Source organism: Bombina bombina, chromosome 2, assembly GCF_027579735.1.
Source record: "Bombina bombina isolate aBomBom1 chromosome 2, aBomBom1.pri, whole genome shotgun sequence".
Taxonomy (NCBI): Eukaryota; Metazoa; Chordata; class Amphibia; order Anura; family Bombinatoridae; genus Bombina; species Bombina bombina.
In genome coordinates this window covers 1,021,918,682-1,022,040,577 of record NC_069500.1, presented here as the reverse complement: position 1 = coordinate 1,022,040,577, position 121,896 = coordinate 1,021,918,682, and the positions used below count along the sequence as shown (strand labels likewise).

The following is a 121,896-nucleotide window of genomic DNA, read 5'->3' as shown; positions in this document are numbered from 1 at the left end:
TACAAACTTCTGATTTTTTTGCATATCCAGTGTACTTAAATTACAATTTACACTGTGTATATTTAATATGATTTATTTCTGTGTATTTTACATACAAATTTTATATTTTTGATAAAATATTTTTGGTGAATAATTTTGTTGCGATTTTTGATGCACCTTAAAGGGACATTCAACCAAAAATTGGTTCTAACTCATACATATAAAATTGCAACAGATTATTATTTTCAAATGTAGCCCAATTTTCTACCATATATCGTTAGCATGTAAAAAGACTTACTATTTTCGGCTCTGCTGTTTTAAAATGTCCGCTTGCCCCCTCCCCTATTTCGTCACCAGCAGTCTGTGATCGCAGTAACTTTGTGATCCTACACGTTCCCGTTTTTTGCGCATGCGCAATGTGCCGATTTTAGTCAAGGGGGTACTTGTCAACTCAATAGAGATTTAATCTGCCAGGAGCACTTTTCTCCTGACATTTTTAATAAATACTTTCAGCTCTTAAACACATTTGCTGCAGATATCGCCTTTCCCTCCTCCCACAGTATCCCTCCCTTCCACTGCAGAATAAATGCAGAGACTAAAAGCAGAAAATTGTCTTTAGAAACCAACTCCCTCTGTTCTGGCTGCAGTTTGCCTAACAATAACATTACAACTAATGTTATTGTTAGGCAAACTTCAGAGATTTCCATCCCACTCCGCTAATCAGTGTTCTGAAAAAAGAGGCAGTGTTTTCAGTTTAAAATCTAAATTAGCTGTCCAATCGAATCTCGCTGGCACAAAGCTTTCCTTGTGACAGGCTGTAGTTATGAAGCATATTTTACAATAATAGAAATCAACATGAGCCCTACATGTAGAAGGGGGTGGCTTCAACACTTAGCCTTGCATGTTCTTTTTTAAACCGTATCCATTTACACTACAGCCAGAACGGAGGGAGCTGGTTTCTAAAGACAAATTTTCTGCTTCTAGTCTCCTTGCATTTATTCTGCAGTGCAAGGGATACTGTGGGAGGAGGGAAATTCGAAATCTGCAGCAAATGTGTTTAAGAGCTGAAAGTATGATTAACCCCTTAATGACTACAGCACTTTTCCATTTTCTGTCCGTTTGGGACAAAGGCTATTTTTACATTTCTGCTGTGTTTGTGTTTAGCTGTAATTACTCATTTAATGTACCCACACATATTATATACCGTTTTTCTCGCCATTAAATGGACTTTCAAAATATACCATTATTTTCATCATATCTTATAATTTACTATAAAAACAAATTATAAAATATGAGGAAAAAATGAAAAAAAAAACACTTTTTCTAACTTTGACCCCCCAATATCTTTTATACATCTACAACCACCAAAAAAAACATATGCTAAATAGTTTCTAAATTTTGTCCTGAGTTTAGAAATACCCAATGTTTACATGTTCTTTGCTTTTTTTGCAAGTTATAGGGCCATAAATACAAGTAGCACTTTGCTATTTCCAAACCACTTTTTTTCAAAATTACCGCTAGTTACATTGGAACACTGATATCTTTCAGGAATCCCTGAATATCCATTGACATGTATATATTTTTTTTTAGTAAACATCCCAAAGTATTGATCTAGGCCCATTTTGGTATATTTCATGCCACCATTTCACCGCCAAATGCGATCAAATAAAAAAAATTGTTCACTTTTTCACAATTTTTTTCACAAACTTTAGGTTTCTCACTGAAATTATTTACAAAAAAACGTATGCAATTATAGCATACATGGTTGTAAATGCTTCTCTGGGATCCCCTTTGTTCATAAATAGCAGACATATATGGCTTTGGTTTTGCTTTTTACTAATTAGAAGGCTGCTAAATGCGACTGCGCACCACACGTGTATTATGCCCAGCAGTGAAGGGGTTAATTAGGGAGCATGTAGGGAGTTTCTAGGGTTAATTTTAGCTTCAGTGTAGTGTAGTAGACAACCCCAAGTATTGATCTAGGCCCATTTTGGTATATTTCATGCCACCATTTCACCGCCAAATGCGATCAAATTAAAAAAAAAACGCTAAATTTTTCCCAATTTTAGGTTTCTCACTGAAATTATTTACAAACAGCATGTGCAATTATGGCACACATAGTAGTAAATGCTTCTCTAGGATCCCCTTTTTTCAGAAATAGCAGACATATATGACTTTGGCGTTGCTTTTTGGTAATTAGAAGGCCGCTAAGTGCTGCTGCGCATCACACGTGTATTATGGCTAGCAGTGAAGGGGTTAATTAGGTAGTTTGTAGGGAGCTTGCAGGGTTAATTTTAGCTTTAGTGTAGAGATCAGCCTCCCACCTGACACATCAGACCCCCTGATCCCTCCCAAACAGCTCCCTTCCCTCCCCCACCCCACAATTGTCCCCGCCATCTTAAGTACTGGCAGAAAGTCTGCCAGTACTAAAATAATTTAAAAAAAAAATAAATAAAAAATACATCTTTAGCATATTTACATATGCTACTTTGTAGGATCCCCCCTTAGCCCCCAACCTCCCTGATCCCCCCCAAAACAGCTAACCCCCCCCCCCCCCCTCTGCCTTATTGGGGGCCTTCTTGGGTACTGGCAGCTGTCTGCCAGTACCCAGTTTACAATATTTTTTCTCATTTTTATTTTATTTTTAATGTTTTTCTGTAGTGTAGCTTCCCCACGACCAACTCCTACCCCCACCCCCTCCCAGATCCCTTAGATTACTTTTTTGGGGCATTTATTCCCCCTCTTCCTCCCACTTATACAGTGTAGTGTAAGCGGTTCCCACCCGCTCCCTCCCCGTGCCCGCCCGCCGCCGCCGCCCCCTGTGCCCGCCCGCCGCCGCCGCCCCCCCCGTGCACGCGCGCGTCTGTGCGCGCCCCTGACTGTCCCGCCCCCCTCTGTGTCTCAGAAACCATCGATGGCCGCCCACCCGCCTCCCACTGCAGCTCCCACCCACCAACGATTGCGGCCATCGATGTCCGGTGTAGAGAGGGCCACAGAGTGGCTCTCTCTGCACCGGAGGGGTACAAATTGTTATTGCAGGATGCCTCGATATTGAGGCATCCTGCAATAACCGGAAAGCAGCTGGAAGCGATGAGGATCGCTTCCAGCTGCTTTCCAAACCGAGGACGTACGCCATGCGTCCTCAGGCGTTAACTGTATTTTTTCTGAGGACGTATGGCGTACGTCCTCGGTCATTAAGGGGTTAAAGCTCTATTTGAGTTGACAGCTCTGACAAAATACCCCCTTGACTAAAATTGACGCATTGCGCATAAAACGGGTACGTGCAGGATCGCAAAGTTACTGCAATCAGACCGCTGGTGACTGAATAGGGGAGGTGGCAGGCGGACATTTTAAAACAGCAGAGCCGAAAATAGTAAATCTTTTACATGCTAACAATATATGGTAAAAAATTGGGCTACATTTGAAAATATTAATCAGTTGCAACTTTATATGTACGAGTTAAAACCAAGTTTGGGTTGACTGTCCCTTTAACATCATAATTTTGTTTTTAATGTGAATGGTTCAATTATTAATTTTCTATAATTTTTAAATTAAGAGTTTAATTGTGCACTTTTGTAATGTACGCATCTCCTTCCTATACAAAAATGCAGTATGTGCCCCTTAGCGAGACACCCTGTTTTCAGGGTAAAAAGTGGCTTTATAGAATTCTGAGGAAATAGAAGGGCTGGCAAGCATTCTTATAGAATCTCATCAGCCCAGAGAGCTATAGACAATCAGCCCTTTCGTGTTGGAATTCCTCACATTGGAAGAATATGGGTATATGAAAAAAAAAATAGGTTATCTACTTTTTGGGACATTAAGTTCCACTGGGAAACCTCTATCAAGAGCTACATTAACAGCACCTTCACACCTCCAAAATGCATTGTATCTAAGAAATATTTTTACGAGGATCTATTCTATGACTTGAGCAACAAAACTCCATTAATGTTTCTTTCTTTATTATCCAGTAACACTAGATGTGACTGGATTTGCAACATTGTCATATTTTACTACAATATGGTTTTATTAGTTTGTATTTGAAAATTAATAAAAAAAAAAAAAACCCAGTAATTTGGAAAGTAACTAGACATAGAAGTCTGGACATATGACAATGTTTTCTGGTCTGTGAAAAAAAACAACACATTCATAAAAGTCCTTATACACATGAACAAATGTATACACATTACTAGAACAATACTGTATGCCTGAAATAATGCACAGCATTACAAATAATGCACACTTTTGGGAATTGCATATACTAGTGTGGTTTACATTACTTTCTTGTTTGTTAAATAACAAGCCTTTATTGCCAATGCACACTCCTCTTCTTTTTCTTCTTACTGCTAGATCCTTTTTTTGAAGAAACTGCTTCCTTCTCTTTTACTGCATCGGTCCCTCTAGGGTGAAAAAAGGGAAACCATTCATAACATGTAATGTTAAAGCATTCTGACACACAAATCTGAAATATCTAATATACAATAGAATCCGTAGGTAAACAATCACACTAGTAGCACTCATGTAAACAAAAACCAGTTCCTTTTATGGGGACTCAACAGAAAGCCTAAATCCCCACCTTTTCAAGTGGGTATAGAACTCCTGCTGTTTCTGCTACATACCAACTTTTTTTTATTCTGCTGTCTGCACAGGATTGAAACTTTATCCCAAACCCCCAGGCACTGAGACCTGTTATATGTACAGAGGGATAGCAGACTGTCATTTATTGATACCTTTGATATGTGCATTTATATACATACATGATATGCAGATGTGTACATACGTCATGTGTGTTAACAGGAGCACACACAATTTTATCTTTATGTGCTCTTTTGGACACTGAACCTTTTTCCAGTAGGATGATCATATTTACATTACTTTTGTCATTTTCTTTATTACATTTGCGCTTTCACCTTACCTGTTCTCTGATGGTGTGATTTCAGACTGTAGTATAACAACTTCTTCCTCTTCACTGTCAGATAGAATTACAACATCATCTGCAGAACAACCAGGTAGGACATATGAAAGAGTTTTTGTTTTATTATCAGCTGTCATGGCTGATAAAAATAAATAGTTAAAATAGATATAAAAGATAAAAACAGTTTATCAGACATTGCTTAAAAGGATCAGTTATATATATTTAAAAATTACTATAAACACCTTAATATTTCAATAAAAACATTTATTTAACACTACAGAATCTTAAAGGGACACTGAACCCAAATTTTTTCTTTCATGATTCAGATAGAGCATGCAATTTTAAACAACTTTCTAATTTACTCCTATTATCAATTTTTCTTCGTTCTCTTGCTTTCTTTATTTGAAATCGAAGGCATCTAAGCTATTTTTTTGGTTCAGGACCATGGAAAGCACTTGTTTATTGGTAGGTGAATTTACCCACCAATCAGCAAGAACAACACAGTGTGTTCACTAAAAATGGGCCGGCATCTAAACTTACATTCTTGCATTTCAAATAAAGATACCAAGAGAATGAAAAGAATTTGAAAATAGGAGTAAATTAGAAAGTTGCTTAAAATTGCATGCTCTATCTCAATCATGATAGAAAAAAATTGGGTTCAGTGTCCCTTTAAGGACATGTTTCTCAATGTCCAATACACTCTTCGGGCGTGATTACATATTGGCTATTCAAATCAGCCAATAGAATTTCAGTAGCTCTCATCCTATTGGCTAATTTGAACACCCAATAGGATTTGAGTAGCTTTCATCCTATTGGCTGATTTGAATTTGAAGAATCAAATCCGTCAATAGGAATTCAAGGTACGCCATTTTTAATCGCGTCCCTTGAATTCTCTATCCAGTGTGCGGCGAAGATCGTACGAAGAGGATCCTCCACACTCCATGTCTTCAGCTCCGCGAAGGATGTTCCAGGAAGAAGAAAGAAGAGGTCTCCGCTTGGAAGAAGACTTCACCGCCTGGAACAGGACCTTCTCCGCCGGACTTCAGGAACTGTGAGTTCCTTTATTTAGATAGGGTGGGCAGTAAAAGAGCTAAATGCCCTTTTAAGGGCAATGCCCAACAAATGCCCTTTTCAGGGCAATGGGTAGTTCAAGATTTTTAGTGTTAGATTATTTTATTTGGGGGGGGGAGTTTGGTGGGTGGGGATTTTTACTGTGGGGGGGGTTGTGTATTTTCTTGTAAAAGAGCTGATTATCTTGGGGCAATGCCCTGCAAAAAGCCCTTTTAAGGGCTACTGGTAGTTTATTAGAGTAGGGGGTGTTTTTACTTTGGGGGGGGGGGCTTTTTTATTTTCATAGGGATTAGGTATAATTTTTAAAATTTGGTAATTTTCTTTTTTATTTTATGTAATCTTAGATTTTTTATTTTTTGTATTGTAGCTTAAAGGGACAGTCTACTCCAGAATTTTGATTAGACTGTATTTTTTGATTAGAAGTAGTGTTAGTTTTTTTAATTTAATAGTAACTTTAGTATTTTGTAAATTAGGTAATTTGGGTTCATTTGGGGGGGGGGGGGGGGGGGTTAGGTTAGGGGTTAGGTTTCTTGTGTTGTGGGCTTTGGCGGTTTAGGGGTTAATAGTTTTAATGGGTTTCTTGCGTTGTGGGCTTTGGCGGTTTAGGGGATAATAGTTTTAATGGGTTTATTGCGTTGTGGGTTAATAGTTTTCATAGGTAGTTTGCGATGTTGGCGGATTTAGGGGTTAATAATTTAGTTATTACTTGTGGTGTGGGTTTGATGGCGGATATAGGGGTTAATACACTTTATTAGTTATTGTTGTGGGGGAATGCGGTTGACAGGCAGATAGACATTGCACATGCGTTAGGTGTTAGTTTATTTTTGCAGGCATTTTCAGGAGTTACGGTGCTCCCATACTCAGTGCAAGGCCTGCTACGGCTGCCTTTTATGGAGAGGTAAAAATGGAGTAAGATTTCTCCATTTTCACCATGTAAGTCCTTGCGCTGGATATTGGATACCGATTTGCAACAGGGTCCCATGTTAGCCTATGGGAGTAAAAATTGCGGGCGACGGGTGAAATTTACGTGCCGCATTTATATGCGGCGCTGTATATAGAATACCAAAAACGCGCAAAAACCGGCGTCGCCGCATATGTAATGGGGCCCTTGGAGCATAAAAATACAAACCACAAAATAGTTCAAATAAAATTAGCTACCTGTGCTGTGGTTACATAGTAGAAACTTTTATTTAACACTACAGAATCTTATTGTACATGTTTCTCAATGTCCAATACACTCTTGGAGCATAAAAATTATAATTAGAGGAAAAATATAAAAATAAAAAAAACTTGTTGTGCACTGCACCACTGTGTACTACTACTGATGAATGATGATCTATCTTCTGGGGATCTACACTTGACTCAACTAAATGATATATTAAATAAATATAAATAATAGATATAATATTACATTATCATCTATCTAGTAAGTAACTCTATATATCATTCATCCTCTATAATCTATCTACTAGATAGATGATAGAGATAGAGCAGTACGTAGTAGATATTATTTATATATATTTTGGTAACATTATGTGGAATATATTATATTTTTCAATTCACTTCACAATACATCCTACAAGCAACCCTTAGTGAACATTTATATATAAAATATATTGTATTATTGTAATATGTAATCAAACTTAATGTTAAGCATCACAGAAGTTAAAAAAAAATAAAAAATCAGCAAGGCATGTTTTTTTTTACAATATTCACTTTATTGCTCACAACTTTGAGCTGTCCCACCGCCACACCACTCCCAGATGACTCCCACACACTCTTCAATCTCTTCCAAAATGGCAGTTCCGCGGGCATTCTCAGGTCCACCCACGGCCGCACACTGGTCCGCCTCTCATCCTCCGCCTCCATTTCCATGATGATCTGAAGATTTTTTTTTTAAATTGCGTACTCTCGCGGTTTTAAAACCACAGCGATTAATTGCGGTTTAAAACCGCATCCGCAATTAATCGTGCAGCACTAATGCATATTGTATATAAACAAATTTTTTTCTAGAAAGCATCAAATGAGGGGCCACTCATGTATTGCTAGCACAAAAATAGACAATGTAATAATAGGTGAAATATGGCTCTTTGCTAAATATTTTTTTTTTATGCAAAGCACCATATTGCATTAATTGTTGCGCACCTCAATTATGTGCTAGAGATACATGTAACCCCTCATTTGATGCACCAAAGGGTGTACTTTCTACAAATGTGTGCTTCGTGTACCATATTTTAATTTTCCAAGTGGGTAGAACTGTTTAATTGCAGACATGACAATCTTGAAATTGTCTAACAAAATAGCCTTTCAACTTTTATGGGTTATGTCTGCAATCAGACAGCTGTAGAAACCTGGGAAACTAAGATACATTAAATAAAGTACACATTTTTGGAAAGTATACTCCTTGGCGCATCAAATGATGGGCTACATGTATTGCTAGCACAAAAATAGACAATTTAATAAGTTGAATATGGCACTTTGCTTTGTATTTATTTTTTTAAGCAATGCAACTTATTCCATTAATTGCTGCGCACCGCAAATTCATGCGAGAAATACTTGTAGCCCCTAATTTGATGCACCAAGGGGTGTACTTTCTGCAAATGTGTGCTTTGTGTACCCCAATTTAATTTCTCAGGTGGCTAGAACTGTTTAATTGCTGAAAACAGTACAGCAAAATTCTAAGATGCTATTTTTAATAATTTATCAAAATTGACATGCCTGTTATAAAACAGTGGAAAAAACAGTGAAATGTTCTTAATTTCTGATTATTTCAGACAGGTTACCTACTACAAATATTTACCCACACAGGTTTTGATGATAGAGCTTAGAAAAATAAAACTACATACTATTATTTATTGAGTCAGGAGTAAAAAAAAAAAAAAAAATTATGCTTATCTGATAAATTTCTTTCTTTCTGGATATGGTAAGTCCACGGCGTCCTCAATTACTGTTTGGAATTTCACTCATGGCCAGCAGGAGGAGGCAAAGAGCCCCTACAGCAAAGCTATTAAGTATCCCTCCTCTTCCCACAATCCCCAATCATTCGACCAAAAGAAAATGGAGAAAAGGAGAAACACAAGGTGTAGAGGTGCCTGAGGTTTAGTAAAAACAAAAAAAAACAAAAAAAAAACACCCCCTGTCTTTAAAATACAGGGTGGGGCTGTGGACTCACCATATCCGGAAATAAATAAATGTATTAGGTAAGCATACATTTTGTTTTCTTTCCTAAGATATGGTGATTCCACGGCGTCCTCAATTACTGTTGGGAACCAATACCCAAGCTAAAGGACACGGAGGACTAGGGAAGGCCAAGACAGGTAGACCTAAACAAAAGGCACCACTGCTTGCAAAACATCTTTCCCAAAAGAAGCCTCTGCCGAGGCAAAAGTATCAAACTTATAAAATTTGGAAAAGGTATGCATTGAGGACCAAGTAGCAGCCATGCAAATCTTCTCAACAGAAGCTTAATTCTTGAAAGCCCAAGAAGAAGAAACAGCCCGAGTAGAATGAGCTGTGATTCTCTCAGGAGGCTGCTGTCCAGCAGTCTCATATCCCAAACAAGTAATACTTCTCAACCAGAGAGAAAGAGAAGTAGCAGTAGCTTTCTGACCTTTAAGAAAATCCTTGGTCGCCTGCAAATAAAATTTAAGAGCACGTACAAAATCCAGGTTGTGTAAGAGACGTTCCTTATGAGATGAAGGATTAGGACACAGAGAAGGAACAATCTCTTGATTAATATTTCTATGCGAAACAACCTTCGGAAGAAAACCAAACTTTGTATGGAGAACTGCCTTATCTGCATGAAATATAAGATAAGGTGAATCACACTGCAAAGCTGAAAGTTCAGAAACTCTACGAGCAGAAGAGATAGCTGTAAGAAACAAAACCTTCCAAGATAACTTAATATCTATGGAATGCATTGGCTCAAACTGAGCCTGTTGCAAAACTTTAAGAACAAGATTAAGGCTTCACGGTGGGGCAACAGATTTAAAACACAGGACTAATTCTGACCAAGGCCTGACAAAATGATTGCACATCTGGCACATCCGCCAGACGTTTGTGTAACAAAACAGAGTAGAAATCTGGACCTTCAAAGTACTGACATATAAACCTTTCTTCAGACCCTCCTGGAGAAAAGATATAATTCTTGGAATCCTGACCCTACTCCAAGAGTATCCCTTGGATTCACACTAATGAAGATATTTATGCCATATCTTAATGGTAAATCTTTCTGGTAACAGGCTTACATGGTCTCAATGCTCGACTCAGAAAATCCACGCTTAGATAAAATTAAGCGTTCAATCTCCAAGCAGTCAGCTTCAGAGAAACAAGGTTTGTATGAAGAAAAGGACCCTTAAGTAGAAGGTCCTTCCTCAAAGGAAGTCTCCACGGTGGTAGAGATGACATTTCCACTAGGTCTGTCTACCAGATCCTGCGAGGCCACACAGGAGCTATCACTGACCCCCTTTCGTGCTTGATATGAGCAATGACTCGCAGAAGGAGAGCAAACAGAGGAAATAGGTATGCCAACCTGAAGCTCCAAAGAACTGCAATAGCATCTATCAGGCCTGAGGATCCCTTGACCTTGATCCGTACTTTGGAAGCTTGGCATTCTGTTGAGACGCCATCAGATCCAAATCCGGTACCCCCCATTTTATAGTTAACCTGTAAAACCCATCCAGATGGAGTTCCCACTCCTCGGGATGAAAAGTCTGTCTCTCAGGAAATCCGCTTCCCAGTTGTCTACTCCTGGAATCTGGATGGCAGATAGACAACAATGATGAGCTTCCGCCTATTGAATAATTCGAGCCAGCTCCTTCATGGCTAAGGAACTCTGAGTTCCCCCCCTGGTGGTAGATGTAAGCCACTGAGGTTATGTTGTCTGACTGGAACCTGATAAATCGGGCTAAGGCCAGTTGAGGCCAAGCCATCAAGGCATTTAAGATCACTCTCAACTCCAAAATGTTTATGGGGAGAGCAGATTCCTCCTGAGACCAAAGTCCTTGCGCTTTCAACGCATCCCAGACTGCTCCCCAGCCCACCAGGCTGGTGTCCGTGGTCACACTCACCCATGAGGATCTCCGAAAGCATGTCCCCTGATACAGATGTTCTTGAGACAGCCACCACGGAAGAGAGCCTCTTGTTGTCTAATCTAGAACTATCTTCTGACACATATCTGCATAATCTCCGTTCCATTGACTGAGCATGCATAACTGCAGAGCTCTCAGATGGAATCAGGCAAAAGGAACTATGTCCATGGAAGCCACCATCAGACCAATTACCCCCATACATTGGGCCACTGATGGCTGTACAGCAGAATGTAGAGATAGGCAAGAGGAAAGAATCTTTGCTTTTCTAACTTCCATCAGGAATATCTTCATTGAAAGGGAATCTATAATTGTTTCTAGAAAGACCACCCTTGTGGCCGGAAAAAGGAAACTCTTTCCCAAATTCACCTTCCATCAGTGAGCGCGAAGAAAAGACAAGATGTCTGTGTGAGATTTTGCAAGTTGAAAAGATGGTGCCTGCACCAGAATGTTGTCCAGATAAGGCGCCACTGCAATTCCCAGAGACCGAATCACTGCCAAAAGAGCCCCCAGGACTTTTGAGAAAATTCTGGGAGCTGTGGCAAGGCAAAAAGAAAGAGCTACAAACTGAAAGGGTCTGTCCAGAAAGGAAAATCTTAGAAATGTGTGATGATCCCTGTGAATGGGAACATGGAGATATGCATCCTTCAGGTCTATGGTCGTCATGAACTGACCCTCTTGCACTACAGGAAGAATGGAACAGATAGTCTCCATTTTGAAGGACGGCACTCTGAGAAACTTGTTTAGACACTTTAGATCTAGAATAGGCCTGAAAGTTCCCTCCTTTTTGGGAACCACGAACAGATTGGAATAGAACCCTAGACCCTGTTCATGTACTGGAACTATAACTCCCATAAGGGAAAGGTCCTGTAAACATTTCAAGAACGCCTCTCTTTTTATTTGGTCTGCAGATAATCTTGAGGAGGTGAAACCTGCCTCTGGGAGGAATGGTCTTGAATTCTAATTTGTAACCCTGGGATACTATGTCCATGCCCACGGATCTGGAACATCCTGTATCCATGCCTGAGAAAACAAAGACTCTGCCCCCCACTTGATCCGGTCCTGGATCGGGGGCAAACCCTTCATGCTGACTTAGACTCAGCTGCAGGCTTCTTGGATTGCTTCCCCTTGTTCCAAGACTGACTGGGTTTCCAAGAAGGCTTGGACTGTTCCTGCTTGGCCGAAGAGGGGGAAGACTTACCAAAGAAGTCCCGAAAGGGACTAAAATTACTCTGACGTCCTTTCGGCCTATACTTCTTATCTTGTGGCAGAAAAGATACTTTACAGCCTGTGATATCGGAAATAATTTTTGCCAAACCTGGCCCAAACAAGGTCTTACACTTGTAAGGAATCGCCAAACGTTTAGACTTAGAGGAAACTGTTGCTGGCCAAGATCGCAAAACCATATATTTTGACTCCCAACTTGATGACCTGCAAAGAGGCATCAGTAAAAGGATTTTGCCAACTTAAGAGCCTTGATCCTATCTTGTATCTCCTCCAAAGCAGTCTCTGCTTGAAGAGACTCAGACAAAGCGTCAAACCAATAGGCTGCTGCACTTGTCACGGTAGCAATACACACCACCGGTTGCCATTGGAGACCCTGATGAATATATATCTCTTAAGTAAGCCTCCAGCTTCTTATTCATAGGGTCCTTGAAAGAGCAACTATCCTCAATGGGAATATTTGTTCTCTTAGCCAGGGTAGAAATCGCCCCTTCCACCTTGGGTACCGTCTGCCATGACTCCTTAATGGAGTCAGCCACCGGGAACATCTTTCTAAAAATAGGAGATAGTGAAAAAGGAATTCCAGGTCTCTCCCATTCCCAGGCAATAATCTCCATAGCACATTCTGGCACAGGAAACACCTCTACAGAGGAGGAAACATCAAAATACCTATTTCATTTGCTAGAATTTTTAGGGTTGACGATGACAGGGGTATCAGAGTCGTCCAAGGTAGCCAAAACCTCCTTTAACAAAACACAAAGGTGTTCAAGCTTAAATCTGAAGGAGACCACTTGAGCATCAGAAGAAAAAAATATACTATACGAATCTGAGATCTCACCCTCAGAGGCTAAGTATCTTCCTTCTCAGACTTATGAGAAAGAGCAACTTGGTTAGCCTGGACTAGATCAGAAACCATACTATCCGATTCTCTAATTTTCCTCGTGTCTTGCCTGAAGCATGGGAATGGCAGCTAATGCCTCAGATACCACAGAGGATTCCTGGGCCGCAATTTCTGCATGCAAATATACTCCTCCAGGAGATTGTGAGGTACCGCAGGGCACAGAATGTGTTAAGGCTTGGGACGTTTGAGGAGAAAGCTGCGGCATTGCCTGAGCAGCATCAACCTGAGAGAGTGGTGGCTCAGTAACAAAGAGTCTATCATTTTACATTAATGTTCTCTCAATACAATCAGAACAAAAAGGCAAAGTGGGTTCAACTTGGCTATCTAGACAAAGCTTGCATTTTGATGTTCCATCTTGCAATTAACAGATTAAACAAAAAAAATATATATTTATTTTAATACTGTCCCTTTAAGGAGCATTCGTTAGCAACAGAAAAAACAAAACGACAGCTAAACAGGGTTCAATATAACCTCTTAAATTTGCCAAAAGTTGAGAGCTAATTAATGCACCTCTAAAATGTAATTGAGGCTTAAGAAATTATAAACACAGGCTACAATACACCTCAGCGATGTCACTGAGGTGCCTACCTGCTCCCTTTGCACTCCGCTGAAAAACCGGAGCCTGCAGTGTTGCAGTACGTCCACTTCCGCTATCAGGTACGCCGCAATAATGAAAGGTGTGCGCTTAGGGGAAATTTTACCGCCTCAGAGAAGGACCCACCTCCCTCTAGTATTACAGAGGCGGTCCTGGCGGCCATAATTAAATACTTTTTAACTCAATACCGCTCCGTGACATGTCTCAGGAGTTAGCTTTCTAAACTGAGACATGTTCAGACCCATCCTTTACAACATCGGATCTAAGGACTATTACTGAGCCACCTATAAGTGAAAACACTGAAAGTCCCAGTTCCTGCTCCCTGCCCAATGAATGCTGTTGGGTAATACAGGAATCTAATCCCAAATAAAGTGCAACTACCTGCTTTAGTGCCAGTATTCTGTTTCTCTCATTAAAAAAAAATTGCACTTACCTGCACTTCTGGCTGTCCGGCAGGAGGAAAGCTCACCCGGTATGAGAGGATGCCACTCCTCACAGAAACCTGTGAAAACAAGAAAGGACAGAGTAAACCTACTCTGGCTTTCTATAGAAGGGTAGCAACCTGTTAGGAAAATGCAGTGAGGCCCACCCCACAAGTTCCTAACTGCTTGAAAGCTACCACAGCCCTACTGAAGAGACTAACGTGGAGTACAGCTACACCCAGTCTTGACAGGAAAGTTCACAGCAAACCTACTCTGGCTTTCAAAATAATAAATTCTTGATTGAAGAAAAATCTTTTACAGACACCAAACTTCACCTCCTCCTGGCACTGAAGGCAAAGAGAATTACTGGGGATTGTGGGAAGGGGAGGGATACTTAACAGTTTTGCTGTAGGTGCTCTTTGCCTCCTCCTGCTGGCCAGGAGTGATATTCCCAACAGTAATTGATGACGCCGGGGACTCACCATATCTTAGGAAAGAAATGCACTTTTTTCACATTTTAAGCGCTATTTTTTAAACCTGATGATACATACAAATATAATAATGGTATATTTTTAATCTGCTGGGTCTGCTGAAAGGACATATCTGACATTTATATAATTTATTCACACAAACTTTACTTCTAAAAGTGTTTAAACGTGAACTGCAACAAAAAGTTCAAAACCAGCTTAGCACACATATGGGAAATGGCTTAGCAGCCAAAGGGTTAAACAAAAAAAAATATTATCTGAGGAAGGACTAATTGGCTATTTTAATTGCAGCTATTTAATAAAATAAATAATATTTAAATAAAGCATTCACAGAAGTATAGCAAAACATACTAAAGTGCAGTCTATGAAAGTTTGTAATGTGCACATATTGCACTATTTAATATAACTGACTGCCCACCTCTGCTCTTACAAGGTGAGAGATAGTCATTAGGAAGACGTATAACAACAAAATAGAGGGGGCGCTAAAGGTGCAGGGGTAACTCAGTGCAAAAATGAATCACTATGCGTAGATAATACAGAAAAATTCAAATATCACAAGGACCAAACAAAATAAAAATAAAAATGAAAAATATATATATGAAATAAAAAACCTTTGAATCCTTGAAAAAAGGATAATACAGAGATCAAAGTCTTTCTTTGAAATGTATGACCGGATGACCGGAGAAAATGAGATATACAATGTTCATATGTGGGCTGCCTCCTCCTCACCGACTGGTCCGGGTATAGCTGAAAAAGTACAAGAAGACAGAGGGGCGCCTCATGTGTGGTATAATCAGATGGTATGATACAGAACAAACAGAATGGAGCCAAATGAGTACTCACATACTATTGAAGCACACCTATGTGCTGGTAGAGACAAGCTGCAATTTCAGATAGGTGTGACAGCTCACCCTCCAGGCAAAGCTGTGTAGATACTCCTGTAGCACACTTATGTGCTGGTAGAGGCAGGCTGTAACTTTATGACAGGTGTAGCAGCTCACCCTAGATGTAGATTCTTGGTTGTGCAGGGGTGTAGGTCTATGCCTGATGAAACGGTTCTAACCGAGAAACGCGTTGCATTTGAGGGGTGCCACTGATCATAAACAACTGCTGTGTTGTTTTTTTATCTTTGTTTTTAATAAATAGCTACATTTTATTTTAAATGTACTCTGAGTGGAGTTCTTTTCCTACCTTCTGCCTTTGCTGATTGCTCACTGGGACCTACACCCCTGCACAACCAAGAATCTACATCTAGGGTGAGCTGCTACACCTGTCATAAAGTTACAGCCTGCCTCTACCAGCACATAAGTGTGCTACAGGAGTATCTACACAGTTTTGCCTGGAGGGTGAGCTGTCACACCTATCTGAAATTGCAGCTTGTCTCTACCAGCACATAGGTGTGCTTCAATAGTATGTGAGTACTCATTTGGCTCCATTCTGTTTGTTCTGTATCATACTATCTGATTATACCACACATGAGGCGCCCCTCTGTCTTCTTGTACTTTTTCATTAGGAAGACGTACAGCAGAGGTAAACAACTATATTTCAATAATAATAAAAACACAAATATACAAATTAATATAATTTTAAAGTGCATTTTCAGATGTAAAGTATTGTGCACAGGTTTCACATTTTAATATACTTTCATATCCTGCATTTCAGTATTTCTAAATGTATTATCACTTTAACCCCTTAATGACAACTGACGTACCAGGTACGTCATGCATTAACAAGCAGTTAATGACAATGGACGTACCTGGTACGTCAGTTGTCTAACAGAGTGCTGGAAGTGATCACAATCACTTCCAGCAGCTCTGAGGGTATTGCAGTGATGCCTCGATATGGAGGCATCCTGCAATACCCCTTTACAAGACTCCGATGCAGAGAGAGCCACTCTGTGGCCCTCTCTGCACCGGTAGTGATGGTGCCGATGGTGCCTTTGACCGGTGGGAGGAGGGAGCGTGTGCGCGCGCGTGCACGATGCGCGCGCGCGTGCACGGGTGTGCGTGTGCATGTGGGTGCGCGTGCACGTGGGCGCGCGTGCACGTGCGCGTGCACATGCGCACATTAGCCACACTGACACCAATGAAAAAGTAAGGGGAAAAAAAGTTTTTTTTTTTTTTTTATATTTAAAAGGATCTGTGAGGGGGAGGGGGTGGGGGTATTGTGGGGGGGCTGCTACACTACAGAAATAATTAAACACAAATAAAAAAATAAATACAATTAAAATAAGTTTGGTTTGTGGGACCAAACTGGGTACTGGCAGACAGCTGCCAGTACCCAAGATGGCGGTAATTAGGTAGGGGAGAGGGTTAGAGAGCTGGAGGGGGGGATCAGGGAGTTTGGTGCTAAGGCAGGGGTCCATCACAACTAAAATATTTTATAATTTTTATTTAAAAAAAAAAAAAAAAAAACTCTTTTATTTAGTACTGGCAGACTTTCTGCCAGTACTTAAGATGGCGGTAACAATTGTGGGGTGGGGGAGGGAAGAGAGCTGTTTGGGAGGGATCAGGGGGTGGGATGTGTCAGGTGGGAGGCTGATCTCTAAAATTAACCCTGCAAGCTCCCTACAAGCTACCTAATTTAACCCCTTCACTGCTGGGCATAATTCAAGTGTGGTGCGCAGCAGCATTTAGCGGCCTTCTAATTACCAAAAAGCAATGCCAAAGCCATATATATCTGCTATTTCTGAACAAAGGGGATCCCAGAGAAGCTTTTACAACAATTTCTGCCATAATTGCACAAGCTGTTTGTAAATAATTTCAGTGAGAAACCTAAAATTGTGAAAAATGTAAAGTTTTTTTTTTTATTTGCTCGCATTTGGCGGTGAAATGGTGGCATAAAATATACCAAAATGGGCCTAGATCAATACTTGGGGTTGTCTACTACACTACACTAAAGCTAAAATTAACCCTACAAGCTCCCTACAAGCTCCCTAATTAACCCCTTCACTCCTGGGCATAAAACATGTGTGGTGCGCAGCGGCATTTAGCGGCCTTCTAATTACCAAAAAGCAACCACAAAGCCATATAAGTCTGTTATTTCTGAAAAAGGGGATCCCAGAGAAGCATTTACAACCATTTGTGCCATAATTGCAGAAGCTGTTTGTAAATAATTTCAGTGGGAAACCTAAAGTTTGTGACAAAATTTGTGAAAAAGTGAACTTTTTTTTTTTTTTATCGCATTTGGCGGTGAAATGGTGGCATGAAATATACCAAAATGGGCCTAGATCAATACTTTGGGATGTCTTCTAAAAAAAAATATATACATATCAAGGGATATTCAGGGATTCCTGACAGATATCAGTGTTCTAATGTAACTAGCGCTAATTTTGAAAAAAAGTGGTTTGGAAATAGCAAAGTGCTACTTGTATTTATTGCCCTATAAATTGCAAAAAAAGCAAAGAACATGTAAACATTGGGTATTTCTAAACTCAGGACAAAATTTAGAAACTATTTAGCATGGGTGTTTTTTGGTGATTGTAGATGTGTAACAGATTTTGGGGGTCAAAGTTAGAAAAAGTGTGTTTTTTTTCCATTTTTTCCTCATATTTTATCATTTTTTTTTAGTAAATTATAAGATATGATGAAAATAATGGTATCTTTAGAAAGTCCATTTAATGACGAGAAAAACGGTGTATAATATGTGTGGGTACAGTAAACGAGTAAGAGGAAAATTACAGCTAAACGCAAACACTGCAGAAATGTAAAAATAGCCATTGTCATTAAGGGTAAGAAAATTGAAAAATGGTCCGGTCATTAAGGGGTTAAGTATATTTACAATTTAAGTGCAACATCAGTATTTTGCATAATGCTACAAAGATGTGTGTTTTATCCTGCAAATTTTTAATAGATTAATAAAGATTTTTTCACTTTGTATACTGGTTGTGCCTACAATTTCTTCTTTTTTGTGTGTAATGCTACAAAGGACAAGCTAAAGAATATATTGTCACATATCTAGATGCTAGTACTTGCCTTCAGAGGTCTTCTTTGCAGATTGTCTTGCATCTTCAGGGGTTTCATCATCATCCTCATCTTCAGATTCCTCTAACTCCCCCCAGGCATTTCCCACACCCTCTCCAATCTGGGCAGTGCCACTTGCCCAAACTACTGGTTTTGAAATACTAATAAGAAAGTCAAGGAGAATAGTATTTTCTTTTCATTTCAATTACATGCTGTCCATGGGCTTATCTTCCCTTCACTCATTTCCACTGTAGTGCATATCTGTAGAAAGAGATGTTCCTGGGGACATGAGTGGTATTGGGTTATATTAGATTAGTTATATTATTTAGGTACCAGGTAAAGCAAACAGAGAAGCACTGGGTCCAGAAAGGTGAAAAACACAGGCATTAGCTCTGATATGACAGCACAACAGGCAGGGACTTCAAAGAACATTAAACTGGATAAGGATAAAATAAATTAAAATGCACTGGTAAAAATGATGATTTAGCAGGAAAAGTCTATGAGATGAAGTGGAAGAGTCAAAAGAGATTCCAGCAAGGGGGATAAACTGTTAAAGGTGTAAGAATATGACCTATGAAAAGAAGGACATAGCTGATGGATCAGGAACAGAAAAACTCAGGGTGAGATTAAGGGTAGAGAAACCAGGACTCTAAGGCTAGTTCCAATAATTTTGGCTATAGAAAGGGAACTTGCAAGAGAAGACAGATAAAACACCAAATTACCACACCCCTGAGGGAAAAAGGTCCTGAAAAGAAGGGAATAATTAGAATCACGGGTTGGACATCCTGGTGGACTCCCACTTACTTTTACGTAGAACAACGGCTAAGAGGACAGTAGAAAGATGTAAAAGAAGTTAAAGTCTAAAAGGCATTCACAAAGGTAGAACAAGAGTACCTTATAATATTCCCTATACACCATGAGATTCACAAGCACTATAAGACTGTTGTTAAAGGGACAGAGCTGGTTACCAAGCGGATTAGCCAAGCATATATAAAATTGGATGTAATGAGAACATTGGCACAGTAAGGACAGATGATAATGTCCAGTTGCTGCAAGGTGGTAGCAAGTGTATTCAGTATGACAGAGTAACCTCCCTATTATATGTGAGACTGCAGATACATAAAAACAGTCTAGGATGATCTGTACTGCAGGTAGAATACATTTAACATTAATAAATCTACATAAAAATGTACAGTACTAGCCTGAGTCCCCTGTTATTATGCTGCCTGAAGAACTTATGTCTGCATCCTGCTCTTTAAAACTACGAACAAGCGATAGATGGGTGAAAAAGCCGCACAACTAAACCCAGATGAAACCATTTTGCTGAGAACACTAAGAAATAACAGGGAAAATGCATGCAATGGAGAAGAGCAAATGTTTTACTCCCTCGTTCTGTAGAAGAAAGACAGTAAGCCCCATATGGTGGGCTAGAAGTGACCGTCACTTCAGAATGTGCATATTTTTACACATAACAGAGGTGATATCTTGAATTAGGCTTACTGATATACCTAATGCTGGAAAAACAGAATTTATGCTTACCTGATAAATTACTTTCTCTTGCGGTGTATCCAGTCCACGGATTCATCCTTACTTGTGGGATATTCTCATTCCCTACAGGAAGTGGCAAAGAGAGCACACAGCAGAGCTGTCCAATATAGCTCCCCCTCTGGCTCCGCCCCCCAGTCATTCGACCGACAGTTAGGAGAAAAAGGAGAAACCATAAGGTGCAGTGGTGACTGTAGTTTAAACAAGAAATTTTAACCTGACTTAATTGCCAGGGCGGGCCGTGGACTGGATACACCGCAAGAGAAAGTAATTTATCAGGTAAGCATAAATTCTGTTTTCTCTTGCAAGGTGTATCCAGTCCAAGGATTCATCCTTACTTGTGGGATACCAATACCAAAGCTTTAGGACACGGATGAAGGGAGGGAACAAGACAGGTAACCTAAACGGAAGGCACCACTGCTTGCAAAACCTTTCTCCCAAAAATAGCCTCCGAAGAAGCAAAAGTATCGAATTTGTAAAATTTGGCAAAAGTATGCAGTGAAGACCAAGTCGCTGCCTTACAAATCTGTTCAACAGAAGCCTCATTCTTGAAGGCCCAAGTGGAAGCCACAGCTCTGGTGGAATGAGCTGTAATTCGTTCAGGAGGCTGCTGTCCAGCAGTCTCATAAGCCAATCGGATGATGCTTTTCAACCAGAAGGAAAGAGAGGTAGCAGTCGCTTTCTGACCTCTCCTCTTACCAGAATAGACAACAAAGATGATGTTTGTCTGAAATCCTTAGTTGCTTGTAAATAGAATTTCAAAGCACGAACCACATCAAGATTGTGTAAAAGCCGTTCCTTCTTAGAAGCTGGATTAGGACACAGGGAAGGAACAATGATTTCCTGGTTAATGTTCTTATTAGAAACAACTTTAGGAAGAAAACCAGGTTTGGTACGCAAAACTACCTTATCTGCATGGAACACCAGATAGGGTGAATTACACTGCAAAGCAGACAATTCTGAAACTCTTCTAGCAGAAGAAATAGCAACCAAAAACAGAACTTTCCAAGATAATAACTTAATATCTATGGAATGTAAAGGTTCAAACGGAACCCCTTGAAGAACTGAAAGAACTAAATTTAGACTCCATGGAGGAGCCACAGGTTTATAGACCGGCTTGATTCTGACTAACGCCTGTGCAAACGCTTGAACATGTGGTACTTCTGCAAAAGGATAGACAGAGCGGATATCTGCCCCTTTAAGGAACTAGCTGATAAACCTTTCTCCAATCCTTCTTGGAGAAAAGACAATATCCTTGGAATCCTAATCTTACTCCACGAGTAACCCTTGGATTCACACCAACAAAGATATTTCCGCCATATCTTATGGTAAATTTTCCTGGTGACAGGTTTTCTAGCTTGGATCAAAGTATCTATGACTGATTCAGAGAATCCACGCTTGGATAGAATTAAGCGTTCAATCTCCAAGCAGTCAGCTGCAGAGAAACTAAATTTGGATGCTTGAATGGACCCTGTATTAGAAGATCCTGCCTCATTGGCAGTGTCCATGGTGGGACAGATGACATGTCCACTAGGTCTGCATACCAAGTCCTGCGTGGCCACGCAGGCGCTATCAGAATTACCGAGGCCTTCTCCTGTTTGATTCTGGCTACCAGCCGAGGGAGAAGAGGAAACGGTGGAAAGACATAGGCCAGATTGAAGGACCAAGGCGCTACTAGAGCATCTATCAATGCCGCCTTGGGGTCCCTGGACCTGGATCCGTAAAGAGGAAGTTTGGTGTTCTGACAGGACGCCATCAGATCCAACTCTGGAATGCCCCATAGCTGAGTCAGCTGAGCAAATACCTCCGGGTGGAGTTCCCACTCCACCGGGTCAAAAGTCTGAGGTGTTCCAATTTAAATGCTAGTGCATCTGATTCTGCCCGCTGAGAAACTTTTCCTGAGTCAGAAATTTCTCCCTCAGACATTACATCCCTCACCCCTACTTCAGAGTGTTGTGAGGGTACATCAGATAAACCTCCCAAAGCTTCCAACTGCTCCTCATCTGTTCTCAAAACAGAGCTATCGCGCTTTTTAGGAAAAACTGGCAGTTTGGATAGAAAGGCCGCAAGGGAATTATCCATGACTGACGCCAGTTGTTGCAATGTAATAGGTGCCAATGCACTAGAGGTACTAGGTATCGCTTGAGCGGGCGTAACTGGTGATGACACATGGGGAGAGGAAGGCGGATTATCCTCATTACCTTCAGTCAAAGAATCATCTAGGGCTATATTTTTAAGTGACACAATATGATCTTTAATGTGTATAGACACATTAGTGCACTTGGGACACATTTTGAGTGGGGGTTCCACCATGGCTTCTGAACACAGAGCAAGGCTTTTCCTTAGTGTCAGACATGTTTAACAGATTAGTATTATACACAAGCAGGCTTGGAAAAACACTTATAAAAGAACACTGTATAAAAATACAATTTGCAATAAATGGTACTGTTCCTTTAAGATAATAAAAGCGCACACAATTTTACAAAACGGTGAAAAATTAACCAAATCTCTTGAAATTTTTACAGTATGTGCCTAATGCTTCGATATGATTGCACAGCAAGTTTCAGCCCGATTAACCCTTTAATGCCCAAACCGGAGCCACCTAAAGCAAACCAGTCTATTGAGCCCACTTAAATAAGCCTCTAGTTCTATACTAAGTTTCAGAACATGGCTTACCCTTCCCACATGGGGAATCTTGTCAGTCTTCTAGCATTATCTTGTCTTGACTAGAAAAAAGATGACTGAAACATACCTCAAAGCAGTTAAGCCTGCAAACTGTTCCCCCCAACTGAAGTTTTCTGGTACTCCTCAGTCCTGTGTGGGAACAGCAATGGATTTTAGTTACAACATGCTAAAATCATTTTCCTCTCAGCAGAATTCTTCATCATATTTCTGCCAGAGAGTAAATAGCACAAACCGGTACTATTTAAAAATAACAAACTTTTGATTGAAGATATAAAAACTACAAATCTAACACCACATTCACTTTACCCTCCTGTGGAGATGCTACTTGTTAGAGCGGCAAAGAGAATGACTGGGGGGCGGAGCCAGAGGGGGAGCTATATGGACAGCTCTGCTGTGTGCTCTCTTTGCCACTTCCTGTAGGGAATGAGAATATCCCACAAGTAAGGATGAATCCGTGGACTGGATACACCTTGCAAGAGAAAGAAGTGTCTTGTGGCTGTTTATGCTAGTAATACAAAGTTCTTAGGTGATATTTATACTCTTATACAAGAATGGTATGGATGAGAACTGGCAAGACACACCTCTCATGGCATAGTGAGCAGTCAGTGATATGGGGAAGAACAGAATAAATTCAGAAAACAGAAAAAACATAATTGGAGCAGAGGTCCCACTGAAGTATCGTTTACCAAGCAGAAACTGTAGGAAAAAAAGTGGCAGAAGAAAGAAATTGAGTAGTTTCTGAATCAAACATTTGTTTGAAGTTTTTGCCCTCAACCAAGAGGCGACGTGATATTAATCCAATAATTGTAAATCATCTCCTGCTTTATGTGCTGGAATGATACACATGAGAAACATACATTTTTATCTAAAAAGTAAGATGGAAGTTCTAATGTTACACAAACATTAGCCTTATATTAAAGTATTTAACCAGTTTTGAATACTGTTAACATTAAAATTAAGATACCTGTTGATCCCATAGCTACTTACTGGTAAATTGTTAATATGGTTTGTGCACAACAGATCCCTAGGCAAAATATCAGACCACTGATAATGCCCTTATTGAGGGGAGGTTTACATTCATGGCAGATATCAACACTACTTGCAATACTAATGATAATAGTAAGTTAAGAAAAAAAAAAAAAAAAGTTAACCATTTGGATCTGTACTGTAAAAAAGGATACATATCTGAGGGAGGCTCAGATTTGGAAAGTATTTCCTCCGCTTTGTCTTCCACATCAGATGTATCTACAAGGGCTTTTTGCATTTTTAAAGCAGTTATTTTTTGATCTGGTAAGGACTCTGCAAAACCAAACTTGCCTCCTTCTTTCCTATCAAATAAATGAGAAAAATGAGTGTACACAGAAATTCAAATGTGCATTGAAAATATATAATTTTGTCCAAGTAAACAATTTTCGTTAAAGTGAAGGTAAACTTTGATGAATGAAAGCCCGTTTTTTAAAAATACTATTTAAAACAGGGGCACTTTCATTCATCAAAGTTTACAAAGCAGCCGTTTTGATAAAAAAAATAAAAAAAAAAAATCTTACCTCTCTTCTTTGCACAGCCAGAGCAGCTTCCCCCTCCTGGACATTCTCTCTTCACACGTCATCAATGACTAATCCGGTTTCCTCCAATCACAGCATGGCCTCAGGCAATGACTACCTTGAGGGGAAAGCCGTGATTGGAGGAAGCCGGATTAGTCATTGCTGACGTGTGAAGGGAGGAAATTCATGTGGGGGAAGCTGCTCTGGCTGTGAAAAGAAAAAAAAAAGTTTTTAATCAAAACGGCTGCTTTGTAAACTTCGATGAATGAAAGTGCCCCTGTATTTAATAGTATTTTTAAAAAACAGGCTTTCATTCATCAAAGTTTACCTTCACTTTAAAGGAACATTGTATGAGCCATTTATATAGCCCATCTAGGAGTGTTTTTGTAACAATGTATATTTTTGCTTATTTTTTTAATAATATTGTGCTGATTTTCAGACTCCTAACCAAGCCCCAAAGTATCAGATGTAGACCCAAGTCTACAGATTTCTGTTTCTGCTCCTGTTTGTGTAATGGGTCTTTTCATATTCAGGAGAGGATGGGGAGGTCTGCTCTTCCTGCTTTCCCAGCCCCTTTCACTGGGTGTCACAGCCTAACCTCATCAACAGTGCTAGACTGGGAGCTTCTAAGTAAGTTTTTAAAAGGTTTTATACTGGACTTTTAGATCAGTATCTGTGTATATTCTTCTTTATATTAGCATGCAGTTATATGAAAATTGGTGTACATTGTCCCTTTAATTACAACAAACCTGACTTTTTTGTCATTCTCCAAGGCCTTCTGAATTAGTTCAGATATTTCTGCCACTTTAACCCCTGCAACTTTGCTGCACCTTAGAACCTGTAAGTATAAGGCAATGGACTAATGTAAATAACATTTCAGCAACAATTCAAGTTGACCTCTTTTGTGAAGTTCTCTTTAGCGAGCAAGTAAAAGACATTCTCCAGGAATTTCTAGCAACACAGGAAATCACACTAAGGACATAAAAAAAAAGATCAGTTGTCCTCCAAGGCAACAAAGAGGAAATAATTTAATTTCTCAGTGTCAAAGTAGCTGAATATGATCAAATGCTGCTATCCATTATTAAAGAGAGTAGGTTTGGCCAGACGTTGTCTTACACTCACCTGTTCTTTCAGCAACATAATGCCTCCACTAGACTGAACTGTGCAAAGTTCACGATGCTTATTCATAGCGATCACCAAAAGACCATCCATAACCCTTTCTTCACGTTCACAGGGATCCACCAACAAGTAAGTTCTAGGTGAAAGTATATATATATGAAGGTATTTTAGAAGAGGAAATGGTCATTTTAGAGTTTAAAAGCAAATGTTATCAATAAAATGCATGCAAGTAAATATATAATATATTTAGAAAATAAGCAGAGACAGACTTTGGAGGCCGAATTATCAAGCTCCGAAAGGAGCTTGATGCCCCTGTTTCCGCGCAAGCCTTCAGGCTTGCCGGAAACAGTAATTATGAAGCAGCGGTCTAAAGACCGCTGCTCCATAACTTGTCCGCTGCCTCCGAGGCTGCGGTCTTCAATCCGTCCGATCCTATACGATCGGGCTGATTGACACCCCCCCTGCTAGCGGCCGGCCGCAAATGTGTAGGGGGCGGCATTGCACAAGCAGTTCACCAGAATCGTTTGTGCAATGATACATGCCGACAGCGTATGCTGTCGGCATTTATCGATGTGTGGCAGACATGATACGCTACATCGTATCATGTCCTTCCGCACTTTAGTAAATTGGCCCCTTAATATCCATGGTGATTACAAACCTCAGACATTGTATGCACATATCTTTTCTTTTTTTTTTTTTATTTCCTCCCCAGTGCATTTTAAAAAACATTTTTTTACATGGCAATTCCTCTTACTTTTCACTGTTGATCATCCAATAACAAATTAACTCTAAACATATTTTGTATTCCAATGAGCTATAAACTTTTGCTGCACCATTTTTTAAATTATTTTTTTAAGAGCCATCACCTCACCAACTTTGCCACCCAATACAGATACTGAAAGCAAATGAGAAACAACAGATCTGACAATATTTCCTTTTAACCCCTTAATGACCAAGGACGTACGCCACACGTCCTCAAAAAAAATACAGTTAATGACCGAGGACGTGTGGCGTACGTCCTTGGTCTGGAAAGCAGCTGGAAGCGATCCTGCTCGCTTCCAGCTGCTTTCCGGTTATTGCAGTGATGCCTCGATATGGAGGCATCCTGCAATAACCCCCCTTGGCCATCCGATGCAGAGAGAGCCACTCTGTGGCCCTCTCTGCACCGGACATCGGTGGCCGGTATCGTTGGTGGGTGGGAGCAAGTCTGGGAGGCGGGTGGGCGGCCATCGATGTGATCGATGAAGAGAAGGGGGGTGGGATCGGGGGCGGAACCATCGGGAGCGCGCACGGGAGCGCGCGCGTGCGCGGGGGGGGCGCGTGCACGGGGCGGGAGCGGGAGGGAACCGCTACACTACGGAAAAGTTGTGTGTGAAAAGTTAAAATAAAAAATGTTAAAATGTTACAAATAAACAGCTAAGGGATCTGGAAGGGGTGGGGGGAAAGCTACACTACAGAAAAGGGATTTTTTTTTTAAAAAAAAGGCACATTTGTTACTAAACTAGGTACTGGCAGACAGCTGCCAGTACCCAAGATGGCGCCCATTAAGGCAGAGGGGGAGGGTTAGGGAGCTGTTTGGTGGGGGATCAGTGAGGTTGGGGACTAAGGGGGGATCCTACACAGCAGCATATGTAAATATGCCAAAAAAAAAAAAACAAAAAAAAAGCCCAAGTATAGCTTTTATTTTAGTACTGGCAAAGTTTCTGCCAGTACTTAAGATGGCGGGGACAATTGTGGGGTGGGGGAGGGAAGAGAGCTGTTTGGGAGGGATCAGGGGGTCTCATGTTTCAGGTGGGAGGCTGAGCTCTACACTAAAGCTAAAATTAACCCTGCAAGCTACATAATTAACCCCTTCACTGCTAGCCATAATACACGTGTGAAATGCAGCAGCATCTGGCGGCCTTCTAATTACCAAAAAGCAACGCCAAAGCCATATATGTCTGCTATTTCTGAACAAAGGGGATCCCAGAGAAGCATTTACAACCATTTGTGCCATAATTGCACAAGCTGTTTGTAAATGATTTCAGTGAGAAACCTAAAATTGTGAAAAATGTAACGTTTTTTTTAATTTGATCACATTTGGCGGTGAAATGGTGGCATGAAATATACCAAAATTGGCCTAGATCAATACTTGGGGTTGTCTACTACACTACACTAAAGCTAAAAGTATCCCTAAAAGCTCCCTACATGCTCCATAATTAACCCCTTCACTGCTGGGCATGATACACGTGTAGTGCGCAGTAGCATTTAGCAGCCTTCTAATTACTAAAAAGCAACGCCAAAGCCATATATGTCTGCTATTTCTGAACAAAGGGGATCCCAGAGAAGCATTTACAACCATTTAAGCCATAATTGCACAAGCTGTTTGTAAATAATTTCAGTGAGAAACCAAAAGTTTTTGAAAAAATTAGTAAAAAAGTGAACGATTTTTTGTATTTAATCGCATTTGGCGGTGAAATGGTGGCATGAAATATACCAAAATGGGCCTAGATTAATACTTTGGGATGTCTACTAAAAAAAAATATATACATGTCAATGGATATTCAGAGATTCCTGAAAGATATTAGTGTTCTAATGTAACTAGCGCTAATTTTGAAAAATAATTGTTTGGAAATAGCAAAGTGCTACTTGTATTTATGGCCCTATAACTTACAAAAAAAGCAAAGAACATGTAAACATTGGGTATTTCTAAACTCAGGACAAAATGTAGAAACTATTTAGCATGGGTGTTTTTTGGTGGTTGTAGATGTGTAACAGATTTTGGGGGTCAAAGTTAGAAAAAGTGTGTTTTTTTCAATTTTTTCCTCATATTTTATAAATTTTTTTATAGCAAATTATAAAATATGATGAAAATAATGGTATCTTTAGAAAGTCCATTTAATGGCGAGAAAAACGGTATATAATATGTGTGGGTACAGTAAATGAGTAAGAGTAAAATTACAGCTAAACACAAACACCGCAGAAATGTAAAAATAGCCTTGGTCCCAAACGGACAGAAAATGGACAGTAAACCAACTCTAATTTTATAAAGTCTTCTTTATTTGCATTACAGTTATAATTTAATGTTCTACTTGAGACTGCTTAAGAACAGCAGAAAGCAAAAGAACCACATTGAAAATAGTAAACAAAATGGTCAGTGGCATTCAGAGTTTCTGGGGAGGGGGCAATAATAAAATATTTAGCTAATATAGGGTAAATTGTATTCCATGCAACACTTCTATAAACAATGAATTACTTTTCTAAGAAACCTACTTACCCTTGCTGAAAAAATGCAAAGCTGACACATATTGGCATATGATGAATACTAAGAGGAACAGGGTCCCGCTCTTCTGGACTATACTGTACAAAATAAAAATAAAGAGTGCTCTTGTAAAGGTAGTCAGCATTATGTATTCTGTAATGCAAACACAAAAACATAATTTATACTTACCTGATAAATTTCTCTTGTAGTGTATCCAGTCCACGGATCATCCATTACTTGTGGGATAATCTCCTTCCCAACAGGAAGTTGCAAGAGGATCACCCACAGCAGAGCTGCTATATAGCTCCTCCCATAACTGTCATATCCAGTCATTCGACCGAAAACAAACAGAGAAAGGAGAAACCATAGGGTGCAGTGGTGACTGTAGTTTAATTAAAATTTAGACCTGCCTTAAAAGGACAGGGCGGGCCGTGGACTGGATACACTACAAGAGAAATAAATTTATCAGGTAAGCATAAATTATGTTTTCTCTTGTTAAGTGTATCCAGTCCACGGATCATCCATTACTTGTGGGATACCAAAGCTAAAGTACACGGATGATGGGAGGGACAAGGCAGGATTAAGCGGAAGGAACCACTGCCTGAAGAACCTTTCTCCCAAACACAGCCTCCGAAGAAGCAAAAGTATCAAATTTGTAAAATTTTGAAAAAGTGTGAAGCAAAGACCAAGTCGCAGCCTTGCAAATCTGTTCAACAGAGGCCTCATTTTTGAAGGCCCAGGTGGAAGCCACAGCTCTAGTAGAATGAGCTGTAATCCTTTCAGGGGGCTGCTGTCCAGCAGTCTCATAGGCTAGGCTTATTACGCTCCAAAGCCAAAACGAAAGAGAGGTTGCCGAAGCTTTTTGACCTCTCCTCTGTCCAGAGTAAACGACAAATAGGGAATATGTTTGACGAAAATCCTTAGTAGCTTGTAAGTAAAACTTCAAGGCACGGACTACGTCCAGATTATGTAAAAGACGTTCCTTCTTTGAAGAAGGATTAGGGCACAACGATGGAACAACAATCTCTTGATTGATATTCTTATTAGAAACCACCTTAGGTAAAAACCCAGGTTTGGTATGCAGAACTACCTTATCTGCATGAAAAATCAGATAGGGAGAATCACATTGTAAGGCAAATAGCTCAGAGACTCTCCGAGCCGAGGAAATAGCCATCAAAAACAGAACTTTCCAAGATAAAAGTTTAATATCAATGGAATGAAGGGGTTCAAACGGAACTCCTTGAAGAACCTTAAGAACCAAGTTTAAGCTCCACGGGGGAGCAACAGGTTCAAACACAGGCTTAAATCTAACCAAAGCCTGGCAAAATGCCTGGACGTCTGGAACCTCTGCCAGATGCTTGTGCAAAAGAATAGACAGAGCAGAAATCTGTCCCTTTAAGGAACTAGCTGATAATCCTTTGTCCAAGCCCTCTTGGAGAAAAGACAATATTCTAGGAATCCTAACTTTACTCCATGAGTAAGTCTTGGATTCACACCAATAAAGATATTTACTCCATATCTTGTGGTAGATTTTCCTGGTAACAGGCTTTCGTGCCTGTATTAAAGTATCAATGACTGACTCGGAGAAGCCACGCTTTGATAGAATCAAGCGTTCAATCTTCATGCAGTCAGTCTCAGAGAAATTAGATTTGGATGATTGAAAGGACCTTGTATCAGAAGGTCCTGTCTTAGAGGCAGAGTCCATGGTGGAAAGGATGACATGTCCACTAGGTCTGCATACCAAGTCCTGCGTGGCCACGCAGGTGCTATCAGAATCACTGATGCTCTCTCCTGTTTGATTTTGGCAATCAGTCGAGGGAGCAGAGGAAACGGTGGAAACACATAAGCCAGGTTGAAGAACCAAGGCGCTGCTAGCGCATCTATCAGCGTCGCTTCTGGGTCCCTGGACCTGGATCCATAACAAGGAAGCTTGGCGTTCTGGCGAGACACCATGAGATCCAACTCTGGTTTGCCCCAACGATGAATCAACTGAGCAAACACCTCCGGATGGAGTTCCCACTCCCCCAGATGGAAAGTCTGACGACTTAGAAAATCCGCCTCCCAGTTCTCCACGCCTGGGATATGGATTGCTGACAGGTGGCAAGAGTGGTACTCTGCCCAGCGAATTATTTTTGAGACTTCTAACATCGCTAGGGAACTCCTGGTTCCCCCTTGATGGTTGATATAAGCCACAGTCGTGATGTTGTCCGACTAAAATCTGATGAACCTCAGTGTTGCTAACTGAGGCCAAGCCAGAAGAGCATTGAATATCGCTCTTAACTCCAGAATATTTATTGGAAGGTGTTTCTCCTCCTGAGTCCACAATCCCTGTGCCTTCAGGGAATTCCAGACTGCACCCTAACCTAGAAGGCTGGCATCTGTTGTTACAATTGTCCAATCTGGCCTGCGAAAGGTCATACCCTTGGACAGGTGTACACGAGACAACCAACAGAGAAGAGAATCTCTGGTCTCTTGATCCAGATTTAGCAGAGGGGACAAATCTGGTTCTAAGTTGTCAATAATTTCAGTCAATGGAGCTGTATGGATGGCCTCTTCCAGGGCCTCAAACCAGAATGCCGCCGCGGCCGTGACAGGCGCAATGCATGCAAGGGGCTGTAAAATAAAACCTTGTTGAATAAACATTTTCTTAAGGTAACCCTCCAATTTTTTATCCATTGGATCTGAAAAAGCACAACTGTCCTCAACCGGATAGTAGTACGCGTTGCTAAAGTAGAAACTGTTCCCTCCACCTTAGGGACCGTCTGCCATAAGTCCCGTGTAGTGGCGTCTATTGGAAACATTTTTCTAAATATAGGAGGTGGGGAAAAAGGCACCCCCGGTCTATCCCACTCCTTGCTAATAATTTCTGTAAGCCTTTTAGGTATAGGAAAAACATCAGTACACACCGGTACCGCATAGTATTTATCCAGCCTACACAATTTCTCTGGTACTGCAACTGTGTTACAGTCATTCAGAGCAGCTAATACCTCCCCAAGCAACACACGGAGGTTCTCAAGCTTAAATTTAAAATTAGAAATCACTGAATCAAGTTTCCCCGAATCAGAGATGTCACCCACAGACTGAAGCTCTCCGTCCTCATGATCTGCATATTGTGACGCAGTATCAGACATGGCCCTTACAGCATCTGCGCGCTCTGTATTTCTCCTAACCCCAGAGCAATCGCGCTTGCCTCTTTATTCAGGCAACCTGGATAATACCTCTGACAGGGTATTATTCATGATTGCAGCCATGTCCTGCAAGGTAATCGCTATGGGCGTCCCTGATGTAATTGGCGCCATATTAGCATGCATCCCCTGAGCGGGAGGCGAAGGGTCTGACACGTGGGGAGAGTTAGTCGGCATAACTTCCCCCTCGTCAGAATCATCTGGTGATATTTCTTTTATAGTTGAAGACTGATCTTTACTGTTTAAGGTGAAATCAATACATTTAGTACACATTCTCCTATGGGGCTCCACCATGGCTTTTAAACATAATGAACAAGTAGTTTCCTCTGTGTCAGACATGTTTAAACAGACTAGCAATGAGACTAGCAAGCTTGGAAAACACTTTAAACAAGTTTACAAGCAATATAAAAAACGTTACTGCACCTTTAAGAAACACAAATTTTGTCAAAATTTGAAATAACAGTGAAAAAAGGCAGTTACACTAACAAAATTTTTACAGTGTATGTAACAAGTTACCCAAAACTGAATAATAAAAAAAACAAAAAACGTTTTTGTCTTTTTTTTTTTTTTTTTTTCAAACAGTCACAACAACTGCCACAGCTCTACTGTGGCTTTTTACCTCCCTCAAAAACGACTTTGAAGCCTTTTGAGCCCTCCAGAGATGTCCTGGATCATGCAGAGGGAAGCTGAATGTCTCTGTCAGTATTTTTAGCTCCACAGAAAAGCACTAAAAAAGGCCCCTCCCACTCATATTACAACAGTGGAAAGCCTAAGGAAACTGTTACTAGACAAAATTCAAGCCAGCCATGTGGAAAAAAACTAGGCCCCAATAAATTTTATCACCAAATACATATAAAAACGATTAAACATGCCAGCAAACGTTTTATATTACATTTTTATAAGATTATGTATCTCTATTAATAAGCCTGATACCAGTCGCTATAACTGCATTTAAGGCTTTACTTACATTAGTTCGGTATCATCAGCATTTTCTAGCAAATTCCATCCCTAGAAAAATATTAGCTGCACATACCTTATTGCAGGAAAACCTGCACGCCATTCCCTCTCTGAAGTTACCTCACTCCTCAGAATATGTGAGAACAACCATGGATCTTAGTTACTTCTGCTAAGATCAGGCAGATTCTTCTTCTAAATACTGCCTGAGATAAACAGTACACTCCGGGACCATTTAATTACTTGTGGGAGAATATCCCACAAGTAATGGATGATCCGTGGACTGGATACACTTAACAAGAGAAATTACAGTCATTTCATAAAAAGATTAAAGTTCTAAATAAACAAACAGACAGAACTTTTTTAAAAGTGGGTAGCTGCACTGATATAAAAACGTCATATACATGTTACAACTGCACTAGAAGTAAGCTTTTTGTGCTCATCGGGTTGTGCTCATATTATGAGCTTAAAGTAAACTGTTTTCGCTCTCACGCTAACCTGATTTGTAAACATTGTTTCTGCTCTTACAACTCCAGTATTTGGTAGGGAGGTGATGCAACATGAATGAATAAATATGAAAACCTGTTATTACATTTGTTTAAAAAAAGAGCATAAAACTAAGTGCAGTCAAGACACATCAGAATAGACTGAAAAACTAAATATGGATTGCGTGTACCTCACTGCTGAGCGCATGTACTACTGGATGGGGCAGGAGCATAAGCTGTTACTCAGCGAGTTTCCTGATAATTTCTGATGTATCTTGACCAGTACACAGAGGAGTTATAGATGGTTATGGGTTACACTGTGTGACTTGTCTTTAAATAAAACAGTAGGTGGTTCCTGAGTCTGGAACCTTTCAGCATATACAGACACAGACATTATCACAGAGAAAAATATCAGGGGAAAAGTTAATTGGTCCCCTCAATGTTAATATAATAAAAAGGCAAAATTCTCACTTTACTAGGTCTAGTAGAAATGTTCAGTCCTTAGTATGTATGGAATACAGTATATATTTATAGAATATAGCAATTCTTAGCTTTATATCGGTAAGTCTGATGAGTTTTATAATTACCTCACCTTTGTAAAATTTATTCAGGCCTTTGCCTTCTACTCTATATTTCAAGCTAGCAGAATATTTACATTAACAATTCTTTACATTCCTTAGTCTAGGTAAGTATGTAACTTGACTGCAGAAACTCCATTAATCTAATATTGATATCTAGACGTCAAGTAAAATGTATAATCAAAAACCCACCACAGTGACCTCTTCACCCTGAACGGACACATCTGGTCTTTTAAAATGACAAAGAGCTGCAATAGCAGCAATGCTTGCTGCATCAATGATGTTACCCTCGTGGTTCAGCAAGTGAAGGTCAACACGTATCTGCCATACCTGGATCGAAGGAGAGAAAAGAATGAAAAACGGAATCATACAACACACATAGGTATAAAGTGATTATAATGTAAGCGTCTATACCAGTAGGGTTGTGCCATTTAACGGATTATACAATTAAAAGTGTTGGTGCCAGCAAACATTACTCATGCAACATTAAAGGCACATAGAAGTCAAAACTATACTTTCATAATTTAGAGCACTATAAGCAACAATGTTATACATACAATGCTCAAGACACGTGCACACTCCTGACCCTACAACACACTAAGATCTGGATTTGCACAGATCTAAGTTGCACTTTCATAAAAATAAATCTGTCTCCGAAAAGAACCGAAAGTCGCAAGCGCCCGCCTTCTTCCTCATTCGGATAGTAAGTAAATACACAAACGCACATGTTTACTATAAACACACAAAGTTTTTACTGAATGAGTCAGTCTCAGGGTAGGAACCAACAAACTCATAGAAAAATGTAAAACTAGTTTAAAAATGAAATATCAGGTTAAGCACTATAGTGAATTTTTTTTGATCAATGAAAGATTTATAAAGCACTTACAAAACTACATATATTTTTGAGGTTTGCTATAAAAAACATGAATACTCCAAGAACCAAGTATTGCAGAAATAGGATTGCATAGTATATACCAAACATCCAGAATGAACGCCAGGAGATACAGGACATCAGTCTTGCCTCATATCGATTGAAGTAACCTGAAGTGAGAAACCCTTTAAGGGACTCTCTGTGTCTAAGTCAACTGAGAGTTGAACTTTAATATTTTCATGGATTTGCATTCACACCACAGAAACATCCGCCAGGGTGCCAGGAAATTTAAGTTAATTCATGGAATGTAAGATCCGCACTCAATGGACTTGCAGCAAATTGTACTTTTAGTAAACTAAAATAAAAGGACAATTTGCTGCAAGTCCAGTGAGTGAGGATCTTACATTCCACACACACATTATATATAAATAAAATGTAAGAGATTTCTAAGTGTTATTTGTAAAAATGGTTTTAGCCCACAATATTGAAAATATTGCAGCAGCTGTATTTACCTTCTCACCAGCGGCAACACAAAGTGATTCTGTATCAATACATTTTGAGTTTCTCAGACATCTCTCTAGTAGTCGATTTAGTTTAACCAAAAGTTCTGACTGTCTAAAAAGAGATGAACCCCCCCCCACAAATATATTAGGATAACAAGAGTAAGATTCAGGATTATGTGACATTATATATTTTAATATTTGTTTCACACAGAGCAAAGTGGTTAGTGCCAACTGTGGATTTCATCAGTAATTCTTAACAGCCATGAGTTACTACTAAGTGCAACCCACTGTGTATTTTAGTAGGAAGGGAGTATGATTACATTTCACATGTAATGACAGTTCTTAAAGTCATTAAACATTTAAGAATATTTACAGAGAGTAACACAACATAAATGTACCTTATTTTGTCCTTTGAAAAACAAACCATATACAAATTAAATGTTTCGATGTAAACTGCACCAATCAAGTTGTTTAAATACTGCAGAAACTAGCTCTCAGCATGTATGAAGATAACATATATATATATATATATATATATATATATATATATATATATATATATATGTGACGTGCAGTGACGTCAGAGGCTGGTGAGGCAGTGGCTTGGATACACCTTCATTCTTTAGATATCCTTTGTTGAAGAAATAGCAATGCACATGGGTGAGCCAATCACATGAGATATCTATGTGCAGCCACCAATCAGCAGCTACTGAGCATATTTAGATATGATTTTCAACAAAGGATATCAAAAGAATGAAGACAATTAGATATTAGATGTAAATTGGAAAGTTATTTAAATTGCATGTTCTTTCTAAATCATGAAAGAAAACATATGGGTTTCATGTCCCTATGTAAACATCTGATTTTAGTCTAAAGGATTGTAACAGAAACACTTGCCAGATAACAAAATGCTTGCTCTGATTATGAGATCTAGAAATCCATGCCCATTAAAATATGTTTAAAACATACTTTTTACCTTAATGCTGCAAATTATGCTTATAGATTCTTTCATTATTCAGTAAATATAAAAATATCTTGATCCAGTGGCGGCTGGTGAAATTTAAAGATGGTGGGGCGCTTGACCCCACCCCTTTAAATAAAGCCACACCATCAGATGGCACTACCAATTCATTTATTAAATAAATAAAAGGTAGACAGAAACACATACACAGAGGGTTAGAGAGAGAGAGAGAGCAAGAGAAAGACACACCCAGAAGGTTAGAGAGAGAGAGAGAGAGAGAGAGAGAGAGACACACGCAGAGGGTGAGAGAGAGAGAGAGAGAGAGAGAGAGAGAGAGAGAGAGAGAGAGAGAGAGAGAGAGAGAGACACAGAGGGGAGAGAGAGAGAGAGAGACACACACAGAGGGTTAGAGAGAGAGAGAGAAAGAGAAAGAGAGAGAGAGAGAAAGAGAGAGAGAGACACACAGAGGGTTAGAGAGAGAGAGAGAGAGAGAGAGAGAGAGAGAGAGAGAGAGAGACACACACACACACACAGAGGGTTAGAGAGAGAGAGAGAGAGAGAGAGAGAGAGAGAGAAAGAGACACACAGAGGGTTAGAGAGAGAGAGAGAGAGAAAGAGAGAAAGAGACACACACACAGAGGGTTAGAGAGAGAAAGAGAGAGAGACACACAATCACACACAGAGGGTTAGAGAGAGAGAGACACACAATCAAACACAGGGGGTTAGAGAGACACATAAGGGATGAGAGAGTCAGAGGGGGAGGAAGAGAGACAGAGAGACCATGGGGAGAACAACACATAAGGAGAGAGATGGATGGATAGATAGATAGATAGATAGAGAGAGAGAGAGACACACACACACAAGGGGGGAGGGAGAGAGACCACTGTATTTTTAAGTAATAAAACAGCAGAGCTACAGAGAGTTCAGAAAGTAGGGCAAGCTGTTAAGTTAGTGGGTGTAAAGGTTGAGGAAACAAAATACAAAAACGACCCTGCTGTAAAAGAGTAAAAAAACACTAAACCACATTCATTAAATTATAATTTTCACTAAAAGAATCCCTTTCAGTGAAATCTAAGGTTGTAGAACTTACTTCAAAGATGTGTCTTAAACACTGCTTATTGACTGAATCTCTTCCTGCTTTGCATCTGTCTGTATTAAGGAAGTGACAGTGGCACATTCCACTGCACTTAGAGGGGAAGTACAGAACTCTCTTTTTCACTTTAGCAAAAGCTGGCAGCTTCACAGCACAGCAACAAAATAAATTAAAGTAGTTTTTTTCCGTTTTTGTTTTGTTTTATATGATTTAACATCAAGCCCCAACCCTAAGTTCCACTTACTAATGCTTCTCACTGGATTGGGTCAGCCCAAATAGGACTGCCTCAAATAAGCAGTTAATGGGCCATCCAATGATCTTAACCACTGTCATCCAGTAGATAGCGCAGCATGTTGTGTAATGGTGGGCAGACCTGCTTGTGCCTCTCCATTGCACAACATGTATCTGTGAAGAAAAAAAATGCTGGGGAAAAAAATTGCAATTTTTTTATTTTATTTTTTTTAAAGCCCATAAAAAATATATATATTTTTGCCCATATGAGAGGTGAAGCACTGCCTCACCTGCCTCTAGTGACTGCACATCACTGATATATATAAAGACATAATAAAAAACATAATTTATGCTTACCTGATAAATTTATTTATCTTGTAGTGTAGTCAGTCCACGGGTCATCCATTACTTATGGAATATATCTCTTCCTAACAGGAAGCTGCAAGAGGATCACCCAAGCAGAGCTGCTATATAGCTCCTCCCCTCACATGTCATATTCAGTCATTCGACCAAAACCAGACGAGAAAGGAGAAACCATAGGGTGCAGTGGTGACTGGAGTTTAATTAAAATTTAGATCTGCCTTAAAGACAGGGCGGGCCGTGGACTGAACACACTACAAGAGAAATAAATTTATTAGGTAAGCATAAATTATGTTTTCTCTTGTTAAGTGTAGTCAGTCCACGGGTCATCCATTACTTATGGAATACCAATACCAAAGCTAAAGTACACGGATGAAGGGAGGGACAAGGCAGGAACATTAAACAGAAGGAACCACTGCCTGAAGTACCTTTCTCCCAAAAATAGCCTCCGAAGAAGCAAAAGTGTCAAATTCGTAAAATTTTGAAAAAGTGTGAAGTGAAGACCAAGTTGCAGCCTTGCAAATCTGTTCAACAGAGGCCTCATTTTTAAAGGCCCAGGTGGAAGCCACAGCTCTAGTAGAATGAGCTGTAATCCTTTCAGGAGTCTGCTGTCCAGCAGTCTCATAGGCTAAACGTATTATGCTACGAAGCCAAAAAGAGAGAGAGGTAGCCGAAGCCTTTTGACCTCTTCTCTGTCCAGAGTAAACGACAAACAAGGAAGAAGTTTGACGAAAATCTTTAGTTGCCTGCAAATAGAACTTCAGGGCACGGACTACGTCCAGATTATGTAAAAGTCGTTCCTTCTTTGAAGAAGGGTTAGGACACAGTGATGGAACAACAATCTCTTGATTGATATTCCTGTTAGTAACTACCTTAGGTAAGAACCCAGGTTTAGTACGCAGAACTATCTTGTCTGAATGAAAAATCAGATAAGGAGAATCACAATGTAAGGCAGATAACTCAGAGACTCTTCGAGCCGAGGAAATAGCCATCAAAAACAGAACCTTCCAGGATAACAGCTTGATATCAATGGAATGAAGGGGTTCAAATGGAACGCCTTGAAGAACGTTAAGAACTAAGTTTAAGCTCCACGGCGGAGCAACAGTCTTGAACACAGGCTTAATCCTAGCTAAAGCCTGACAAAAAGCCTGAACGTCTGGAACTTCAGCCAGACGTTTGTGTAGAAGAATAGACAGAGCAGAAATCTGTCCCTTTAACGAACTAGCAGATAAGCCCTTTTCTAAACCCTCTTGTAGAAAGGACAATATCCTAGGAATCCTAACCTTACTCCATGAGTAACACTTGGATTCGCACCAATATAAATATTTACGCCATATCTTATGGTAAATTTTTCTGGTAACAGGCTTCCTAGCCTGTATTAAGGTATCAATAACCGACTCCGAGAAGCCACGCTTTGATAGAATCAAGCGTTCAATCTCCATGCAGTCAGCCTCAGAGAAATTAGATTTGGATGGTTGAAAGGACCCTGAATTAGAAGGTCCTGTCTCAGAGGCAGAGACCACGGTGGACAGGACGACATGTCCACTAGGTCTGCATACCAGGTCCTGCGTGGCCACGCAGGCGCTATCAGAATCACCGAAGCTCTCTCCTGTTTGATCTTGGCAATCAAACGAGGAAGCATTGGAAATGGTGGAAACACATAAGCCATGTTGAAGACCCAAGGGGCTGTCAGAGCATCTATCAGCACCGCTCCCGGGTCCCTGGACCTGGATCCGTAACAAGGAAGCTTGGCGTTCTGGCGAGACGCCATGAGATCCAGATCTGGTTTGCCCCAACGATGAATCAGTTGAGCAAAGACCTCCGGATGAAGTTCCCACTCCCCTGGATGAAAAGTCTGGCGACTTAGAAAATCCGCCTCCCAGTTCTCCACGCCTGGGATGTAAATCGCTGAAAGGTGGCAAGAGTGAGACTCTGCCCAGCGAATTATCTTTGAGACTTCCAACATCGCTAGGGAACTTCTGGTTCCCCCTTGATGGTTGATGTAAGCCACAGTCGTGATGTTGTCCGACTGAAATCTGATGAACCTCAGAGTTGCTAACTGAGGCCAAGCTAGGAGAGCATTGAATATTGCTCTTAATTCCAGAATATTTATTGGGAGGAGTTTCTCCTCCTGAGTCCATAATCCCTGAGCCTTCAGGGAGTTCCAGACTGCGCCCCAGCCTAGAAGGCTGGCGTCTGTTGTTACAATCGTCCAATCTGGCCTGCGAAAGGTCATCCCCTTGGACAGATGTGGCCGAGAAAGCCACCATAGAAGAGAATCTCTGGTCTCTTGCTCCAGATTTAGTAGGGGGGACAAATCTGAGTAATCCCCGTTCCACTGACTTAGCATGCACAATTGCAGCGGTCTGAGATGCAGGTGCGCAAATGGTACTATGTCCATTGCCGCTACCATTAAGCCGATTACTTCCATGCACTGAGCTACTGACGGGTGTGGAATGGAATGAAGGACACGGCAAGCATTTAGAAGTTTTGATAACCTGGCCTCTGTCAGGTAAATTTTCATCTCTACAGAATCTATAAGAGTCCCTAGAAAGGGAACCCTTGAAAGTGGTAATAGAGAACTCTTTTCCACGTTCACCTTCCACCCATGCGACCTCAGAAATGCCAGAACTATCTCTGTATGAGACTTGGCAGTTTGAAAACTTGACGCTTGTATCAGAATGTCGTCTAGGTACGGAGTCACCGCTATGCCTCACGGTCTTAGTACCGCCAGAAGTGAGCCCAGAACTTTTGTAAAGATTCTTGGAGCCGTAGCTAATCTGAAGGGAAGAGCTACAAACTGGTAATGCCTGTCTAGGAAAGCAAATCTTAGGTACCGATAATGATCCTTGTGAATCGGTATGTGAAGGTAGGCATCCTTTAAGTCCACTGTGGTCATGTACTGACCCTCTTGGATCATGGGAAGGATGGTTCGAATAGTTTCCATTTTGAATGATGGAACTCTTAGGAATTTGTTTAGGATTTTTAAGTCCAAGATTGGCCTGAAGGTTCCCTCTTTCTTGGGAACCACAAATAGATTTGAATAGAATCCTTGCCCGTGTTCCGTCCGCGGAACTGGGTGGATCACCCCCATTAGTAAGAGGTCTTGTACACAGCGTAGAAACGCCTCTTTCTTTATTTGGTTTGCTGATAACCTTGAAAGATGAAATCTCCCTCGTGGAGGAGAAGTTTTGAAGTCCAGGAGATATCCCTGAGATATGATCTCCAACGCCCAGGGATCCTGGACATCTCTTGCCCAAGCCTGGGCGAAGAGACAAAGTCTGCCCCCCACTAGATCCGTTTCCGGATAGGGGGCCCTCTCTTCATGCTGTCTTAGGGGCAGCAGCAGGTTTCTTGGCCTGCTTGCCCTTGTTCCAGGAGTGGTTAACTTTTCAGCCCTGCCTGTAACGAGCAACAGCTCCTTCCTGTTTTGGAGCGGAGGAAGTTGATGCTGCTCCTGCCTTGAAGTTACGAAAGGCACAAAAATGAGACTGTTTGGCCTTTGATTTGGCCCTGTCCTGAGGTAGAGCATGGCCCTTACCTCCCGTAATGTCAGCTATAATTTCTTTCAAGCCGGGCCCGAATAAGGTCTGCCCTTTGAAAGGAATATTAAGCAATTTAGATTTAGAAGTCACGTCAGCTGACCAGGATTTAAGCCATAGCGCTCTGCGCGCTTGGATGGCGAATCCGGAGTTCTTAGCCGTAAGTTTGGTTAAATGTACGACGGCATCAGAAACAAATGCGTTAGCTAGCTTAAGTGCTTTAAGCTTGTTCATAATTTCATCCAATGGAGCTGTGCGAATGGCCTCTTCCAGAGACTCAAACCAGAATGCTGCCGCAGCAGTGACAGGCGCAATGCATGCAAGGGGCTGTAAGATAAAACCTTGTTGAACAAACATTTTCTTAAGGTAACCCTCTAATTTTTTATCCATTGGATCTGAAAAGGCACAACTATCCTCCACCGGGATAGTGGTACGCTTAGCTAAAGTAGAAACTGCTCCCTCCACCTTAGGGACCGTCTGCCATAAGTCTCGTGTGGTGGCGTCTATAGGAAACATTCTCCTAAATATGGGAGGAGGGGAAAAAGGCACATCAGGTCTATCCCACTCCTTGCTAATAATCTCTGTAAGCCTTTTAGGTATAGGAAACACGTCAGTACACACCGGTACCGCATAGTATCTATCCAACCTACATAATTTTTCTGGAATTGCAACCGTGTTACAATCATTCAGAGCCGCTAATACCTCCCCTAGCAATATGCGGAGGTTCTCAAGCTTAAATTTAAAATTAGAAATCTCTGAATCCAGTCTCCCTGGATCAGATCCGTCACCCACAGAATGAAGCTCTCCGTCGTCATGTTCTGCAAACTGTGACGCAGTATCTGACATGGCTCTCACCTCATCCGCGCGCTCTGTCCTTAACCCAGAGCTATCGCGCTTGCCTCTTAATTCTGGCAATGTAGATAATACTTCTGTCATAACAGTAGCCATGTCTTGCAAAGTGATTTGTAAGGGCCTCCCTCATGTACTTGGCGCCACAAAATCACGCACCTCCTGAGCGGGAGGCGAAGGTACTGACACGTGAGGAGAGCTAGTCGGCATAACTTCCCCCTCGTTGTCTGGTGATAATTTCTTTACATGTAAAGATTGACTTTTATTTAAAGTAACATCAATGCAATTAGTACACAAATTTCTATTGGGATCCACATTGGCCTTTAAACATAGTGAACAAAGAGATTCATCTGTGTCAGACATGTTTAAACAGACTAGCAATGAGACTAGCAAGCTTGGAAATACTTTTCTAAATAAATTTACAAGCAATATAAAAAACGCTACTGTGCCTTTAAGAAGCACAAAAAGCTGTCACAGTTGAAATAACAATGAACCAAAATAGTTATAGAAACCAATTTTTCACAGTAAATCTATTAAGTTAGCAAAGGATTGCACCCACCAGCAAATGGATGATTAACCCCTTAATACCCAAAAACGGATAACAATTTAATAATTAACGTTTTTATCACAGTCAAAACACACTGTCACAGGTCTGCTGTGACTGATTACCTCCCTCAAAATGAATTTTGAAGACCCCTGAGCTCTCTAGAGACGATCTGGATCATGGAGGATGAAGTAGACAGATTGTGACTGAATTTTTACTGCGCAAAAAAGCGCTAAAATAGGCCCCTCCCACTCATATTACAACAGTGGGGAAGCTCAGATAACTGTTTCTATGCAGAAAACAAAGATGGCCATGTGGTAAAAATCATGCCCCAATAAGTTTTATCACCAAGTACCTCACAAAAAACGATTAACATGCCAGTAAACGTTTTAAACATACATTTGAAAAGTTATGAAGTGTTATTAATAAGCCTGCTACCAGTCGCTTTTACTGCAGTTAAGGCTCATACATTATTTCAGTATTAACAGTATTTTCAGAGTCAATTCCATTCCTTAGAAAAATACATTCAGTGTACACACACTCATCAGCCTAATACCAGTCGCTATCACTGCATTTAAGGCTGAACTTACGTTACATTGGTATCAGCAGTATTTTCTCAGTCAATTCCATTCCTCAGAAAAATAATTTACTGCACATACCTCATTTGCAGGGGGGCCCTGCATGCTATTCCCCTTTTCTGAAGTTACCTCACTCCTCAGATGAGAACAGCCAGTGGATGTTAGTTACGTCTGCCAAGATCATAGAAAACGCAGGCAGATTCTTCTTCTAATGCTGCCTGAGAACAAACAGCACACTCAGGTGCCATTTAAAATAACAAACTTTTGATTGAAGAAATAAACTAAGTTAAAAAACACCACAGACCTCTCACAGCGACCTATCTTTAGTTAGGCTGCAAGAGAATGACTGAATACGACATGTGAGGGGAGGAGCTATATAGCAGCTCTGCTTGGGTGATCCTCTTGCAGCTTCCTGTTAGGAAGAGATATATTCCATAAGTAATGGATGACCCGTGGACTGACTACACTTAACAAGAGAAATATTAATTTATGACAAAACACGGCAACATATTCTATTCTGCATTGCTACAGAAGGTTGATAAATAATATGAACATTTCATGTTGTAGAATCAAAAGCAGAGGCACAAATATTTGCCCAGCTGTGTACAAGACACACTAACCTGCACATCTATCAGCATTAAATATGCTTTTTGATGATCCTAATTCCCACAATACAAAGCCTCAACTAAAAGAAATGATATACAGTAAAAATTGTCTACGATTCCTACCTCCCAGATTCAAAGGCTGGAGAAGCCATAGATGAAAGTTCAAGATTAAAGAAAAGGATGCCTTCTGTGGGTCTGTTCATCTTTGGGGTAACAAGTTCACAAGCCACTTGAGCAAGAACTCTAGAAAAAACAAACAAGTGTGTTGTTTAAAAGCAAATGTATATCAACCAAGTACAAAAGTGACATATTAAGGTTGCAAAACATAAAATATATATTTAGATTAACTTTTAATAAAACAAAAAGTGAAAAACAACTAATTTAAGTGATGTTTATAAATATAGAAAATCAGAATGTGAGTTTAAAAGAACAGTATGCTGTGCCTGTACAGTCCCTATTCCCATGCTCATTGCAATATGAGTGAAAAAGTTTGAATACAAGTGCACTGGAGGGAGAGAGAGAAGAGAAAGAGAGAGAGAGAAGAGAAAGAGAGAGAGAGAAGAGAAAGAGAGAGAGAGAAGAGAAAGAGAAAGAGAGAGAGAGGAGAAAGAGAGAGAGAGAGAAGCGAAAGAGAGAGAGAGAGAAGCGAAAGAGAGATAGAGAAGCGAAAGAGAGAGAGAGAAGCGAAAGAGAGAGAGAGAGAAGCGAAAGAGAGAGAGAGAAGCGAAAGAGAGAGATAGAGAAGCGAAAGAGAGAGAGAGAAGCGAAAGAGAGAGAGAGAGAAGCGAAAGAGAGAGAGAGAAGCGAAAGAGAGAGAGAGAGAAGCGAAAGAGAGAGAGAGAAGAGAAAGAGAGAGAGAGAGAAGAGAAAGAGAGAGAGAAGAGAAAGAGAGAGAGAGAGAAGAGAAAGAGAGAGAGAGAGAAGAGAAAGAGAGAGAGAGAGAGAGAGAGAGAGAGAGAGAGAGAGAGAGAGAGAGAGAGAGAGAGAGAGAGAGAGAGAGAGAGAGAGAGAGAGAGAGAGAGAGAGAAAGAGAGAGAGAAGAGAAAGAGAGAGAGAGAGAGAGAGAGAGAGAGAAGAGAAAGAGAGAGAGAGAAGAGAAAGAGAGAGAGAAGAGAAAGAGAGAGAGAGAGAAGAGAAAGAGAGAGAGAGAGAGAAGAGAAGAGAAAGAGAGAGAGAGAAGAGAAAGAGAGAGAGAGAAGAGAAAGAGAGAGAGAGAAGAGAAAGAGAGAAGAGAAAGAGAGAGAGAGAAGAGAAAGAGAGAAGAGAAAGAGAGAGAGAGAAGAGAAAGAGAGAGAGAAGAGAAAGAGAAGAGAGAAGAGAAAGAGAAGAGAGAAGAGAGGGAGTTAAATTGCAAGTGTAATACAATAAAGAATGATTTACTATAAAAAAAAATATAAAATATGATGAAAAAATTGAAAACCTCCCACACTTTTCTAACTTTGACCTCCAAAATCTGTTACACATCTACAACCACCAAAAAACACCCATGCTAAATAGTTTCTAAATTTTGTCCAGAGTTTAGAAATAGACAATGTTTACATGTTCTTTGCAAGTTATAGGACACCAAGAACAAGTAGCACTTTGCTATTTCCAAACCAATTTTTTTCAAAATTTGCATAAGTTACATTTTAACACTGATATCCCTGAATAAACCTTTACATGTATATATTTTTTTTAGTAGACAACCCAAAGTATTGATCTAGGCCCATTTTGGTATATTTCATGCCACCCTTTCACCGCCAAATAAAATAAAAAAACTAAGTTTTTCACAAACTTTAGGTTTCTCACTGAAATTATTTACAAACAGCTTGTGCAATTATGGCACAAATGGTTGTAAATGGTTTTTTTTGTGATCCCCTTTGTTCAGAAATAGCAGGCATTTATGGCTTTGGCATTACTTTTTGGTAATTAGAAGGCCGCTAAATGCCGCTGCGCACCACACTTGCATTATGCCCAGCAGTGAATGGGGTTAATTAGGTAGCTTATAGGGAGCTTGAAGGCTTCATTTTAGCTTTAGTGTAGAGATCAGCCTCCCACCTGACACATCTCACCCCCTGATCCCTCCCATACCTTCTCAAACAGCTCTCTTCCCTCCCCCACATCACTATTGTCACCGCCATCTTTAGTACTGGCAGAAAGTATAAAAATAAAAAAATAAATCTTTTTTTTTAAAAATGATATATTTTCTGCAGTGTAGGATCCCCCCATACCTCCCAACCTCACTGAGCCCCCCCCCCAAACAGCTCTCTAACCCTCCCCCCTCTATTTGCCACCATTTTGGGTAGTGGCATCCATCTGGCAGTACCCACTTTGCAATAAACTTTGCCTTTTTTTATATAAATCCTAAATTTTTCTGTAGTGTAGCTGCCCCCCATCAATACCCTACCCCCCACCCAGATCCCTTTCCAAACATTATTCCCCCTTCCCACGACATCTTGCTTAGTGATCGTGCGCGCATCCGCAAGTGAATTCCACCACCGGCCGGAAGTTCTCCAGCGATGGGCTGCCCACCCACCTCCCTGCAATGGCTCCCACCAACGATCGGCACCATCGTTTGCTGATGCAGAGAAGGCAACAGAGTGGCTCTCTCTGCATCGGATGCTTAAAAAAGGGTATTGCAGGATGCCTCAATATCGAGGCATCACTTCAATACCCTAAAAGCGTCTGGAAGCGATCATGATCTCTTCCAGCACTTTAAAACCCTGACGATGTACAGGGTACGTCCTTGGTCATTAAGTGACAGTTTTTGTAGGACGTACCCTGTACGTCCTTGGTCCTTAAGGGGTTAATAAAAAAATAATTACTAAGGTGCTTAGCGGGCAAGTGGAGAAAAGAACAAAAATAAAATAAAAGTTACCCAATTAAAAGTTACCCTACATCCCCTTTAACCAATCGAAACTCTATAGAATATTTTCAAGAATAATTTCTCCTTTGTTTAGTCCCGTAGATGCATCCCTCTGGTCTGAATAAAGCATGCCCCACTTCCCACTGAGAGAAGCAGAGAGCATTAGTTATTTTTGGGAAAAACATGTTTTCGTTCATGATTCAGATAGAGCATGCAATTTTAAGCAACTTTCTAATTTAATCCTATTAAATTCTCTTGCTATCCTTATTTGAAAAAGCAGAAATGTAAGTTTAGGAGCCGGCTCATTTTTGGTTCAGCACCTATGCTAATCTAGGAGTGTATTTAGCCACTGATTGGCAAGTACATATTTGTGCACTTGTATGAATGATAGGCAAGATAGCGCACAATACATATCAACCAATCTGTACTAGTGTGAGCTCTAAGGTCAGCAGCAGGAGTATGGAGGTGGGCTGACCTTTTTTTCTAATGATAAGTTGTACTCAGAGGAAAATCCTAATAAAACTATGTAGAATTTGAAAGCAAATGATCAGTAAATATAAAAATAATTTTAAAAGAAAAAAAAAGCACAGCAACTGTGTAACATTTAAAGGAAACTGTACTATAATTTTGTTTCCACTTAAAGTTCTCCCAAAGACTTGTTATACCAGCTGCATTGTATTAAATACATTGGAAAATGTTTTCCCATTGAAACCACCACCTACTGTATAATGTAAGAGAGACATATACATCAAGGAGGTCTGCTGTCCCAGTTGGCTCAGCCCAATGGAATGGCTGTGCCCTTAAGAAAAGTGGGCTATGGTTTCAGAGAGCCAAACCAGCTATTTCCAATACGAAAAGAAACCTGAAGAAGAAAATGACCATACATTTAAAAGGACGGTATACTGAACGTGTTCCTCCCCTTTAATGAGTTCCCAATGTTTCATTTTACCTGATGGAGTGTATTAACTGCTTACAAATTGCTCATTTATCTTTAACTTGCCAGTTGAAATAGCTGCCCCTGCTTTTGTCTATTGTAACTGATATCTATACTAAAAAATTGAATACTGCAGTATTTTCTATGAAAAAGCTATAACAAGCTATGTAACCAAGAAGTAGTGGCAAAAATCAGCGTCCATGTGGGAGGTGGTTAAGATAGAGAGACACTAATCCATTTGAAATGGTGTTTCTGCAGCTACTACCACAAATGTATAGCTTAATGTAAAAAAATAAATATATTTTTCATTGTGGCCGGACTGTTATCAGACAGACATTTGTGCGACTGACATTTGTATGAAGGATAATATTCCGTCAGACAGGGGGGCGGAGTTAGCTGCCATACTAAGCAGGCGCACTGTGCGAGAGATCCGTGCAATTTAGCCTAAAACAGTTGTTACTGTCTGGTACTTTTGGGCATAAATACCCTTGTATTACAGGGTAACCTACTGGGCTTTCGATACAATCTAATCTTTGGGTCTCCTGACCCTCTGAACCACATAACCGCTAGCCGAGTACCTGACTACGGACCACACATCAGAGGCCTACCTTAATTCCGATTAGCTGATAGAATCCTATCAGCCAATCGGAATTCGAGGGACGCCATCTTGGATGACGTCCCTTAAAGGAACCGTCATTCGTCGGGAAGTCGTCGGCCAGGATGGATGTTCCGCGTCGGCGGGATGAAGATGGAGCCGGAAGAAAGAAGATTGAAGATGCCGCTTGATAGAAGACTTCAGCCGGATGATGTACCTCTTCAGCCCCCGCTTGGATCAAGACTTCAGCCGGATGATGGACCTCTTCAGCCCCCGCTTGGATCAAGACTTCAGCCGGATGATGGACCTCTTCAGCCCCCGCTTGGGCTTGGATGAAGACTTCGAAGCCTCTTCTGGACGGATCGGTGATACCCGGCGTGGTGAAGACAAGGTAGGGAGATCTTCAGGGGCTTAGTGTTAGGTTTATTTAAGGGGGGTTTGGGTTAGATTAGGGGTATGTGGGTGGTGGGTTGTAATGTTGGGGGGGGGTATTGTATGGTTTTTTTTTACAGGCAAAAGAGCAGAATTCTTTGGGGCATGCCCCGCAAAAGGCCCTTTTAAGGGCTGGTAAGGTAAAAGAGCTTTTCAATTTTTATTTTAGAATAGGGTAGGGGGGGCTTTGTTATTTTATTATCGGGGGCTTAGAGTAGGTGTAATTAGCTTAAAATTGTTGTAATATTATTATAATGTTTGTAAATTATTTTTTTATTTTTTGTAACAGTTCTTTTTTTATTTTTTGTACTTTAGTTAGTTTATTTAATTGTATTTATTAGTAGGTATTTGTATGTAATTAATTTATTGATAGTGTAGTGTTAGGTTTAATTGAAACTTAGGTTAGGATTTATTTTACAGGTAATTTTGTAATTATTTTAACGAGGTAGCTATTAAATAGTTATTAACTATTTAATAGCTATTGTACCTGGTTAAAATAAATACAAAGTTGCCTGTAAAATAAATATTAATTCTAAAATAGCTACAATATAATTTATATTGTAGCTATATTAGGGTTTATTTTACAGGTAAGTATTTAGCTTTAAATAGGAATAATTTATTTAATAAGAAATAATTTATTTTGTTAGATAAAAATTATATTTAACTTAGGGGGGGTGTTAGGGTTAGACTTAGCTTTAGGGGTTAATAAATTTATTAGAGTAGCGGTGAGGTCCGGTCGGCAGATAAGGGGGTTAATACTTGAAGTTAGGTGTCGGTGATGTTAGGGGGGCAGATTAGGGGTTAATAAATATAATATAGGGGTCAGCGGTGTTAGGGGCAGCAGATTAGGGGTACATAAGTATAACGTAGGTGGCGGCTGTGTGCGGTCGGCAGATTAGGGGTTAAAAAAATTTATTAGAGTGGCGGCGATGTGGGGGGACCTCGGTTTAGGGGTACATAGGTAGTATATGGGTGTTAGTGTACTTTAGAGCACAGTAGTTAAGAGCTTTATGAACCGGCGTTAGCCCAGAAAGCTCTTAACTCCTGGCTTTTCTCTGCGGCTGGAGTTTTGTCGTTAGATTTCTAACGCTCACTTCAGCCAAGACTCTAAATACCGGCGTTAGAATGATCCCATTGAAAAGATAGGATACGCAAATGGCGTAGGGGGATCTGCGGTATGGAAAAGTCACGGCTGCAAAGTGAGCGTTAGACCCTTTCCTGACTGACTCTAAATACCAGCGGTAGCCCAAAACCAGCGTTAGGAGCTACTAACGCTGGTTTTGACGGCTAACGCAGAACTCTAAATCTAGGCGTTAATATTCTGAGTGAAAGAGGACTATTTTTTCTGGACACTTCCCCCACAACTAATTCTACCAGTCAGGCTATCTTAATTTTACTTAAGTGGTGCTCTATTATACCTGTTTATTGAACATTCTCTTGTGACTCCATAAGCATTATTTACCCAAATTATTGTCTGTGTAGACTTGTTGTAAAACTTATCCCTCACCTCCCCACTCCTGCCCAGCTTGTCTGGGAAGGTCATCTCCCTCTTCCTTTTCCCCTTCCTTGGAGTCGTATCCTCTTATTCCCCAAGGTGGGGGACAGGTCCTTGGTACTCTATGTGATTGTATACGCAATGCTTAGCTTCTGTTAACTAACTTCTAAGTGTGATTCTATCTATTTCTGGCCCTAGGTTGGCTCCTATATTTAGCCCTGTGAGAGCTGTTCCAGTGATAGATTGTGTGTCGCGCTGCCCTGCTTCCACGTCAGGGGGCCCTGGGGTGCCTCCCTTCAACCTTTACTGCTCGGCTTGTCTGAGTGGGTCACTTCTAAATTGCTTTTTCTCCCCCTCCATTTGGAGTGGGGTATTCCTTGGCCCCGAGGGGAGGCATCTCAGGTCCCTAGTCTCCCTGTAGACCTCATATTGTAATTAGCCCTTTCTGGCTATTAGGGAGGTTTTTGCCTCCTCTGATGTGGTAGGCAGGAAAGCGTGTGGTGGTTGACCCACCTTAAAAGCATAGGCACATCATTGTACATCCATGTTAGCATGCAACTTAACGTCTTAACTCCTTTTTGCTCTGATTGTCCTGGACAGGTGCCTGTTCGAAACCAAGGGTTGAGACATTGTTGTGCACCTAGATAGCAATAAAACCCTGCAGCAAAAATGCCTCACACCTCCAGGAGGCAATCTAAAACCCCAAGCAATGTCATGAAAATAGTCTTGGATCATTTCTCTCTCCCTGCCCATCAAGGGCCTACTCAGTCTGCTTCCAGTTATAATGACCAAGACCTACAAGATGAAGACTCCCAATCTAGAATAAATTCATGCGGGACCTCTCCACAATATATCAAGGAGTCCACTATGCAGAAGATGCTTGCCGCTCAAACCTTATCCATAACGCAATAAATCCATTGCAGCTCAGCTGAGCTGCGTAAGGATATCTCAGATATGTTTAGAGCATAAACATGATGACCTGGCTACTGACCACACCAGCCTTCTGTCATATTCTGAATCCCTCTCAGACCAGATCACACAGCTAGAATCTAAATTAGCTGACTTAAAGGATAGGTCACAAAGAAGTAACATAAGATTTAGAGGCATCCCTGAATCGGTTTCACCCTCAGAACTTCAGGATTTTCTATCAGATCTCTTCAAGGAGTTAGAGTCATTCGAAAGAACCCCCAACACTAGGGAGAGATGCCATTGTGCTCTGAGACCCAGATCAATCTCCTCTGAAAAGCAGAGACATTACAGTTTGTTTCCACAGCTATAGCCTCAAAGACCGGATCCTGCAGGCGGCTTTTCGTAAGCCTCCTCTCACAGAGATTTCATAATATTCAACTGTTGCAAGACTAATTTCAACATGCTCTTCAACAGCGAATATTGTTTTCCCCAATAACTGAAGTACTACAATGAAACAACATTAAATACAGGTGGGGATTCCCAACTAAAATATTTATCACAAAGGACAATCAGACACACAATGTCACCAACCTCAACCAGGGCTTCACGCTATAGACCTGGGGCCTACACCCAACTGTAGGAAATACCCAGCCACCTCCTCAAGCACGACTAAGAGCTTCAGCCCCGGGATGACAGGTAAAAGAGCAGAGACCCAAACGTCAAAAACAACAAATATCTCCACAGGACAAAGTTCCTTGACAGTATCTCTTTCTGAGCTTTGTAAACACAACACTGTATGGCTAAAGAGACAGAGTCTGTATTGTTTACGATTGTCCTCTATGTCTTAATTAGTTGCCATATGTTTACAGTATAAAAGTTGAGTTTATTATAGTTATGCATGTATCATTGTTGCTGTTACTTAAGGTTCTTATTTATTGATTATATATACCCTTATGGGGTACACCACTCTGGCCTTACAATTAAAGCTAGGCAACCCCCCCCCCAACATAGCCTGTGAAAATGGCTCCATTTGGTGGACTATTTCCACCACATTACTTCTCGATATTGATAAATGCTACATAAATGTATATGTTCTATTCTTACCCTACTTCCTCCCTCCCCCACAAAAGGCTCCTGGTATTCTCATCCCCTAACTTTCAACTAAAATGTCTAGTGTGAATACTATAATTTACACAACGTCAGGGGCTTAAACGCCCTGGGAAAGAGAAGCCTCCTCCTTAGATCACTTTCACATTTAAACCCGGATGTAGTCTTCTTACAGGAAACATAAATACTGATTTAGAGCAATGGCACCACTAGGGGGCAAACTCCCTATATGGTAATTTTATGTTAATCTCATTAAAGTAATACTGTAACATGTAATGTTATAGGGAGGGGTGCTTCGCACAACTTAATCATTCAGCACAAATTGTGGGAATAAAGAGAAGATTCCCACTAAAGAATGAGATTCAGCACTCACTGCCCTGACTACTAGGCAGAGATACAGGTCAACTAAATTAAAACATAACTTTAAATAATACACTATAAAATTGGGTAAAGAATTTTAAAACCATGAGCAGGGAAGTGAGGTAATGCTAACCCTAAAGTTAAATCATTTCCTCAATGGGCCTCTGAGGTTAAGTAGCCTCTGGTGTTACTTAGGGTTAAATAGGAAGTATGGATAAATACTAGAAGGTTAATATATTCTAAGTATATATTGTGATCCTAATCGGACTTAAGTAGAGCATCATCCATGCATTTCAATTCCAATTCACTAAAGTAAGTAATGAACATAATGTCTATGAAAGGGTAGTACTGCTAGGATGTATAAGACGCCCCTTAGACTGAAAAGGGAAATAAACAATCACACAGTGTGATGTTAATAGGTATCGCCAGGTAACTCCTGGAACCTAGTCAGTGTAGACGTAATGTTATGCTTGTACATATGTACTATATTAGGTTTGTATTTACCAGGTGATACTTAATACCACCCTAACACTTCAATAGATATGAATAGAGCTGTACTGCGTCCTGCCTCAATTGCCACTAAAGTATACAGACTGCAGATGCTCTTTATTAGTTTAGAAGTAATAAGCGACTAAGAGGTTATTAAGTTGCTAACATTAATAGGTAAAGCGTTACATTACCTATCCACATATAATACCAATTAGATCGCTGTTGAGCTGGATAGATACAGAAGTAACAATGTAATATATCAGTGTTCTTAAACGTAAAGCGTTAATGTAAATATTACGTATCCCAAGCGATTCTATTCAATGATTATGCAGCCCAGATTCCTGAGCATATGTTGTTAATCTTAGTCGTAAAGAATAATGCTGGTGGCCATGGTAAATATTAGTTTAAAAAAAGTTTAGAATTAAAGATTGCAGCTCTTTAGTTTTTATATTAGGCGTTATAGGTTTTTTGTGTATATTTAAAGCTTATATTAGGAGTAGTATTACAATAATCTTTCTGCTTTAAACAACAGCCTAATTAACACTCACGGAGAGGGCTATTAAAACAATTAGAATATAAAGATTATATCAACTCCAATGCTATACTATTCACAACTCCTGTCCCATTAAAAGAGAGCCCCCATAAGCTCTCAATATGCTCCCTTCTTACAGGGGACACACTGGAAAGAAAACGACAACCCTAAAATCCTCAAAATACACTAATATTGTATACTCCCCATACACTTTTAACGCCAGAGGGGTCGCCATCCTTAATCACAAACTACTTTCTTGCGAAACTATATTCGTAAAAAAAGACTCCCAGCTAGATACAGAATTTTAAAATGTAATCTCAATCAAATCATGTACACCTTAGTATCAGTTTACCTCCCCAACACGGGCCAATGTAAATACCTACACAAAATTCTTTGGCTAGTTGACAAATACAAACAGGGCAATTATCGGTGGTGACTTCAATTTAGTTTGGGACCCCCTCATTGATATATATATATATATATATATATATATATATATATATATATATATATATATATATATAATAAAATCCCATCCAGTATACAGTGTTACCCTCCAATAGTCATCTGCCTGGGTGCACACATGCAATGAATATTCCTGAAAAATAGTCGCACTCTCAGGTCTTTTAGTGAAAAAAAGTAAATCTTTTAATGAAACGTTTTCGGGGTATTCCTCCCCATCATCAGCATAAACATAAACTGCATCATACAAGCTTATATAGTGACTATAACTCGTCAAATTAATTTCAAATACCTGTGTAAAAAAGTGTGTCCTCTCAGTGTAGTGGCGCCAAACAGTGTGTTGGACGCACATTCTGTGTTCCACTGTGTGAACCGGAAGTGCTCAGTGTGATGCTCTTTCCGGTTGTGTCGATAATGTAAAAAACTTTCCGTAAATAAACTTGTGATATTGAAATATCTTAACTATAAGTATATAAGTGACAAAGTGTACCAACATTGTTCATATGTGTCTTGTTATCAGTGCACAACACTCATGTGGATTACTCATATTGCGTGAATCTATTCTATATGTGCAATATTCCTCATACAGACGATCCTATGTGTGCTCATATGTGTTATTGTGTCTATTGTCATATTATTATTGCCTATTATATTTTCCGGCTTCCCCCTGTTTGTTACCTTACATGTGTCTCTCTCGTTCATCTATGTGTATCTTTCAGCCGGACCCGCTGTCATGGCTTGGTTGGCATGGGAACCGTTTGTTATGCCGGTTCTACTATGGCGGATGGATCTATTGTTCGCCCTTTGTTTTATGTGAATTTGCTATGTCATAGTACAGTGCTGGTTAATTGAGTAACACCTGTATGTTTTAAAGCACACCTATTTGGGGTATATATAGGGGTTAAAGGGTGCTATTTAGCTCCAGTTATGTGTACTATCTGTGTAACATCTTCATTTTATTTACATTGATTCTAAGGTATCTGTATGGACTATGTGTTTAATCCACACAGATAGATCTATAGTAAACTGGAGAGATAACACTAAAATATATGGCATAAATGAAAATAATGAAATAATTAAAAAAACAAGTTAAATAAAAACTTTAAGGCAACTCTGCTATTGTTGCTCCAATGTACACTTAGCATCAGTAATGTATAATTGGTTTTGATATTATTCTAGATTATATCTGTCCCTCTTGTAGTTATATATACTTTATATTCATTTAGCTTTCTTAATATATATTTAGGTGAGTTGTAATTTCCATATTAGTCCATATAGTTGTTTTATGGCTCATTGCTATGTAATAACTTCCTTCCGTGGTTCAGTCTTTAGGTTCACTGTAGTGTGTTTGTCCTAATGCAATGACCTTATATAGTATATATTATATATTTGCACAACCTGACTTTGGAATATAGTTTCCTCAACTCGGGGATTATTTGCATCCCTTAGTTGTTGTATGTCCATATTTCATAATTCTATGGCTCTGCGGTGTTCCTGTTGGTTACATTCTTGTGTCTTACTTGTTGAAATCATCTTTTGAACTTAGTGTAGATGAATAGTGTCCTTAGGGCTGCTGTGTGTTTTAAGGAAGCTCAGTATTTTAAGTTTTCACGAGAACTTAAGGGAAATAGGCGATGAAAGGCCGAGTACTGTTAAATTGGAGGGGATCATTTCCATGTCCCCCCCCAAAACAGTGGGTGCCCTCAGCACTATATATATATATATATTTATATTAAAAATAAAAAATAGGACAGACCTACTTCTAGAGATAACTGAAATGATAATCTCTCCTCTAAATTCAGATCCCTAATGCATAAATTTGGACTATATGATACTTGGCGGGCCTTCCACACTTTAGATAGACTATCTATACACATTACTCTCATCCTCACTCAGTTTACTCCAGACTTGATTATATTTTCAGCCAGCCCCATACTCTGGATTATACTAAATCGGTCAAAATACATGTATGCCCATGGTCAGATTATGGCCAGGATTCTCTAACTTTACGCGAACCCCAAGTCAAACCACATCCCACAGCGTGGACCATGGCACATACTATACTATCTGACATCCCCATTTGCGAGGAGTTGAGGAAAGACTTACGGGAACTAATTCACTTAAACAACAACCGAACGGTAGCAACAATACCCTTTGGGGAGCTCTTAAAGCCTCAATTTGTGGCCTAATTATTAAAAAACAAGCTAGCATTAGGACAGCTCTCGGGCTGCCCCTTTCGCAGGCCTTCAGCGAATTAAAAAAACTTGAAGAAACAGAATAGGACATCCCCTTCCACAATGTTAACTAACGCAATTAGAGACCTAAAAAAACAAACACATTTACAATTTAGAACTAAAGCGCACACAACAACTATTAAAGACCAGACAACTCTTCTATTACAAAGCGAACAATGCAGATACATTACTTGCAAATAGAATCAGAAACAAAGAAAATATATCCCATATACAATTATTAAAACACAATGGCCAAACTACTAGCCTGCCCAGTCAAATAGGCTCCCTTTTCGCTTCATACTATGAGGCACTTTATAACATACAAACATCAGAACACTCTACCCCTATATCTAGGACAGCTATCCAACAAGCCCTGCAAAGACTCAAACTTCCAACCCTATCTGTAGAACAACAAGATTCCCTTAGAGAACCCATATCTTTGAATGAGATAAGGGGGTTATTCAAAACCTTAAGCCATTAAAGGACCAGTAAACACAGCAGATTTGCATAATCAACAAATGCAAGATAACAAGACCATACAATAGCATTTACTCTGAATTTCAAATGAGTAGTAGATTCTTTTCTAACACATTTTAAAGTTATGTATATTTCCACTCCCCCTGTACCATGTGATAGCAATCAGCCAATCACAAATGCATATACGTATAGTCTGAGTTCTTGCACATGCTCAGTAGGAGCTGGTGACTCAAAAAAGTGTAAATATAAAAGACTGTGCACATTTTTTTTAATGGAAGTAAATTGCAAAGTTGTTTAAAATTACATGCTCTATCTGAATCATGAAAATTTAATAAAGCCTGAGTGTCCCTTTAAATGCTCCCGGCCCAGACAGATGCCCATCGCTTTTTTATAAAGCCTACATAACAGAACTCTCCACAATACTCCAACGCCTATATCAATTATCTGGCACACAGGGCTCCTTTCCGTAAGGAGTTCCTGGAGGCCACCATCATTACTATTCCAAAGTCAGATAAGGACCCTTTCTTTTACCCCAGCTATAGGCCTATTTCTCTCATAAACACCAACATAAAAATGTACTCAAAAATTATAGCTAATCATATCTCAAAATTACTCCCTACCCTAATTAACGAAGACCAAGTAGGCTTTATCCCCAGTTGCAAAGGGCCTGATAATACAAGACGCCTTCTTAACATAGTCATGGAGGCTACTAGACTCAACAAACCCTTCTTGGTTATCTCACTAGATGCCGAGAAGGCCTTTGACCGGGTTTGATGGGAATATCTGTGGGAGGTCCTTGGGACTTTTTGTTTCCCAGAAGACATACAGGCTCAAATATGGGCACTCTATTCGACCCCTACGGCGAGAGTGAGAGGTATGGGATTCTGTTCCGCTCCCTTCTCGCTCTCCAATGGCACAAGTCAGGGCTGTCCACTGTCACCCCTCTTGTTCGCTCTTGCTATATAACCCCTAGCCGAACTTATCCGACAAGAGCCCACTTTACAGGGAATCACCCTACATAGCACATCTAATAAAATTGCACTATTCGCAATCCCTTTCCCCCACTCCTCCCCTAAAACCTTGCCTGGTTCCCTATACACACTTGTATTATTTATAATGTTCTTTACATTGCTTAGTCAAGGGGAACTACCTGTAAAAAAGTGAATCTTGTAAAAACTTATTGGTATGACTTTTGCTGTTTCATATTGTTATACCACATTCTTTTTTTTATCTTTGAATATTTATGTACTTGATCTGTTAAGCCTAAATAAAGCTTTGAAAATAATAATAATAATAAATAAATTTATATATATATATATATATATATATATTCTCGACAGACAAGAATGGCCGTCGGATAACAGTCCGGCCACGAGATTGATAGATAGATAAGGATAGATACAGATCGAAAGATAGACAGACAGATAGTTAAAAGCACGTTGTTGGAGGGGGGGGGGGGGTAAGACCCATGGTTAGGTTCCCAAAGGCGGCTGCGGCGCTCCCTCGGCTCTGATTAGAACAGAGCACTCTGGAGCATAGTTGCCTTCGGCCGGCGTCGGACCACAGTTTCTCGTACATATGTCTGATGGACAGATGTGCTTCGGCATTCTGTCTGAGCACCATTTTCTACATCATAATGGATAGTAAAAATGTGCACATTATTTTGTAAACTACTTACTTAGTTTTTCCAAGGTCCACAATACAACAGCCATAGTCGGTGCCAAATGTAATTTTGATATTTCTATAATCATATGTTTGTCTTCCATCAAGACGCTGAAAAAAGAATCATAATACTTAATTATGCTTAGAAGCTTATCTATATTTGCAGACACTAATAATTTGTCTACCAGTATACGAACATTACATTGTATGTATGTATTAATAGTGATATATTACACAGTTCTTTACATTTCTGATAATATAACTACAGAGTTAATGCATTTAAAGAGACAATACACAGACATATTGCAATTACAAGACATCTCTGTTGTTTTGCTATAGAATAACATCAGCCAAGTCTAAACATTTTCAAACAAATTAACATGTTTTCTATAATAGACTTCAATAGCCAAATGCCACTCACCATCTGCCTTATTTAGAGGAGCCAGTCTAGGATTGAGTCTGCAAGACAACAAACCTAGCCATTGTCATTGATTTGCACATAGGCATCACTTATTCTTTGCCCCCGCCAGGTCCGCCTCTTACCCAACTACTAAGTACAGAGTCCCTGCACGGTGCAGAACTTCAGCATACAGTCTGTATATACAGCACCAATAGCCTCCCTCTCCCCCTAAACTAAAAGTGCCTTTATGCCCAGTGTCTGCAAGAGGGTGCTGCTGTTTGCAGTTGTGATTTAAACAGGCCATAAAGATGAATATTTTGGAATGTTTTCATCATATGCAAATACTTAGAAACAGAAATATATTTAATCATTGTTTAGCATGTTTTCTATATAAAACTTAAGTAGCTGAATTAGAAAGGTACTCATACTTTTGAAACAGTTTAAAAGTTACATTATTTTAGCCTTCCAGATTTCAGTCAAATTATCAATACTTTCACAGATTTCTCATTTAGCTTTTACAAAAATACTGTCTATTTTCAACAGCGGCTCATCCATTGCTCAGCAGTATTGTTTCCCGTGAACGCGAAACTTATTGCAAGTTAAAGCCTCACGTTTTAACCCAAGTACCGCACGCAGATAATAAACACACACCTTTTTTTCTGTGATTGCCTGCAGGAGAAACGCTCGCTCACAGTTAGATAACGGTGTCTCCTTCATAGCTTACGATTTACAAGTTCTGTGCATACAGCAAAGTAATTCTTACAAAATACCACACGTGAGAACTACAACAAAACTTGGTCGCGCTGGTTACGTCATTACAAAGCGCTTACAGTATTACTCTGCCCTGCTGTCACTAATCTGTCAAACCGTTGAGGTGGCACTACGCATGCGCTGGTTGATGACAGCCTTTGATAATAAGGGGCGGATGGAATGTGAAAGTAAACTAAAGTAATAGGATGTAAGGGGCGGTTCACAGGATTTGCAAGGTTTAACTCTTTCGCTTCCGAAATGCCTACACGGTCTAACGTGCGAGATTATCATTTTTGAAAAAAAAAAAAATCAAATTAATGCATAAACTAATGAGACCAATAAGCGTTTTAATACTGGATATGAGTTTGTTAGATTTTTATTTTTAGTCTGCAAAACAAAGGACATCTTAATTTAGACCAATGATTTTAGCCTGGTTGTACTGTAGCGAGGGGTGTTCCAGCTGTCGGCTCGTTGTCACTATTATGGCTGAGTGTTGCAATATCCCGCATTTTCAACGGTTCTTTTTTTGAGCATAACAATTACAGACATCCCAAGTGCCAAGTCTCCCAGAAGTTCAGGGAGTCTCCCTGATTGTAATAGCAGCTCCCTCAGGGCCGTCTTTAATATTGACTGGACCCTGGGCAAAAATTTTCTTGGGCCCCCCCATGCAATTTCGCTCTCCACCCCAACATCCCAAAAAACAACTAAATCAATTAATTTTTTTAATTATTAGCCCAGCAGTGGATCACCACTGCTGGGCTAATCATTTTTTAAAAAATTAAATACATTGCAATATGGGAAACTGGACCTAAGCAGTACTAATAAGTAAATAAATAAATATATAAATTCCTCCACTGTGGATTCATTTAATATTCTTTTGAATGTGATTCTAGTGTGAGGTTAGCTGGTTAAAGAGATTTAGGGCAGCCAACAAGAGCAAAGCAAGGTAAAGACTGAGGAGGAAGCATGGAGGTGCAGACAAAAATAAGTTTACTGACTGGAACAGCAGAACTACTATGGGAATCTGTAAAATCTGAGACAGAGAGAAAACAAAAACTATAAAAATAAAACTTACATTAATCTGTGAAGTATCAGCATGACACTATACATCAGCCACAGCAGCACATGTCACTTCTTTGCTAAGAACAAGTTCCCTCTCACCCTGCCCTAGACAATGCTGCATGGGGAGTGGCGTGTGTGCACTCACTTATTCTTCCCACTGACACCTTTCTACAAAGCACTGTTCCCCTAACAAACTTTGGTTAGTTGATATTAGGGCCACAGCAGAAAGAGCAGGGCTAAGGGGACCAGCAGACAGGATGCTGTCTGTCCAAGGCTGCATGGATACAGTGTGGGATGAGTCACACAGCCTCAAGACTGAAGAGAGCAGTGTATGCAGCTGCACAGATGCTCAAATCCTCACGTCCTTGCCGCTCCAGCTTTCTGCTGCATGCGCCTACAGTCAGCCCTACCCAGAAACAATCCCCACCACCAGAGCAGTGACCTGGTAACAGTGGTAACCCCAGTAGGACCTTTTCTGATGCAGTGGGAATGGCTGGATACCAAGTTAAGGCTTTGCATTCAGTGCTGCACAGTGCACATCTAAAACAGCACATGGCAATAGCTTGGCATGTCACATGACACCGGCACGGTCTGGCACAGTTTAAAAAATATATATATATATATATAATCAGAGTACTTTTGACTGTGACAGTATTAGGATTGAATGTATGTGTTCCCCATGTCACATCAGCAGTCTGGTATGAAACATAAAAAAAAAAAAAACATTTTTTTTTTTTTTTAGGACTCTTGGGCCCCTTAACAGAAACTGGGCCATGGGCAGCTGCCCCTTTTGCCCTGTGTTAAAGACGGTCCTGAGCTCCCTGATGCCAGCAAATGGAGTGCAATCTCCCTGAAACTCCAAGTACCATGATCCAATGTGACCCAAATCCGGAAAAGTGTTTCTTTAAGTAATGCCTTTAGTTGCTGGGACGTTATAGAACCTTCAAAGCATGCACCAATAACCAAAAAGCCCCCACTTATTCTAATAAAATAAAAATACAAATACTACTTTATTTACTGCATGTAATTAAACTTCGTATTCTAAAATATTTGAGCATTCAACAAGCGTACGATCACTGGTAAATAGGTTTGTTGTATGTGGTTGTGCAATAAAGCTACTTTTTTTATTTTGACTTTAGTGGGAAGCTACTTTAATGATACGCCTCTATCATATTTAGGGTTTCAAGGTGTCCAATATATAACTGGGAGTAGTGATGTGCAGTTCATGAACAAATCGTTCATTTGAACTGGTTCTTTTCAGTGAACTGTGTGAATCAGTTCACCAGAGTCTGGGAGGGGGGGAGTGGCGCAGCAGTAGCGGGAGAAGCCACCTCCCTGAAATGAGTTTTTGTAGGTTGGGATGTCTGCAATTAGATAGCACCCAAGGTTTAGTATTGTCTCTAAGCATAGGTTAATTGTATTTTCATTTTCACCTTTGCATATCAGTGGAGTTTTTAGGCGGTCCCAGGCATATAAAAAGATCATTGGAACATACATTTATAAAGTACAAGGGCAGCCAAAGCCAAAAGGTTTTAAACCAACCAGTGAAATCAGTTTAGTCTAGTACACGTGGCAGATCTAGAGTGTTTTCATGAGTCTCTCCCTATTATTTTTCCTGCAGAGCATGGAAAATTCACCCTTTTTCATTTGCCGATAATTTAGTTTCATCTCCCTCTTCTATGTTTAATCTACTTTCTTGTATAAAATTGATGTTGGTTCAGAAATCTTGTTGCCCTTTAATGAGGATGTATGTTTCCCATCCTATTATATACCAGATGTCCCTATTTTCTCAGAAGAAAATGAAAATAAAAGTAGCTTTTAAAATGGAATGCATTTAAAATGCCATAAAGATATATATTTTCTTTAAATATACGTGCTTCGGGGGCGGAGCCAACCACCGAAGAGGGCAGACGTGTATGAGCAGAGCTCCAGACTATTGAACTAAACAGAGGAAAATAATATATTACAAGCCTAGATTTCCTTTACTAACACTCAATATCTCCTATGCACTCGTATAAGAAAGTGAGGCTAGAAGACATCCTATACTGAAGATACATGTAAAGCTATAGCCTCTCAACGTCGCCATGTGGTAAGCGCTGAAGTTATACCTACCGGGCCCTATTGCTTCTGCAATCTATATTGAATGAGGAACTAGCTGTTCGCAATATACACCCTCTCTCGGTTCTCTGGGCCGATATAGCTAATTTTATTTCACACTATTAAGAGTAGAGAAGGATATACCAACAAACTATTTTTTTTTGTACTCGTGGCGTAGTTCTACAAAATGCCTCCTATAGACATTCCTTCGAGTTTCTTGGAAGCTCTGAGTGGCCTACTTGACGGACATCATGCTGCCGAGGAAAATATACTGTGTAGGGTGTCCACACGTAGAAGTGCTTACTCGCTTCATCACCGCACCTAGCCTGAACCTGTTATGATGGAGTGTGGGAGAGGTGACGCTTTGGGTCCCCGGCACTCACTCCCTATCTCTAGTACAACTAAGGGGATATAAAGCCTAATGATAGGAAACTGGCTTTGCAACGTGAGGATATGACGGCTAAGAGCACAGAGTGTGACAAGGAGAGCTCCGATATTCTATTCCAGACTTGCAATGTTAATGCCACAAGGACTCGATCAGCTTTATAACAGAACCAGGAGATTCCGAAATACATCCCCATAGAGACCCCAGCTCAAAGATGCGCCCAGAAGGATGGTAATATGCAGAAACACACCTTGAACTCATCAGCTTTATTACAACCCCATACATCTCTCCACATCAACACACAAATTCTCAATTGGGACTCTGGTGGTTTACTTTTGTGGGACACTACTGGGATTCGGCTAAGGCACCCGAAATCTGACATCCTTATCTATGCTGCCACCTTATTGCTCCACTGGGATCCTGGTGGTTTGATTTTTGGAGACATGGCTTGGAGCTGTTGGCTTTTCATGCGCATAGGAGTGGGGTAACGTAGGATAGCTAGCGACACACTGTAATAGTGCCTTTGTCAACATACGACACTGTTTTCTGAGAGATGGACATTCGGACCTGTTATGTAACTTTTATTTAACCAATACCTATTTGGAGGTTGCTCACTGTGTTTTATATAATATTGATTGGTGTCGACAGGATGTGGAACTGCATGTTTAGTTTCATACTGAAAACCCTAAGGCCTAGATTTGGAGTTTGGCGGTAGCCGTGAAAACCAGCGTTAGAGGCTCCTAACGCTGGTTTTAGGCTACCGCCGGTATTTGGAGTCACTCAAAATAGGGTCTAACGCTCACTTTCCAGCCGCGACTTTTCCATACCGCAGATCCCCTTACGTAAATTGCATATCCTATCTTTTCAATGGGATTTTTATAACTCCGGTATTTAGAGTCGTTTCTGAAGTGAGCGTTAGACATCTAACGACAAAACTCCAGCCGCAGGAAAAAAGTCAGTAGTTAAGAGCTTTCTGGGCTAACGCCGGTTTATAAAGCTTTTAACTACTGTACTCTAAAGTACAATAGATAAGTGTATGTATATCTCAGCGCCAACTATACCTTGTGTGCCCGGATGATGGTGGTACCTAGCTGCCACCTAGATATAATCAAATGAGAATAGTGTATCCAGGCGCCAACAAATGGAGGCTAAGGTTAAGGTTTGTCAATATTTATTCAAGATAATTCTTCTCTTTTCTACAGTTTAGTAGTTAAACACTTGTTAAGACAATTTAAAACAATTTAAAACAATAATATGGTGATTAAAATCTATCAGAGACGCATGGATCCACGCTAAAAAATTGAATTAAAAAACTGAATTAAAAAACAATAATCTATAATCTTAAACTTTAAGCAGGGTATAAATTTTGACAATTAGGTGTGATGGTGTGTATGAGCTTCTGCTCTACACTGTGATTGTGATGCGAAATTAATTAGTGAACATTTTGTATTAAAAGACAATAGCAAAAAATAATAACAAAAAATCAAATAACAAAACGTTAATCCTGTGAAAAAAAAAAACCATCTGCAAACAGTTCTGTGAGCAAAAAATAGTCCTGTGACCAAAAAATAATAATAGTAGTAGTATATAGGCAGTCCTGTGAGCAAAAGAATAATAATAATCCTGTGCAGTTTATAAAAAATGGAAATCAATTCAGTTGAAAACAGTTGAAAACAAAAACTCGCTCCTGTGCGAGAGAAAAAAACACTTCTGTGTGGCAAATATCCAAAAAATGTGATGTGTGTATCAAAAGAAAAATGTTGGAAAAACGATGCGAGGAATGAAATGATAAAAGACAGTGCTCTGTGGAGACTGAGCTCCAAGTTCAAAGTAAAAACAATGTGAAAACAATTTGCTAGAAGTAACAGACAAATATGCCGATCGATAAAAACCTGTGGGGAAAAAAATAGATACAATGTGTAGATAATATTTCAATCGTACCCTCCTAATGGAATATAGCTTACCAGGTCTACGCGTTTCGGCCTTATCTAGGCCTTTATCAAGACTAATGGTAAGCTGGTTGTTTGGGCCTTATATAGAGAACTCTAATCCGTGACCGGAAGTGCCAATTATCTGTGACTTCCGGTTACTCGTTGTGATAGTTGTCTCTATATATATATATATATATGTAAAATATCACTTATATAAAATAAGTATATATATATAGAGACAACTATCACAACGAGTAACCGGAAGTCACAGATAATTGGCACTTCCGGTCACGGATTAGAGTTCTCTATATAAGGCCCAAACAACCAGCTTACCATTTTTTATCGGCATATTTGTCTGTTACTTCTAGCAAATTGTTTTCACATTGTTTTTACTTTGAACTTGGAGCTCAGTCTCCACAGAGCACTGTCTTTTATCATTTCATTCCTCGCATCGTTTTTCCAACATTTTTCTTTTGATACACACATCACATTTTTTGGATATTTGCCACACAGAAGTGTTTTTTTCTCTCGCACAGGAGCGAGTTTTTGTTTTCAACTGTTTTCAACTGAATTGATTTCCATTTTTTATAAACTGCACAGGATTATTATTATTCTTTTGCTCACAGGACTGCCTATATACTACTACTATTATTATTTTTTGGTCACAGGACTATTTTTTGCTCACAGAACTGTTTGCAGATGTTTTTTTTTCCACAGGATTAACGTTTTGTTATTTGATTTTTTGTTATTATTTTTTGCTATTGTCTTTTAATACAAAATGTTCACTAATTAATTTCGCATCACAATCACAGTGTAGAGCAGAAGCTCATACACACCATCACACCTAATTGTCAAAATTTATACCCTGCTTAAAGTTTAAGATTATAGATTATTGTTTTTTAATTCAGTTTTTTAATTCAATTTTTTAGCGTGGATCCATGCGTCTCTGATAGATTTTAATCACCATATTATTGTTTTAAATTGTTTTAAATTGTCTTAACAAGTGTTTAACTACTAAACTGTAGAAAAGAGAAGAATTATCTTGAATAAATATTGACAAACCTTAACCTTAGCCTCCATTTGTTGGCGCCTGGATACACTATTCTCATTTGTACTCTAAAGTACACTAACACCCATAAACTACCTATGTACCCCTAAACCGAGGTCCCTCCACATCGCCGACACTCTAAAAAATTTTTTTAACCCCGAATCTGCCGACCGCCACCTACGTTATACTTATGTACCCCAATCTGCTGCCCCTAACACCGCCGACCCCTGTATTATATTTATTAACCCCTAACCTGCCCCCCACAACGTCGCCTCCACCTGCCTACACTTATTAACCCCTAATCTGCCGACCGCAAAGCGCCGCCACCTACGTTATCCTTATGTACCCCTAATCTGCTGCCCCTAACACCGCCGACCCCTATATTATATTTATTAACCCCTAATCTGCCCCCGTCAACGTCGCCTCCACCTGCCTACACTTATTAACCCCTAATCTGCCGACCGGACCTGAGCGCTACTATAATAAAGTTATTAACCCCTAATCCGCCTCACTAACCCTATCATAAATAGTATTAACCCCTAATCTGCCCTCCCTAACATCGCCGACACCTAACTTCAATTATTAACCCCTAATCTGCCGACCGAATCTCGCAGCTATTCTAATAAATGTATTAACCCCTAAAGCTAAGTCTAACCCTAATACTAACACCCCCCTAAGTTAAATATAATTTAAATCTAACGAAATTAATTAACTCTTATTAAATAAATTATTCCTATTTAAAGCTAAATACTTACCTGTAAAATAAATCCTAATATAGCTACAATATAAATTATAATTATATTATAGCTATTTTAGGATTTATATTTATTTTACAGGTAACTTTGTATTTATTTTAACCAGGTACAATAGCTATTAAATAGTTAAGAACTATTTAATAGCTAAAATAGTTAAAATAATTACAAATTTACCTGTAAAAGAAATCCTAACCTAAGTTACAAATAAACCTAACACTAGACTATCAATAAATTAATTAAATAAACTACCTACAATTACCTACAATTAACCTAACACTACACTATCAATAAATTAATTAAATACAATTGCTACAAATAAATACAATTAAATAAACTAGCTAAAGTACAAAAAATAAAAAAGAACTAAGTTACAAAAAATAAAAAATATTTACAAACATAAGAAAAATATTACAACAATTTTAAACTAATTACACCTACTCTAAGCCCCCTAATAAAATAACAAAGCCCCCCAAAATAAAAAAATGCCCTACCCTATTCTAAATTACTAAAGTTCAAAGCTCTTTTACCTTACCAGCCCTGAACAGGGCCCTTTGCGGGGCATGCCTCAAGAAATACAGCTCTTTTGCCTGAAAAAAAAAACATACAATACCCAAGCCCCCCAACATTACAACCCACCACCCACATACCCCTAATCTAACCCAAACCCCCCTTAAATAAACCTAACACTAAGCCCCTGAAGATCATCCTACCTTGTCTTCACCATACCAGGTTCACCGATCGGTCCAGAAGAGCTCCTCCGATGTCCTGATCCAAGCCCAAGCGGGGGGCTGAAGAGGTCCATGATCCGGCTGAAGTCTTCATCCAAGCGGGGCAGAAGAGGTCTTCCATCCGATTGAAGTCTTCATCCAAGCGGCATCCATCCGGAGCGAAGCGGCAGCATCCTGAAGACCTCCACCGCGGAACATCCATCCTGGCCGACGACTGAACGACGAATGACGGTTCCTTTAAATGACGTCATCCAAGATGGCGTCCCTCGAATTCCGATTGGCTGATAGGATTCTATCAGCCAATCGGAATTAAGGTAGGAATATTCTGATTGGCTGATGGAATCAGCCAATCAGAATCAAGTTCAATCCGATTGGCTGATCCAATCAGCCAATCAGATTGAGCTTGCATTCTATTGGCTGATCGGAACAGCCAATAGAATGCAAGCTCAATCTGATTGGCTGATAGATTGGCTTAGTGTTAGGTTTATTTAAGGGGGGTTTGGGTTAGATTAGGGGTATGTGGGTGGTGGGTTGTAATGTTGGGGGGCTTGGGTATTGTATGTTTTTTTTTACAGGCAAAAGAGCTGTATTTCTTGGGGCATGCCCTCTCTGCACCGGCATCGATGGCCGCAATCGTTGGTGGGTGGGAGCTGACGTGGGAGGCGGGTGGGCGGCCATCGATGAAAGGCTGAAGAGAGAGGAGGGCGGGATCGCGGGCGGGGTTGTCGGGAGTGCGCACCGGAGCGCGCGCGTGCACGGGGGGCGGCGGGCGGGCGCGTGCACGGGGAGGGAGCGGGTGGGAACCGCTTCACTACGGAAAAAGACATTGTACAGAAGTGGCAGTAAGGGGGGATAAAATCCCTAATAAAAGTTAATCTAAGGGATCTGGGAGCGGGTGGGGGATTGGTGTGGGGGGGGAAGCTACACTACACTACAGAAAAAAGGAAAATAAATAAAAAAAACATTTACATTTTTATTTGCAAACTGGGTACTGGCAGACAGCTGCCAGTACCCAAGATGGCTCCCAGTAAGTTAGAGGTGGAGGGTAGAGAGCTGTTTGGGGGGGGATCAGGGAGGTTGGGGGCTAAGGGGGGATCCTACACAGCTGCATATGTAAATATGCTATACAATTTTTTTTTTATTTTTTAAATACACCTTTTATTTTAGTACTGGCAGACTTTCTGCCAGTACTTAAGATGGCGGGGGCAATTGTGGGGTGGGGGAGGGAAGGGAGCTGTTTGGGAGGGATCAGGGGGTGGGATGTGTCAGGTGGGAGGCTGATCTCTACGCTAAAGCTAAAATTAACCCTGCACGCTCCCTACAAATGACCTAATTAACCCCTGCACTGCTGGGCATAATACACGTGTGGTGCGCAGCAGCATTTAGCGGTCTTATAATTACCAAAAAGCAACGCCAAAGCCATATATGTCTGCTATTTCTGAACAAAGGGGATCCCAGAGAAGTATTTACAATCATTTATGCCATGCTTGCAAAAGTTGTTTGTAAATAATTTCAGTGAGAAACCTAAAATTGTGAAAAATTTTACGTTTTTTTTTATTTAATCGCATTTAGCGGTGAAATGGTAGCATGAAATATACCAAGATGGGCCTAGATAAATACTTGGGGTTGTCTACTACACTACACTAAAGCTAAAATTAACCCTAGACGCTCCCTACATGCTCCCTAATTAACCCCTTCACTGCTGGGCATAATACACGTGTGATGCGCAGTGGCATTTAGCGGCCTTCTAATTACCAAAAAGCAACGCCAAAGTCATATATGTCTGCTATTTCTGAACAAAGGGGATCCCAGAGAAGCATTTACAACCATTTATGCCATAATTGCACAAGTTGTTTGTAAATAATTTCAGTGAGGAACCTAAAGTTTGTGAAAATATTTGGGAAAAAGTGAACAATTTTTTTTATTTGATTGCATTTGGTGGTGAAATGGTGGCATGAAATATACCAAAATGGGCATAAATCAATACTTTGGGTTGTCTTCTAAAAAAAAATATATACATGTCAAGGGATATTCAGGGATTCCTGAAAGATATCAGTGTTCCAATGTAACTAGTGCTAATTTTGAAAAAAAAGTGGTTTGGAAATAGCAAAGTGCTACTTGTATTTATGGCCCTATAACTTGCAAAAAAAAGCAAAGAACATGTAAACATTGGGTATTTCTAAACTCAGGACAAAATTTAGAAACTATTTAGCATGGGTGTTTTTTGGTGGTTGTAGATGTGTAACAGATTGTGGGGGTCAAAGTTAGAAAAAGTGTGTTTTTTTCCATTTTTTCCTCATATTTTATCATTTTTTTAAAGTAAATGATAAGATATGATAAAAATAATGGTATCTTTAGAAAGTCCATTTAATGGCGAGAAAAACGGTATATAATATGTGTGGGTACAGTAAATGAGTAAGAGGAAAATTACAGCTAAACACAAACACTGCAGAAATTTAAAAAAAGCCCTGGTCCTTCAGGGAAAGAAATTGAAAAATGGCCGTGTCCTTAAGGGGTTAATTAATTTATTGATAGTCTAGTGTTAGGTTTATTTGTAACTTAGGTTATGATTTCTTTTACAGGTAAATTTGTAATTATTTTAACTATTTTAGCTATTAAATAGTTCTTAACTATTTAATAGCTATTGTACCTGGTTAAAATAAATACAAAGTTACCTGTAAAATTAATATAAATCCTAAAATAGCTATAATATAATTATAATTTATATTGTAGCTATATTAGGATTTATTTTAAAGGTAAGTATTTAGCTTTAAATAGGAATAATTTATTTAATAAGAGTTAATTAATTTCGTTAGATTTAAATTATATTTAACTTAGGGGGGTGTTAGGGTTAGACTTAGCTTTAGGGGTTAATACATTTATTAGAATAGCGGTGAGCTCCAGTCGGCAGATTAGGGGTTAATGTTTGAAGTTAGGTGTCGGCGATGTTAGGGAGGGCAGATTAGGGGTTAATACTATTTATGATTGGGTTAGTGAGGCGGATTAGGGGTTAATAACTTTATTATAGTAGCGCTCAGGTCCGCTCGGCAGATTAGGGGTTAATAAGTGTAGGCAGGTGGAGGCGACGTTGTGGGGGGCAGATTAGGGGTTAATAAATATAATATAGGGGTCGGCGATGTTAGGGCAGCAGATTAGGGGTACATAGGGATAATGTAAGTAGCAGCGGTTTACGGAGCGGCAGATTAGGGGTTAATAATAATATGCAGGGGTCAGCGATAGCGGGGGCGGCAGATTAGGGGTTAATAAGTGTAAGGTTAGGGGTGTTTAGACTCGGGGTACATGTTAGAGTATTAAGTGCAGACGTAGGAAGGGTTACCGCATAGCAAACAATGGGGCTGCGTTAGGAGTTGAACGCGGCTTTTTTGCAGGTGTTTGTTTTTTTTTCAGCTCAAACAGCCCCATTGTTTCCTATGGGGGAATCGTGCACGAGCACGTTTTTGAGGCTGGCCGCGTCCGTAAGCAACTCTGGTATCGAGAGGTGAAGCTGCGTTAAAAATGCTCTACGCTTCTTTTTTGGAGCCTAACGCAGCCTTTATGTGGACTCTCAATACCAGAGTTATTTTTATGGTGCGGCCAGAAAAAAGCAGGCGTTAGTTTTTCGGGTCGTTACCGACAAAACTCCAAATCTAGGCCTTAGTATCTATATTGTTTACTATAACTAAGACTACATTTATTTTATGTTAAGATTACTATCCTATTATGTATTGACTTAATGTTTACCCTCCTATCGTTATAGGATAAACTATTCCATCTACAATATATTTGCTAATTTAGGCGTGTAGTTTGGACTTACATATTATGTTTTACTGCAAACACATACACAGGAGTTGAATTATTGTTTAACTTTTAATTGCTAGTATATAACTTATTCTTTGTGTGATAATTCTGAGGTGCTACTTAAACTCTTATTATGCTTTATCTATTAGATTAGGGTAAGCTAATACACACAGGGAGCTATTATAGGGTTGTTGTTACTGGCTTTATTTCAACAATATTGCATGCAGTTACAAGTTCCTTTTTTTTATTTCAAAATCTTATGCAGTCTTAGCATTGAACAATGATCACAAGATCATTGTTCTTAGTTAAAGTTGGTATCCTACTATTATTTCCTAGCAGCCCATAAATGAAGACACACAGTTTTATTGTTTTATATCATTTAGGCATAGCAACTATTTCACTATATATCAAGGAACATGATAGTCTTAGGGTACTGGGGGGTAGTTATCAAGCCGTCAACCTCAAATACGCTGGAATTCCGCAGCGTATTTGTGGCGAGGCTGATACGCCTTAGTTATCAAAGGCTCGAGACCGGCAAAAATAGAATTTTGTGACGTAAGCATCGATCCGCCGGACTCCGTCCGACACAGATTGATTCTTACGTCACTCCAGATGTTCCGCACACAAGTGCGGCACATTCTCACTACTTTTGCTAGTTATCAAAAAACTAGCAGGTACGCTCGGCACTTTTACGGCCCAGCGTACCTGGTTTTCAATCCGCCACCCCTGGAGGCGGCGGATCCCATAGGAATCAATGGGAGTCTGACCATAGCGAAAGTACAAGTTCGCTGCTGACAGACATCCCATTGATTCCTATGGGAGCTGTCTACACCTAACACCCTAACATGTACCCCGAGTCTAAACACCGCTAATCTGACCCCCCCTACACCGCCGCAACTAAATAAAGTTATTACCCCCTAAACCGCCGCTCCCGGAGCCCACCGCAAGCTACTCTATACATATTAACCCCTAAACCGCCGCTCCCGGAGCCCACCGCAACTATAATAAATGTATTAACCCCTAAACCGCCGCTCCCTGAACCCGCCGCAACCTATATTAAATGTATTAACCCCTATCCTGCCCTCCCTACACCGTCGCCACCTATATTAAATGTATTAACCCCTATCCTGCCCCCCCTACACCGTCGCCACCTATAATAAATTTATTAACCCCTAATCTGCCCCCCTACACCGTCGCCACCTATAATAAATTTATTAACCCCTATCCTGCCCCCCACTACGCCGCCGCCACTGTAATAAAATTATTAACCCCTAAACCTAAGTCTAACCCTAACCCTAACGCCCCCCTAACTTAAATATTAATTAAATAAATCTAAATAAATTAACTCTTATTAACTAAATGAATCCTATTTAAAACTAAATACTTACCTTTAAAATAAACCCTAATATAGCTACAATATAAATAATAATTATATTCTAGCTATCTTAGGATTTATATTTATTTTACAGGTAACTTTCAATTTATTTTAACCATGTACAATAACTATTAAATAGTTATTAACTATTTAATAGCTTACCTAGCTAAAATAAAGAGAAATGTACCTGTGAAATAAATCCTAACCTAAGTTACAATTACACCTAACACTACACTATACTTTAATAAATTATTCCTATTTAAAAATAAATACTTACCTGTAAAATAAACCCTAAGATAGCTACAATATAATTAATAATTATATTATAGCTATCTTAGGATTTATATTTATTTTACAGGTAACTTTGCATTTATTTTAGCTAGTTAGAATAGTTATTAAATAGTTATTAACTATTTAATAACTACCTAGCTAAAAGAAATACAAAATTACCTGTAAAATAAATCCTAACCTAAGTTACAATTAAACCTAATACTACACTATCATTAAATTAACTAAATAAACTACCTACAAATAACTACAATTAAATACAATTACATTAACTAAAGTACAAAAAATAAAAAAAGCTAAGTTACAAAAAATAAAAAAATAAGTTACAAACATGTTAAAAATATTACAACAATTTTAAGCTACTTACACCTAATCTAAGCCCCCTAATAAAATAACAAACCCCCCCAAAATAAAAAAAATCCCTACCCTATTCTAAATTAAATAAATTTCAAAGCTCTTTTACCTTACCAGCCCTTAAAAGGGCCATTTGTGGGGGCATGCCCCAAAAAGTTCAGCTCTTTTGCCTGTAAAAGAAAAATACAACCCCCCCCAACATTAAAACCCACCACCCACATACCCCTAATCTAACCCAAACCCCCCTTACAAAAACCTAACACTAATCCCCTGAAGATCATCCTACCTTGAGTCGTCTTCACTCAGCCGAGCCACCGATGGAACTGAAGAGGACATCCGGAGCGGAAGAAGTTAATCCTCCAAGCGGCGCTGAAGAAATCTTCCATCCGATGAAGTCATCATCCAGGCGGCGCTGAAGAAGTCTTCGATCCGGCCGATGTCATCTTCAAAGAGGCGCTGAAGAGGTCTTCTATCCGGGCGAAGTCATCTTCCAAGCCGGGTCTTGAATCTTCCTTCCGCAGACGCGGAACCACCTTCTTCACCGACGGACTACGACGAATGACTGCTCCTTTAAGGGACGTCATCCAAGATGGCGTCCCCTCAATTCCGATTGGCTGATAGGATTCTATCAGCCAATTGGAATTAAGGTAGGAAAAATCTGATTGGCTGATGGAATCAGCCAATCAGATTGAGCTCGCATTCTATTGGCTGTTCCGATCAGCCTATAGAATGCAAGCTCAATCTGATTGGCTGATTGGATCATCCAATCAGATTGAACTTGAATCTGATTGGCTGATTCCATCAGCCAATCAGATTTTCCTACCTTAATTCCGATTGGCTGATAGAATCCTATCAGCCAATCGGAATTGAGGGGACGCCATCTTGGATGACGTCCCTTAAAGGAGCCGTCATTCGTCGTAGTCCGTCGGTGAAGAAGGTGGTTCCGCGTCGGCGGAAGGAAGATTCAAGACCCGGCTTGGAAGATGACTTCGCCCGGATAGAAGACCTCTTCAGCGCCTCTTTGAAGATGACATCGGCCGGATCGAAGACTTTTCTTCAGCGCCGCCTGGATGATGACTTCATCGGATGGAAGATTTCTTCAGCGCCGCTTGGAGGATTAACTTCTTCCGCTCCGGATGTCCTCTTCAGTTCCATCGGTGGCTCGGCTGAGTGAAGACGACTCAAGGTAGGATGATCTTCAGGGGATTAGTGTTAGGTTTTTGTAAGGGGGGTTTGGGTTAGATTAGGGGTATGTGGGTGGTGGGTTTTAATGTTGGGGGGGGGTTGTATTTTTCTTTTACAGGCAAAAGAGCTGTTTTCTTTGGGGCATGCCCCCACAAATGGCCCTTTTAAGGGCTGGTAAGGTAAAAGAGCTTTGCAATTTATTTAATTTAGAATAGGGTAGGGCATTTTTTTATTTTGGGGGGGTTTGTTATTTTATTAGGGGGCTTAGATTAGGTGTAAGTAGCTTAAAATTGTTGTAATATTTTTAACATGTTTGTAACTTATTTTTTTATTTTTTGTAACTTAGCTTTTTTTATTTTTTGTACTTTAGTTAGTTTATGTAATTGTATTTAATTGTAGTTATTTGTAGGTAGTTTATTTAATTAATTTAATGATAGTGTAGTATTAGGTGTAATTGTAACTTAAGTTAGGATTTATTTCACAGGTACATTTCTCTTTATTTTAGCTAGGTAAGTTATTAAATAGTTAATAACTATTTAATAGCTATTGTACATGGTTAAAATAAATTGAAAGTTACCTGTAAAATAAATATAAATCCTAAGATAGCTAGAATATAATTATTATTTATATTGTAGCTATATTAGGGTTTATTTTAAAGGTAAGTATTTAGTTTTAAATAGGATTCATTTAGTTAATAAGAGTTAATTTATTTAGATTTATTTAATTAATATTTAAGTTAGGGGGGCGTTAGGGTTAGGGTTAGACTTAGGTTTAGGGGTTAATAATTTTATTACAGTGGCGGTGGCGTAGTGGGGGGCAGGATAGGGGTTAATAAATTTATTATAGGCGGCGACGGTGTAGGGGGGGCAGGATAGGGGTTAATAGGTTTAATATAGGTTGCGGCGGGTTCATGGAGCGGCGGTTTAGGGGTTAAACTATTTATTTAGTTGCGGAGAGGTGCGGGATCAGCAGGATAGGGGTTAATAATTTTATAATAGAGGGCGACGGTGTAGGGGGGGCAGGATAGGGGTTACTAGGTATACTGTAGGTGGCAGCGGTGTCCGGGAGCGGCGGTTTAGGGGTTAATACATTTATAAGAGTTGCGGCGGGGTCTAGGAGCGGCGGTTTAGGGGTTAGTAACTTTATTTAGTTGCGGGGGGCTCCGGGGGCACCGGTATAGGGGGTAGAACAGTGCAGTTTAGTGTGAGTGCTTAGTGACAGGCTAGCAATAAAGCTGGGAAAAAGCCGAAGGGCAGCGAGATCGGATGAGTGATAACTGTCACTGTCCGCTGCTCATCGCCCCGCGGCTTTTTGACAGCTTTATTTGATAACTTAGGCGTATTTTTTCAGGTCCGCGGCGGCGAAGGTAGGCGAGCTTAGGCGGGCGTATTGGGCCGGCGAAGTCAGAAAAGTAGACGGCTTGATAACTACCCCCCAAAGCCTTCATTAGTAAGTTCCAGATGGTCTTTAACCTTAAAAGCCGAATGTCTCTTATTTACTGAATATACTGTATATATATTTATGTATTTTGCTTTGGAGGTTGCAGACTCCTATTTGTATTGAGTAGCCAATGTTTTCGTTGTTCCCTTTTTTTTTGCTTTTTTTTTTGTTTTGTTTTTAATGCACAAATCAGCTAGTATTTGGGCCAAATGCTTATTTTTCTTCAGGCTGTTACCTAATAGTTCACTCTTACAGGCCCATTTATCAAGCTCCGTATGGAGCTTGAAGGGCCGTGTTTCTGGCGAGTCTTCAGACTCGCCAGAAACACAAGTTATGAAGCAGCGGTCTAAAGACCGCTGCTTCATAACCCTGTCCGCCTGCTCTGAGCAGCTCCCTGCTGGCGGCCGATTGGCCGCGAGTCAGCAGGGGGCGGCGTTGCACCAGCAGCTCTTGTGAGCTGCTGGTGCAATGTTAAATGTGGAGAGCGTATTGCTCTCCGCATTTAGCGAGGTCTTGCGGACCTGATCCGCAGTGTCGGATCAGGTCCTCAAGCCCTTTGATAAATGGGCCCCTCAGTATTAAATACCTATTGTACGGGTTGGTGGTCCTGCTACCAGCGGCCAAGGTGGCGTGGACTTCTATGCCTGTATTGCCACATGTAGAATGCAGTATAACTTGGTATTTAATGCGTAGAATTAAGCTCTCATAAACAATGCTTCAAGATTAGTCTGTATACTAATATATATGCTGTATATACGGTATACTTATATAGATAATATTTGATTTGTTCCTAAAATCCTGGTATGTTTATACTGTAATATTTAAATCTTTGTCCGGTCGGCTCCATATTTTTCACCCCCCATTTATATAAGCTCTAGCATTCTTTAATTAAGCTTATAACATATTGCACAGTTTTCCTTGCAAAATACCGCATTTCTAATCATACTTTTTATTTATTTTATATTGTAACTATCTATAACTCAGCGAATATATATATATATATATATATATATATATATATAACTAACTGGCCTATATGATGTGAATTAAAATTATTCATTAAAAGGAAACTACAGCTTAGATTAAGGGTATAATATGCAACAGTCATATGATGAGTTTTTTTTAGCTCATCTTATGTTTGTGCCCTTTTATATAAGTTGTGTTATTATTGGTCTCTCCGTAACTCCTATTGCATATCTACAGTTATAATACAACTCTGTTTAGACAATGATTAACAATATTATATGCTGACCTATCTCTACCTATAATAACTAAAGGGTATTTCTTTCTAAACTATACAGATTGTTATGTTCTATTATTATCATTTACAAGAAATGATTGTTATTCTCATGCATAATGTTTATGTTGATAAGCGTATCTCCTTGTATCTCTTTTTCTTTCTGTATTAGGTAAGAAAATCTTAATAAAAAATATATATAAAAAATATATATACGTCCTTCTACATAATCCTTCTGTTAAAAGTGATCATTGCTAAGGTAATAGCTTTAACATTCACACTACTACTGATATAGAGGTAAGCCACATGGAAAGGCATTTGCAGATTTCTCCAGGTGTGCATTGCAGTGCCAGAGTGAAAAGTATATTGTACTAAAGCTTGTAACATTATTGGAAATGTACCGCTGTGCATTTCTAATATGAGTTTATGCTACTTTAATTGTTTACTGTACATAAATTGTAATACTGCAAAAATGCATTTTAAATACACATGAAAAAAAATCATTAAAATTTCATTCTGAGTAAAAAAAATTTGACCTTTGTTGCTTTCACCGGTTATTGAACCTTTGGCAGTGGCCACCCTGATATATCTGGTTTGCTGCTACATTAAACTGTTCAGTCCCTAGCCTTAGGCTGATGAACTAACTATTTTTCTATTAGATCCTGAGCATTCTCTCCCACACCTGTTTACTTTCCTACAGCAATTTGGCAAACTACCCTTTTATAAATCTATCCATTGGGTTCTTGTAAAGCACGGCTATTCACCCGTAAGGGTCTTAAGGCGCTAAGGGTTGCAGTTCAGTCGAAGAGCCAGGTCTTGAGGTCCTTTTTGAACTTTGTTAGGGCGGTAGCTTGTCTGAGGTGCAGTGGGAGGGTGTTCCAATTCTTGGCTGCCAGGTGGGAAAAGAATCTGCCTCCCGCTGTGGTTTTCCTGATGCGGGGGATTACTGCGAGGGCTTGGTCGGCCTATCGAAGTTGTCTTGCGGGGGTGTAGAAGGTAACGCGGTGGTTGATGTAGGTAAAGTGGTGGTTGATTGGTGATGTGGCATTGACGAGGGATGTCGAGGCGTTCTAGATGCGCTGGAGTCTCTTTTGGAGCTTGATGGTGGAGCCGGCGTAGAGTGCGTTGCCGTAGTCCAGTTGGCTGCTGACGAGGGCGTGGGTGACAGTCTTCCTGGTCTCGGTTGGGATCGACTTGAAGATCTTTTGCAGCAGGTGGAGTATGTGGAAGCATGCAGAGGATGTAAAGTTAACATTATATCTCACAGCGCTCAAACAATGTTCCTACTGGCTCCTGGGTTAAAGGGTACCTAGCTAGCCCTAAATGTGAGTAGTTACTATATAAAAATATAATATATTTCTTTTACAGGTTTTATTAAGGGATTGAGTCCAAGGTACTTACTGGATATTCTTTCACCTTATACCACATAAACACCTCGTATCTACAAACTGAGGACACACTCACAAGGAGGATTATTATAGACACCTTTGCGGTCAAAGTCATCGAAAAAATCAGACTATGCTCTGAGTGAATTATTTGACGCCATAGAACATTTACTAAAAAAAGAGGCCAAAATACAGTGGGACATTCTAACATTTGAGAGTTATATGAAAGAAGGGATGATGCCTGTCAGCCGTATTTGAATCAGCCCAGGATTTAACCCAACTGCTAGCGTGAAAAGTAAAACACACGCTAGCACACTGAGAAATAACCAGAACGTGACCCACTCAGGAAACAAAATAATGCAGATTCATATAAGAATTATCCTTTCAAGCAGGTTTACAACAAACAAAAGATAAGTGTCCCTTTTAGCAGGTTTGCAGCAAACAAAGGTTAAATGTTCTCTTTAGTAGATTTGCAATAAATGATAAGCGTCCCTTTAAGCAGGTTTGCAGCAAACAAAAGATAAATGTTCTTTTTAGTAGATTTGTAATAAATGATAGGCGTCCCTTTAAGCAGGTTTGCAGCAAACAAAAGATAAATGCTCTCTTTAGTAGATTTGTAATAAATGATAAGTGTCCCTTTAAGCAGGTTTGCAGCAAACAAAAGATAAAAGTTCTCTTTAGTAGATTTGTAATTAAACAAAAGTAAATGTCCCTTTAAGCAGGTTTAGCAACAAACAAATGATAAAGTTCTTTTTTGCAGATATAACAAATAAAAGATAATGTCCCTTTAAGCAGGTTTGAAAAGATTGAGGGTCTAGACAAAAGCAATGTCAGGCAGGCAATGGTCGGTGTCCAGGTGATAGTTAGAGGGTCTTAGGCAATAGCAAGGTCAGGCAGGCAATGGTCGTATCCAGGAGTCAGATAGAGGGTACAGGTATAAGCAAAATCAGGTTCAGGTAGAAAAAGTACTCACAGCACCGGAGTCAAACGAACAAATGGGCCCCAAGTGAGATCTCCCGCCGAGATTTGAAGGCAGAGAGGAGCCGTGACATCAGAGGGAGTGTCAGGATGCGTCACATTGCTAGGCAACGTGACGTAATTGCACATAGAGGAGATCCGGGAGCCGCGGTGACACGGCGATGAACGGTAAGAATCATGACAGCACCCCCCACAAGGACTCCTCCGGGGGACAGGACCAGGCCTAGAAGGGTGAGACTTGTGGAAGGCCCTAATCAAGTCAGGGGCGTTCACCTGACGGGCTGGCTCCCAGGATCGTTCTGTGACTGGATAACCTTTCCAATGGATGAGATAATACAATTGTTTGCCACGAAGTTTGGAATCCAGAATGTGGCTGACTTCAAATTCAGGGTGTCCATGAATCAAAAGAGGTGGAGGCTTGGACATATGTTTAGAATACCTATTAGACAACATAGGCTTCAGAAGAGAAACGTGGAATACAGGATGGGCTTTGAGAGTCTTGGGCAAAGCAATCCGGTAAGCAGTAGAACATACTTGACCCAGTATTCTGAAAGGACCCACATACCGTGGTCCCAATTTGGTAGAAGATTGTTTGAGGCGAAGATGACGTGAAGAAATCCAAACCTTATCGCCAGGCCGATATTTGGGAGCCCTCTTCCTCCGAAGATCTGAAAAGAACTTGTAACGTTTAGAAGCTTTGGAAAGAAGAAGACGTATTCTCTGCCAATGACGAGTTAACCTTTGGGCAGACAGATCAGAAGCAGGATTTTCTGTGTAAGAAGTATGCAGAGGAAACGTTCTGGGTTGAAATCCATAGGCCGCATGAAAAGGAGAGGTCTTAAGAGAGGAATTGTAGCGGGCGTTATGAGCCAACTCCGCTAGTGGAAGATAACAAGTCCAGTTGGAATGATGATGATCCACATAATGTCAATAGATAAGTTCAAGGCACTGGTTTACTGGTTTACTGGTTATAAGGACTCAAAGATATGAGTTTTTAAGTGTTAGAAAAAAAGGCAGGCAAAAGGCTATAACATATAGTACATACATATACATGTCTATACATGTATATAAATATATATATTTATATGTGTGTACATATGTATTTATATGTGTATATATATATGTATTCATAGACATATATACACATATAAATACATATCTACACACATATATATAAATGCATTGGAGCCCTTTGAAGTCAAGTAGATGAAACATGAATAATTTTTGCAACATTCATATTTAATAAAGTGTTACACTGTGTATTTATTGTAAATATTTCACATTCCAATGTTCTGTACATAGCAGGATATGCTCAAAGTATTTATAAATAGATATTCCTATATATATATGTATATATCTATAACTTTATATAATCATCTATATTAGATATATATTGTACCAAAAAAATGAAGAAATATGTATTTATGAATAAATAGAACATTTTCTGCTATGTGAAGAACTTTGGAATGTGAAACATTTATATTTTCATATAGCACGCAAGCGAAAACATTTTACTTTCAACTTGTAATAATGCGCGCAAAAAACTTCTAGCAGAGTTAGCGCACAACTGGTAGCATTGAATACTACTCCACTTGTAATCAGGCCCCAAGTCGGCAATCCATTGTGTTATTTTGATAGAACTGTATATTTGTCTTGTACCACTAAAACGTCACCATTTATTTCCAGATAAGCCGGATGTGTGTTGGGGAGGTTGTGGTAGCATAGGCTCTGCAGCTCACATTTGGTGGTGTTGCCCAAAAATATTGGTGCTTTGGTACAAGGCGTTCTGCCTTTGCACCACCTTTATTCCTACTGTACCATTGGCCTTTTCCACCACAATCTTAAGGGGTCCTCAAAACCTACTAGATACTTATGCATATATGTTTTTATTGCAGTACAATGGTCAATAGCCTTTAACTAGGGGGGTACTTTAGTATCCAAGAGGTTGCAGCTTGTAGATAAGTACATACACCATAAGGAGAGTGAGATTTTTAGTTTATAACAAGGGCAGCCTATATGCAGGAATCTGGGATTTGTGGAAAACAGCAAGGTCAAAGATTATGTTATTTTTAAACCCCCTGCTTGAAATGTTGGTTTACCCTACTTGATATGTGACAGATCTGATTTGAGCGGGGGAATAAGGTGATTTGGTTTTCACGAAGTGGAGAGGCCTTTTCTTTCTTTCTCATAATACATTTTACCTTTTTTCCCCCTCACTTACACTTGGTCACATTATCCTACCAATATCTTTTAGTATACTTACCATGGGGTCAATTTATTATAGTGCGGACAGACATGATACGATGTAGCGTATCATATCCGCCACACATCAATAAATGCCAACAGCGTATCATTGCACCAGCAGTTATTGTGAACTTCTTTTGCAATGCCGCCCCCCGCAGATTTGCAGCCAATCGGCTGCTAGCAGGGGGTGTCAATCAACCCGGATTGTATTTGATCGGGTTGATTTCTGTCCGCCGCCTCAGAGCAGGCAGACAGGTTATTGACCCCCATGTCTTTTAGTCTCCTTTAATGGTAATTGTTACCCTTCAAGCTTGTTATTATCGTTCCATGCGCTAAGTAGTTTTTGGAGGAATCTGATGTAATTTGTGGTGTTTTTTTAGATTGATATGTGGGTTTTCTCCACTATATTCATTCTGTTTTCTTTAAAAACTTGAGGTTTTATTTACCTCTGTTAATTTATGTCATGTTGCCATTACTGGCTAAAATCTATTTATTGCCAAGTCTCTATCTAGAGTTTGCTTTGGGAGCATTTAAGCCCTGACAACTTATAGTTCTATGCTCGGTTCTGATTTTGCATCTTAACCCTGAACTGGACACTGAAAATCACTACTTTTATGTAGCCAAGCCTTCTGAGATGTTGTCTAGTCATACATTTGCTTGTTAACGCTAAGGTAATTTATTAGGTGTACCCAAGGCAAATTGTCCCATATCAATCATGCCACTCGTGTGCAAAAGAGCGAACACGAAAAATGGCTACAGATCTGGATTTCTTCATGAGGAGCTACACCAAAAAACTAGGCAACTTCAATGTGCTTAGCTAAGTGTAAAAGCTCTACTCACTGCCAAATTCCTATAGCTCGTGAAACTCCAGCTCACGGCGTGCTCCGTTGACAATATTTGATGAGTGATGCCGTCACTCATTATAGCTTTTTAATTGGAATTGAATAAAGACTTGAATTTTTAATGGATGGATCGCTTACCTCTTTTGTGAAGATATTTACCTAAATTCAGCATTCAGCGTATCCCTCCTAGACACACCCGCTCTGCACTTGCTACCCTGGTTACAGCCGACCGCCATCTCTATGAGTGAAGTCATCGCCTATTGTCGACGGAGCATGCTGTGAGCTGAAGTCTCACGAGCTACAAGAATCCAGCAGTGAGTAGAGCACACTTAGCTAAGCGCATTGAAGTTGCCTAGTTTTGTGGTGTAGCTCCTCATGAAGAAATCCGGATCTGTAGCTATTTTTCGCATTGGCTCTTATGCACACGAGTGGCATGATTGATATTGGACAATTTGCCTTGGGTAAGCATTGATATATTGTATATCTTTACAATTCTTATTGGGACTTGGTCCAGATTCTCACGTGAATGCACCTTATTGGTATATTCTGGATATACCATTTCTTTGGGACTAAGTACTCTTAATTGCAGAGTTTGAAAACGATAAAAAAGGAAAATATATAGAGGTGTGTCATACATAATGGAAGGTACACAATCTTTGTATTCACTTATGCCAGTATCTGCAAGAGACACTTTTATTTCTGACAAAGCATGCATCTTTTCTGAGAAAAAATCAGACTATGCTCTGAGTGAATTATTTGACGCCATAGAACATTTAATAAAAAAAGAGGCCAAAATACAGTGGGACATTCTAATATTTGAAAGTTATATGAAAGAAGGGATGATACCTGTCAGCCTTATTTGAATCAGCCCAGGATTTAACCCAACTGCTAGCGTGAAAAGTAAAACACACGCTAGCACACTGAGAAATAACCAGAACGTGACCCACTCAGGAAACAAAATAATGCAGATTCAAATAAGAATTATCCTTTCAAGCAGGTTTGCAACAAACAAAAGATAAGTGTCCCTTTTAGCAGTTTTGCAGCAAACAAAGGTTAAATGTTCTCTTTAGTAGATTTGCAATAAATGATAAGCGTCCCTTTAAGCAGGTTTGCAGCAAACAAACGATAAATGTTCTTTTTAGTAGATTTGTAATAAATGATAGGCGTCCCTTTAAGCAGGTTTGCAGCAAACAAAAGATAAATGTTCTCTTTAGTAGATTTGTAATAAATGATAAGCGTCCCTTTAAGCAGGTTTGCAGCAAACAAAAGATAAAAGTTCTCTTTAGTAGATTTGTAATTAAACAAAAGTAAATGTCCCTTTAAGCAGGTTTAGCAACAAACATGATAAAGTTCTTTTTTGCAGATATAACAAATAAAAGATAATGTCCCTTTAAGCAGGTTTGAAAAGATTGAGGGTCTAGGCAAAAGCAATGTCAGGCAGGCAATGGTCGGTGTCCAGGTGATAGTTAGAGGGTCTTAGGCAATAGCAAGATCAGGCAGGCAATGGTCGTATCCAGGAGTCAGATAGAGGGTACAGGTATAAGCAAAATCAGGTTCATGTAGAAAAAGTACTCACAGCACCGGAGTCAAACGAACAAATGGGCCCCAAGTGAGATCTCCCGCCGAGATTTGAAGGCAGAGAGGAGCCGTGACATCAGAGGGAGTGTCAGGATGCGTCACGTTGCTAGGCAACGTGATGTAATTGCACATAGAGGAGATCCGGGAGCCACAGTGACACGGCGATGAACGGTAAGAATCATGACAGCACCCCCCCAAAAGGACCCCTCCGGGTGACAGGACCAGGCCTAGTAGGGTGAGACTTGTGGAAGGCCCTAATCAAGTCAGGGGCGTTCACCTGACGGGCTGGCTCCCAGGATCGTTCCGTGACTGGATAACCTTTCCAATGGATGAGATAATACAATTATTTGCCACAAAGTTTGGAATCCAGAATGTGGCTGACTTCAAATTCAGGGTGTCCATGAATCAAAAGAGGTGGAGGCTTGGACATATGTTTAGAATACCTATTAGACAACATAGGCTTCAGAAGAGAAACGTGGAATACAGGATGGGCTTTGAGAGTCTTGGGCAAAGCAATCCGGTAAGCAGTAGAACATACTTGACCCAGTATTCTGAAAGGACCCACATACCATGGTCCCAATTTGGTAGAAGGTTGTTTGAGGCGAAGATGACGTGAAGAAATCCAAACCTTATCGCCAGGCCGATATTTGGGAGCCCTCTTCCTCCGAAGATCTGAAAAGAACTTGTAACGTTTAGAAGCTTTGGAAAGAAGAAGACGTATTCTCTGCCAATGATGAGTTAACCTTCGGGCAGACAGATCAGAAGCAGGATTTTCTGTGTAAGAAGTATGCAGAGGAAACGTTCTGGGTTGAAATCCATAGGCCGCATGAAAAGGAGAGGTCTGAAGAGAGGAATTGTAGCGGGCGTTATGAGCCAACTCCGCTAGTGGAAGATAACAAGTCCAGTTGGAATGATGATGATCCACATAATGTCTAAGATAAGTTTCAAGGCACTGGTTTACCCTTTCAGTCTGGCCATTAGATTGTGGATGATAAGAAGTAGACAAAGAGATTGTTGTTCCAAAGTGTTTACAGAGTGATCTCCAAAACCGGGAAACAAATTGTACCCCTCTATCCGAGACGATATCCAGAGGGAACCCATGTAATCTCACAATATGTAAAAGAAAAAGTTCAGAAAGTCTTTTGGCAGACGGTAAACCAGGTAAAGGAATGAAATGAGCTGTCTTAGTGAACCTGTCAACTACCACCCAAATAGTGTTGTTTCCAGCCGAAAGAGGAAGGTCGGTATTCTAGTTTGGTAAATATGATCTAGTTTAGAGGCCTAAATCAAATCATCATCAAGAACAGTTATCCTTTACCCCTTATTCCTGAATTGTTTACCTATCTTCAAGGTTCCACCATATTTACCAAACTAGATCTAGTCTAGATTCTGGAAGTTCCCGATACACCAATTCATCCTTGAGATGCTCAGAAAGTCCTTTACGAAAAGCTGCTCTAAGTGCTCCCTGATTCCAAATAGTTTCAGATGCAAGAGTGCGGAACTCAATGGCATATTGAGAAACTGGTTGGCCACCTTGTCGTAGGTCTAAGAGAGTAGCTTCAGCAGCGGAAGACCTTCCAGGTTTATCAAATATGTTCGAAAATACAGAGAGAAAAGCATCCACATCCAGTAATATAGGCTCATTCTTTTCTAGCAAAGGTGATACCCAGGCCAAGGCTTTTTATTTCATTAAGGAAATGAGAAAAGTAATCCTTGAAGATGGAGTAGCAAAAAGGGTAGGGCTGTTTCGAAAGTGCAGACGGCATTGATTCAAAAAACCCCTACAGTCTTCAGGATTCCCATCATATTTGTCCGGAAGAGGTATCCTGGGACTCAGTTGTCCTTGCGACTGGTTGTTAGGGTTCGAAGGAGGAGATGCCTCAATAGGATTAGGATTGGGAGGTATAGGAGCAACCAAGCTCTGTAATAGTGTAGTGATTTGATCTAGCTTTGAGTCCAGGGATTGCAAATGGGTAGCATGAGATCCCAGTAATTGTCCCTGGTGAGCCACGGCCATGGATAATTCAGTGGGGTCCATTTATGGCCCGTTTGTAATGTCAGCCGTATTTGAATCAGCCCAGGATTTAACCCAACTGCTAGTGTGAAAAGTAAAACGCACGTTAGCACACTGAGAAATAACCAGGACGTGACCCACTCAGGAAACAAAATAATGCAGATTCAAATAAGAATTATCCTTTCAAGCAGGCTTGCAACAAACAACAGATAAGTGTCCCTTTCAGCAGGTTTGCAGCAAACAAAGGTTAAATGTTCTCTTTAGTAGATTTGCAATAAATGATAAGCGTCCCTTTAAGCAGGTTTGCAGCAAACAAAAGATAAATGTTCTTTTTTAGAAGATTTGTAATAAATGATAGGCGTCCCTTTAAGCAGCTTTGCAGCAAACAAAAGATAAATGTTCTCTTTAGTAGATTTGTAATTGAACAAAAGTAAATGTCCCTTTAAGCAGGTTTGCAGCAAACAAAAGATAAATGTTCTCTTTAGTAGATTTGTAATAAATGATAAGCGTCCCTTTAAGCAGGTTTGCAGCAAACAAAAGATAAAAGTTCTCTTTAGTAGATTTGTAATTAAACAAAAGTAAATGTCCCTTTAAGCAGGTTTAGCAACAAACAAATGATAAAGTTCTTTTTTGCAGATATAACAAATAAAAGATAATGTCCCTTTAAGCAGGTTTGAAAAGATTGAGGGTCTAGGCAAAAGCAATGTCAGGCAGGCAATGGTCGGTGTCCAGGTGATAGTTAGAAGGTCTTAGGCAATAGCAAGGTCAGGCAGGCAATGGTCGTATCCAGGAGTCAGATAGAGGGTACAGGTATAAGCAAAATCAGGTTCAGGTAGAAAAAGTACTCACAGCACCGGAGTCAAACGAACAAACGGGCCCCAAGTGAGATCTCCCGCCGAGATTTGAAGGCAGAGAGGAGCCGTGACATCAGAGGGAGTGTCAGGATGCGTCACGTTGCTAGGCAACGTGACATAATTGCACATAGAGGAGATCCAGGAGCCGCACATAGAGGAGATCCAGGAGCCGCGGTGACACGGTGATGAACGGTAAGAATCATGACAATACCTAGGGCTCCATTTATCAATCATTTGGGGAATTCTCCTTTCTGTTCTCCTATCAGTTCTCCACAGCTCTCCTTAGGAGAGGAGTACATGTGCGCCCATATTTATCATAAAAAAGTTGTTTTTTTCTCCATGGGAGAGCTGAGGAGAGCTGGGGAGAACTAATAATACATTTCTCCAGTCGGATTAGTATCTTCTCCTTATTTATCACTAAAAATAAGCAACTATTCTCCATGTCAATCATATATAAACCAATAGAAATCTTTATACAGCCTTCCTAGTAGCTTTGTTAACGCCCCTCTTCAGCAAACTTTCATATAAGAAAATAGATCTACATTTTCATTGTTTTTGTGCTTAAATTTTAGTGCTTTTTTATATCTTATTTTTATGCCCCAATAGATATCATTTTTGTGCTCTGTTATATATTATTTTGGTGCTCCATTACATATTTTTTTTTTACTCCATCATAAATTATTATTGCACTCCAATAACCATTATTATTGTGCTTTGTTATAGATAATTTTTGCACCTTTTTTTGTGTGTAACTGCTTCTACAACTGGTAGAGAATAGATTTCTAATGCTGTTCTCCACTTTAACTATGGAGAACAATGGGCTCTATTTATCATTCCAATTCTCCTATATTTTCTCCTAAAAGTTCTCAGGAGAAATAATTCTCCTATTTATCATTCAAAAATACTCCTAAAATTGGGCAAATTCGACTGTAAAATTCTCCTACTCTATTCTAACTCTCCTTGGAGAACATGTTCTCCAAAAAAAGGGTTAAATTAGATCTTTTTAGTCGTATTTCATATAGTTCTCCTCATAATTCTCCTAGTTACAAATTTATCATTTATATTCTCCTGTGGAGGACTGAAAGTTCTCCTGCAAGTTCCTACCTTAAAGTTCTCCATAACTACAGTGGAGAACAGCATTAGAAATCTATTCTCTACCAGTTGTAGAAGCAGTTACACACAAAAAAAAGGGCTCTACAAGGAGCAAAAATTATCTATAACAAAGCACAATAATAATGGTTATTGGAGTGCAATAATAATTTATGATGGAAAAAAAAAATATATATATATGTATAATGGAGCAGCAAAATAATATATAACAGAGCACAAAAATGATATATATTGGGGCATAAAAATAAGATATAAAAAAGCGCTAAAATTGAAGCACTAAAACAATGAAAATGTAGATCTATTTTCTTATATAAAAGTTTGCTGAAAAGAGGCGTTAACAAAGATACTAGGAAGGCTGTATAAACATTTCTATTGGTTTATATATGACTGACATGGAGAATAGTTGCTTATTTTTAGTGATAAATAAGGAGAACATACTAATCCGACTGGAGAAATTTATCATTAGTTCTCCCCAGCTCTCCTCAGCTCTCCCATGGAGAAAAAACAACTTTTTTATGATAAATATGGGCGTACATGTGCTCCTCTCCTAAGGAGAGCTGTGGAGAACTGATAGGAGAACAGAAAGGAGAATTCCCCAAATGATTGATAAATGGAGCCCTTTAAGGTAGGAACTTGCAGGAGAACTTTCAGTCCTCCACAGGAGAATATAAATGATAAATTTGCAACTAGGAGAATTATGAGGAGAACTATATGAAATACGACTAAAATGATCTAATTTAACCCTTTTTATGGAGAACATGTTCTCCAAGGAGAGTTAGAACAGAGTAGGAGAATTTTACAGTCGAACTTGCCCAATTTTAGGAGTATTTTTGAATGATAAATAGGAGAATTATTTCTCATGAGAACTTTTAGGAGAAAATATAGGAGAATTGGAATGATAAATAGAGCCCCTAGGGGTTTAAGAGTATACAAGTTCCCCACCTTCCCCACCTTTGAAGTCTCTGATGGAGAGTTTATCCAGAAATGGAATTCAGTCTTATCTGAATGTTCATCATGTTTAATGTTACTTTTGGTAGAATGTAAGAAATGTTTATTACTGAATGTGCCTATTGACATTGATGAATTGCAAATTGAATGGAATAGACGTAGCTACAATACTGATTTTGGTAAATGTGATGCTATCTTAACAAAAACAATAGCTGAGGAAAAAGCTTGTATTATGGAAACGAAGCATGTAAAATATCTTAGAGATAGATCTGACTATACCAACAACATGGTCTATATTTGGAATTGAACACAATGAAAAGAGTGCACCATATCTGATACAACACCGCATTCAGACTCCTGTTACAAATATGAAGAACAATTTCCACTACCTCCTGAACAACAAATAAAGGAATACCACCTTTCTTTCATGTAATTAGCAAGAGTCCATGAGCTAGTGACGTATGGGATATACATTCCTACCAGGAGCGGCAAAGTTTCCCAAACCTCAAAATGCCTATAAATACACCCCTCACCACACCCACAAATCAGTTTTACAAACTTTGCCTCCTATGGAGGTGGTGAAGTAAGTTTGTGCTAGATTCTACGTTGATATGCGCTCCGCAGCAGGTTGGAGGCCAGTTTTCCTCTCAGCGTGCAGTGAATGTCAGAGGGATGTGAGGAGAGTATTGCCTATTTGAATTCAATGATCTCCTTCTACGGGGTCTATTTCATAGGTTCTCTGTTATCGGTCGTAGAGATTCATCTCTTACCTCCCTTTTCAGATCGACGATATACTCTTATATATACCATTACCTCTACTGATTCTCGTTTCAGTACTGGTTTGGCTTTCTACTACATGTAGATGAGTGTCCTGGGGTAAGTAAGTCTTATTTTCTGTGACACTCTAAGCTGTGGTTGGGCACTTTTATATAAAGTTCTAAATGTATTCAAACATTTATTTGCCTTGACTCAGGATGTTCAAAGTTCCTTATTTCAGACAGTCAGTTTCATATTTGGGATAATGCATATGAATAAATCAATTCTTTTCTTACCTTAAAATTTGACTTTTTTTCCCTGTGGGCTGTTAGGCTCGCGGGGCCTGAAAATGCTTCATTTTATTGCGTCTTTTTTTGGCGCAGACTTTTTTGGCGCAAATTTTTTTTCTGTTTCCGGCGTCATACGTGTCGCCGGAAGTTGCGTCATTTTTTGACGGTTTTTTGCGCCAAAAGTGTCGGCGTTCCGGATACGGCGTCATTTTTGGCACCAAAAGCATTTAGGCGCCAAATAATGTGGGCGTCTTTTTTGGCGCTAAAAAATATGGGCGTCACTATTGTCTCCACATTATTTAAGTCTCATTATTTATTGCTTCTGGTTGCTAGAAGCTTGTTCACTGGCATTTTTTCCCATTCCTGAAACTGTAATTTAAGGAATTTGATCAATTTTGCTTTATATGTTGTTTTTTCTATTACATATTGCAAGATGTCCCAGATTGACACTGAGTCAGAAGATACTTCTGTAAAAACGCTGCCTGGTGCTGGATCTACCAAAGTTAAGTGTATCTGCTGTAAACTTGTGGTATCTATTCCTCCAGCTGTTGTTTGTAATGAATGTCATGACAAAATTGTTAATGCAGATAATATTTCCTTTAGTAATGTTACATTACCTGTTGCTGTTCCATCAACATCTAATACTCAGAGTGTTCCTGTTAACATAAGATATTTTGTTTCTAAATCCATTAAGAAGGCTATGTCTGTTATTCCTCCTTCTAGTAAACGTAAAAGGTCTTTTAAAACTTCTAATTTTTCAGATGAATTTTTAAATGAACATCATCATTCTGATTCTGATAATGGTTCCTCTGGTTCAGAGGATTCTGTCTCAGAGGTTGATGCTGATAAATCTTCATATTTATTCAAAATGGAATTTATTCGTTCTTTACTTAAAGAGGTCTTAATTGCATTAGAAATAGAGGATTCTGGTCCTCTTGATACTAAATCTAAACGTTTAAATAAGGTTTTTAAATCTCCTGTAGTTATTCCAGAAGTTTTTCCTGTCCCTGATGCTATTTCTGAAGTAATCTCCAGGGAATGGAATAATTTGGGTAATTCATTTACTCTATCGACGTTTTATAGACGATTTGCTCATGGTGTGGAAGGGAGGCATTGATAAGATTCAGCAATTTATTGATTGGATTAATACTAATGAACTAAATTTGGCCTTTACTTTTGATGCTAATGATCATGAGATCAATTATTTAGACGTCACCATTGAAGGCCGAATTGATGGCAAAGTTCATACATCCAGCTATAGGAAACCTATTTCTGGTAACACCTTGCTTCATGGCAAGAGCTGCCACCCACCCCATGTCCCTTATGCGATTGCTAAGGGACAACTCATTCGTCTAAGAAGAAACTGTTCAGATGATGGTATCTACAGGGAACAATCAAAAGCCATGATAGACCGCTTTAAACAGTGTGGCTACAAAAAGAGTCACATTGATAAAGCACTTAAAGAAGTGGAGTGCATGGATAGGAAAACTTTACTCCTCATGGGGGAGAATAAACGGAAAAAGATAGATTCTGTCCCCCACAAAGGTGTCACCTTTGTTACCAATTACAGCTTGCAATATAACAAATATGCGGCATTGTCCGCAAGCATTTTGGTATGTTGCGAGCTGATGATAAATTGGTAGATACTGTCGATGATGGCCTGAGATGCTCTTATAGAAGAGCCAGCACAATAGGGAACAATGTCTCCCCCTCTCAGCTTAAAAGTGATAGAACAACCATGAGTTCATGGTTAACACATAGAGAAATGTTCAGATGTGGCCACAGGAAATGCAAACCCTGTGACCATGTGGACATATCATCTACCTTTGCCTCAAGCTCAAACGGTAAAACCTTTGAAATAGAACAGTGTCTAAATTGCTCCTCCACATACGTGATATACATGATAGAATGCACCCAGTGTAGGGTGCAATACATAGGTCTCACCACCAGAGATATCAGATCGCGCATCAGGGAGCATTTCAGCACTATTTCTATCGGCAGAGCTACTACACCTATTGTGAATCACTTTTCAATTAAACACCAAAAAGATTTGTCTTTTTTCAAGTGGAAAGCAATTGAACAGGTGCTCACTCCCAAGAGAGGAGGAGACAGAGAGAATCTCCTCTATAAAAGAGAAATGTTTTGGATCTTCCACCTGGAAACAAGGTTTCCAGGAGGATTAAATTCCCAATATGACCTAATCAATTATTGGGAGTGATATTTCTACATTATGTGGAATATCCGATTATATTCAATCCATTCTAATATACCACACTTCATTATATTTATCCTTACACATTCATACTAGCTTAAGCATCCTGTTCATATGAATACAGTGACATTCAGCTCATGGGGTACACTCCACTTATGCACTCACCTATATATATATTTATTTATTTTTATTTAGTTTTACTAGCTTAAATATTCGGCCAATCAGATATGGTAATAATCAGCTCATCTAGTATGTTTTACCTATGTACTTATCAATAGATTGGTGCTAGTTTCTCTTTATATCTGTGCAGGCTTTTGACTAAGATACTTAATCAGTATTATGAACATAGTTTAGTTTAAACTGTAAGAAATTCATTCAGGAAGTGATACACCTTTTATTAGTTCATTTTTTGATTAACAGTTAGTCTGATTACATCACAGATTTCATATTTCTCAACTAGAAATTATTTAGGGTATCTAAGCACTGTAATAGTTTTTGTGCATAAGTTTTTTATTTAACAAGTTCAGATCAGTTTATAAGCATTTAATACACACTAGAAAGTGTAAGATTTAACTTTTATCGCTTTTCTAGGTTTATAGTGTATATGAGGTCTATCTATGTCATAGTGTTTATGGAAAACAGTCAATAAGTAAATATTTTTACTGGGATTATTTCATGATTTGTTATGTGGCATCAATCTATGAATATGTAATTACATATACTTAACTATAGTATAAATGAGATTTGTTTCTTAAAGTGCAATCAGACCTGCCCTATTTGTTTTAAACAATCACGTTATGCCAGTCTCTGTTTAAAAGCACAGCTGTGCTAGGGTTTTAATTAGGCTAAGAGTAAGGCTACGGCCGAAACGCGTAAGCCAGTTACATGCAGGGACTGATTGCTCCTTTTCTCACATTGTCTTCTATGTCAAGCCAGTTTGCTACACTGGCGATTTTAAATGATGGATTAATAAAGCATTTGGACTTTTAAACTACAGCACTGGATTCCTGCTCTCTTTTTTCAATTCATTTACTCCTTCTAAACGTTTTAAGCAATTATATCCTGTGCCATCTGACAGATTAGAATTTTGGGACAAAATCCCTAAAGTTGATGGGGCTGTCTCTACTCTTGCTAAACGTACTACTATTGCTACGGCAGATAGTACTTCCTTTAAGGATCCTTTAGATAGGAAGATTGAATCCTTTCTAAGAAAAGCTTACTTATGTTCAGGTAATCTTCTTAGACCTGCTATATCTTTAGCGGATGTTGCTGCAGCTTCAACTTTTTGGTTAGAAGCTTTAGTGCAACAAGTAACAGATCATAATTCTCATAGCATTGTTAATCTTCTTCAACATGCTAATAATTTTATTTGTGATCCTATCTTTGATATCATTAGGGTTGATGTCAGGTATATGTCTCTAGCTATTTTAGCTAGAAGAGCTTTATGGCTTAAAACTTGGAATGCTGATATGTCTTCTAAGTCAACTTTGCTTTCCCTTTCTTTCCAGGGTAATAAATTATTTGGTTCTCAGTTGGATTATATTATCTCAACTGTTACTGGAGGGAAAGGAACTTTTTTTACCACAGGATAAAAAATCTAAAGGTAAATTTAGATCTAATAATCGTTTTCGTTCCTTTCGTCACAATAAGGAACAAAAGCCTGATCCTTCACCCACAGGAGCGGTATCAGTTTGGAAACCATCTCCAGTCTGGAATAAATCCAAGCCTTTTAGAAAACCAAAGCCAGCTCCCAAGTCCACATGAAGGTGCGGCCCTCATTCCAGCCCAGCTGGTAGGGGGCAGATTATGATTTTTCAAAGAAATTTGGATCAATTCAATTCACAATCTTTGGATTCAAAACATTGTTCCAGAAGGGTACATAATTGGCTTCAAGATAAGGCCTCCTGCAAAGAGATTTTTTCTTTCCCGTGTCCCAGTAAATCCAGCGAAGGCTCAAGCATTTCTGAAATGTGTTTCAGATCTAGAGTTGGCTGGAGTAATTATGCCAGTTCCAGTTCTGGAACAGGGGCTGGGGTTTTATTAAAATCTCTTCATTGTACCAAAGAAGGAGAATTCCTTCAGACCAGTTCTGGATCTAAAAATATTGAATCGTTATGTAAGGATACCAACATTCAAAATGGTAACTATAAGGACTATCCTGCCTTTTGTTCAGCAAGGGCATTATATGTTCACAATAGATTTACAGGATGTATATCTGCATGTTCCGATTCATCCAGATCACTATCAGTTTCTAAGATTCTCTTTCCTAGACAAGCATTACCAGTTTGTGGCTCTGCCGTTTGGCCTAGCAACAGCTCCAAGAATTTTTACAAAGGTTCTCGGTGCCCTTCTGTCTGTAATCAGAGAACAGGGTATTGTGGTATTTCCTTATTTGGACGATATCTTGGTACTTGCTCAGTCTTCACATTTAGCAGAATCTCATACGAATCGACTTGTGTTGTTTCTTCAAGATCATGGTTGGAGGATCAATTTACCGAAAAGTTCATTGATTCCTCAGACAAGGGTAACCTTTTTAAGTTTCCAGATAGATTTAGCGTCCATGACTCTGTCTCTGACAGACAAGAGACGTCTAAAATTGATTTCAGCTTGTCGAAACCTTCAATCACAATCATTCCCTTCGGTAGCCTTATGCATGGAAATTCTAGGTCTTATGACTGCTGCATCGGACGCGATCCCCTTTGCTTGTTTTCACATGCGACCTCTTCAGCTCTGTATGCTGAACCAGTGGTGCAGGGATTACACAAAGATATCTCAAGTAATATCTTTAAAACCGATTGTACGACACTCTCTGACGTGGTGGACAGATCACCATCGTTTAGTTCAGGGGGCTTCTTTTGTTCTTCCGACCTGGACTGTAATTTCAACAGATGCAAGTCTGACAGGTTGGGGAGCTGTTTGGGGGTCTCTGACAGCACAAGGGGTTTGGGAATCTCAGGAGGTGAGATTACCAATCAATATTTTGGAACTCCGTGCAATTTTCAGAGCTCTTCAGTCATGGCCTCTTCTAAAGAGAGAATCGTTCATTTGTTTTCAGACAGACAATTTCACAACTGTGGCATACATCAATCATCAAGGAGGGACTCTCAGTCCTCTGGCTATGAAAGAAGTATCTCGGATACTGGTATGGGGGGAATCCAGCTCCTGTCTAGTTTCTGCGGTTCATATCCCAGGTATAGACAATTGGGAAGCGGATTATCTCAGTCGCCAAACGTTACATCCGGGCGAATGGTCTCTTCACCCAGAGGTATTTCTTCAGATTGTTCAAATGTGGGGACTTCCAGAAATAGATCTGATGGCTTCTCATCTAAACAAGAAACTTCCCAGGTATCTGTCCAGATCCAGGGATCCTCAAGCGGAAGCAGTGGATGCATTGTCACTTCCTTGGAAGTATCATCCTGCCTATATCTTTCCGCCTCTAGTTCTTCTTCCAAGAGTAATCTCCAAGATTCTGAAGGAATGCTCGTTTGTTCTGCTGGTGGCTCCAGCATGGCCTCACAGGTTTTGGTATGTGGATCTTGTCCGGATGGCCTCTTGCCAACCGTGGACTCTTCCGTTAAGACCAGACCTTCTGTCGCAAGGTCCTTTTTTCCATCAGGATCTCAAATCCTTAAATTTAAAGGTATGGAGATTGAACGCTTGATTCTTAGTCAAAGAGGTTTCTCTGACTCTGTGATTAATACTATGTTACAGGCTCGTACATCTGTATCTATCTAGGAAGATATATTATAGAGTCTGGAAGACTTAAATTTCTTGGTGTCTTTCTCATCATTTTTCCTGGCATTCTTTTAGAATTCCGAGAATTTTACAGTTTCTTCAGGATGGTTTGGATAAAGGTTTGTCTGCAAGTTCCTTGAAAGGACAAATCTCTGCTCTTTCTGTTCTTTTTCACAGAAAGATTGCTAATCTTCCTGATATTCATTGTTTTGTACAAGCTTTGGTTCGTATAAAACCTGTCATTAAGTCAATTTCTCCTCCTTGGAGTTTGAACCTATGCATTCATTGGACATTAAATTACTTTCTTAGAAAGTTTTGTTTCTTTTGGCCATCTCTTCTGCTAGAAGAGTTTCTGAATTATCTGCTCTTTCTTGTGAGTCTCCTTTTCTGATTTTTCATCAGGATAAGGCGGTGTTGCGAACTTCTTTTAAATTTTTACCTAAGGTTGTGAATTAGTAGAGAAATTGTGGTTCCTTCATTATGTCCTAATCCTAAGAATTCTAAGGAGAAATCATTGCATTCTTTGGATGTAGTTAGAGTTTTGAAATATTATGTTGAAGCTACTAAGAATTTCCGAAAGACTTCTAATCTATTTGTTATCTTTTCCGGTTCTAGGAAAGGTCAGAAGGCCTCTGCCATTTCTTTGGCATCTTGGTTAAAATCTTTAATTCATCATGCCTATGTCGAGTCGGGTAAAACTCCGCCTCAAAGGATTACAGCTCATTCTACTAGGTCAGTTTCTACTTCCTGGGCGTTTAGGAATGAAGCTTCGGTCGATCAGATTTGCAAAGCAGCAACTTGGTCTTCTTTGCATACTTTTACTAAATTCTACCATTTTGATGTGTTTTCTTCTTCTGAAGCAGTTTTTGGTAGAAAAGTACTTCAGGCAGCTGTTTCAGTTTGATTCTTCTGCTTATAATTTCAGTTTTTTTCATTATAAGATTTAAACTTTATTTTGGGTGTGGATTATTTTCAGCGGAATTGGCTGTTTTTATTTTATCCCTCCCTCTCTAGTGACTCTTGCGTGGAAGATCCACATCTTGGGTAGTCATTATCCCATACGTCACTAGCTCATGGACTCTTGCTAATTACATGAAAGAAAACATAATTTATGTAAGAACTTACCTGATAAATTCATTTCTTTCATATTAGCAAGAGTCCATGAGGCCCACCCTTTTTGTGGTGGTTATGATTTTTTTGTATAAAGCACAATTATTCCAATTCCTTATTTTTTATGCTTTCACACTTTTTTCTTATCACCCCACTTCTTGGCTATGCGTTAAACTGATTTGTGGGTGTGGTGAGGGGTGTATTTATAGGCATTTTGAGGTTTGGGAAACTTTGCCCCTCCTGGTAGGAATGTATATCCCATACATCACTAGCTCATGGACTCTTGCTAATATGAAAGAAATGAATTTATCAGGTAAGTTCTTACATAAATTATGTTTTCCCTGACCTTTTTGAAACTAACCAATAAGAAGACAAGCATAGGTATAATAGAACGATTACGAACAGCAGGTTAAACTATCTTGAAAAACCCTATCCACGGGTGAAACGCATTGAAGCTTACCAGCTTGTTACCTATACATTTATAAACTTTTGCTAACACACTATATTACACCACCTTCCGGAAAGTTTGGCCAAACTTGTAACTAGATTGTCATCTGCAAACATTATCCGCTAACACAACTAGGCGTTTTTTGAAGAGCTGAAAAGTCACCTGCGTGCAAACGCACTAAGTGCAGGATTTCAACTACCATTTAGAGGAGATCGCCCATACTTGTCCTGCAGCTGAAAGCAAGTAGGTATATGCTGGGAGTCCTGCTTTGCACCTGTATTAGCATATCAGTGAAGGAGCACGATACACAAAGAAAAAGACGATATAGGAATCAGCCTACATTGTTATGTTTAGCACATAACGTTGTTGGAGGTGAATAAATGTCATTTTTTGTATGCTTTGCACCTGTGTAAGCACATCAGTGAAGGAGCACAATACATAAAGAGAAAGCCGATATAGGAATCAGCCTACACTGTTACATTTAGCATATAACGTTGTTGGAGGTGAATACATGTCAGCGATTTCAAAAGACTGTGTCGTTTCCAGCGTATAACGCTGCTGAAGGTGATTAAAAGAGAACTTCCACAATTAAAAGAGAGCTTCCACGATACTGTGTATATGTTACACAACATTATTTTTGGTGGTATTTTTAAATGCCTACTTGATATTATATTTAGGTCTGTGACATAGTTAATTGTTTTCTAGGAATTGCACAGTCAGTGTATTCTCTACTTTAGCCCTAACTGTCGTGGCCGGACTGTTATCCGACTGACGCTTGTCCGACGGACATTTGTCCGACGGACAATATTCCGAAAGACATTTATCCGGCTGCTGGGTGGGAATGAAGCTTAAAAATCACGGTTTTATAACATTTTTAATAGTGGACTGACAAAAGACAATTAAATCAACTTATATATAACATTTATTACATTTTTAATAGTGGACCGACAAAAGACAATTAAATCAATTTATATATAACATATTAATTATAATATTATAATTATAATAATTATATTATGTGTTAAAAGTACATCGTGAGGGTAGGGACCCATGGATAGGTTCCCAGAGGCGGTTGCGGCGCCCGAGTCACTGATTGTAACAGAAAATTTTGGATCGTATCTGCCCTCGGCCGAATGTATCTTGATTTATTTAAGTAAACCTTATATATTATGTGCTATTGCCTTTAAAAAGTCTAATCTTGAGTATTCACTGTATTTTTCTAAAACTTTCATTATCCTGTTGTTTATGATTTCATATTTTTTTTTTGGTTTTCTCAGTTCAACTCCAGAATTAATTTTTTCAATTGTTAACTCCCATTCTGCTTGTTCTTTTCTTATTTTTGAAACTAGTCTGCAAATGCTTGGGTGGGTTATAGACATTCGTTGGTCAAATGCTCTGTGCCATCCTTCTAGAGAGTTGTTTGTTCTAGGTAACCCTAGTTTTGTTCTTTCAAAAGTGTTCCACATCGTAATATCGAAAGTAGGTTTTCTTCTTGTACCTTGTTGTAGTTCGCCAATCCAGGTTTTTTCAAAATAATTTAAAAATTCAGATAAAATGTTACTGTTTTGTTTTTCTATTGATTTTACAAAGTCATTAAATGTTTCAACTACATCTTCCACTGGCACAAATGCTAATGCTTCTAAGCATTTTATGATCAGATCATTTTTTTCATTATTATACCATATTTTTAAGCCCAAAGATTGTATTTTTCTCCACAGGCATTGGGAAAAATGGAAAAAGCATCCATAAATTATTGTATTTTGTAAAAAATTTGTCATGCAATTTATTGCTGCTCTTTCAAAATCTACAGTAATTGATATAGGATTGATATCTGGATTTTTTTCTTTTAAAATACTAAAAATTAAATTATAAGTTTCCTGATTTTTATTTTTTGATATGCAGTATACTAATGGTATGGTTATCTTCTATTAAAACATGTATTGTATATAACTGAAAACCTAAAGGAGCTGAGTCAAATGTTCCGTCACAGAGCCAGTGTTGTTTTTTTGAAAGAAGATCTACATTTTTTTTAGTAGACAGAAAGATTAAATTTTCACTTTTGTACATGATGAAATCTTCTCCTCTGGTTGTTTTTCTTAAATCATCATTTAAAATGTTTCCATTTGGTGTTGTTCGATGTCGACGTACCATTCTGGCAAGAGTTTCTTTTTTAGGTAGAGCTCCTGCTGCTTCAAGGGGGAAATTAGATGTGCAATTTTGTATTATGCTTGATGTTACTTCTTCTGAATTTTTAGCAACTTCTTTTATTTTTTCAATTGTTTTCATAGATAAAATTCTTGCTGCATTAGGGGGATGTGAATGATTTGATGCATCTTTTTAAATTATATATCATTAATGGTTTTTAGCCTTCCTCCACAAAAACCTTTTTTTTCACATCTCCAATATGTGACATTTTCTTTTTTTTTTGTCTACAATGTATGCATAACCTTCATATAACATTTTTCTTCCTCCTTTACACGTCTTTATGAACTCCATTTTTTTAATTTGATGTTTTTTTTAAATTTATTTATTTAAGTGTTTGTGTTGTTTTTTTTACCTCAGTAGCCACAATATATATTTAAATTTTCCGCTTTTTTACTGATGACAATTACGCAATTACGTGATTGCGTGATTGTGCTGTTCGGCGTGCAGTCGGAAGCAGTGTATTTCGGACATATGTCTGACGGACGAATGTGTTTCGGCATTTTGTCCGTCGGAATTTTGTCCGAGCACCCTAACTGTATGTTATTATCACTGTGCACATATAACCCAATTAGGATTGTAAAATCTATCCCGTCTTTATGCTTTTTGCATTTCTCTGTATTCAATAAATTATATGTAACTGTGCATAATTTTCATCTTTTATAGACCAGTATTTTTAATCAACATTCACTCTGTTTTCTGGTAGTAAATACTAGTTAATCATATCGACTTTAAAGGGATACTGAACCCAAATTTTTTCTTTCGTGATTCAGATAGAGCTTGCAATTTTAAGTAACTTTCTAATTTACTCCTATTATCATTTTTTCATTGTTCTCTTGCTATCTTTATTTGAAAAAGAAAGTCCAGAACCCTAGACAGCACTTGTTTATTCGTGGATGAATTTATCCACCAATCAGCAAGAACAACCCAGGTTGTTCATCAAAAATGGGCCGGCATCTAAACTTACATTCTTGCTTTTCAAATAAAAATACCAAGAGAATGAAGAACATTTGACAATAGGAGTAAATTAGAAACTTGCTTAAAATTGCATGCTCTTTCTGAATCACAAAAGAAAAAATCGGGGTTCAGTGTCCCTTTAATAATACATATCTCGATATTGTAGATACTTTGTAGACATCTAGCATATTGTGTATCCATTGAATTTAACATATCCTTTATTGAAGTCATATTTAGAGCTAACATTTAGATAGATTACGAGTTTTGCGTTATGAGTGAAAAAGCATCGTTATACTTCATAATGCTGCTTTTTCCCTAATGCCGCTATTACGAGTCTTGTAGGTATAGGTGTACTGCACACCTTTTTGGCCATCACGCAACGTCAGTACCGCACTTTTAAAAATAGGACTTCCATAGCGCCGGTATTACGAGTTTGCCTGGGAGCCCAAAAAGTGAGCGGTACACCTTATAACCACAAGATCCGTACCGCCATCTAAAGTCAGTAGTTATGAGTTTTACGTTACAAAGCTGTACGATAAAACTCATAACTAAAGTGTTAAAAAGTACACTAACATCCATAAACTACCTATTAACCCCTAAACCGAGGCCCTCCCGCATTGCAAACACTAAAATAAAATTATTAACCCCTAATCTTAATCTGCCGCTCCGGACATCACCGCCACTAATTTTTTTATTAACCCCTAATCCACCGCTCCCCGACATTGTCGCCTCTATAATAAACCTATTAACCCCTAAACTGCCACCTTCCCGCATCGCAAACACTATTTAAATATTAACCCCTAATCTGCCGTCCGCCCACAACGCTGCTATAATAAACCTATTACCCACTAAACCGCAAGCCCCCCACAACGAAATATACTAAAATAAATTATTAACACCTAAACCTCTGACCTCCCACATCACTAACTCTACTTAAATATATTAACCCCTAACGTAACTCTAAGCCTAACACCCCCTAATTTAAATATAATTAAAATAAATCTAAATAAACCTTACAATTATTAACGAAATAATTCCTATTTAAAACTAAATACAAACTTACCTGTAAAAAAATAAACACTAAATTACAAAAAATAAAAAACGAAATTATCAATAATAAAAAACGAATTACTGCTAATCTAACAGCCCTATTAAAAGGGCCTTTTGTGGGGCATTGCCCCAAAAAATCAGTACTTTTACCTGTAAAAAAAAAATACAAACACCCCTCAACAATAAAACCACCCAATTAACCAACCCCCCAAATAAAAACCTATCTAAATAAACCTAAGCTAAACATTGCCCAGAAAAGGGCATTTGGATGGGCATTAGGAATTATTTAGTTAATAATTGTAAGGTTTATTTAGATTTATTTTAATTATATTTAAGTTAGGGGGTGTTAGGCTTAGGGTTACGTTAGGGTTAGGCTTAGACTTAGGTTTAGGGGTTAATATATTTATTTAGTGTTAGTGATGTTGGAGGCTAGAGGTTTAGGGATTAATAACTTTAGTATAGTGGCGGCGACATTGGGGGCAGCAGATTAGGGGTTATTAACTGCAATGTTGGTGGCGGCGATGTTAAGGGCGGCAGATTAGGGGTTAATACGTGTATTTAGGTGGCAGCGATGTTAAAGGCGGCAGATTAGGGGTTAATAACATTATGTAGGTTGCGGCAATGTCGGAGGCTGCAGATTAGGGGTGTTTAGACGTGTTTTTTATGTTATTTTGTTATTTTTAAACATAACTTTTTATTACCCCTTAGACATCAATGGGACTGCGTTACGGAGCTTTTGTTTCCGTGATCTCAGGTGTTAGGCTTCTTTTTTGCCGGCTCTCCCCATTGATGTCTATGGGGAAATCGTGCAGGAGCACGTCAAAGCAGCTCTTGTATTTGGGTGCGATATGGAGCTCAACGCCACCATATCGCCCACACAAGTCTGCTTTTTGTAAACCTGTAATAGCAGCGCTATAGGGAGGTGAAATAACGCCGCTTTTGTGGCGGTCGTTAATTTCCCTATAGCGCTAAAAACTCGTAAATCTAGCTGAATATATTTTTTCATCTAATTTTTCACCCATTTGATTCACACTCAGCTAGAGTGCCCTCCTTTTTTGTGTTCTATTTTAGATTGGTTATCCTTGTGGAGGGGTTTCACAGGAGAGGCAGTGAGTGTATAGTCTAGCGCAACACTTCTTTTCTTTTTTTTCCACTCTATATTTGGAATAGACAGGCACGTACTAGATCTAGAAGATCAAATAGATATAGGAATAGAAACAGACAAAGACACAATAATTCTAACTCCAAGAAAGTTACTTATAGTGACAGTGAAGTTTCCTCAGATGATAGACAAGAATCTAGTAGTGATGAAATTGCATCCACTAATACAAATGGTATACTGAAAAATGCTACAAATCAAACAAATCCCAATCAAAGTGTTAAGCCCAAACAGTTTACTAATAGCAAAAACACGAATAGTGCAAATAAAGGCACAAAATACGTAAGCTCTTCAACTCCATTGCATGGAAGGGATAATATTACAGATAGGGATCACATAAATTTGGAACAGGTCTTTCCCCCACTTACATTAACAGAAACGACAGGGGGAATCAGGGCCCCATACAAGAGAGATACTCACTGAGAGGGACCAAACAGCAGACAAAATACAAGTAAGACATGGTGTAATCAACCTACCTACATGCAATTCGACCAATATACAATATAAGGTGCTAGGCTATGGCCTTTCTTTTGCACCTACCACAAGCTTCAACTTGTTTCAAACTGTGATTGATGTAAATAGGTTAAGAAATCTGACATTACGTAAACATTTTTCAGATGTGCCCACCAGGATATACACTAGTAATACTACTTCACAAGAAGCACAACATTCTAATGTAGAAGATTCCACGTACAATGAACTGAGTGATTTAGTAGCCCTTGAACAGCGTTATTGTGAAGGACAAGTAATGGAATGCTCTAATAAAATAGGAAACAAGTTTAAGAAAAAATCTAATTTTTATCCTATACCTAGCAGAGGCCCCATGTGGGAATTGTTCTTTAAAAGGTTTGAATCTGATTTACAGACACTCAAGTTGAAAAATTATAAAATGAACTTCAATCTCACTAAACAAGAAAGAGCAGCCCTCACTCAATTGCAGAAAAACCCTGACATAGTTATCAGTGGTGCGGATAAGGGAGGCACAGTAGTGATTCTCAATAAAATTGACTATATCAATGAAGTGCTGCGTCAACTCACTGAACCTAGGGCCTATGAGGTACTAACTAACAATCCAACCAAACTTTTTCAGAGGGAACTTGTGGACATTTTGTATGACGGTGGAGAAGGAGGCTTTTTAGATCACAATACTTTCTTCTTTTCTCCTCACTCACAATTATTTTGAGTTAAAAGGAATCTTCTATTTACAAAAATGCGGAACAGCCATGGACGCCAAATTTGTGCCATCCTATACCAATTTGGTATTAGGTTGGTGGGAGAGAAGTAGCATTTTTGGAATAGAAAATCCCTTTAGGTCATATATCTCTTTTTATAAGAGGTATATCGACAATTTCCTTATGGTTTGGAAAGGTGACCAGGTACAACTACTTCAATTTATGGACTGGCTTAACGCCAATGATGCAGGATTAAAGTTTACCCATGCGTACCAGAAATATGAAGTAAATTTCCTTGATGTTACACTTATAGGAAACATACAAGGTGTCAGGTCTAAATTGTATCGTATACCCATTTCTGGGAACACTATTTTACATGCGAAAAACTGCCACCCTAAACACGTCCCTTACGCCATTGCAAAAGGTCAACTAATCAGGACCAGACGCAATTGTTCAGATGATGTTGTATTTTGAAAAGGAGGGATCATTTTTAGAACAACGTTTGAAACAATGGGGTTATACAGACCATGACATAGGCAGAGCCAATAAGGAAACTTCAAAACTTAATAGACAAACTCTCCTTTCAGGCACCACTAAAGAACGAAAAGGTAATGATTTTGAGGGAGTGACTTTCATAACTGATTATAGTGAGCAGTACACAGAGGTCTGTTAAATTATCAGAAAACATCTCCCAGTTCTCACAGCAGATGACAAATTTGTATCTGTTGTGGGTAAGGGTTTAAGATGCTTATATAGACGCTGTAAAACAATTGGCAACATAATTTCTCCTTCACAATTACCGTCACCCATTTATGGTTAAGCCATAAGGGCATGTATAGGTGTGGCCACAATAAATGTAAACCTTGTAAATTTTGCTCAAATTACAAAAACATTCACCTTTTATATAACAAATAAAGTATTTGAGATTGGTAGTTGCTTAAATTGCAATTCCTCATATGTGATTTATACGTTAAATAAACATTATACACTCATTTTTTCTTTGCATAAATTGTAATGCATATATCATAATGGTTTGTTCCAGTTGTTGCTGTTTATATTTGCTGCAGTTCATATATTCTAACACTAGGGACAAGCATGAGGTATAACAGTGAAATGGGTGTGTTATCTTCAGTTAATAAAAAGTTCTAGAAGTTGAACAATGGTGCCTTAATGAGTTCTGTGCATTCTATAACAGGAGATCTTTACATGGTGTCAGAAGTAAACAGATTTATTTCAGTTTGATTGTCATGGCTGCAAGCAGACAGCAAGTGCCTCCTATGGACTTTGATAAAGGCAATGTATCTGAGCACTGGACAAGATGGAGAGAGCTCATGGAATTATTATTTGCTGGCCCTGATGCTGACAAGTGGACACAGGAGCAGAAGGCTGCACAGTTTCTCATTTGCATTGGAGAGAAAGGCAGAGATATTTGCAGATCATGGAGTGCAAGTGGAGCTATATCTGCTGAAGGTAAAAAGGATCCCAATGTGTTATGTGAGAAATTTGAGGCATACTGTAATCCTAAGAAAAACATAACTGTACAGAGAAAAGTGTTTTATGAAAGGCATCAGGGTAAAACAGAATCTATAGATGAGTGGGTCACACAGCTACATCTCATAGCTAAAGACTGTGCCTTTCAGGACTGTGATGATATGATAAAAGATAGAATTGTGATGGGATCAAATTCTAGAGAAGTACAGGAAAAATTACTGCTAGAAGAGGATCTAACCATAAACTCTGCTGTAAAAATAGCTAAAGCATATGAAACATCTAGAACTCACATGCAGTTAATTCATAGTGACACAGAAGTCTTACACATGGTGCAAAGGAAAAGTGAAAGTAATCTGATTCATAGCAGAAAAGCAAATAACCTGCAGGATTGTGCAGAGCAAACTCTTTACAGAAGCTGTTCTAAATGTGGTACAAAACACACTAAGAATACACAGTGTCCAGCACAGGGAAAAATATGCTACAAATGTCAGAAAAACAACCATTTTGCCAGGGTGTGCAGAAACAACACTATAAAGTATAGGAAGTCAGTGAATCAAGTGGAGCAAGATGAAAATGAAACTGATAGTGACATTGATCAAAGTACAATATTTCTAGCTATGGTGGATAAAACAAATGTAGAACAAGATGAAGTATATGTTGAGATTCTTGTGAGCACACAAAACATACCAATTAAATTCAAGATTGATACAGGTGCACAAGTAAATTGCATTCCTGCTAGCACATATTATGACAAGCTGGCAAACATATGTGAGCTTGAAAAGTCTGGTCTGTCAAAACTTGTTGGTTATGGAGGACACCGGCTGCATGCACTGTGAAAGTGCTCATATCAATGCATGTTACAAAACAAAAAACTTAATTTGGAATTTTATGTTATAGACACCCCAGCAAAGCCTGATTTAGGGTTAAGTGCCTGCAAACAGCTAAATCTTATAAAAATAGTCATGACTGTTGATCAGTATAACAAAGGTTTATCTAAGCAACAAGTTGAGGAACTATTTTCAGATGTGTTTCAAGGGCTAGGTTGTTTGCCTGGTGAATGCAGCATTAAACTAAAACCAGATGCACATCCAGTAATTCATTCACCAAGAAAGATTCCAATTGCCATAAAAGACAAACTCAAAGAGGAACTGGATCGCATGGTAAATTTAGGAGTGCTGAAAAAAGTAGATGAGCCCACTGAGTGGGTGAGTTCAATGGTTGCAGTAGAAAGGAAAAACTCAGGTGCTTTAAGAATATGCATTGATCCAAGAGATTTAAACAGAGAAATCATGCGAGAACACTACAGTTTACCAACTCTAGATGACATCACACACAAGTTAGCACATGCAAAATTCTTCAGTGTATTAGATGCTCAGTCAGGATATTGGCAGCTCAAATTAGATGAACAGAGCAGCAGGCTCACCACTTTTAATTCACCATTTGGAAGATGGCGCTTTACTAGAGTTCCCTTTGGTATTGCCTCAGCACAAGAAATATTTCAGAAAAAAGCACATGAAACCATTGAAGGCCTTCATGGTGTAGATGTAATCATAGATGATCTTCTGGTATATGGATCTACACGGAAAGAACATGATCAAAATCTGTGTGCACTATTGGAACGGTGTCGAGAGAGAAACATGAAGTTAAACCCAGGTAAAATGCAAATCGGTGTTACCCAAGTTAAATATTTTGGTCATATTCTGTCACAAGATGGGCTAAAAGCAGACCCAGAGAAAATAGCAGCAATACAACATCTGGATCCTCCTACCTCTAAGAAGGAATTAGAAACCATTCTGGGTATGTTTAATTATCTGTCAAGGTTTGTTCCTGGACTAGCAGAAGCTACAGCTCCACTAAGAGAACTACTCCAAAAGGATGCACTATGGAGCTGGAATGACTCAATAAATAATGTTTTTGAAGATGTCAAAGGTCTTATTGTGCGTTCCTCGGAAACTGGATTACAATATTTTGACCCCAAGAAGGAGGTAACAATACAGGTTGATGCCTCTCAGTTCGGTTTAGGAGCAGTCCTAATGCAGGAAGGCAGGCCTGTTGCATATGCTTCCAGATCAATGACTCCTACGCAATGCAACTATGCCCAAATAGAAAAAGAAATGCTGGCCATTGTAATTGGTTGTGAAAAGTTTCATCAATACATCTATGGGCAGAAAATCACAGTTGAGACTGATCATAAACCACTTATGAGCATCATCGAAAAACCACTTGTGTCCGCTCCACCAAGGCTGCAAAGAATGATCCTAAGAATACAAAAATATGATATGCATGTAGTATATGTACCTGGCAATAGAATTCCAGTAGCTGATATGCTTTCAAGGACATTTAAGCCTGGACAAGACGAAAGAGAGGAAAGGGACTTGGAAGAGCATGTGTACTCTGTACTTTCACAATTACCTGCTACTGATGAGAAACTTAAAGAAATACAGCTAGCAACAGAAAGGGATGCAACTATGGCCAATTTACAATAATACAGGAAGGATGGCCAAACTCAAAAGCCAAAGTGAATGTTGACTTAAAACCTTACTGGAATGTAAGAAAATAACTGTCAATAATTGATGGGATTGTATTTAAAGGGGAGAGAATTGTGGTTCCCCCGGAGCTCAGGAAAGAAATAATAAGAAAACTGCATATAGGGCATTTTGGAATAGCCTTGTGTAAAAAACGTGCTAGGGATCTCTTATATTGGCCTGGAATGAATTCACAGATTGAAGACATGGTCAATAGTTGTGCAACATGTCAAGAAAATCAAAGAGCAAACCAAAAGGAGCCAATGGTAACAAGAGTACAGCCAGAGAGAGCTTGGCAAAGAATTGCATCAGACCTATTTACATGGAACCATAACAACTATCTTATAATGGTAGACTACTACAGTCGTTACTTTGAAATAGTTCAACTAAGAGACACTAAGTCTAGTGCAGTAATAAATGTCATTAAATCTGTCTTGGCAAGACATGGCATATATGATGAGTTAATATCAGATAATGGTCCTCAGTACTCCTCAATAGAATTTGCAAACTTTGCAAAAGAATGGGGTTTCAAACACACATTGTCCAGCCCACATTACCCACAGTCAAATGGCTTAGCTGAAAAATATGTACAAATTGCAAAGAACATTTTGGAAAAAGCAGCCCAAACTAATCAAGATCCATACCTGTGTATTCTAAACTACCGTAACACCCCAATAGATGGAATTGCATCACCTTCACAATTACTAATGAGTAGACGTTTGAAATCAGTTTTGCCTTCAACACCTACACAACTTGCCTCCAAAGTAGAGAATCCTGCAATGGTTAAACAGCGAGTGGAAACATTAAAAAACAGGCAGAAACAGTGCTATGATCGTGGGTCTAAATTTCTAAAACCTTGTGAGCTTGGCGATAGGGTAAGGATGCAAAATTTAGAAGGAAGGTGGAAACCTGCAGTGGTAACCAAAGTAACAAGTGCACCACGCTCATACATTGTCCGCACCGAGAATGGCAAAGATTACCGGCGCAACAGAGTACATCTGCGTCATAACAGAGGTACGAATACAGGAGTTACAAATATTCCAGATGCAGTGCTTCATGTACCACCAAGGATGTCACATAGTGATATAAATGAGACTCTAAGCTCAACTGATGCTTCACATGTGGACATACAGGAGGGACAATTACTGAGTACAACACCAACCACACAACTCTCTGATCACAGCTCCAATGTGATTCTTCCTAGCACAACAGAAACAGCACAAGTTGAACCACCCAGTAGATTCTCAAGATATGGACGGAGAATCAAGCCAAAGTATTGGGAAGACTATGCCACTACATAACTGTGTGCTTTGTTTGTTTGTTTGTTTTTGTGCTTGTTTTTTTTGTTTTTTTTACATTTATATTTCTTTATATCCAATATATATTGTTTTATTTTTTATTTATTTTTAAGAAGGGAGATGTAATGAACATATCATAATGGTTTGTTCCAGTTGTTGCTGTTTATATTTGCTGCAGTTCATATATTCTAACACTAGGGACAAGCATGAGGTATAACAGTGAAATGGGTGTGTTATCTTCAGTTAATAAAAAGTTCTTGAAGTTGAACAATGGTGCCTTAATGAGTTCTGTGCATTCTATAACAGGAGATCTTTACATAAATGTTTTGTAGATTATCTATTTATATAGCCCATAAAGTTTTTTGTTTTTGTGTTTAGTTCTGCTTATTTTTAAATAACATTGCTCTGATTTTCACACTCCTAACCAAGCCCCAAAGTTTTATGAGAATACAGTCAGCTACCTACTCCAGCTTGCTCCTGTTTGTGTAAAGGGTCTTTTCATATGCAAAAGAAGGGGGTGGGGGATGGTCTTATTTCCCACTTGCAGTGGGCTTCCAGCTGCCTTTTCAACAGAGCTAAACTGAGAGCTTCTAAGTAAGTTTTTAAACAGTTTTATACTGGATTTTTAGTTCAGTATCTGTGCATCTTATTCTTTATAGTAGTGTCTATTACATGCAGTTATATGAAAATTAGTGTATACTGTCCCTTTAAGTTTTGAAGTTTGTAAAATTCAATATATAGGTCTCACTACTAGAGACATCAACTCAAGGATAAGAGATAATTTCTCCACCATAGAAGCAGGTACAATTACAACACCACTAGTATAGCATTTTTCTAGACTTCATAACAAGTCTTTGAATTCTCTGAGATGGTGTACCTAAAATATGTGATGACAGATATAAGCTCTTATGTAAGAGAGAGATGTTCTGGGTTTTCAAACTTAAAACCAAGGGTACCACAAGGTTTGAATTCTGACTATGACCTGATAAATTACTGGGAATAATGACATAATTTATGTGTCCTTCTCTAAAGTGGAATGTTTTGTACATTTCCCATGTTTCTATAGCACCATATGTACTTTTGCTTATTCTAGATATGAACCCAAAAGGGAATCATTTGAAAGTCATACATCAGAAGCACTGTCACTATTGAAATTTCTATATATGCTTGGGAACTGTTTGTACTGTAGCTTTCGTTTATATCAGCATTTGAACATATTATCTTTCTGACTTTTCTGTATAGCGAATACGTGTTTGACACAATGTAATATGTGCAGCTATTCATTTGCAATTATTATAGCAATAGGCAGACTTAGATTAAGTGTTTAGGCTTTTGTGTACATATTAATGCATGGACAAAACTTTACGATTTCTTCATATTAAGCATTTCATATATTGAAGTACAATTTAGGACTCTGGTCAGATTACAAGCAGGCATATAGGGTTAATCCGGTAGGAGGTGTGTATATTGTTTTTACTACTCAGCCAATCAAATGAATGTAATTGCTATTTATTTGTAAATGGTGTAGTGGAACATCAGGCTATGATTATGGCTCACCGCCAAAATGCATAAGCCACTTCTCACTACACCACCTCCTTTTGAACATGTTGTACCTCCTTATGACTTTTTAATTGGAATCGAATAAAGACTTGCTTACCTCTTTTGTGAAGACATTTAGGTTAGGTTAGGTAGAAGCTAATTTAAACTGAAAAATTTGTAGTTCGGCAACATTTTCTTAGACAAAATACAGTTCTGTGAATAGAAAACCTCTGTTATGATTGGCTTTAGTTCCAATGACGTGACGCACCGTTGATGAGTGATAAATACGTCACCCAGGGAAATCCGAATGGGAGGATAGTTCTTTGCGGTCATGTGTACAGAATAGAAGCCATAAACATAGACATAAATAAATGGATATTTGCTGATGAGTACTTACTATTATCAGATATGGCCCAATCACAAACCTTGCTATGTTAGCCTATGGCAGTTGTATATACAATGATATAAGTCAAATGTGGACATTTCATTCCCCATCAGGAATTGACATTAATTAAAAGTCTTACTAATCCTCAAAACTCTTGTATATGTTTTCTTGCTATGTCACAGAGAAATTGTAATTATGAGATAACTGTGCTGTCACGTGTAAATATGACAGCGTGTGTGAATGATTTGTTATCAAATCTGTCATATAAAAAGCACTTTCGTTTAGCAACAGATTGTATGATACTTTTTGGTGATAGTGATCCTTGCTAATCAAGTATGGACTCCCATTGCATAACAAAGTTCACCCCTATTCACGTGTATATAAAATATATTATATGTAACCAAACTATGTTATATTTTAGAGTGTTGTCAATATACAATATCTAAACTAGATATGACCCATTAGTGTCAGACGTACGTGTAGTCATAACTGGATATATGTGTATTTAATCTAATTCTATATATATCGATAATAATATCAATACACGTATAAGGTGTATAATACTATTATAATAATAACTGTTGATGCTAAAAGTGCACCTAAAATAGTGTTCTCCACTAAAATGGAAAATATTAAATGTGAATAACAATAAACTTGCACCTAAAAATTACTTAAAGTGATGGATACAGTCTTAGGATATCGTACCTTGAACCGTAGTGCTTTAAAAATAATAATATAATATTATATATATCTAGTGTTTGCAACAAAAGTGGAAGTGACAATAAATATATATATGTTGTGAAATGTAGTAATAATGGAAATTTAAAGAAACCATATTTTCAATTTGTTGTGTGACCCTAGCTTTAATGTAATGTCATGTGTATCAATCTACAAACGTGGCTAAGTGCTCTAATTAATATTATAACATATAAATGTGCTAGATAGTACAATATGTACATAAATTAGTCAGTGAAAAGCGGCCAAATCCATATTTATATTCAAACCTTTTGGAAACAAGGTGTTAAGTCTAAAAATTCAAAAGGTTTCTCGTTGTCTGAGTCTATTAAATCTGTTGTATAAATATGACACAGAGATTTGTTCTATTGGAGTGATATGGAAAATGTTTGTGTTTAATATTACAATGACGGAATACACTATGGTATTTGTAGTTGTTTCTCATGTTCCGAAAATGTTCGTTCCACCTATCTCTGATTTTTCTACAGGTTCTACCAACGTATTGTATTCCACAAAGTTGGCATGTCAATACATATTCTATATATTAATCCTGAAAACAAACATGTCATTTACAATAGTAATAATAATAAGAGACTAATAGCCTGCTAAGATAATAGCGTTATTTGTGAAATATTCCCCATGTAATAAAGAGTCCTCCAATTGGAAGTCCTATGGGTAAGACACTGGGAGTCCAGTACAAAAGAAAAATTAGTATCACAGGTATTTTAAAGGCTTAGTCCCCAAGTATGGTTGGTAAGTACAGTACTTATCTTCTCACCATGAGAGAGGTGTGCAGAAAGTTCGTATCAGCTGCCAAATGCGTTGTAAGAACACCCTATTACCATGTCCATCCGGAACTGGGAAGCGTGTCAAATTGGACAACTTCTGCCGATGATCCCTCTCAGGCGAGGAGGCCCTCAAGTCCCATCCGCAGGAAATGTCCGCTGTTTGAATCCTCCGCCACCGTGGGCGTCACTTCTTCCTCGTAAGGTATCCAAGCACTGACATCAGTGTGTTCCATACAGGCGTGTAGCTTAAACTGTAAAGGTGGGTATAGGTCTGCAGCAATCTGCTCCAATCAGATGGGTAAGTAGGTAGAACAATCGGCTACTAAATGCTTTAAGCGGTATTTCCTTCCGCTATATTAGTAAAGAGTCCAAGGCAAAAAATAAGCAAGTCAAAGGCCAAAAGCTTGATGCTGGTTACAATTTATTCAGCAATGCCAAAATACAGAAGAATGGGTCATTCAAAGAAACACCTGATGCGTTTAGCGCATGTGAGCATCCGCTTCATCAGAGGCTGGTGATCGAGCCAATTGTGAACAAATATAGTCTGTCCAATCAAAATCAGTTGGGAAGTGACAGCTTGTTCATGACGCTCAGCACCCTGCAAGATACCACACATCAAATTGTTATTCTGGTAAATGTATCTCTATAGTAGAGAAATAGAATACATAGCAAATCAAAATACATACATAGTTGTCAAATGAACAATGGGGGATATTTAGCAAAGCCTCAACTTTGTTGCATTCACCATCACCAATACGCTCGCCTAACATCGCGGCCTGCGGATCTCAATACGCTCTCCACATTTATAAAAAAAGACGTGCTCCAAGTACGGGGCGATGAGCATCGTACGTATTAACCCCTATCCCGCTACTCCCAGACCCCGCCGCAACCTAAATAAAGTTATTAATTCCTATCCCACTGCTCCCGGACTTCGCAGCCACAAAATAAAGTTATTAACCCCTATCCCGCCGCTTCCGGACCCCGCCGCCACTAAATAAACGTATTAACCCCTAAACCTCTGGCCTTCCCCATCACTACCACTAACTAAACCTGTTAAACCCTAAACCGCCAGCCCCCCACATTGCCATAAACTAAATTAGGCTATTAAACCCTAAACCTAATAAACCGCTAACTTAAAATTAAAATTACAACATCCCTATCTTAAAATAAATTTAAACTTACCTGTAGAATTAAAATAAACTAATTTTAAACTATTATTTTACCTACCCTAAGTATTATACTATAATTAAATTAAACTAGCAATTAAATAAACTAAATTACATATTTAAGAACCCTAACCCTACTAAAATAATATAAAAATACTGTTAAACCTTATTACAAATTACTAAATAACCCAAAAACCCCCCAGCTAAGTTACAAAAAATAAAAAACACTAAATTACGGAAAAAAACACATTATCAAAAATAAAAAAGAATTACACCTAATCTAATAGCCCTATCAAAATAAAAAAAGCCCCCCAAAATATAAAAAACCATAGCCTACAAAAAACTATCAATGGCCCTTAAATGGGCATTTTGTGGGGCATAACCAACCAACCCCCCTAAATAAAATAACCTAAGCTCCCCATTGCCCTGAAAAGGGCATTTGTATGGGCATTGCCCTTAAAAGGGCATTTAGCTCTTTTACCTGCCCAGACCCTAATCTAAACATAAAACCCACCCAAAAAAACCATAAATAAACCTAACACTAACCCCCGACGATCCACTTACAGTTAATGAAGTCCCGCTTGAAGGATCCATCCAGCCAGCAAGTAGTCTTCATCCGGGCGGCCTATTCCATTTTCATCCAGCCGGCGAAGTTTTCATCCAGGTGGCAAGAAGTCTTTATCCAGACGGCATCTTCTATCTTCATTCATCCGGCATGGAGCGGGTCCATCCTGAAGACATCCAGCGCGGAGCTTCTCTTAATATGGTCGCTGCCGTAAACTGGAACTTGAATGCAAGTGACGTCATCCAAGATGGCGTCCCTTGCATTCCTATTGGCTGAAAGATTTCAATCAGCCAATAGGATTAGAGCTGCTCAAATCCTATTGGCTGTTCCAATCAGCCAATAGGATTTGAGCAGCTCTCATCCTATTGGCTGTTCCAATCACCCAATCCAAGAAAATCGATAAAGAAATGGGGTAATTAACCTCTCTGAGTATAGACCCACTGATTATGAATTGAAGTTACTAAATAAAGGTTTGTCATATGCACCTGCTAATAATTTTGATTTAATTAATACTTTGATAGACACTAATACATTTGTTCTTAAGATTGTTTTAATGAAACACTTTTTTCACATGCAAGACACTGAACACACTGATACTGTGGCGCCACAGCCTGTTCCCACATCAGTGGGATTGAAATACACAGATCTGATTGATTTATCAAATCTCATTACTTTGGAGTCTGAGGCAATGACACATAATGCTTCTCTAGTTGAGAAGTGCACCTCTCTCACTTTTAAGCACACTTCCCACTTCTATCCTATACACTCTAGACATCACTTATTGGATCTATTCCAGAGAGTAGTGGAAAAATAATTAACTAATTTACATAGAACAGTCCAACAAAATTCCCCCACAATTATGAGGGACAACTTGACTAAAAAACGAAGACAAGCCCTCAATAAATTAGAATGAGGACATTGTCATAACCCAGACAGATAAGGGAGGAGCAGTAGTTTTATTGAATAAGATTGACTATGTATCAGAAGTATATAAACAACTGAGTGATACTGATCTATATACAAAACTCTCATTCAGCCCTACTCTTTCCTTCAAAAAATAAATTACCACACCTATTGGATCATACAGTTGAACACCAACTCATGGAAAAAGAATTAGCTGAATTTTTACTAGTTGACGAGCCAACCACCCTGTACTTTCGCATAGTACCCAAAATAAAAAAAAGCCTCATAAATCCCCCAGGGAGGCGGAAAGTGGCTGGAAATGGCTCACTTTGTGAGAGACTGGGAGGCTGGCTCGATCACATATTGCAACCTATCATGCTAGCACTACCAGGCTACATCAGGTATAGTGCCCATTTAATTGTACAATTAAAAGATATAGATTGGAAAAATACCTACAAATGGATTACAGTTGATGTTGCGTAGTTAAACTCAAACATTCCGCATAGCCAAGGTCTAGAAGCAATTAATCATATGCTCCATAGACATACCAATTACAGTGATGACTTTAATTTGTTCATAGTACAAATTACAGAATTCTTACTACACCATATTTTTTTCATGCACCAAGGAGAGTATTTTCTGCAGAGATGCGGTATGGCAATGGGGGCAACATTTTCCCCCGCATATGCAAATATCTATATGGGCTGGTTAGAATATAACTGTATCTTTGCAGAGACATTCCCTTATAGACAAAATATTATTTTATATGGTCGTTTTCTAGATCATTGTCATTTGGCAGGATGATGATCTAAGTACAGTAGAGATGTTTATGGAATTCATGAACACCAATGATTTCAATTTGACCTTTACTTTACAAGTAGATAAGAATAGCATAGATTTTTTAGACCTCAAATTGGATACTAGGGATAATAGAATTGTGACATCTACTTATCGTAAACCACTAGCACAAAATACAATACTGAGGTCAGATACATGACACATTCCTCACCTTAAAAAAGGAATTTGGAAAGCTCAATATATGCAATTACACAGAAATTGCACAGATCTACCCAAACAGGCACAGGAACTCACATCTAGGCTTTTAGCGAAAGGTTACCATTTAAAATCTTTGAAAAACCTTGAAGAAGAAGTAGCAGGCATAGATAGATTGAGTTTATTTACCCATAAGAATACAAATTCTGAGAATAAGAAAAGATTTGATTCAAATGTACTCTTTATTACCCAGTATAGCAGACAATATCAAGCAGTGTGCAGTATTATTATGAAAAATCTATCAATTTTAAAAGATGACACACTGGGCTCCATGTACGAAGCAGCGAAAGCTGCTCCGGAGCCTTTGCGGGGCAGGTTCGCATATGCGAGCCTGCTTCCCGCAATGTAAGAAGCAGCGGTCATTAGACCGCTGCTTCCTACACCCTACGCCACCTCTTAGGTGGCGAAGCAAAATCACCGAGAGCTCGCTCGCTCTCGGTGATTGACAGCCCCTTCAGTCGCGTGATTGGTCGCGCGACTGAAGGGGCGGGCATTACACACTCCGCTGAGTGTGTAATGGTACATACGGGCAAGCGGATCAATAGATCCGCTGCCCGTGTGTAGCGGAGGCGGGCGGACAGCTTCGCGAGTTAAGAAGCTGTCCGCCCGCCTCTTAGTACATGGAGCCCAATGTCTGAAATCATCGCCAAAGGTATAAAATGCATAGCTAAAAAGGCCCCCACTATAGGGGATACCATAAGAAAGAATTTTGCATGAATGCCTTCCCCTAAATTGAATTGGCTTAATTGCAAAACAGGCTCATTCAAATGTGGACATACTCCTTGTAAGAGTTGTCATTACATAACGAGAACCAGCCATTTTAGTTCTAATACCACAGGAGAAACTTTTCACATCAGAGACAGAATGGATTGTACTTCCCAATATGTGATCTATCTTTTTAATTGCAAATACTGTTCCAAACAGCATGTTTGGATCACTACTGGCCTTTTGAAGGATAGAGTGCGGGAACACCTTCTGTCTCTGGATGAGAAAAACCTTGAACCACTGTGGCTAAGCATTTTCGCTCACATAGCTTGGGTAGTAATTATTTCTCTTTTATTGTGATTGACCTTACTAAAAAGCACCCTAGAGGTGGCGATAGATTGAAAAAACGTCTTAAAAAAGAACGGCTATATCACGAGTCTTGCGTTAGCCTTAAAAAGCAGCGTTGAGAGGTCCCAACGCTGCTTTTTAACGCCCGCTGGTATTACGAGTCTGGCAGGTACAGGTGTACCGCTCACTTTCCTTCCGCGACTCGAGGCTACCGCAAATCCCCTTACGTCAATTGCGTATCCTATCTTTTTAATGGGATTTGCCTAGTGCTGGTATTACGAGTCTTGGAAGAAGTGAGCGGTAGACCCTCTCCTTTCAAGACTCCTACCGCATTTGAAAGTCAGTAGTTAAGAGTTTTATGGGCTAACGCCGTAACATAAAACTCTTAACTAAAGTGCTAAAAAGTACACTAACACCCATAAACTACCTATTAACCCCTAAACCGAGGCCCCCCCACATTGCAAACACTAAACTAAATTTTTTTAACCTCTACTCTGCCGACCGAACATTGCCGCAACCTACATTATACCTATGAACCCCTAATCTGCTGCCCCTAACATCGCCGACACCTATATTATATTTATTAACCCCTAATCTGCTGCACCCAACGTCGCCGCCACCTACCTACAATTATTATCCCCTAATCTGCCGACCGGACTTCGCCGCCACTTTAATAAATATATTAACCCCTAAACCACCGCACTCCCGCCTCGCAAACACTAGTTACGTTTTATTAACCCCTAATCTACCGTCCCTAACATCGCCGACACCTACCTACATTTATTAACCCCTAATCTGACGACCCCAACGTCGCCGCTACTATATTAAATGTATTAACCCCTAAACCTAAGTCTAACCCTAACACCCCCCTAACTTAAATATAATTTAAATAAATTTAAATAAAATTACTATCATTAACTACATTATTCCTATTTAAAACTAAATATTTACCTATAAAATAAACCCTAAGATAGCTACAATATAACTAAGTTACAGGCAACTTTGTATTTATTTTAACTTGGTACAATAGTTATTAAATAGTTATTAACTATTTAATAACTACCTAGCTAAAATAAAGACAAATTGACCTGTAAAATAAACCCTAACCTAAGTTACAATTACACCTAACACTACTCTATAATTAAATTAATTACCTAAACTACCTACAATTAATTACAATTAAATTAAATAAACTAAATTACGAAAAAAAACACTAAATTACAGAAAATAAAAAAAGAATTACAATTTTTTTTAAACTAATTACACCTAATCTAATCCCCCTAATAAAATAAATAAGCCCCCCAAAATAAAAAAAATCCTTACCCTATACTAAATTACAAATAGCCCTTAAAATGGCCTTTTGCGGGGTAAAAAAAAATACAATAGCCCCCCAACATTAAAACCCACCACCCACACACCCAACCCTACTCTAAAACCCACCCAATCCCCCCTTAAAAAAACCTAACACTACCCCCTTGAAGATCACCCTACCTTGAGCCGTCTTCACCCAGCCGGGCACAAGTGGACCTCCAGAGGGGCAGAAGTCTTCATCCGATCCGGGCAGAAGAGGACATCCAGACCGGCAGAACTCTTCATCCAGGCGGCATCTTCTATCTTCATCCTTCCGGAGCGGAGCGGGTCCATCTTCAATCCACCTGACGCGGAGCATCCTCTTCAAACGAAGTCCTAACGAAGAATGAAGGTTCCTTTAAATGACGTCATCCAAGATCGCGTCCCTTGAATTCCGATTGGCTGATAGAATTCTATCAGCCAATCGGAATTAAGGTAGGAAAAATCCTATTGGCTGATATAATCAGCCAGTCGGATTGAAGTTCAATCCGATTGGCTGATCCAATCAGCCAATAGGATTGACCTCACATTCTATTGGCTGATTGGAACATTCCTACCTTAATTCATAGGTCACTTTATTTCACCTTAATTGCTTACATAGTTGTGCCTTCCTGATAAAAACATTTTCGATAAACATATCATTTGTTGTTTTTTCTTTTTTTTGGAAATAGTTTTTATCAATTAATTTTTATTGTTAACAGTTTACGTTTATGTTTCTAGTTGTTGTATCAATTTTTTAAGATTTGTAATGTGAACCTCGAATATTGTCTCTGATACAAACTTATTCATGATACCTGCTATCTAGTTCAGTCGTCTTGTATATGGCAACTTGTTGATTTCACTATGTGGTTCCAATGTACATTTTTCTTAGTACATTTTTTTAGTTCAATTCTTTTTATTGATAGATGAACAGGGAGTGTCACAAAAGAAAAAGAAGACGATACAAAATCATACGTTGCGTGTTTCACAAGATCTATACAGACTGTCCTCCTCTATGGTTCATACCCCTCCGTTGCATGGAGCAGAAGGGGCCAAGAACGAACAAGGAATCGTAAACTTAGAAGGAGGAAGGAATAACAAATCATGACAAATTTTACCAATGTAAGACAAAGTAAGAATGAAATAAAATAAAATAAAAGTAAAGTTAAAAAATAACTAATCGTTAAATAAAAACGGTGTCCGGACCTGGGGAGGCACAGCTAGAGAAGGGTAGGTTCTGGTATGGCAGTGCTAGTCATTAATATTTCGTTTGTATTCATCCCAGATAAATTGTAGGGCCGTAAAGTTATCGGTAGTACCTCTCTTATAAGCGGAGTATTCCTCAAGCTCTAGCAGTTCTGATACTTTATCGCGCCAGTTAGTTAGTGTAGGAATATCTCTTGACTTCCACATTTTAGCTATTAACAGCTTTACGCTGTTCGTAAAGATGCGAAAAAGAGGAAGTAGGGACCTACAGGGCAATTTAGTAGATTTATTTAGAAGCCAAATCAGGGGGTCAGGTGGGATCGAGATTTGAAAGATTATTTCAACTTCATGTATGACCTCATACCAGTAGTGGTTTAAACGTGAACACCACCACCACATGTGGCCCATCCCGCTGCCCACATGTCCGCATCTCCAGCACCTGTCGCCTGTGGATGAGAACAGGCGGTGGAGTCTGCGGGGAGTTAGGTACCAGCAGTGTAGGATTTTATAGTTAGTCTCCAGTATAGATGAAGAAATAGATGATCTTTTTGTGTTTAAGAATATGTTGACTGCGGCATGTGGAAGAATTATTTTTCCCAGTTCTCTCTCCCACATCTCGATGGAGTGGGGGAGATTACCTGGAGGGGGTTGAAGAAGAATTTTATATATCGTAGATAGAGAATGCCTAATTGGTGTGTTGATCAGGTATAATTTCTCTAAGTTAGTGGGAGTGCGGGTTAAATTATTTTTGTAACTGTGGGTAGAGATGTAGTTGTGTAAACGTCTGTAAGAGAACCAGTTTTTTGCCCAGTCAAATCCCTTTTCTATTAGCTGTGTTTGCGTGCACAAAACCTTGTTGATAGTTATGTCGAAAGCAGAGATATCTTTTATTGATATATCTAGGGTTAGCGGTTCGTGCGGGTACGTCAGGGAGAACTCCGGATTATGTGTTAAGGACGTCAAGGGGCCCGGGATAGACGAAAGGAGCGGGTGGCGTGTGTTTGTCAGGTTCCATATCAGTGCAGTCTCCCTAATAATTGGGTTAGAAAGTCGTCTAATTGTCGCGTTAAGGTCTGGGCGCCAGCAAAGGCTCGGGAGAGGGGTGTCAGGGGACAACTGTCTTTCTAAGCGAACCCACCGTCTCTGTGATGCCCCCACTCTCCAGTCAAGGATCCTCTGTAGGAAAATGGCATTTCTATACTCGACAAGGTTGGGTACACTTAGCCCCCCTTGTGGCTTCAATAGAAACATTGTGTTTTTATTGATTCTTGGTGGTTTGTTATTCCAGATGAATGTGCCAAACAGGTTTTGTATTTGAGAAATATAATTAGGGTGT

General features: G+C 39.2%; 1 protein-coding gene across 2 annotated transcripts; it reads right to left on the bottom strand.

The window, feature by feature from the left end:
• Nucleotides 1–3,921: 3,921 nt before the first annotated feature.
• EXOSC9 (exosome component 9) lies at nucleotides 3,922–59,898 on the bottom strand. 2 transcript variants are annotated; one of them, XM_053700815.1, is made up of 12 exons: nucleotides 59,699–59,898; nucleotides 58,664–58,758; nucleotides 44,238–44,357; nucleotides 35,361–35,463; nucleotides 34,170–34,307; nucleotides 28,791–28,873; nucleotides 25,538–25,670; nucleotides 25,165–25,253; nucleotides 24,053–24,199; nucleotides 18,654–18,802; nucleotides 4,892–4,970; nucleotides 3,922–4,376 (listed from the first exon to the last, which is right to left on the bottom strand). In XM_053700815.1, exons 1-12 carry the CDS (start codon nucleotides 59,762–59,764, stop codon nucleotides 4,283–4,285), a joined length of 1,296 nt encoding a protein of 431 aa, XP_053556790.1. In that variant the 5' UTR covers nucleotides 59,765–59,898; the 3' UTR covers nucleotides 3,922–4,282. The 2 variants fall into 2 exon arrangements, with proteins under 2 accessions (XP_053556790.1, XP_053556791.1); XM_053700816.1 differs by lacking the exon at nucleotides 58,664–58,758 and having other exon boundaries at nucleotides 59,699–59,810.
• Between the last annotated feature and the right edge of the window lie 61,998 nt (nucleotides 59,899–121,896).

Coding starts and splice junctions, on each gene's coding strand:
- EXOSC9 (XM_053700815.1), bottom strand. CDS start 59,764: ATGAAGGAGACACCGTTATCTAACTGTGAGCGAGCGTTTCTCCTGCAG. Junction 25,671..28,790: donor TTTGCATTTTTTCAGCAAGG/GTAAGTAGGTTT, acceptor ACTTTCACCTAG/AACTTACTTGTTGGTGGATC. Junction 24,200..25,164: donor GAGAATGACAAAAAAGTCAG/GTTTGTTGTAAT, acceptor TTTATTTGATAG/GAAAGAAGGAGGCAAGTTTG.